The following is a 139,075-nucleotide window of genomic DNA, read 5'->3' as shown; positions in this document are numbered from 1 at the left end:
AGAAATTGTGTATACCTTCATTTCTTTTTTTTAATAAATAAAAAAAATCTCCAAATCTTTGATCAATAAATGTTAATTTGATAATTTTGGGGGCAGATGGTGCCGAAATTCGAATTTGGGTGTGTTCGGTTTGAGTGAAGGAAGCCTTATGCAAGCATACTACGTTGTTGCCGCATCAATTTTTGAGTCAGAAAAGTCACTAGAGCGCCTCGCTTGGGCAAAGACTGTGATTTTAATGCAAACTATCACGTCACATTTCAATTCGGCCGAGCAAAAGCGTGCCTTCATCGACGAATTCGAACGTGACAGCGTCCTCACGTATGCAAATGGAGTAAGGTAATCATAGTGACCCTAGTAACTCGAACATCACTTAACTGGTTAGAAAACTGATTCTCTTACCAACTAAGTTATGCATTTATCATCTTGGATTATAAGAAAAATTACTAGAACTTGAAATGGCCATTGGACAGGTACAAAACAAGACCAAATTTGGTGGGGATATTACTCAGAACTCTAAATCAACTTTCATTGGATACATTGTCGGCACAAGGCTGCAACATTCATCAACCATTGAAAGATGCAGTATGTCCAACATTCTCATTCATGTCCAATTTCTCAATAACTATATGTCTATATATACTTATTGTCCAATTATTTTTAATTTTATTATATCGTTGTTCATGTTCCACGTTATCATAAACAAACAAACTACATATATGTAGGTATTAAAAAGTTTTACCCATTCATTGACAGCTAACTTCAATTATTTGCACGTTCATAAAGTTCAAATATACATTTTCCTCGATATTTTTAAAAAATATCGACCTAATTAAATGTAAAAATAATATATTCATTCTCCAAATATAGAGATTTTAGTAACAATACAAGTTTTAATGAAAAAGTAAAAAAGAGACATAAAAAATACTAGTTGAAATAGTGTTAATAGAAAGTAGGATCCACATGTTTATAGTAGTATAATGTGTGATGAAATTTAAAAAAAATAACAGAAATTGACTAATTTTAATAGATAAAAAATAACAGAAAGAGTATAAATTATTTTGACTCTGCCGCCATGGATGAAGACTTGGGAAGGGAGAGGAGGCCGCGACGCGGAGCTATTGGTGCAAACACTAAACCTAAGTGGCAGGGTGAGGACTGAGTCAAAGGAGTTGACATCGTTACACCTGAAATATGATTATCTGATGCAGGTGACTGTTAGTGTCTGCGATAAGCTTCGTCTATTTCAACATCGAAAGGTTTCATTTTTTTCTTCGTCACGTACGCTATCTCATTATTGAAAACGAGATATAACTATAAGTATATTTGTGATGCGGATTTTCGTGTTGTTTTAGGACCGAAATGGGTGCATGGCTGGTGCCGGAGGGATTACGACTTTGGACATAGAATCGGCGATGCAAGAATTAGGGAAATTAGTTGTTACAAAATCTGCAGGTGATTTGGATTCACAAATTAAGCAAAACTTTTTTATTATTGCTAGAAGCTTTTATTGTTCAGCTTATTGTAACATAGGAACTATTAATTTCCATATTTCGAAAGTACTCTTCGAAAGAGTACAATGATCATGTACATGTAAATCAATTTAATTTACAACTATCTTAAAGTATTTAATTGACTGTGATCATAAATCAAGCAATATATATATATATATATATATATATATATTTCATTTCATGGAATGTGGCTATTTAGTGAAAATAAAAGACATTAAATTAAAAAGTGAATTACAAAATTAGCGCCTACGTATGACTGAGTGAACGCTGGAGGTATTCATGTTTCAAAAAATGCATCAGACGCCTCTACGTATGGGTATAATATCATTTAAAATCATTTTTCACTATTTACGGTCTTCAATATCCTTCTCATCCTCCTTTTTTTTCCAAAATGCCACTAAGGGCATTTCGGCCTTTCCAATATTTCATTATTACATTTCATTAATATAAATAAGTATAAATTGTAAGAATATTGTAAAATAAATTATTAAAATATTAATTTTTATATAAACATAATACCAATAAATTATATACTGGAACTATAATACACATATTTCATTGAATGGTTTAATGGTAATTAAATATATTTTATTTTCCAATTATTTTCCTTAAGAAATAATAATAAATATTAAAGTACACTACTAATATATAAAAAATATTTTCTCCACACTCTTTTAAAACTAATTTATACTAGGAATATATAAATATTCTTATTACTATAATATTATCATCGTTAAAAATGACTAACGGCAAGAGGGAGAAGATCTCAAAGTGTTAAATAATGGAAAGACCGGAATGCCCTTGGAGTGGCATTTTGGAAAAAAATTGAGGGTGAGAAGGGCATGAAAGACCGTAAATAGTGAAAATGGACTTCAAATGATATTATACCCATACGTAGAAACGTCTGGTGCATTTTTTGAAACATGAATACCTCCGGCATTTGATTAGCTATACATAGGGGCTAATTTTATAGTTCACTTTAAACTAAATCAGATGGGCTAATTTTATAGTTCACTTTAAACTAAATCAGATGAAAATAGTACTAGTATATTTATTCAAACAAAACAGTACGCGTTTGAGAAAAATCTCGACTTCATTTTATCAACAGATGAAATGATGAATAAATGGATAAATCCGACGTGGCATATATAATGGTGGAAATAATGTGATCACTACACATTATCAATTTCAACAATATGTAATCAGTTAACACAGCTAGCTAATTTCAAACTACTTTATCATGTCAATCACCAACTTTATCAATGCTTCTAGAAATGATCTCCAATTCAATAAACACTGGATAATAAACTACGATGTAGTTTAAACAAACAGACGCAAATGACGATGAAAACGATAATTGTATGGAGTCTTAGGAGTCCCGTTTTTTTTCATTTTAGTCCGTCCACAAATAAGAGTTTTAATTAACTTTTATTTTAAATGGTAAATAGTCATACATTCTACTAACTCATTTCACTCACATTTAATTTGAAATTAATATTGTCTTAACTTTTTCTCACATACTTTTCTTAATATTTTTTAAAGCACGAGCTGAAAAGAAATGAGACTCATACTTGCGGACGGAGGGGTTAGTAATGGTAGTCGGAGTGAAAAAATGTACGTACTATTACTATATACTCCATGTCTTTCATTTTTTTAAAGAGTGAATTATACTAATAGTCCCCGATCTTTTCGAAAAATACACCAATGGTCCCTAAAAAATTTTTATATCATTTTTGGTACGATAAGACTAAAATAACCCTAGGCACCGTTAACGTAAATATTTATAGTTTGAGGGCATTTTAGACCTTGCAACTTTCCCTTTAATTTTTTAAATTTTTTCTTCCATCACCATTTTCTTTTAGAAACTCAATTATACTTTCATTTAAATAATATTTAATGCTTTATAATTTCAAAATTTTAAATAAGAAATAAAATATTTTAATTACGCTTTAATTATTTTTAAAATTAAATATTAGTATTTATTATACAGCTCGATCTCTATGTTTGCGAAGAAAAAATTAACTCTAATAGTAACATTTTTTAATAAAAATATTAAAGTGAACTACAGAAAATTCATTGTGAAATTTATTTTTACTTAAAATTTTACTTAATTTTTTAAAATTTGAGAAGAAAAAATATTATAATGAATTATAATAATTTTTAATGTTATTATACTTAAGTGAAAAATAAATATTTTAATTACATTAATTAAAATAAAGTATAGTGAAAAATATTTTAAGTATAATAATTAAAATTTAAGTAAACTATATCTAACGTAAATTAAAGTGAACTATGGCAAGTAACATTTTTTTACCAAAAATATTAAAGTAAACTATAGTAATTTTTTCATTATAAAGCTTAATCTACGTTATTCAAGTAATTATTTAAAATATTTAGGTCAAATAATTCAAAAGAAATTATTTTATCTTGTAAAGATATAAAATCGACTAATATCATAAATGTAAATATTTTCTATCCGAAAATGTGTTTTTATGTATGTAAAAAAAATGCATGATTGAAGAGATACCAAAATCGTAATTTCTAAATACCAAAAATGTCCTCCATGGAATTTAGGAGATTTTTCAAAATGTAGAGAGATATAAAAGACCGACAAGTACTAAAAATGTAATTTCTAGGGACCAAAAATGATATAAAATTTTTTTGAGACCATTGGTGCATTTTTCAACAAGAACAGAGACTATTAGTGTACTTTACTCTTTTTTTTAAATGTGTGTCTTTTCATTTTTTTTTTCCATGTTGACTATCCAATAAATGGTGTGATTGATATGGCAAATAAATTAGGTTCTAGTCATTGCATAGTTGGCGTGTATAATATCGTGAGGGAGTGCGTCATAAATATGTGTTTTGATTTTTGGATTAAATTTTGATTATATAATTTTGAAATACATAATGTACAAAAACACCATATTTTTCCAATATATACTGCTCCATGTTCTTAATTTGATTTTCGACAATTTCACACATTATTGTAACATTTTTTTCAATAATGATGCAATTCCCGAATTTTATATTTCATCGAAAAATTGTATTAATGTGGACTCCATATCCGACGTGGAAATGAAAATTTCTATATTACACGTGCATATTTACTGTTTAATGGTCCAAAATGCTGTGCAGAGCTTAGACATTGAAAAAAATAATTATATATCTTGTTACCTACCAAATTGCCAAAAATCTAAATTTGTGACATCTATTATTACAGAAAAGGGAAATAGTGGTATTGATCTTGACACTGTGAATTACGTCACAACATTTTACGTGAAACTACTGAAAATAAATTTTCGCTATTTTCAATTTGGATATCACTATTTTAAATTTGCAAAAAATATGAAATACCACAACTTTACCTAAAGATAATCGATATATACCTTAAATTGAGAATATGAGAGGGGCACTTCTAGTTATGGTATAAATATTACTTCCTTCGTCCGTGAATAGGAGTCTCGTTTTTCATTTCGATCTATCCACGAACAATAGTTTCAGTTCATTTTTTTATTATAAATGGTAGTAATATACACTACATTCAACTAACTTTTTTCAACCACTCTTTTTATCATTCTTAAAATTCGCGCCGAGAAGAATTGAGACTCATATTCGCATAACTTATTCTACTCACATTTCATTTCAAAATTATAGGTATAAGTGGAACTTAAATACCATTAACTTTTTTCCATCTATTTTGCTCATCATTTCTTAAAATTCGTGCCAAGAATTATTGAGACTCGTGTTTGGAGACGGAGGGGGAGTATATAACATGATTACCGAAACAATGCTGATTAAACAAAGGAAGGACTGAAAACAACCGACAACACAATCAGTAAATCAGACCGAGAGCGATCCCAAGACCACACAAAAAGATGACAATATCGACAAGATGAATGTCACATTTGTATCGTTCGGAAAAGTGGTATTGGTGAAATGATTTGGAGTGGAGAATGAGAGAGAATACCTAATTATCTCATAAATTTGTAGTGGGGACGATTAGATTGGTGAAATGAAATGGATATATGTCTATGCCACAAATTGGAGATTGAAGGGACATTTAATTAATTGATGAAGAAAGGCTTAATGCATATATATGGTTAATGAAGAATAGAGCGTGGCGATTTGAGCACCAAACAAAAGAAAATATATGGGATCCCACCAAATTGAAAAATCTCATGTTCTTTTTATAGAATGCATATTCATCACCATATCTTTCTCACATTTATGTAGTGCCCACACCCCAACACCTCACCTTCACCTTCACCTTCACCTTCACCTTCACCTTCACCTTTATTCTATCTACTTATCCAACATACATATATAGATAACAGATTTTGTGTGTGTATGTGAGAGAGACTTTAGGTCCAAGGTGTAAAACACCAACTACTAGGTACAAAAGTGGATGCCATAATGCTATTATTTCAATTTTAGGTCAAATTTATAGCCCTATTCTCCACCATAGACCATGGGGCTTACAAAGGGGGACATATACCGAAATGTTGGTATATCATATTTTTATCATATTAAAAACATATCGAAAATATGAAAATTTTCTGTATTATAATTTACTATAGAGTATGATATCGGCTAAAAGATATCAGTACAATAGCGGTATACATATCAATACTTATAACGGTATATATATCTATGCATATCGTATTTTACAGTATAATATACTTTGTAGTACTCTATATATTGAATTTTTCGATACACTACATATGCGACCGATATATACCACCAATACAACATTTAAAATTTAACACCATACCAAATACTATATACTACCACGTTGTGAAACAAGATTTTGATATAATGATATTTTAGTGTGATGTAACAAAATTTGAGCGTAAAAGTACAATATATAGGATATTGGTACGACACGCCTAAAAATCGGTATGGCTGAAATTGATCGTAACAAGTTTAATGTATTCAAAATTTTTTAAGGTAATGGTACATATTTACAAACTTAACTTGTATGGAAACTTTTTTTTTCTAGCATGTTCATTGATATTTATCTAGTGATAAAAACACATTACAATTTATAAATATGAAGAATTTGGGTTTGTATAATGTATATAATTGGGCTTTTATTTCTTGGGCCAACACAGCCTTCCAACTGAGTAAATATATCTGCCTTAGCTGCCCTCCTCAATACTGATCCATTTTCATTTTCTCAACACTAAACCAATTGCAGTTCCATTTATTTATTTCTACTACTATTTTAGTAATATTCTATTGTTTTAAAAATAATATACTAGTAAATTGTTTAGCCTAGTTAACTAAAATGAGGAAGCTTCCATTGTATTTTGCTTGTTAAATTAACATTTGATAAAATCGACCTTTTAGGGGTATTTGCTTCCTAAAAATTTGCGGGAATCCCCACCGCCCTTCGAAATCGCCATGGATAGCCACGACGCCGTCGCCGCCTCTCCCAATCCCAAGCTCAAGCGCCCCTGCTACCCCACCCACACCGAAAATCCAACCTCCGATTCCGATCATTTCGACGCGCTATTGGAGTCTCTCCTCCATTTCCGCGATTCCTCCGCGATCGCTCTCGACCTCGCCGTCGGTCGCATCGTCGAGTCCTGCCCCAGTGATTCCGAGAAGCAAGACGTCGTCGATCGCGCGCTCCGTCTCGGTTCCGCGCTCACTGAAGCGGCCAACCGATCCGCTAGGAGGCTGGCTTCCATGCACAACGCCGCCGTTTGGGCTCTTCCGTCCGATCTCACTATTAAGGTGATTTCTTACTCGAAGATCTAGGTAATATGTAGTAGTTCATAATTTACTGGATTGCGATTAGTTACGCCGAGATCGTGGTGGATCGATTTTCTATTAGCTTTTGATCAATTGAGCTGCATTACTGTTTGCGCAAGTGTCAACATTCTAGCAATGTAAATAATTTGTTGCCGATTCTTTCTGTGCACAAGTTCACTTGAGTTAGTACTTAGTTACCAATTTTATGCATTGAGCTGGAATTGTAGGTCTTCCTGCGATTAGTTACACCGAGATCGTGGTGGATCGATCTTCTATTTGATCAATTGAGTTGCATTACTGTTTGCGTGAGCGTGAACATTATATCAGTATAAATAATTTGTTTTGGATTGCACAAGTTCTCTTGAGTTATTAGTGACCAATTTTCTGAATTGAGCTGAATTTTAGGTATTCCTGCGCGGATGCTGTTTTCTTACTGAATAGATAGAGTTTATCATATAAGAAGTTTCTATCACTTAGGGTTTTTTAAATGATTATGTAGTTAAAATAAGTGGAGGATTTATGATTTATGATTTTCGCATTTACTCTTTGTTCAGGTATTCTCGTTGCTCGATACACAGAGTGTGTGTCATGCTGCTGCTACATGCTACTTCTTCAATAAATGTGCTGCTGATCCATTGTGCTATGCCAATATTAACTTAACCACGACTGTTCCAAGGGTCAATAACGTAGTAGTTTCCACAATGATTCAACGAGCAGGGAAAGTACTGCGGTAAGGGTTATGACCACTAGTTTTTCTTTAGATGAGCTCCTGGGAGAGCTGTTTCTGTGTCTGCTCTATCTTAGAATGTCTGGATATTTCTTTTTTACTTCAGTTAGTGTGTGGGCTGAGATTATGTGTCCTGATCGATTCAATAAAGCATTTAGTTTAGTATTCCAGTACAAGAATTGGTATCTATCTGCTTTCAAGTTTGGTAATAAATCACACTACGGATTTGAGAATCATCAGCGCTATGCTTGTTTTTAGCTTTTTTTGTGATGCTTTATCTAGAAATGGCTGGCCATTGCGAAATGCTTGAATATTTGCAAATCCTCATAACCTGCATTTATGTGAAAGGGGTATCTGCAGATGTTTAATAGTACATGTCACAATGCTGCACCACAAACTTTGACCATCTTACCGTTTGTAGGTCCCTTAAGCTTGGGATTGTCCCTAGCCCACCTGTTGCATCACTAGGTTCGTCTCAAGCACTCATTTATTCTATGAGAAATTCATCAGATACAACAGAATTTTCATGGAATGATAAAAGGCCGAGACAGGGAAAGGAGACATTTGTACTTACTAGGTCTTGCTTGGCACCATTGATCAGTGATGGTGGTGCTCCAGGGTAACATTTGTTGCTTTATATTTCTAGTATTTCATAAAAAGGTCTTTCCATTTACTGTTTTACTTATCTTCCTGTCTTCAATTTTTCAGGGCTCTTCTGAAAAAGTTACACCTTTATAACATAGAAAGAATGGACAATTCAGCATTGGGAGCTGCTATATCAGCTTGCCCTTCTTTGCTTGATCTAGAAATTGTTGGCTTGTGAGTGTCAATTTCTATTAGTTGCTTGTAATTCTGAGTTGGTGTCTACGTGTTATTTTATTGTTAACTCTCGATGCACATATTCAGAGAGACATACCTATTGGTGAATGAAATATTATGGAGTAGTATATTTATACAGATATGATGCATTAAGGATGAAACCCAAAAGTTAATTTGCCCATATGGGTAACAGTTGTTCTGACATGAGTATACATCTTCTTTGCAGACATGTGGAGCTGCGGCATACCCTGGAGTCTGTGAGTAGATCCTGTCCCCTAATAGGACGTCTATATTTTGAATCTTCGAAAACAGGTGCATAATTGTCCAGACTTCAGCCACGTTTTGCAGGTCAAAAGATATTTTGCCCATGTATTTTTACCTTTCAGGTAGAGATGACAGCTTAAAATTAGCAACATGCAATGACATAGTCAACAATTGCCCATATTTATCCTCGTTAGCACTTCGAGGGTTTAAATTGCATGACCCTAAAGTCCGTGTTCTTGTCAAGGTATGCTTCCATTTCCTTTCATTCACCTTTTTGTCTTCTCCCACTAGTTTTGAATAGGGTTTGTATTCTCCCACTACTTTGTCCATGCAGGGATTGCGTAATTTGAAGTTTGTTGACTTTACAATGTCCTATGCCATCACAGGTGAATTTCTTAGGTATGTGGAGTTGCCTTGGATATTGAAGGACCTTTTTTTTTCCCTTTGTCCTCTTCATACACATGACATCCTTCATGTTTTTTACTTTCTGCTTGTAGAAACCTAGGTGGCAGTGGAGGTGGAAGCTTACTGGAAGTTTTGATTTTACGGGATTGTATGCATTTGAGAGAAGTAAGGAATTGAGTATTTTTAGTAAATATGACAATAGTATATTTATATAGTTTTCAAAATTTGAGCTGTATCATTCAGGCAGAAGTTTCCAGGTTGCTTTCGGCGATTCTTGCAGGACGTTTCAAGCTTCTTAAGCACCTTGTGAGTATCCAATCTCACCAATGTCATAAATCTTAATCTTTTCCATTTTTTTCCTGTGTCCAAGTAATTAATTCTCGTTGCCTGTTGATAGGATGTATCCAATCGAGAGGGGCTTGCATCTGATGATGACTGGTACCAGAGATGTTACACTCCAAGGTACATGCTGATATATGTTGCTGCTGCAACTTTGAATTTTATCTCTTCGAACTACAGTGACGCAACAATTATGCAGTTTCATGTCTTTACACGAGTTACTGGAAGAAAGGCCCAATTTAAAGGTGTTTGCAGATTTTCCTGCCGAAGGAAGGTAACGAATTTCTCTGTTCTTGTTACATGTGAACTTCGTATAGTAGATGTTTTTCCAGTAGTTTACTCAAATATGAAGTCCTGTTTCTCAAGCTCAGCTTTGTGGAAGAGCCAATGACCAGCAGTGATGTCAACAATGATACCAACTCACCCTCTGGGGAATATGCATTCACTACCTCATCGGAGAGCAGTTATAATAGCGACCACAGTAGTGGCAACGAGGACTACCCTAATGCCGGGTTTCCAGTCCATGATGAGAGTTCAGATGAGGTGGATGATTTATAGAGAGAGAGAGAGAGAGATGTCAACATCTCGGTCCAGTGGAACCGGCTGTATAACTGGTACAATCTCCGCATCAACTCATCAGGTCACGAGATGAAACTGTTGCATAAATTAATCCACGTGATGTTGCTGCTTTTTCAATTTAATGAAACCATGTTTCTGGTCATGAGGAATTCTAATTCGTATACTTCATTGCAAGCTATCAGGTGTCCCGACTCCTGTCGATACTTCTACACGCAATGCAAATTCAGTGCGATCCTTATTGCATTAACACTCGGATATTCATTCTCCGAGCACAATTCAGCGGCTGCTGCGTAGATTGTGATTTTTTTATAGTTCACAGGCGTGCATATACACACTCACATTCTTGTTTACGAGGACCTGCAGATTGTCGTAAGGTGTCTTGATAGTTTGCTCAGGTTTCAAGCTTTGTTTTTCATTTGAACCTGCAGAAACGATCATAGGAGTATTTATTATCTCAATCTCTATTATTTTTTACTTGACTGGTTTCAGTCTTTTGCTTATAAATTGGAATTTACTGGTGTATTAATAATTGATAAATTGGAATATATTTAACCAAAAAAAGGATCTAATAAAACTACTAAAACTATAACTTTTTGAAAATAAATTCGAAGTAAAAGGACATGTGGTTATGTTTTGTGCTTGTCTTACATGATAAAGAAATATCGAAATAAAAAAATACCAAAGTAAAATCAACTGGCGAATATGTAAATCCCTCCATAATTTAAAAAGTTGAAAAATTGTACCACATTTATTATTTCACCATAATTCGGTCGTAACTTAGGTCGTAATTGTTGCTATTATTTGCAACTGAATCTTTTTATCAAAAAAAATTTGCAACTATATCTTAGACTGTAAATTACTAAAAGTTTTTTCCTTGAATTATAATTGTGAGTTAGGAGTAGTATTAATTTACTTAAATAAAAACACAACATTACAATGGTAGTGAATAAAGCTGTTAGTTATAAAGAGAAAAATGGGGCGCAACACCGATGCTTCACCGGCAGCCATGTCCACCACCCAGCCACCGGCGGCGATCCCAGAGAGTGAACGTCAGTGTATAGGACACGAACAAGAAGCAAGTCCTACATATGAAAAGTTTCATGAATAAACTAAGGCTCCGTTCGGTGCCACAAAATTGTGGCTGTAGAATTGGAATTGGAGCCTTTAATTCCAAATCCGATGTTCGGCACCGCAAATTATTTAGATTTGGAATTGAATTACAATTCCAATTCCTCTCAATTCCACAATTTGAATTCCACGTCAAAAGTAGAAAATGAAATTTCAAATAATTCTAAAATTAAACAGTTTCACACACTACATAAACACACCACACACACAGTAACACACACACAAAAACACACAGTCACACACCGTAACACACACTGTCACACACTAAAACACACACAGAGTAACACACACTGTCACACACACACACAGAGTAACACACACATTCACACACACACACACACAGTCATACACATTAACACACACGCAGTCACATACACACACAACATTAACACACATAGTCTCTCTCTCTCACACACAAACAAACACTGTCGCACACACACTACACATATTACACACTCATGTGAGTGTGTGCATAATTTCTATAAATTCAATATCCTATCATTTTTACCGAACAAAAGGATTTGGAATTGAATTTAAATTCAATTCCGTAGAATTCTAATTCCAATTCAATTCCAATTTCGTGTACCGAACGGACCCTAAAAAAACATTAGAAATGATGGATTTTGAGAATATGCTATTTGACCAAAACTTAACAAATTTGATAGACGCTACTCATACTAACAAAACACATCTTTTTTTCCCAACGTTTATCTCATAAGAACTCCAAAATTAAACGTGTTTAGTATAGAGCAATTCTTTGGGATGAGTGATCACCTAGAAAGTTTCTCTTGAGCGTATACGTAAAGACAAAACATGTTAACTTGTTTAGGAAGTCTAGTCGTTACACATATTATTATATTAACTTGTTTATTCACTTGTTGCATAAATAATCAATCCCCTTAAGTGACACGTTTTCTATTTTACGAAGTCCCACTTAAAATGACACATTTCTAAAAATGAAATACCACACTCATACTTTATTATCTTTTTCTTTTTCACTTAACACATAAAACCGATTTAACCAATAGTACATAAAACTTTATATCAGAATAAAAATACTCCGCTTAAATGGGACTGATGTAGTAGTATAATTATTGAGGTTGAATAATTCATCAATAATTTATTAAACTAAAATTACTATAAAATCAAGTTATAACACTCCACTACACTAGACTAGACCAATCTTCCATTCTTGCTTGACCATGAGGTTTCCAATGCAAAAAGTTTGTGACCAACGACATTATAATTAGGCTACATCTAAGGCCCATTATAAAATATTTAAAAAAACATTTATTTAGGCCCAATTGAGCCCAGAACCAATAAATATGAACTAGAAAGCCCTAGGGTTAAAGCTCTCGCAGAGAACCACGCATCTCAGCTTCCAACAGCAGCGGCATTCGGCTATCTGCTTCAACCATACCGTAATCTCTCGAATTCTCTGTCGCTCAGATTTTCCTTTTAGTATTGCATTGTTAAATACGTAGATAGTCTTCTCCATTCAGTTCGAAATCAAAAAATCGAGGTGAATTAGGTTAATATTTCCTCTTTGTTACAGCAAAATGGCGGACAAGGCAGTTACTATCAGGACCAGGAAGTTCATGACTAACCGTCTCCTCTCCAGGAAGCAATTTGTATGTATTGCCAGATTTTTTTTATGATGATTGTCGCAGTTTAGCTCACTGATTTGAAACTCTGTTTTCTGTTTGTGATTGTGTTGTAGATCATTGATGTATTGCATCCAGGAAGGGCCAATGTTTCTAAGGTTTGTTCTCGTTTAATTTATACGTTTTGTTATGTTACGTTATTGTATTCTTCTGTTTTTTACTTTTCTTTTTCAATTGATTATATGACCTTTTAGGGGAAATGATCTGCCTGTATCAAAGTTATAGGAGTACGTCAATTTCTATGTTCTTAGCAATGTTTCAATTCTAGGGCACAGTTATTCATCCCAATAAATTTAGTGTTTATGTATAGGGGGCTGTATTGAAATTTTACGTATAGCGATAATGCTTTGAAGTTGCTTAGGTAGTTTATGAGCAAATTTATAAGATTTGTTAACTAAGTATTTCTGCCATTTGATATGTTTTTCTTTGATAGTATAAATGTAATTTCATTTACTTTTCCCCAAATAATTTCGTATTCACTTAGTTCAATATGTAATTGCTTTAGGCCGAGTTGAAGGAGAAGTTGGCAAGGATGTACGAGGTTAAGGACACGAATGCCATCTTTGTATTCAAGTTCAGGACCCACTTTGGTGGTGGCAAATCTACTGGTTTTGGGTTGATCTATGATTCTGTTGAGAATGCTAAGAAATTCGAGCCTAAGTACAGGCTAATCAGGGTAACAACCTCACTTCATTCACTTTATTTGTGTGTGTAGTTCAAACTTTTGTCAAGCATTTTGTTCATGAATGATATGATATGTTCTGAATAAGTATTGACTGATTAGACTACAATCTTGGCCAGATGTTCAGTTTATATGTTCAATCTTTTGTGCTGCCATAATTGGCCACCATTGTTATCATCAGATTATCTGAATAACCTCTACAGTCATGAACTTCACACTAGTTATTTTCCTTATTCGGATACATCGTTTATGTGTGGAATTTTTGTTTGCAGAATGGTCTTGACACCAAGATTGAGAAGTCAAGGAAGCAGATGAAGGAAAGGAAGAACAGGGCAAAGAAAATCCGTGGTGTCAAGAAGGTGTGATATTGTATCCCTTCAACTAAATTGCCGTACCTTTTCGTGTGCTAATTGTGCTGTAATTTTTTTTGCAGACTAAAGCCGGAGATGCTGCTAAGGCTGGCAAGAAAAAATAAGTTTTATGATATTTCACTTTCATGGATTTGGAGTTGTGACGATTTTCTTATGACAGAATATTTTGTTTTGTCTTAATGTTAATTTAGCTACTCGTTTAATGTTTAACTGGCACAATATTTTTGGATTGTTACTGGAGTCTTGAACATTATTAAAGATGTTGTGTATCGTAATTATGATTAAAACATTGCTGAAATGCAATTTTTTATATACTCTGTCGGAGTACTGCATTGTTTTTAAATTTTCAAAAAAAAGAGTTTTGTTTTTTATTTTCTTTTATATTTGGAGAGTTTCTTGTAAGAACCAATCTTGGGAGAACTCTCGTAATTCCTTTTTGAATGTAATCAAAATACTAGTAAAATATTTATGATTTATACAAACTCATGTTTTAAAATTTTAAAATACAGAAAAAAATTTTATTTTCTAAAATTTGGTATAATTAAATTTCATCGACCAGTATCGATTTTATGGAATGAATCGGGATTTGGATTTTCGTAGGAAACTCTTTTTGACAACACGTTTCTAATGGTATACAATACAATATAGTAGTATATAAATCTATTTATGATTAAATCGAAAAATTTGAGTTATGTGACTACATTCTATAAATTTAAGATTACTTTTGGTGGTTAAAACTTAAAACCAATGTTATGAGTATTATTAGAAAACTAATATCCATAATTTTCATGAGTCATTTCGATTTAGAAGAACCGAGTTATTAGCCAACAAAAATTGGACTATTATAAAACAATAACATTAGTTAAACAATTACAAGCAATCAAATTTATTTTTATGACAAAAAAAGACAAATTTTAAGAATTTTAAAATATACTACTAGCTAATTTAATTTGATATAATTTCGTTTAAAATTTAACTTTAATTTTTTTATTGAATAGAAGAAAAGAAACTGTAGATTAGCATCCACAATAGCCGGGACGGAAGTCCAACCGGCGTGCGCGACGTCCGTCCCGGACATCCGCTATTGCATGAAAAACGACGGACGCAGACGTCTGCGATGGACGAGAGGTCGTCCGTCGGTTTCGGCGGACGTCCGTCCCGACGTCCGCTATTGCGGCGTCACGACAGACGTCGGGGCGGACGTCCGAATTTTTGATTTTTTTAAAATTCTATATATACGGCTCGTTGCACTTCATTTCATTCGCACCACTTGTATTGACTAGTTTCTCTTCTTTCTCTCTACGTTTCTATCGATAGATCCAAAATGGCTAGTGGTAGTGGTAGTGGTGCGAGTGGTAATGGTGGTGATGCTGTTGACAGAAGGCGGCAAATAGCGGCACGGTTGAGGGCTTATACGTCCGACGAGGTACATTATCGGATACGAGAGCACCTGCAGCGGCATCTGCATCCGGTGGTACCACACCCTATCATCCATCGTCGAGCTGTTATACCCCAGGACCACGTCGCTGCACATCGCCGGTTGTTTGAGGACTACTTCACGGAGGAGCCGCGGTTTGGGGATAACTTTTTTCGGCGACGTTTTAGAATGCACTGGCCGCTATTCATGAGTATCGTGAACGTTTTAGAGCGTCGGTACAATTATTTCAGGTTCAGGAAGGATGCGAGTGGTAGACCCGGTCACACGCCTATACAGAAGTGCACTACCGCAATCAGGCAGCTAGCATACGGAGGCGCAACCGACATGTTCGACGAGTACCTCCACATCGGCGAGACGACTACCCGCGAGTGTCTGATGTACTTTTGTCAGGGCGTTATTGAGATATACAGGGAAAGGTATCTTCGGAAGGCTACCCCCGAAGACTGCCAGACTCAGATGGATATGCACGAGAATCAGCACGGGTTTCTGAGAATGTTGGGAAGCATAGATTGTATGCATTAGGAGTGGAAGAACTGCCCCGCCGCTTGGAAATGGTTGTACACTACTGGTTTCAAAGGCAAAAATCCCACAATGATCCTCGAAGCTGTAGCTGACTACCGGCTATGGATTTGGTATGCGTATTTTGGAGTATCCGAGTTGAACAACGACCTCAAAGTCCTAAATTCGTCGCCCCTTTTCAACGAGCAGTGCATGGGAGTTGGTCCGGCTGTCAGTTTCGTCGCCAACGGCAACCAGCACAATATGTGCTACTATTTGGCGGATGAGATATACCCTAGTTTGCCCGTCTTTGTGAAGACGATCAGATGTCCAATCGATGAAAAGAAGGTCTACTTTGCGAGCCGACAGGAGGCGGCCTGCATGGATGTGGAGCGGGCATTTGGTGTGCTACAAGCTCGATGGGCGGCAATGAAGGTTCCAATACGGATGTGGTATCCTGAGTGCATCGCTGACGTCATGTACGCATGTATTATGTTGCACAACATGATTGTCGAAAAATGAAGGTCCAACGCTGACTGATTGGACTAATGATGATGCTGATGCCGCCGGTCAAGCCACGGCGTGGCCACCGCCAATATACGAATGGGGATACCTCATGGGAACGCCGATCGGATCAGTGCATTTGCCGACTTGCCCCAACAAGAAGCCCATATTCGACTCAAGAATGATATAATTGAAGAGTTGTGGACGCGGTGGGGTGCACGTTGAACAATGTATTTAATTATGTATTTTTTAATTTAAATATGTATTTTTTTATTTAATTATGTATGTTTTTTTAAAATAAAATCGTCACTTTGTCTTCGTATTCGTGTCGAAAATTTAATTCCGTAATTGTTAATTTGTGAATTTGTGAATTTTAGGATGTCCGTCGGGATGTCCGCTATTGTGGAGTGAGATGTCCTTATGACGTGGCAGTGCTGTGGGATGTGGGATATCCCTATGACGTGACAGGAGGTGTGTTGGGATGTCCGCTGGGCCTATTGTGGATGTTCTAACTATGGAGGCTAAAGTGTAATTATTTCGAGTATAATTGTGATTAATATACTTAAATAAAAACACATCATAACAATGGCGGCGAATAAAGCTTTTTAGTTATAAAGAGAAAAATTGGCGCAACGCCGGCAGCGGCAGCCATGTCCAGCACCCAGCCACCGGCGGCGATCCGCCCCTACCGCCTTCGTAAAATACTCTCCAACCACACCCTCGCCGTATCCTGCGTGAAATTCTCCAACGACGGCTCTCTGTTCGCCTCCGCCTCCCTGGATCAAACCCTAATCGTCTACTCCACCCAAACCCTAACCCAAATCTCCCACCTAATCGGCCACTCCGAGGGCGTCAGCGACCTCTCCTGGTCCTCCGACTCCACCTACATCTGCTCCGCCTCCGACGACCGCACCCTCCGCATCTGGCTCGTCCGCACCGCCGAGTGCGTCAAGATCCTCCGCGGCCACACCGACAGGGTTTTCTGCGTCAATTTCAACACGCAGTCCAATCTCCTCGTCTCCGGGGGCTTCGACGACACCGTTAGGGTTTGGGACGTCAAGACGGGCAAGGCGGTGCACGTCATCCGTGCGCACACCATGCCCGTCACCTCCGCCAGTTTCAACAGAGACGGTAATTTGATCGTTTCCGGGAGCCATGACGGCTCCTGTAAGGTTTGGGATGCGGATACCGGGGCGTGGGTGAAGACGCTGATTGATGTCACGGTGCCAGCGGTCTCGTTTGCCAAGTTCTCGCCCAATGGCAAGTTTGTCCTTGTTGCAACGCTTGATGATAATCTTGTAAGTTTTTTTGTAACCTCGATGTTGATTCGTGTATGGAATTGGAAGTATTAGGCTCTGCGTTATCAATTGTGTTAAGTATGAGCTGAAGAGATCACTGACAAATCGAGCTTCCAAATTTTGAAATTTTTGCAAAGCTTAATTTTTTATTAGTGTATGGATTTGGAAGTATTAGGATTTGCATTATCAGTTGTGTTAGATGTGAGCTGAAGAGATCATTGAAAATTCTTGTTTCCAAATCTGGCTTTTGTTGCAGGATTTGAACTTTTTGCAAAGCTTAATTGTTGATTCGTGTATGGATTTGGAAGTATTACGATTTGCATTATGCTGTGTTAGATGTGAGTTGAAGAGATAATTGACAAATTGTGCTTCCAAAATTTGCCTCTTTGTTACATGTAGGCGGATAGCATTTACAGTTTACCTATTTATGCATATTAGAGAAAATATATTGAGCTTTTATGTATGGAGTTGGAAGTATTAGGCTTTGCATTATCAACTTTGTTAGATGAGAGTTGAGGAGATCATTGACAAATCGGGCTTCCGAATTTTGCTTTTGTTACAGGATTTGAACTTAACAGAGGGGAAATGATTTGGCTTTTTTTCTGTATCAAATTTGCTTGTATGTAGGCAGATAGCATTTACAGTTTGCCTATTTATGCATATTAGACTTTGATGTGTGCTTAGAATGAGAGAAATTGTTAAAATTTTGGGTCTTTAGTATCTTTTGTTTGGAATACAATGACCAGTGTTTGGATAGGTTGATAGCACTTTGGTGGGTATAATTGGATTAATCACTGTCAGAGTTTATTTCGAGTGGTGGTGGTACAGTTTAGTTCTAACATATGAATTTTCTTGATTGCAGAAGTTATGGAACCACGCAGCTGGGAAGAGTATGAGGTTATATACAGGCCACACGAACAGAGTCTACTGCATAACTCCAACATTTTCTGTCAGCAGCGACAGCGAAAAGTTAATTGTCAGTGGCTCCGAGGATAAGTGTGTATACTTATGGAATTTACAGGGGAAAATGCTCCAGAAACTCGAAGGCCATACAGATACTGTTATTTCTGTAGCATGTCACCCCACAGTGAATATGATTATATCTGCGGGACTTGAGAAGGACAAGACGGTGAGGGTTTGGGTTCAGCAATAATATATATGGAGACATAGTTAGCAAGCACTAGCAGGTTAGTGGTTTTTCTCTGTAAATGGCTAGAGGATCAGTTTTCTATTCCTTTGGATGGTGATTACACTCAATAGTAGATCAGTAGTTATTGTTGGGTGATTTGTTAATATGTCTGAGCATTTGGATCTCCTTCCATGTTTATGCTCTGCATTTGTTTTGAAACTGGTTTAAATTTGAATTGTACTATGCCAGTGCTTTCCATCATATAATGCTTCTTTTCTTTGCTTGGATGTCGGTCGAGCTTTTGAGGTTGCATCTTTAGCTTCTTTGTGATAGTATCTCTATTAGTGCCACAAAACATGTTTTTTTGTGGTGTTTGATGTATCTTCTGTTTAGCTTTCTGAATTTTGCATTGATAAAACAACGTGATAGAAAGAAATTGCTGACACTGTTTGCAACTGAAGTCCAGGAATAGCATTTTCATTAGTATAGTCAAAAATTTGATGTTATGTTTGCAGCTCGGAATATGTTTTAACACCAGATTACTAGATATTTTTCCTACAAATATCTGCAGATTATTATCAACAAGTTATTGTTTTGCAAATTTTACCCCAATAAAAATTTTAAGCATACCAGGAATTGTCCGATCTAAACTCTTTAGATTTATCAATATCAATCAATATACACCTAAATCTATTATGCAAAACTTGCATCTCGAGAGTTGGATACTTTCAAATTACAATTCAAGACAAAAATGTTTGAGCATTACATAAAGCCAATAAAACTTTCTCCTACTTTAATCATTCAATTTAGTGTTAGATACTCCTTTTAAAAAATGCTTACCAATTTTTGGTGTCTAGAGTAAGAGATGGATGGCGTTGGAGAAGTCATGTTAGCAATTCAGAGAGCAATTTATCGTTTCATAATAATTTAATGCAGTTTTTCTCTTCTCTCTTTCTCTCTACGTTAGGTTAAGATCCAATAGGGTTTTCTTATATTGCTTATAGCATCATAATCCAAAATCATGACCAAATCTCCACCCTTAGATTTTAAAATGAGTGGATGAGATTAAATCTTATGAATCTCAATAAATAGTAGACAATATATCAACAAAATGTAAGATCGTCATTCTGTTATCATATCATAATTTTCGTGTTTATTTTTATATCAACATAGTGTATTACAAATATCAACACAACGACATGAGTATTTCAGCCCAAGTACACGAAAATATCAACACAGATTTATTGAGATTTTACATGCATTATATTGAGATTTTATATGCTAACAGAATGACGATCTTACATTTTGTTGTATTTGTTGATAAAAAATTTGCTTATCAACATATATGAAAACTGAAATAAAAATCATCAAATTTCATCGTCCGAAAGTCGTCGGAACATATGCAATGAGATCTCGTTAGAATCCTTATAAAATTACCTTTAATTTGATATATTTTTTGCGAAAAAAAAATTTTAATTGAGAGAGTTACGTAAATTTAAAGTTTTAAGATAATTTTAATAAGAGAGAATTGACATTAATACCCTTTAATTTTATTTAATAATTATTTAAAATTAAAATATAATCCACTTGGCATTATATCAACCACTAGATCTCCTAATCTAATGGTTAAAAATTGGTCTTAGTTTTGGATTGTTAACTAATTAGCAATTGATCACCTTGCAGGTCCGATAATAATAATGTAGGTAGTCCACAACTTATTTTCATAATCATTTGCTACTTTTAAAATAAATAATTAAATAATTAATTTATTTTATCTAACTTTCTGAGTCCTATCATTTAAACACACAAAACTTATGTGCATATTCTAAATAAATTGGTCATTCTTTCCCCTTTACTTTATCTCATCCAATTTCTACTCATTAAAATATTTAATTATTCTGTTCCCTTACTTTACTTAAAATAACTTGTCCTTCGGACTAGACTATAATAACATTGTGAAGCGGATGAAGTTGCACCGTGTACTACGCCACTCAACCTTTCTTGTTTTCGACTCGAGACTCTGTAAAACATGGCAAGCATCGATTCAGAGTGTGCAAATGTGTATATTGCTCATTGTCGAAAATCGATCCTTTAGACCTTCGGAATTTGAAGCTAGAGGTTGTCAGAAAAGTTACCACATGGATAACTGGCTTGTGGCAACCAAGAGTTCATAGCGACGTTGAGTATTCAAATCAACAAAATGCCCTGTTTTGCTCAGGTACTATCATGCTATAAAGGGAAAAACAAATGGTATCTTCATATCTGTAATGATATCATAATGATATCATTATGATATCATAATGATATCATAATGCCACTCAACCTTTCTTGTTTTCGACTCGAGACTCTGTAAAACATGGCAAGCATCGATTCAGAGTGTGCAAATGTGTATATTGCTCATTGTCGAAAATCGATCCTTTAGACCTTCGGAATTTGAAGCTAGAGGTTGTCAGAAAAGTTACCACATGGATAACTGGCTTATGACAACCAAGAGTTCATAGCGACGTTGAGTATTCAAATCAACAAAATGCCCTGTTTTGCTCAGGTACTATCATGCTATAAAGGGAAAAACAAATGGTATCTTTATATCTGTAATGATATCATAATGATATCATTATGATATCATAATGATATCATAATGCCACTCAACCTTTCTTGTTTTCGACTCGAGACTCTGTAAAACATGGCAAGCATCGATTCAGAGTGTGCAAATGTGTATATTGCTCATTGTCGAAAATCGATCCTTTAGACCTTCGGAATTTGAAGCTAGAGGTTGTCAGAAAAGTTACCACATGGATAACTGGCTTGTAGCAACCAAGAGTTCATAGCGACGTTGAGTATTCAAATCAACAAAATGCCATGTTTTGCTCAGGTACTATCATGCTATAAAGGGAAAAACAAATGGTATCTTCATATCTGTAATGATATCATAATGTACAAAAACCCCACACATAACAAAAAACCAAACACCAAGACTAAAACTCAATACCATGCTACACTATTCACTCTTCCAAGCACACAACACAAGTGAAAAACCAAGACTATGTGAAGGTGTGACTTTCCATCTTTGCCAATCCTCGGACGATGGCGCCCCCGCCTGCGCCTGCGCCTGCGCCTGCGTCCTAAACAAGAAGATGGCGCTGCCAGCGACGCTATCGAAGAGCCAGCCATGAACATCCCAAAACACCTCCACACAAACTCCATCCACAAAGATAGCCTGGTTTCCCCTAAACTTCCATTGAAGGTGAGTCACTTGCAACACTGCCTTCCTATCCACAAACACAGTCAAACACTTCCCAAATCTCTCATTCGGATCAAACTCGATTCGTATATCGTGCAAGCGCCCCTTAGCACAAAACTGCGCCTTCGAATGGTACAATCTCTTCCCAAAAATGTGCTCTTTCCTAGCAAGAAAACTGGCCTTTGATGCAAATGGTGATGGATGATGATCAATCTTGTTGTAGGCTTCACTCTTCAAATCTCCAAGAAGTAGGGAGAGTTCTTGGTTTAGTGCTATGGCTAGGTAGAACCCCTCTAAGGGCTCGGGGCTCGACCCGAATCTGGCTGAGGATAAGTCCCAGTAGATGTCTACCTTTGTGGTGTCCACCACCATTTTCTTGGACCCTTTTCTCTTGGAGAAGAGCCATGGCCTGATGTCCACTCTCCCTAGGCTGTCGTTGGCCGAGCTCTCGACCGCGATGCTCAGCGCCTGTGCCATGAGATTCTTGATCCATGTGACTGTGATGAAGCCAGAGAAGGAGTGGGAGTGGTAGTGGTAGATGCATGACACAAGATTTTGAGCTCTGGTTGTGGTTGTTGAGGGTGATGAATCTGCAACTTGAACTCCATTTTCACCAAAGCAAGATGGGAAATCCTTCATCATACCATGTGATTGAAGCCCTCTTGATCCTGGCTATTTATGAGAGGGGAAAATGATGAATCTTGAAATAATAAAAATCAAATCTTTGCTATAGATGGATAGATGAAATCAATTATATGGTTTGATTGATCTTCCAAATAATCTTATCTCTTGAGAGATTAAAGAGAAGGAGAGAATCAAACCTACAAGATGAGATGGTGTTTCAAGAGCATCAAACTATGTGTGATTCTTGAGTTGATTTGGCATCATAGAAGAAAAAGATTGGATTTTTATCTGGTTTCTTTGTTGATTCTTGCAGGATCAAAAAAGGAGAGGAAGATTCAGCTTCAACAATGTGATCTTAGCTGTATTTATATGTGTCACTTTTATAGAAGATATTTCAATTTTGGATAAAATCAAATAATGGTGATGGATAAAATAAGACAAAAATTCATTACAAGAAATAATTAAGGAAGAAACAGCATAATCCTTGGCACTGGCATGCCAGTGAATCATAACTTGAATCTTTTACCACAAGCAAAGATTCAATCTTTTTAGTAAGTTGGTTGAAATGTTACATTAGTATTTATAGCCAAGATTCAATTTCTTTGTAAAAAAATTTATGGGGTTGATCGAAATGTTACATTAATATTTATGAACCCAACTAAGGTTTATTAAAGAAGTGCAAATCCACTTAAATCAAAGTAGGTTTTATTTAATAAAGTTCTAACCATGTCCCATTTCCATCACCTAACATATTTTAACTTTATTAATACAATGATAAGAAATTGGAAAATTAATTGTAGTATGTGAGGGAGGTGGGGGTCCTCTTTTTGAGTTATATATATTGAGAAGATTTTTTAATATTTCCTATTAGAAAATTAGGGGGGGGGGGGGGTTATGAAAGATATAGATGCCTAAAAAAATAGGTTAGGGGTCTATTTTGACACTAAAGTAAGTTGGAAAATGATGTTCCAAAAATGGTACATCCAACTCTAACCTAAAAACTAGATTAAGAACCAAAATGTACTGTAGATATTTTATTTCATTCATTTTTGCAAAATTTGAATAGATATGACAATTCACATCAATAATTAATTTTATCAACTGTCCCACCAATTTGGGTGATATCCCTCTCTTACAGCTTCAATGTTACACCATATAGTATTGTCACATTCTAAGTCGATTTATATATTTATCGTGACATATGGAAACAAGTGACATACGAACTTAAGAGCATGCACAACGGTGGCGCCGGGCCCCGCGTCCGTCCGCGCTGCTGGCAAGGACGAGGCTCGCCGCCGCTGCACGATGCATCGAGCAGCGCCGTGCCAGTGAGCAGGACACGTGGCGAACGGCGATTGGGCAACGGCATAGCCGTTGCCTTTGAATATATATATATTATTAAAAATCGGTTTTTAATTAAAAAACCGATTAAAAAAAAAAAATCACTTCCCAAAAAAATATATCCGTTTATTACCGTTTTTTACCACTTTTTAAATTCCCCCCCCCCAAAAATACACACTTTCATCTATAAATACCCCCACTTTCACACCAAAAAATTCACATCAAACTACACAATTCTCATATTTATTCTCTCATATCCATTCTCATATCCATTCTCTCATATCCATTCTCAATCTTTCTTCCACCCTACAACATAACAATGTCCGGCCAAGGCGATGACCACCCGCCCTCTCACGGTTGGAACCCCGAATGGTTCAGTTCACAACCGTTTCCTAGTCCGGAAACGGAATATTCGGCCCCCTCCTCAAATCCAAAGTTCGGGCGTTCCGGGTGGCTACCGGCCATACCCAATCGACGATCAAGGTGCCTCCGAAGGGCGATACGGGTGGACACCGGAGCCTAGGCCGACCGCCCCCTCCCAAACTCTGACTCCTCCTACTCGCGGTGTCCGCACACCGTACACTCCGACGGAGATGGATAAATTGTTCAATGCGTACTTGGAAATCGCCAAAGATGCGGTGGTTGGCACGAACCAATCTGACCAGCACTTTTGGTGGTGCGTCGCTCGCCGGTACAATGAAAACCGGCCGCCGGGAACGATCGAGCGCAACGAGAGTATGGTGCGCAACGCCATCGGCCGAGCCAACGATGAAATTGGCAAGTTCAATGGCTATGATATTGGGTCTCCAAAAACAATTGGGGTTAGTGCCGCCGGATCAGTAGTCTTCCACGGGTAATATTAGCCAATAATTATGTAATTTTTAATTTTTAGGAGTTTAATTATGTAATTTTTAATTCTTAGGAGTTTAATTATGTAATTTTTAATTTTTAGTGTTTTAATTATGTAATTTTTAATTTTTAGGATTTTAATCATGTCTTTTTTATTTTATTTGTAATTTGTAATATTTATTGTGTTTTTTAATGAATTTTAATATTATGGAAATGTTTTTTTTTAATTGAATTTTAAATTGAATTGTGCTCGTCCTTGCGGAAGAGCACAGCTGTGGTTGTTGTGCTCTTGCCAAAGAGCAGGCAGGAATAGTGGCGCCGGGTCCACAACCGTGCTCGTCCGCAAGAGCACGGTTGTGAATGCTCTAAGAAAATAAACAGTTAAAGTGCCGATTAATATTACAAAATTTTGACACATTTTGCAAATTTAAGATGATTTTTTAAACATCTTAATAATATCACCATTTTTCACATATAAATTGCAAAGCATATTTTCGATGTTTTTTAGACTTGTCATGCTCAATATTAACCGAGTAAAAAATATCGACGTCATGTGTAGCAGTGGCGGAGGGAATTCAAGACAAGGGGGACGGTGGTACCCCAAATTTTTTTACTACTAGTATTATATATAATTTATTAATAATGTATTTTACAAAAATTTCCAAAAGATAGCTATGAATATTGAAGGAAGATTCATCTAAATCTAAGGAAATAAATCAGAATATAAGGTTTGAGATAAAATTTAAATTAAAAAATTAAACCCTAATTAAAATCTATAAAAAAACCTCATTCCGTCAATTGCCAGACCAAGTCTCTAGTCTGCAATCCTCCACCTTCCCTTCTCATCCGGTGATCAGCAGCCTGCAGGAGCAGAGTCGTGCTCGGCACTCCGTCAACTGCAGAACATTCAATCCAGCCATCCAGCCTCAGAGCCTCCAGGTTTGTTTCTTGATTTCTATGAATATTAAAAGCTTTATTGCAGTGCCGCTAATCTGCTATGTTGTTAAAACTTTAATTTAATGTTTGTTTAATTTATCATTCTAGTTATAGTTGTCACTACTAGAAAATTCACATATTGTGACACGTATAAATGCAACTAGAAAACTATTATCTTGACACTTTAGGTGTAATGGCACTTATTGCACATGTGAGGAAAAAAAGTGTGATAACAAGCAAAGTGTGAAGATAAATCCTTCTTTATTACACTCCAAAGGTGCCATGAAACATAATGTGTAATGTCACTTGAAAATGCCACAATATAATTTCTTAAACTACATTAACTTTTGGACGAAAATTTACAAAATACCCCATAAATTTTTATTATTACAATTTACCCTACATTTTATTTTATTTATTTTTTCACCTACATTTTTGTAGAATTTATATTATTGTAATAGCCGAGACTTAGATTCTCGAGAATCATGAAATAAAATACTAGAATTTTATTAAAGAATGAATGAGTATTTTTATTTCTTGAAAAAGAGTACAAATATAATTTCCAGAATTTCACACTAATAAATTACAATCTTCGACGATGATAATGCATGAAACGAGATTTGACAACTAGTTAATAATACATGTGTTGAAACAAAGAAAAGAGAAAAGAACAAAGGAGAGTTCAAAGTGAACTACTACAACCGAGATACTACAACCGAGAGTTCCTAGAGAACTTCCTCAGCCCTCAGCGCGAGCAGTCTCAGCCCAGATCAGGAGGGGTCCGACGGGCTGGGAGATTAGGGGATGAACCACGTGGAGCCAGCCTCTCGGTCCTACTCAGGATGCAGACCAATTAGATGAAAATGTGCATAAGAGGAAGGGAGTTGGCAGCTCTCACCAAAGGGGGAAAGGGTAGACAATACCTTTTGAAACATGGAGAAATTGCTTGAGCTAAAGAAGCAAATTCCAACCAGCCTTTCACTCCATCAATGAGAAGCCCGTACCACCTCCATTTAGACCTGCTATGGTCCAGAAATCAGCCACCCAATACCTGCTCCTGAGCGCACCTCCAACAAGGGACGAAAATTCATAAATGAGATCGGTACTAGATCCCACAATAAGCCAAAAACAGTTACAGGGTGTAGGACATAGCTAGGACTCAGTAACTCTAGTAAAACCACGAGTACACCACCATAAGCCCCAAAATCAGTTGGGAAAGAAGCCAAAGAAACTCAGAGTACATGCTCTGCAGAGCTGCAGAGTAACGCAGCCAGCTGCATAGCTTGTGGAGTCTTTTTTCCAGCCAACACTCAGTTTTGCAGCTTTCAGTTACAAGAAATGTGTATATATACACATGCTGAACCTCTCGGTTCCACCCCCACACACCACACAAATACGTTCAGCAAGACAAAGGTTGGGGATTGCGAAGGATCGAGCAGGAGTAAGGAGCAGCCTCACTCATCAGTCACAAGAGGTAAATCCTCAAAATCACACTAGCATCATATAGCATAAGGCACTAGATAGCTAATAGCAGATGCTAACAGTAGAACATCACAGATAGCAACATCACCATCACCAAGCATGCTGCCTCTAATTTCAAATGGAACATTAGGCAAATTCAGACCTTTCCCCAAGACAATGTAGCTAATCTGCCTTATACCCAAATGTGTGAATGAACAAAACTTAAGCTTCAAGTCACATATACAATCAGAGCATAACATCACAACATCACCAAATTTAACTACTCAGCAAAACAATCGAGCAAGACTCACTTAAATCCTCCAAAAATTTACCTATCTGTGCTTGAATAAATAAGACGAGAGGGAAAGGATAGAGACTTAGCTTTTGCTCGACGAAGGCGACGGCAAGCCAGGACGAAGGCGGGTTGGGGCAGTACCGAGTCTAGCCGAAGGGGAATAACACGGGTAGACTTCAACCAGGCGCCGTAAGCTATCCCTGAAGCGGCTGATGCACCGGCAGTAGAGGAAGAGGCGGCGAGGTCACGACCTCCGAAGTGACGCCTCAGCCCCATCCGTGACTCCGCCGCGAAAGGAAGAGGAGCGTCGCTGCCTCAGCAAGTTAGGCCCCTGCCTTCCTGTGTTGAAGCGGATAGGGCAAGAGATCGATGGGCGGTTGGCGTTGATTCGCCGGAGACGACGGCTCGGGATTGGAGAAGCCTCCAATCTAGGGTTTGTGGTGAATTGTGGAAGTAAGGGGTGATTTGGGGGAGGGGCCGAAACTGATGGAAGGGAGGAGTTCCATGTTTTTTTTTAATTTGGGCCCATTCTTTCAATTGAGAGAAAAGGACTCAAGTGCAAATTGAGAATCATACAAAGAATGGATACGTGATATTATTAGTCAATATATCAATTTTATTTTCTATTTAAATTTATATCTTAATTTAGGCTTAATATTTAGCATTATAATCATAAGACACGTAATGGAAATGTCATTAAGTAAATCCTCTTTTGACATTTATTTAAAATGCAGCAATAATGAATATTATAAATGTCATAAAATGTTGGTGTGATGATTGGATATATATATTGACATCTTTTATGAAGTGTCATATTGTAAGTGTGAGAACAACTCATTTTTTTAGTAGTGTGTAGCCGTAGACTTATAGTTGGGAATTGTGAAAGCATGAGTTTTGTACTTTTATATAGTTTGAGTTATCTATAAGCTGCAAAATACCCTTTCTACTTTCTAGCTAGATATAAGTTTGTATATTTTTAATATTTTTGCAGAAAGTAGAATTAAAAAGAATGAAGAAACAATCTGATCTTCGAAATATGTTCAAAAGAATGAAATCTCATGATAGTTCAAGTTCTTCGGCTCCAAATGATAATGCGTCTCCTTCAAATGCTAGTGCGTCTCTGGCTCCTCCCATTGTTACCGTGACTCCTTCAAATGTTAGTGTGGCTCACTTGAACAAGGTAATCTCATTTTGCAATAATCATGGCATTGTTGTTCCAGATTTGAAAGCTTGTTATGTGCCTCATGGAAGATCAAAGCGTTTTGTTCAACAAGTTTCCTATCGTCATCATTTTCGCATTGATGTGTTTATAGAGGTAATTGATTTATTACTTCAAGAATTTGACAATCGATTTGATGAAGTCAATATGGAGTTGATCAGATGCATGGCTTGCTTTAGTCCTAGAGATGGCTTCTCTTCTTCTGACAAAGAAAGTGTACTCAAACTTGCAACATTTTATCCTTCTGATTTTTCAAGTATTGATTTGAGGTCTCTTGATTGTCAACTTGATATATTCATGGAGGATATGAGAAGAGATAATGACTTTCAGAATTTGCAAGATCTTAGTTCTCTTTCAATGAAGCTTGTTGAAACAAAGAGGGATGTGGCTTACCCCTTTGTCTTTTTGCTTATCAAGTTGATTTTGATTGTAAATTCTGGAATGGCGTTTGTGAAGAATAAATTGCGAAATAGAATTGGTGATAAACATTTGAATGATTGTTTGGTGACTTTCATTGAGAAAGAAATGTTTCTACAAGTCTCTGATGATGATATATCACATCGCTTTGAGGAAATGAAGACTCGTAGAAAAATAAATTAGATGTTATGTTTAGTTTTTGGTTTATTTTATTTTAAAATACACGAGTTCAAAATTGAATAATATTTCAAATATTATTTTACCGTTATTTTCTATTTTTTTAAGTGTTATGTAATTATTTATCATACGACTCGTACTCTTAGATGACAAATCCTGGATCAGTGGCCTCTTAGATGACAAATCCTGGATCCGCCACTGATGTGTAGTCACACTTTTAGCTCAATAAATAAAATATCGTGCATAATAATTGATAGTCTTTCGAATAACTCCCAAAGTGAAGATCCTAACATAGTATAATGAATGGAATTATTCAGATTTCGAAAATAAAGACCAAAAAATAAAATATTAATTGGATGGAAATGAATAGCATCATTTGAAATGAGGAGAATACATTGTTGATGTTTTTGTGCCTCAACTTTCTTGTACCTAAATTCATGGTACAACCCGACAACAACACATTTCATTTCCAATTATGAGATTGTAATAAATTTTCCAACAAATGTGACTATCTTGTATTAAAAACCCTTCATTCCTAAGCATTACAAATTACTCCTTTTACATGCTGATGATGACTAGAACTTGATGCCTTCTCAAACCAAAATATTCGAATTCACTCTTTTCTTTGTAATTATTTACACCTATTAAAGTTTTTCTCTTTTTTTCTGAGTCGAAGAAGCACTTTGTGTACCAACATTTATAGTTTCACGTTCCTTGTTTTGGAACTTGGGCTGGTATTTTAGTGTCGTGCACTTGTACAAATCTCGTTGTGTTCGTATTGAATAAATTTTTAACGTTATGGTCCATTATATTATGTCATATCGATGTCATATCAATACAATGTAACTACATAAAGATTGAACGACAAAATATAAAAAATAATAAAATATTATATGGAATATAATAAATAAGTACTCCAAATTGAAAGGACATTGTACCTAATCATTGCCCTTAACAGCTAGAATGATGAAGAATGGGATAATTAGTTTGCCTGAGCATCCAACAATTTCCAAATGAAATTAAATATAGAAGATTGGCAACATGTATTTTCAAGCCTACCACCTCACATGTCCTTAATGAGTAGCCAAATTCATTTAGACATTAACATGCCATGTGCTATTTATTTCTGTAGCCTTCCTTGAAAGATACTCTTCACTACTCTTCTTTGGTAGTACCATGCAATTTTGGAAATGCCCAACTCTATAGCTGTGTAAGGGGTTAGGGGCCTCCTACCATTATAGTTATATACATACCAATTATCATAACACAATACTCCTTTTGGGACTAGAAATCGGTCAAGGGCTATGTAGCTGGTTTTTGAGTAATATATTACGGGTATGTTCGGTATTTATGCATCGATGGGATAAAGGTATTTATCGTGATTTTGTCTGTTATTTGGTATTGCAAGTTATATTATCTCTTGATCCGTGTTATCTTTTCGGGCTGCTTTGTTTTTCCATGTTTTGATATGTTAAATGAACTCACTAAGCATAAAATTGAAATAAAGATAGATAAGACATAAAAAAAACAACAGAAGTTCATATCACCGTGGAGAGAAGTAAAATTGAAATTGAGACTGGAAAGGGGTGAATGTATTGATGGGGAATGATGTATATATACTGTATTAAAAGTTGAATTAAATTTTTTTTAAAAAAAGGGGATATCGGCTCCATCATCGGTCCGAGCCCCCGCAACGGAGGCCCATCGCAGGGCCGATATGAGCATCGGCTCAGCCGATGCAGCGGCTCTGAGGCGGAGGTGATGGTGCATGGAGATAGGCCTTCTCTCCACAATGGTGACCTTTGAGGGCCTATGTGGTGGCCGATCGCTCGGCCCTTGCGATCGGTCACCACTGCTAATGCTTTTACTCATGATATTTTTATCTAATTATAATTCAAATTTAAATACATGATATTATACCAAACACATAATTAAAATTTTAGTATTTTATTTATCTAATATACTAAAACACTCACTCATGTCATCTAATTCGCATAAAACTATAAAGTACTCCATCCGTCCCATTCAAGATGGATACCTTTCCTTTTTTGTTTGTCCCAATCAAGATGACCACTTTCCAATTTTGAAAATAACATCATCTCTCATCTCTCCTCATTAAAATATTCAACTACATTTTTCCTCTCTACTTTATTTTATTTATCTAATATACTAAAACACTCACTCATGTCATCTAATTCACATAAAACTATAAAGTACTCCCTCCGTCCCATTCAAGATAGTCACCTTTCCCTTTTTGTTTGTCCCAATCAAAATGACCACTTTTCAATTTTGAAAATAACCTCATCTCTCCTCTCTCCTCATTAAAATATTCAACCACATTTTTCCTCTCTATTTTATTCCACCTAACAGCACTTCCTAAAATTCCGTGCCACTCAAGAATGTGGCTATCTTGAGTGGGACGGAGGGAGGAGTGTGTAATTATCTAATATGGCAATTCTCAACTTGACTACCAAAATGGGACCTAAAATGATCATACTTGTAAAATAAACAAATAATTCCCCATACACATTAAATAATTTTGCAAGTCACTATCAGGTCCATCACCACGGTATGATAAATCTCTATCCTATATTGCACAAATAGTAAATCAACATCTCACATGATAATACTCTATGTTTTGAAATATTTTATCAATATAATATTAATAAACTTATTACTATCAAATAAGTGGTGGATGTACTATATTTTATTCTTATATTCCTACCCAAGAAACATAGTCGCTCAAGCCAAAACTGGCAAGACTAAAATAAAAACAACCACTACGAATCAAAAAAAGCCTCCCACCAAAAACACTAAAAACGAGAAATCCAACCAATATATGTATCACCAAATCAAGCAACAAGCCCAAGCAAACTAGCATACCAAATCAAGCAACAGGCCCGGTGAAGAAAATGAGTGGAAATATATGCATTCCACCCTTTTCACTACATTTTGATTTTATTTACGGGTTGGGGGTCTGCCTAACCCCCCGCCCACAAAGGGCATTTAAAAAAAAAAAACATTCAAGACCGACATCATTCACATATTCAAAATTAATTGTCAACAACCATGTTGTAAAAGATACTACAAAACAAGCAAAGTACCTATGAGATTTGACTAGTAAGCTTCAAAAAGTTAGGTCACCTCAGATATTAGAACGGCAAAAAAGGATAACATAAATATTTAGAGCAACTCTGAAAGTCCAATTATACAAGTTTGTCGATTCTCTATGCGTAAAATCTACCACAGCCGTACACACAATATAAAGCCTAAAAACACCACAGAACACAACCACCAGTGACAGACAATGGAACAACGTACGGACATGTGTAGGTTAAAAAATCTAGGCATGTAAATCAGGACTCGTCGAATATATGCATAAGATAGAGGTTCCACCAAGTGATGAATGAAACAGGGTATTAGAGACAGCATCTATATTTACTCAAGCTACTGAGACCAAATAATTCAATGCAGCAGGCAGGTGTTCGAGACTAAACCTTATCTTCTCATTATTTCAAAAGATCGAAATAAAAAATACTCCATAACCTTCAACGAAGATATTAAATCCTTCTATTCTAAGAGTAGAACACAATTTTTGCAGATGCATACCTAGTTCTTCTTGATACACATCCTAAAGCTAATCTAATCATGTCGTTTGGAAATTGGAATGAATGATAACTAATGACTAAACAGAGACAATCATGTCGCAACTATACTGCATCTCTCTACCAAAAAGGTCAAAGCATCAGTAAACTAAGTCTACTAACATTAGTCATTACTCCCAGATGCATCTGAGTTTTGGCTCACATCAATTTTAAAACCATGACAAAAGGAATAACATGTTCAATATAGATAGGCAATCGCAAGATTGAAGGCCGAAGACATTCTAATACGAGCATAATCAAGAGACTTCAACCAGATTTCTGCATAATATTTGCTATTAAACATTCCAAACACAAGAAAGTATACGAATACAATGCATAAGTCAAATATAAATGCCAATCTAAAAGGTAAAAGCCAGATACTGACATTGTAATAATAGTAGACAGAATCAATCTTCATCAACCTCGGTAACCTTTCCACCAAAAGGATCGTGAGAAGGACCAGTGTCCTGACCAATATGACGCTGCACCAACCGCTGCAGATCAGCCATAACCTTCTGCTCGCGCTTGGCCTTCTCCTCATAGTTAAACATTGCAAGGGCTCGTTTGTCCTCAGCACTGTACACCTGGTTTTCTTTTCTTATACGAATGGCATTCATCCTCTGGTGTCTACTACCACTCATCACATATCCCAGAGTCTCAAACTTGGAAATTTCATCAGCAGAAAGCCCCACTTCTCCTCTACGAGGGATACGTTTCCCTTGCTGAACATACTGAGCAATAGCATCACCTTCACCTGGCCTAAGCGCACCACCATAGCTAATGTGCCCTTCCGCCCTCGGCAGAGGCATTGGTCCAACCACTTCATCCTCATCTTCCAAGTTTTGTTTCTTTCGTGACTCGATCATTTCTTTAAACTTAAGTATCTCTTCATTAACATCATCATCAACTATGATCTCATTTGCCTTCTTCTCTGTTAAGTCCTCCGCATCAGCTTCCAAATCAGGAGCACCCTCACTTGAATGTGAAATCTCAATATCCGTGTCTTTCTTCTTCTTGCTTCCTTTCGAGGATGATCTCCGACTGCGCTTCTTCAACTTCACATCTTCGCTCATATCAGAATCGTCATCTCCACTCTCACTTTCACTTGTTTTGACTTTCTTCCTGCTGCTTCTCTTTCTCCTGTGACTTCTCTTACTACTCTTTCTTCTTCCACTCTTTCTCCTTCGCCTTCTCCGATCTTCCTCAGAATCATCCGAACTCGATTCTGCCTCAGACTCGCTTCCACTCTCAGATAATGATGACGATCTCCTGCTCTTCTTCCTAGAGACAGATTTCCTACCCTTCCTCGATCTAGAATCATCGGATTCAGATGCGGATTCGCTTCCACTCTCAGATAACGATGGCGATCTCCTGCTTTTCTTCCTGGAGACAGATTTCCTACCCTTCCTGGACCTAGAATCATCGGATTCAGATGCAGAATCATCCGATTCAGATTGACTCTCTCTCGTTTTTTTAACTTCCAGCTTCAACACCTTATTATGTTTCTCTTCTTCACCTCCAAAATCCTCTTCAAGATCTGCATCCGAATTTTCATCTGGTCCCCTAGGGGGGCTAGGTGTGCAATTCCAAATACAATTTTTCAGCGACTTTCTCAATTTTTGACGCTTGAGCCGGCGGTACTCTTCGTATGGGAGGCCTTTCAATTCCTCATCAGAATCAGATTCAACATGCTGTTCGTTTCTATTATCTCGATCTAGATAAGATGTTTTCCTATTATCATAGTTATAATTCCTTCTCTCGCCCGAATTTCTGGTGCCTTCGATACTAGGGTAAGAGTAATCCGGAGAAGAACGACGGTACCTGTTATGACCGTTTCCGGTGGGGCTCCGGCTCCGGCTGAAACGACGGCCGCGGCTCGAGCCTTGCCTGTGGCTGGGGCTAGGGCTGCGGCTGTAACTTCGATCGCGGCGCAAACCTTGCCTATGGCTGGGGCTAGGGCTACGGCTGTAGCTTCGATTGCGCTGAGGATAGCTGCGAGAGTCCGGTGAATATCCACCGTTGCGGCAGTGGCGATCGGGGATTTCTACGGCGGAGGAAATTCTTCCCATTGCGGATTTCAGAATTAGGGATTTGAGGGTTTTGAGATATTTTGAATTACTCCGTATAAAAGTACTGCTGAAGTATAATTTTGTTTTTCTATCCCCAATGTTAAGAGCATCCACAACCGTGCTCTTGCCAACCGGCACGGTTATGGGCCCGACCCCACTTTATCTGCATGCTCTTAGCAAGAGCACAAGCCGTGTTCTTTTGCAAGGATGGGTACAAAGATCCCACCATTCTATTATTCAATTTAAATAAAAACATTCTCATAATATTAAAATTCATTAAAAAAACCGAAATAATATTACAAATTACAAATAAAATAAAAATTACATAATTAAAATCCTAAAAAATAAAAATTACATAATTAAATCATAAAAATTAAAAATTACATACTTAAACTCCTACAAATTAAAATTACATAATTAAACTCCTAAAAATTAAAAATTACATAATTAACGGCTAAAAATACCCCGTGGAAGACTATTCATCCGGCAGCACTACCTCCAATTGTTTTTGAAGACCCAATATCATGGCCTCATGCGATCGAAGTTGCGCGGGGTCATAGTTGACCTATCGTCCATATTGAGTTGGGCCAAAATCGCCCACAACGAGTTGGTGGGGGTGGAGACCCAATATCATGGCCTCATGCGATCGAAGTTACTCCTCCCCTATACTTCGGATGCGATCGCGTCTCCTGCCAAATGTTGAGGTACTTAAACGGCTTGTAGTTCATGGATTGGTAGGTCGACAAGGCGGAACTGATGATGTCGACCTCGCTCCGGCCGTTCTCCGCCGACCGCTCTTCCTGAGGTAATACCCCTGGAACTTTTGGATTTCTTCGTTGGCTCTGTATATGGCGTTGCGCACCATACTCTTGTTGCGCTCGATTGTTCCCGCCGGCCGGTTTTCATTGTACCGGCGACAGATGCGCCACCAATAATGATCGCCAGATTGGTTCGTGCCAACCTCCGAATCTTCGGAGATTGACAAAAACGCTTTGAACAATTGCTCTATCTCCGCCTGAGTGTACGGTGTGCGGACACCGCGTGTAGGATGAGTCAGAGTTTGGGAGGGGCCGCTCGACCTCGCTCAAGGCTCGGGTGTCCACCCGTATTGCCCTTCGGGGGCATCTTGGTCGTCGATCGGGTAAGGTCGGTAGCCACCCGGAACTCCCGAACTTTGGGTTTGAGGAGGGGCCGAATATTCCGTTTCCGGACTAGGAAACGGTTGTGAACCGAACCAATCGGGGTTCCAACCGTGGGAGCCCGGGGGGTGATCGCCGTGGCCGGACATTGTTATGTGGTAGGAGTGGATGAAAGATTGAGAATGGAGATGAGAGAATGTAGATGAGAATGTAAATGAGAGAATATAATAGTGTGGTGTGAATTTTTAGGTGTGAAAGTGGGGGTATTTATAGATGAAAATGTGTATTTTTTGGGGAAAAAATGAAAAAAAAAATTAAAGTGGGTAGAAAACGGATATTTTTTTTGGGAAGTGGGAAAATATTTTTTTTTATTTTAAATCGATTTTTTAATTTAAAACCGATTTTTTTATAAAAAAATCAAAATTGCCAACTGCTAAGTCGTTGGCCAATCCGCGCCTGCCACGTCACCTGCTCGCTGGCACGGACGTGCTCGATGCATCGAGCAGCGGCGGACAGCGTCTCCGTGCCGCTGGCACGGACTGACGGACGCCGTCCTGCTCACCGTTGTGCATGCTCTAAAATTCATAATATATATTGAAAAAATCATAATGAATATTGAAAAAAAATACGTAATTGAATATATTAATACTTCATAATATATTTTAAAAAAAATTGAAGTGTAACATATTTTTGTAAAATTAAGAAAGAAAAGAATGACATAATTTTTATTTGATAATCCAAAAAAAATGCGTCGTATCTGTCATTTCAAAATTTTAAGATAATTAGTCAGATTTAGAATCACTATTCCCTTATCTTTGGTGAAATATTTCTTCTCAAATCTGATCATATATTCTACTAGTCCTATAGACTTTTTAACCATGGCCCTATCTTTGATTAAATATTTCTTCTCAAATTTGATCATGCTTGTATAAAACTAGGCCAATTTGAGTATTTTGTATTTTGTATTTTGGTTATAGTTGTCATTTGTCAATTGTCACATGCATATGCTATGTTTATATGCGCACACTATTTAGCTTCCATTTAAAATATTATGGTAGTTAAATCAAATTGATCATATGTACGAACGTTAATTAATTGGTACACCTAAAATAAAAAAGACTATTTGCATCAAGGATTCAAGATGTTGTGCGCCTAAGTAATTTTTCGCAGCATATATTATAACAAAATGGTTCGTATCAACTTTATTTCAAAAAAATGAATTTTGGTTCGAAATTAATACGACATTGGAAATCAAATCAAGTTCGAGATGAATATTTAGGTTAATCTAATTATTTTTTCACTAAACACACAAAAAACAATTTAACCAACATAAAATATTGTATCAGAATAAAAATACTCCATAATTTATTGAGGTTGAATAATATACATCAATAATTTATAAACTAAAATTACTATATAAAAAAAATTATAATACTGCACTAGACCACTATATTTTTCTATTCCTTTTACCATTAGGTTACCAATGCAAAAAGTTTATGACCAACAACGTTAAAATTGGGCTACATCTAAAGCCCATAATAAAATATTAAAGAAAATATGTATCCCGTCATGAATTGGGCCCAATTGAGCCCAGAACCAATAGATATGATTTTATGAACTACAAAACCCTAGGGTTAAAGCTCTCGCCTTCATTCAACGCAGAAACGCCTCGATAGCAGAGAACGACGCATCTCAGCTTCTCAACAGCAGCGGAATTCGGCGATCTGCTTGAACCATACCGTAATCTCTCGAATTCTCTGTTGCTCCGATTTTCCTTTTAATATTGCATTGTTAAATACGCAGATAGTCTTTCCATTAAGTTCGAAATCAAATCGAGGTGAATTAGGTTAATATTTCCTCTTTGTTACAGCAAAATGGCGGACAAGGCAGTTACTATCAGGACTAGGAAGTTCATGACTAACCGTCTCCTCTCCAGGAAGCAATTCGTATGTATTGCCAATTTTAGCCCCGATTTTGCCATTTTTTTGGTAATTGACTCTCGCAGTTTCGATCACTGTGTTTTGAATATCTGTTTTCTGTTTCTGATTGTAGATCATTGATGTCTTGCATCCAGGAAGGGCCAATGTTTCTAAGGTGCGTTCTCGTTTTGTTGTTCTGTTTTTTACTTTTCCTTTTCAATTGATTATATGAGCTTTTTGGCATAATTGATTCACCTGTAGCTAAGTTATTATGTACAATTCTCTGTTCTTACCAAAGTTTTAATCAGTAGTGCACTGTTCTTCCCATCCACTAACCTAATAAGTAGTATGTATATCATTTACCTTTTCATTCCCTTTTCCCCAAATATTTTTTGTGTTCACTAGTTCTCTATTTCATTGCTTTAGGCTGAGTTGAAGGAGAAGTTGGCAAGGATGTACGAGGTTAAGGACACAAATGCCATCTTTGTATTCAAGTTCAGGACCCACTTTGGTGGTGGCAAATCTACTGGTTTTGGGTTGATCTATGATTCTGTTGAGAATGCTAAGAAATTCGAACCTAAGTACAGGCTAATCAGGGTGACAACCTCACTTCATTCACTTTATTTGTGTGTGTAGTTCAAACTTTTGTCAAGCATTATGTTCATGAATGATATGATATGTTCTGAATAAGTATTGACTGATTAGACTACAATCTTGGCCAGATGTTTAGTTTATACGTTCTATCTTTTGCTGCTTCCATAATTGGCCACCATTGTTATGATCAGATTATCTGAACAACCTCTACAGTTGTGATGTTCACACTTGTTATTTCCCTTATTTGGATACATGTTTACATGTGGGCTTTTTTGTTTGCAGAATGGTCTTGACACCAAGATTGAGAAGTCAAGGAAGCAGATGAAGGAAAGGAAGAACAGGGCGAAGAAAATCCGTGGTGTCAAGAAGGTGTGATATTGTATCCTGCAATTAAATTTCAACATCTCTCTGCCTTTTTGAGTGCTAATCACGTTGTAAATTTTTTGCAGACCAAAGCCGGAGATGCTGCTAAGGCTGGCAAAAAGAAATAAGTTTGTGATATTTTACTTTTTTTTGTTTTGGAGTAGTGACGATTTTCATATGACAGTATATTTTTGTTGTCTTAAGAGTTAATTTAGCTACTCGTTTGATGTGTTAAACCGGCACAGTATTTTTGGATTGCTACTTAAGTCTCGAACTCTTGCTTTTTTGTATTCCATCAGATTATTTTCTTCACACATAATTGTGACTATAACGTCGGAAAGTTGCTAAAGTTCAATGTTTTTCTATATTCTTTGTCGAAGTATTGCTTGCTTTTTAAATTTGCATGAAAAGAGATTTTTTTACCTTTTAGTATGGAATAATGTTATGCAGTCATATTATGGCCAGCCATAAATTAATTAAATAACAAAAAAATTGATTTTTTTTAAATTTTTGGTTTAATACTATTTGATTTTACTTTTATATCATCTTCATTATATGTTGCCCAACATGTTAGTGTTGCTTTTTCGTAGTTTTTGCTCAATTTATTACTACTGTCATTTCTTGATTGTTGCTCAACGTATACAGTAATTCGTGATATTAATGTGTTTTACGTAATGGAATTTAAAGATAAGTATTAACTCACAAGTCCATTCACACACATATAAGTTTATATCGGTAATTCTAATTTTTTTATACATGTAAATGGACTAAATTAACTCTTTATGGCCGACCACATTATGGCCATTTAGCATCACTCTTTAGTATGTTTCGGGAGGTTCTTATAATAGTAAGGTCCAATTTGGTCCTTAAAATATTGCGATTTATTGATTTTGGTCCAAAACATTATCTTTTGAATTATTCGGTCCCTCACAAATTAAAATGTGTCACATTTATTCCGAATTTAACGGAACCGCTAACTACTCTTCCCCCCTCGACTGCACTTGGTCCAACGCCGTCCTCCAATTCTCCGGCGCCTCCAATGGCTCACAATACGACCGCATCTCCGCCGTCTGGCTCGCCGGCACCGAGCTCCTCAGCACAAGCACCCCCGAGCCCACCCCTCACGGAATCTCCTGGACCTTCCGCAAAGACATCACCCGCCACTCCTCCCTCCTCCGCCGCTCCAACCTCACCCTCTCCGTCATGCTCGAGAACATCGTCGACGACACATACACCGGCATCTTCCACGTCAACATCACCTTCCTCTTCTACAACATCAGAAAATCCCCAATCTCAAGCCCTAGAAAACTCATACGCAATTTTCCCACTGGGTCGCTCGAATTGGACCAAATCCCTGCCGATTTGATCATCCCAGTGTCGGCCGCAAGGGAGGAAGGGTTTTGGTTCAGAATCCAGAGCGAGAACGACACCGTTTCCAGTGAGATTCAAATCCCTAGCAACACGTACAGAGCAGTGATCGGGGTCTACATCTCAGCCCACGACGACGACGAATTCTGGTACTCAAACCCGCCGGATTACTACATCTAGAGGAACGAAATAGGCTCTTATTAAGATATATACCAGCGTCAATATATCTTAAAATCTGTGTCAAACCAGCCGGATTACTGCATCGAGAGGAATGTAGTAGGTCCATTTTGGTCCAATTATGGTTGATAATGAAAACTGCAATATCTCGGGTCTACCGCGAGGTTCTCGTCAAGCTTAAAATATTAACTTAACATTTTAAATTTTTTAGTTTTTAGTTAATTAAATATTAGACATTAATAAAACATAATTATTAACTTAATCCGGTCAAAATCGAATTAAGATTCATTGACTGTTAACTTTTAACGGTTCCGTCAAATTCGGACCAAATGTGACCCGTTTTTATTTGTGAGAGACCGAATAATTTAAAAGATAATGTTTTGGACCAAAATCAATAAATTGCAATATGTTAATAAGAACTCGCACATTTCTTAGTAATCAAAATTTATGAAGTAATTCTCCAAATAAATGAAATATAGTAGTAAAAAATTAGTAAGTTTTTTACAAGATCAATTTTAAAATGTAAAAATTACAGTAAATTTTTATTTACTAAAATTTGGCATAATTTTAAATTTCATAATCATTGACGAATATCGATTTTATGGTTTTGTTGGAAAAATCACGACAATACCTTTGTAATGGTACATTCTGTATCTATATTTTATATTAAAAAGAAAAATATAGAGTTATGTGATATACTAATATTCAAGAAAACTATAACCATAATATTCAAGAAAACTAATCTAGAGTTATTAAAACCAATATTATGAGTATCATTTGAAAACTATAACCATTTTTTCATACATTTGGATTTAGTAAAACCAAAGTATTAGCCAACAAAAATTAGACTATTATAAAACAATAGTGAAACATCAAAATTTGAGAAAAAATTACTATGTATTTATGAGCAATCCAATTTATTTTTATGACAACAGAAGACAAATTTTCAGAATTTTCAAATATAGCTATTATACTTTAATTTAATTTTAAATGTAATTTTAACTGTACTTTTAAATTTATATTTTATTTTATTTTATTTTATTTTATTTTATTTATATTTGTATTATATTTATATTTAAATTTTAATGAAGAAAAGAAACTGCAGTTTAGTTTAACTATGGGGGCTAAAGTGCAATTATTTCCAGGTCCTTCGGCTATAAATTGAAAAACCGAATTAGGGTTTTTCTTCTTCCAAACCCGCTCAGAGCAGATCGGCCGTCGAAGAACGAAGCTGCTCGATTCCTAATCCAAAAATGGTTTGTTTCTCGAATTAATTCGCTCTTATCGTTTTTCTGTGCAATTTTTTAATCCTTTTGATGGTTTTCGAGCTGCAGTCTCTCGTTGCAAACGAAGATTTCCAGCACATTCTGCGTGTGCAGAACACGAATGTTGATGGAAAGCAGAAGATTATGTTCGCCATGACCTCGATCAAGGGTATTGGTCGCCGTTTCGCCAACATCGTCTGCAAAAAGGCCGATATTGACATGAATAAGAGGTCTGGCTTTCTCTTTCTCCATACTTTGCTAACTCTCTATGTTCCTGTGCTTGTGCTAATTAGTTTTTCTACTAATTATAATATCGATCGCATTGCTGAATGAATTTAATGATTGATTTTGTGTTGCGATTTGTGTTGTCTAATGTGGAGATAATTTAAATGCGGTGATGATGATATTATGAGTGATGCTAATTTGATATACTACCTTTATATAGTTGTAGTTGTAAACACGGCCGCTTTTATGTACATTGCTGCATCACTAATAGGTTTTCGTTTGAACTTTGTTCAATTTTAAAGCTGTCTATTGTCAGTTTTGCTGTCTCTTGCATTGAGCTCATAGGGTTAGGCATTTTGGTTGTTTTTGGCTAATTGATTACAGATAGTTGTGATTCCTCTATTCTAAAAACAATGGCATGGATGTCGTAAACTTATTCCCATATTTTTTTAAAAAAACGTCTACTCTTTTAATCTATTTGGACTATATAGATAATTCTACTTGCTTAGGGACAGGTTTAGTTTATAAAGCTTGAAGATTTTTACTATTGATTTATCTATGTTCTAAATTCTAAACCAGTTTTCTTACTTTTGTATGACTAATCAAGCAGCCTTAAAGTTTCTATGTTACTCTCTACTTTGTTGTCTGTGTACTTAATTTATTGCCTTTGTTGGATTGCTTGGCATGTCTTCGTTTTGTAGACTTTGTGTTGTGCAATTTGCAATTAATCTGAACTATCATCCTATTTTGCAGGGCTGGTGAACTCTCTGCTGCCGAAATCGACAGCTTGATGGTTATTGTTGCGAACCCCCGCCAGTTCAAGATCCCAGACTGGTTTTTGAACAGGAAGAAGGATTACAAGGATGGCAAGTTTTCCCAGGTTACATCCAACGCCCTGGACATGAAGCTCAGAGACGATCTTGAGCGATTGAAGAAGATCAGGTGTGATTCTAGACTTGTCATATCTTAGTTTTTATCCAGCTCTTGCTTATATATCTAATTGGTTTCTGTGCCCACTACGTTCAGAAATCATCGTGGTCTCCGTCACTACTGGGGCCTCCGTGTTCGTGGACAGCACACCAAGACAACCGGTCGCAGGGGAAAGACAGTCGGTGTCTCAAAGAAGCGATAGAGTGTTGTCATTTCTTCTATATCTTGTTGCTATGGATACCTTTGTTTTGTTTTAGGCTTTGCAAGAGATTTACATGAACAACTTCTTTACCTTTGTTTTGGATTCCAAGTTTGTCTTCCAATATTGATTTTGATCATGGTTTTTAAGACACTCGGTAAATCAAAGAAGGAACTTGTAGCTTTTTTGTGCCCAAGTAATTTATTTTGCATTTTGAAAAAGCTTTGATTGGATTTAATCTAGCCAATTGATTACCGTTTCTACTAGCAGTGTCTTCTTCCCTAAAACTCTTCCAAGAATTTTATAAATGGTGTTTTTATTTTATTATATTAAAATATCTGTATGTTTATTGATTATAATGTTTTTGCACAGTATATGACCTGATTTCCTATAAAATAAAGTCCTAATTTAAAATTCTTTGCTAATGGATGAGTTGTAATTTAAATTAATTCTGCATATTTAGTATCCACCAAATTTAAAAATTTGAGAGAGATATATTTTGATAGAGAGATGATCAAAGTATAACTAATACTCCCTCCGTCCTGGGCTACTCGCTCATTTCCTTTTCGGCTCGAAGATTAAGGAATGAGTGTATAGGAAAGTAAAAAATGACGGCTGTAGGTGAAATTTTTACTAAAAATGGAAAGAGCGCAAGTAACTTGGGACGCCCAAAAAGGAAATAAGTGAGTAGTGCGGGACGGAGGGATTATTAAGTGTATAATTCGAAAATAAATCTCAGTCATTAGATCAAAATAATCTAGTTCACTAAAGGATTTAGTTCATTGTAAAGACAAACGGTTCACTCTTTCCTGTAGTGAACTAAACCATTCTTATAGTGAACTAAATCGCTCTTGTAGTGAACTAAATTTGTATTTTTTAGTTATGCATTTAAACAGTGGTTTCCTTAGATCACTATTCTATTTTGATATCGACTTCTTTATTTTGGTCCATTACTGGGCCCAAACAAATTAATGATTATGGGGTAGCTAGAAATTATATCATGCCCAAAACTGTGGCCCAATACTAGATGTAATTGGAAAAATGATGAATTATAGCCATAAATTTTTTTTTTTGTTTCTTATACTCAACCACACCATCTTATTAAAACATGTATGTGTCATTATTCATCTAATTAAATCACAAAAATTTTGCACGCGCACCAACTTGGCATCACATATGCCCAGAAAAAAAAATTCATCATGATATAATTGAGAATCTTTTATACTTTGATGATTTGTCGAGGATGCCAAATATAATAATAATAGGAAAGAGCACATGAAGTATGAGTCTAACTGGTAAAAGATATTACTAGTGATTTCGTAGAAAACAAATTATTCCTATTGAACAATAAATGTGGTACAACTTGTAAGTAGATAACAAGACAATTACAATTTATTAAAAATCACATGCTCTTCACAAACATGAAAACACAGAATCTTCAATCCTGACAACGACTTATCCCAAGTCACATAATATTTTATCAAAGAAAAAAAATACAATTGATTTCTTAATAATTTCAGAAAGCAGCAAAGCAAGAGAAGTGGGTTTGTGGGGGGTAAGAAATAGAAGATTCCCTGATTTTATACAAATGATTAACTATAGATTCTAATCTAAATTACTTATTTTGTCATTTCACCAAGATTCTGCCTCTAAATTACTTAATTGTGAAAATCTTTTAAGTATTGGTGTTCTTATCAATCCCATTAAAGTTTTTATTTGATGAAAGAGTTATAAACATTGTAACTTGATTGAACAAGTAAAATATGATAAAAGAGTTTTGGCGTTTGTACTTGTAAAGAAGAGCCAACATGCTTTTGTTTTCATTGATAGGACATAGAGCCACTTTTCTTCATCACCATTTAATTAATCTCTCTAGCTTACATTATGTAACACATATATACATACAGGAAAAATAAATTACATATGATTTTTATTGATAAAAAATTCAAAAACCTAGCAAAGAGAACAAAAAAAAATTGTACTTTCTGATAAAAGAACCACATGATTGGCTCGAAAATCAGTGCATAAATCATACCACATGTACACTATACATATAGTAATATTTGTCATTATAATAAAATAAAATTATTGGTCGGAGATAACACCATATGTATCTAAGTTTGTAATCATAGCACTATTTTATACTTACATCTTCATTTTTCAGATATTATTAACCCTATAAAGAGGCTGAAAAATAAAATTCTTCTTAGAAATACATTGAGAACACAAACAACAAATATTTAGTAGTAGTATATGAGATTGAAGGATGACATAATTAGTAAATGGCAACGAAATTCGTTTGTCATTATTATTCATTTATTCAGAAATAAATAAATTTATTAGTATGAAGAAGTTTGGTGACAGAAAATATCAAAGCAATTATCACATGTTAGGTAATTGCTCAATATGGTTGGACCATAATAAGGGACAAGTAACATGATTTTCAAGATGCAGATGTTGATGGATTAATTACAATTCCGATTAAAGAAATTAGTACTAGTAAATTTCTAATTACATTTTATTTCTTGTAATATGATAATTAAATAACTATAGTGATTTAATAATCCTAAGTAGATATATATGAATTAATTCATGAAAGGTGTTGTCAGTAAAATAGACACAGCCTTTTCTGTAGGGTTTCAGAATAATATTTATATTCTTTGAATCAATTATATTGTGACAGATCAAAATTTCCAACCAAGAATATAAAGTTTGAGTGCTTTTTCTATGGGCCACCAAAATTAAATTAAAAGGCAAAGTTAATGTATACTAGTGTCCATATTAATTCGAGGATGGAGTTAATTTCATTTACAATAAAAAATTATAAAATAATTTATGAAAAATTGTTAAATTCTAGCCTATCACATACATTGAAATATTAACTCATATTTAAGGTGATGGAGTACATGTTTTTGTGGTGGATGACTTGTTAAAATCGACTATCACATTATTGCATATTTTGCCGAGAGAAGATAGCTGACACAATTGTGGAAAATACAAACTTCATGCTTTAATTTTAATTTTTTTTAAAATACGAAATGTACTTACCGAAATTGAACCATCTTTTGTAATTTATTTTATAATCCGCCTACAAAATAAAAAAAAATAAAAGGGCAAAGTATAATATTGAAGACAAATTGGGGACCAACCATTTTGTCATATATTCAAATAGAGTAAATAACAAAGTGTTTCACATTTACATATGTTTTCCGATGATTAATATACCGCAAATGTAGCCGAAAACGACGCTAAATTAACTAACTAATCATTAAAAAAAAGAGAGTTGATCATAAAATGGGTGAAATGTCGCGCTTTGCGGCGGAAAAGGGAATATTCCGGCGAGAATTAGCGGCGATGAGGGCGACGAGGAGGTCGGCGAAGGCGCCGATGATGAATTTGTGGGTTGGTTTGGGGTTGAGGGAGAGGTAGCACGTGAGCAGCTCGTGCAGGTAATCCCAGCTCTCCTCGACGTCGTGTACGCCACGCGCCTCCACCATTTCTTGCATGGAACGCCGGAAGTCGGCGAACGGGTCCGGCGAGTAGGTGGGGACCGCCACCGCGGCCTCGTTGTCCAGCGAGGCCGATGACGTGGACGCGATGGACGAGGCCGAGGAGGAGGAGGAGTCGATGATGGAGTTGGAGCGGCCCGGGGAGGAGAAGAAGAAGCGGCGGGAGGCGAATGCGGTGGCGAGATCGGGTGTGGATGGGGCCGTGGCGGGGCCCGGGACGGGGATGCTCTCATAGAGGGAGTTGAAGTTCTTGAATAGGTGGGAGGGTGGATTTTGATTTTCCGGCGGCGGCGGCGGCGATTTCATCTTTGTGAAGCATAAGTTAAGGTTCCTTGACATGATTTTCTTTTTGTGGGAGAAAAGTTGATTGTGTTAATGATGAGAAAGGTATGAAATGTATAGTATATTTGGGGGGCTTTGCCATCTGTTAATATTTGGGTTAACGACTTTTTTTCTCTCTCCTAACAAATTTGTGATGTTAGTTTCATAATTTTGCATTTCATTTAATTTTGAAATCAATCTAAATTCTTATGTAGTATTACTATCAGATGTTAATCGAGGGCAGCGAAAACGATATCATACTATGCTAAATTAAATAATTTTATTTGTAATACTTCTTTGTATCTCGTTTCTTGCTTTTCTGATTCATTTCATATTTTAATATAAATTATAATTTAACAAATAAAATCATTTAATTTAGTACAAATTGATACTGTTTCACTGCCTATAAGCTATGTTATCACCGAAATCTTGATTTTTTCCAAAATCAAAATAAATCAACAATGCATATTTCAAAAATGATACAAAACGGAATTTGACATACCACAACTAAAAATAACGATGTACACCAAATTATTCCAATAATTAAGCAATGATACGAAAAAGTAAATTTTATAGTTATTATACTACAAAACTAATAAAGTGTTAAGTTTTTAGTATAAATAAAAAAAAATTCCTTACGGTCGGGTACATAGATCATGATTCATGTGTTATACTACAAGGCTGCCACTTTTTCTTTATTCACCAACTTTCTAACAATATACATACTTTTTTCTTTTTGTTCTTTTCTTACGATACATCTTTATTGAATAGTTCATACAATCATACTCTTTATTACATATAGTAATTAATGAATTAGATTCGAGAGTCCATTTTTGTGTTCGACTATTATTTGCAACCATTTCCAAATTCGAGTTAGAATGCTATCTAATTATTCACCCTCCAATTCTACTTTCTCATATTCTATGTGTTGTGTTGCATTCTTTTGTTAGTTGTCTAAGTAGTTTTGATTTTGATTCTTATATTCGAATTTATGTGAAATTTAGGTGACTATGTTGTTGCTTGCAATTTTGGGGTTGTTGGATGTAACTTTCTTTTGCTAGTTGTCTAAGTAGTTTTTATCGTGATTTTCGTATTTTGCGGCGATATTGTTATTTGCTATTTTGTTGCGTAAAAGAATATTAATCAGATTTAGTTTTTTCCAAGGGAAGGAAATCAAAATAATTCTTGATGATTAGATGATTGATTAATACTACTCATATTGATAGATTTTGGGGAAATTGTTGAAGGATATCTAATTTTCACATAGATGAAATCTTCATTTACTGAGATGCACGGCCTAATTGGCTATTGCCACGTTGAAATAAATTAATTGAATAAAAATTTCGTCTATTAATTTTTCTATTGCTTTATACTACTATTATATATTGCTGTTTAAAAAAATACTATTAAATTAATAATTTTGTATAGAAAATAAAATAAACGGCAAGGTATGGGTTGTCTTGTCTTATCTCGTCCAAAAATAATAGTAATTTGTTTGTCTTATTGTCAAAGTTGTTAATCTACTAGTAGTATACTAATTTGTTTGTCTTATCTCGTCAAGGTTGTTACTAATATAGAAGGTATTCATTTCTCAATAATACACTTTTCCTCTACAAATATCAATCCATAAATAAAAATCGATTATAACATATTTTATGTTTATAACTTATAAATTTATCCTGTTTGGTTATATTTCCATTTAGAGAAAGTGAATAATAATTAAAAATGGGTAAAACTTATGCAGTTGATGCATTAGAAAGATAAAAGATCATAGTAATTGGATCTTTTTTTTATAGTAGCAAAATTGATATTTGTTCTTCACAAAACAAGTATTCAATTTGAAAAGATATTGATATTAAAATTATAAAATAAAATACTAGTAGTATAAAATTAGGAAACCATGCATGTGTGGAAACTGCATAGAAAAGGTTGATGGGGTCAAGATGAATCCTTACACCTTTGTATTTTAGGATTAAATTGACTTTACAACCGTATATACATATGTGTCATTTTGCAAATTAATATCATCTTCTAAATAAATAAATAGCATAAAAAACCTTGACAAATTAAAATTATGATATGTTAAGATAGGTGCGTCACAAAACCCTTTGATTCAATTACAATTCTATCTTGTAATTACATGCATATGAACATCACCCTTTGATTTAATTACAATTCTATCTTGTAATTACATGCATATTTATTAGTGATGATAATTTACAACTACATATATTGAAATATTATAATGAAACACATAGGAATGAGGAATATTTTGTGGTTGGCATGTTTATATAAATATTACTCAATTTTATCAGTCATAAATTATAGTATATGATTCTTTTGCATGTGAACTGGCCGAAATAAGACAAATATACAAATACTAAAAACAAAGAAGAAAAGACCCTTTTCAAAATACAACCAAATCCCACTTTATCATATGTGGTTGAATGTTTCACAACGCAACTAGATATTTAAGATTTAAAACCAAGAAATCTTATTAAATTACTAATTTTACATATATAAAAAATATTGATGTTAACTCAAGACATGTTTTGCTAAAAAGGGATGTCGTAAACAAATTCAGAACCGTATCATCAAAAGCTCACATGGTGGGGATATCTCACCCACCATTTTGCTCTATTTAATTAATTAATTAATTAATTTGAAAAGTTTGTGTATTTATCAAGATAATAAATGACGCATTAACAAAAACATGAATTTCGATACTTTAATTAATGTGGAATTTATGAGATTGTATAGCTTTTTTTGAATAGTTTATAAATTAGATTATTGAATAATCTTATAGATATTGTAGATGATAATGTTTGATGTTGACTATTTTAAGCATGAGCATGCAAGCCCATATTGATATCAATTGGCATTACATTTTTCTTATGATATAGTATATGTAATTAAATCTTCTTACAACTTCTCAATTGTCAATTGATCTGCGAGAATGATTGAATCATACAAGACTTAAAATGAAATCGTAATTGTTGAGAATATAAATTATTATTCAATATAAAAAATGATTGCGGAAATAGTTTTCCCATTAATTAAATGAAATCAAAACTGCACACAATTTGGCCTCGAGAACACCTGTTGCAATAGTCTAATGCAACCATCGTATTGTACGAGCGAGTCACTGATGCAGCTCAGAAGAGCTTTGAGATAACATACTGTACAAGCGAGTCACTGATGCAGCTCAGAAGAGCTTTGAGATAACATGACATGAACTCCAGAATGCGGTGGAGGCAACCCTAAAGAGGGCTGGGTTTTGATAAATTCTGTTCCACACAACAATATTTCAGGTATGTGAGAACTTCATTATACCCGGAATTGTACATAAACCTAAATCGTCTATAACAAGGCTAAAAGACTACTTGTGAGAAGAAACAAAAAAGGGCAAGAAAGAGGAGAAATGCAAGAGCTAGTGATACCGCACTGGGCGATCCGGGCGCTGCAATAGCGCCGAGCGGATCGCCCAGCGCACCGCCCAGCGCCACGAAACCGCCCAGCGCTGCGCGGTTTCTCTCTCCAATCGTCCGCTGGGCGACTGCAATAGACCGCCCAGCGAACCGCCCAGCGCCGACGCTCGGCTGAGCGGTCGCTGGGCGCCTATTGTGGATGGCCTAAATCAGAGAAATAAAAAGAAATTAATTTGTAAAATCGTTAGTACTATGCCACATGCAACTCGAACAAAGCTAACAAGTGTATAACTCCACCGCCAAAATCCCCTTAAAAACACCATCAAATTAAACCTTAATTTGATCAAACTTTATCTTTCGAAAATTGTAACTCTTTGAATGTTGAATTCCATTAATTTAGGATATTTCTATAGCATTTTCTGATTTATCTTTATTTATTAGGAAATGATCTCCTTTTAATTTGATAGACATATTTTGCAATTGGTATATAATATACCAATTAAGATACTGCTATGCCAATTGATGAAGTTAATAAGTAACATATTGTAATTAAATAATCGTGGTGTCATTAAATCACTGAATACCAGCTATCAAGCCTAATTAAAAATAAAATATCACGTTTGTTGTCGAAGACATATATACAACAACTCCATCAACTACTACATTTTTCAAATGAAAATAGTTGACATAGTTTGACGATTTTCTTATCTGTAATAATAATTTATCATTAGGGATCACGTGTGCTAGATTGGCAAATGAATTGATCTCAAATATAAACAATTTATTTACTCAAATGTCCTTCAAAAATTATTGTTTTGTATATTTATATTACTTTCTACTATTTAAAACTAGTTGAATAGAAATAAGAAAAACACAAGTACGTCATTAATTCACATTTAATTATCTACCAAAAAGAAGTGATCTTGTAGCAACTTTAAAAATAATGAAATATCCAATGTGTATCACACTCAAAATAATTACTAAGTCATGCATATCTGGTTATAAAAAACGAGTCATTCGTAAGCATGTACTGAGCATTGTCTATCCAAACATAAAAGCGGTCTCTATTAAAAATATATACTGAGTATAAAATAAGCATCAAATAAAAACTGAAAAAAATCCATAAAGGACTAAGGACTAATTTCAAACTAATTATTGACTCGTGATTTAAGCCATAAACAACCTTAAACAAGCATTAAATAGTCGATAATAATAGGGATTTTGTTGTGGAAAGTATGGAGAGAAGTCCCACTCATTACAAATTGTTTGGTACATAGATAGAATGGGGCCTCGACCATTATTACCGAATCATAGCTGCCTTCGAGAGTGACACTTCACTACATAATTATATTTCTTTTTTCTTTTTCTCAATCTAAATAATTACACAAGAATGATCGAACTAAAAAATCAACTAAATCCTAATTTCTTGAGAACGTAATATAATTTTAAATCAAATCTGACTCTAAAAACAGTTTTTTTCAACTATTATATGAGGTCCTGAAATCCTAACAACTCAAACTAAAATAATATTTGAAGATCAACTAAAAAAAGTAGTAGTAAAATAACATTTTTTTATCCTCAACCGGTCTTTGATGGCCAAAATCCACAATCCGTTAGCACTCCAGCAAAGTGTTGAGTTTGATTTCCCGACTATTTCACTTGTCCCATCTGGCCATGTGAATTCCCAAGTTTTTTTTCTTTCGAGATTATGACTTTTCTAGATTCGTCAGTTACAAAATTAGAATCGTGGAGAGAGATCATGTGGTTATTTGGACCTGCCAAATTGAACATGAAATAGCTGAGGCCCGATGTAATTATATGAACACGATATATTGGAGATGATAGATTGTTTAATTAGTCAATTTTCCATGTAATAGAAGTATGGTTACACTTACTACTACTTACTACTATACTAACTTACTACAAATGAAATTTTCCTATATTTTGAAATTGAATAGTTGAGGCACGGGCCTGTGATTGATAAAGGCCCAATATATAGGCCCATAATACTTTTAAACAGGCCCACCCACCCAATCACATAGCCCAATGAGCAGTGCACACAATTAAAAGAAATCTATTTAGAATTTCTCAATATTCTATAAGGTCATCCACAATAGAAATAGCCCAGCCATAGCCTAGCCACTGCAACATCATCAGCACTAAAAATCCTCCTGCCACATCATCAAAACAAGCAAATAGCCCAGCAATAGCCCAGCCATAGCCTAGCCACATACTATCCACATCACTATTAACAAATATATACAAAATGCAATAATTAACAATAACGCAATATACGAAATTTAATTTACGAGACATATACGGGAAAATTCACTAATATTAATAAAATTTAAAAAGTACATAATTAAAAAAAATTACATAATTAAAAAAATTACATTAATTAAATTTACAAATGAAAATTTAAAATAACATTACAACTTAAAGTTAAAAAATAAAAAAAGAGATAATTAAAATCTTAAAAAAATAAAAATGACATAATTTAAAATACAATTTTATAGAAAATCCTTGAATGAGATTGTCCCACATCGAAAGTGGAACATAAAACATTCAAGGATATCTCTCTATAAAAGAGAAACATCCTTGAATGAGATTGTCCCACATCGAAAGTGGAACATAAAACATTCAAGGATATCTCTCTATAAAAGAGAAACATCCTTGAATGAGTTTGTCTCACATCGAAAGTGGAACATAAAACATTCATGGATATCTCTCTATAAAAGAGAAACATCCTTGAATGAGTTTGTCCCACATCGAAAGTGGAACATAAAACATTCAAGGATGTCTTTATAAAATAGAGGCAACCAAGAATGAGTTTGTCCCACATCGAAAGTGGAACATAAAACATTCAAGGATGTCTCTATAAAAGAGAGACAACCAAGAATGAGTTTCATAAATTCGCAAGCTCATTAAATATATATGGGCTATTACGAATTTCTAGTATAAATTTATTTATAAAAATTGATTTTTATATATAGAAAACAATTTTTATAAATAAATAATATTTTTTTATATTTGATTTTTTTTAAAAAAATTCGAATTTCAAAAATTCGAATTAAAAAAAAAATCGCACTGGGCGATCCGGGCGCTGCAATAGCGCCGAGCGGATCGCCCAGCGCACCGCCCAGCGCCACGAAACCGCCCAGCGCTGCGCGGTTTCTCTCTCCAATCGTCCGCTGGGCGACTGCAATAGACCGCCCAGCGAACCGCCCAGCGCCGACGCTCGGCTGAGCGGTCGCTGGGCGCCTATTGTGGATGGCCTAAATCAGAGAAATAAAAAGAAATTAATTTGTAAAATCGTTAGTACTATGCCACATGCAACTCGAACAAAGCTAACAAGTGTATAACTCCACCGCCAAAATCCCCTTAAAAACACCATCAAATTAAACCTTAATTTGATTTAAACAATAATAAAGTGAGAATGAATAAGAAGGAAGAGGAGAAGCCAAAAAATGTGGAAGCCATCAAATACGGCGACGTATTCAACGTCTCCGGCGAGCTAGCCGCCAAACCCATAGCGCCGCAAGACGAATTAAAAAATTAATTTTGAGGGGTGACACTCTGTGCCCACCCGTAACCATGTAGCCCAAGAACGTTTGGCTGGCCGAACTCGAGGAGTTTGTCCGATTCAATAAATTTAATTTATTTGAATTTCAAACTCAAAATTTTAAAATAAATTTTAATCAATCTTCTTTTTTGCCTAAGCTGACTCCCCTCTTTTTTGTTAATGGTGGTTTCCAAATTTGGCCGACACTTGACAAGAAAGGGATAGAGCTAAAACTAAAAGATAAGATTGATATCAATGCAATGAATCAATTAAAATTGTAAAAGGATGAATGCTTTTTGGGTCCACTTTCCTAAAGTTACAAAACCTTCCACCATTGGCATATAAAATAACTCTATATTAAATTAAAAGAAATCCCTGCTTCGAAAAAGTTTGGTGAACATTTTTCCTATAAAATAATCGATTTATATTATACTCTAGGAGTTGAATGAACCTAAAAATGCAAATTAAGGGCGTTTTCTCGATAAGGGTTGAAAGTTGTGGGCATAAATTATGGTTGATCCTAAATTTTTTAAAAGAAACAAGACAAGACAACAAAAGTGAAATAAAAATCGAATCTTTCACTTTCGAATCGATTTCACAATGGCCACCACCATATCTAGTCATGGTCACAAAACAAGGATAGGAAATTTCTACTCACAAATTCATTAGAGGCATTGGACAAAGCAAAATGGACCCCACCCCACCTCCCTTCCAATCAACAACACAAACACATAGATCAAACATCCAATTCTCCAAAATACACAAGAACACAAAACATAACACAAATTTAATCAAGACCCTTGCTATAATAACCAAGAATTTATGGCTCTCCAATCGGCTACTCGCGGCTACCTGACCTGAGAGTTTCGGATACCTGATCACGAAAACCCAAGCTTGAACCCGATTAATCAGAACACAGTCTACCTGAACCCGAACCCGTATATTTTCGGGTTGGATCGGGCTATCCTGAAAAATTCGGGCAACCAAACCTGATTTATCAGAACAAAGTCTACCTGAACCCAAACCTATCACCAAGTACCCAACGATTATCGGGTCGGATCGGGTAATCTCGAAATTTTGGCCACCCAATCTCTAAAACCCAAACACGACCCAACCCCAATCAATCCGAACCCAGTCTACTTGAACCAGAACCCGAAGCCCGGTACCCAATGATTTCTCGGTCGGATCAGGTAATATATCGGATTGGACAAACCTAACCAAGAAGAGTAAAACTACCTTGTAGACTCTCAAACCAAGGGGTTGATGTTCCAACTTTCAAACAAGCATGATGCACTCATATACACAAATCCAAGAAAATATTCAGAAATGGGAGTTTCACTTTTCTAACATGGTTTCATTTTCATATTTCATCACACAAACATCAAATAACCATGCAAGAATCAACCTTGATGAAGCTCAGCCCCAAAATTGAAGTAAAATTGAATTCAAGATTAAACTTATTTTTCCCCCAATTTCTGTTCTCAACAAAACCTAGCTAGCTTAACTAACATCTAAACCAGGTTGAGATTGATCAAAAGTTAAATTGAAATTGCGTCGTGAATCACGAAATAAACATTCTTCGAAATTGAAATTGGAGCTAAGAGAAAGAGGGGGAAAATTAGGTTACTGTACAAGTACAAGCCTCCTCCGATTCCCCAAATCCCCGCCGCCGCCGCCGTCTTCCTCGTCCTCCCCCTTCGGCACGGTCACCACCAGCTCGCCGTCCTCGTAGGCGGCGGACACAAGCTCGGGGCGCGTGGATGGCGACAGGCGGAACCGCCACAGATCGAGCTCGAATTCCGTCCCGGAGACATCGACGACGCCGTCTCCCCTCACGACGATCTTCGTGACGCCGGGGTAGATCGCGACGGCCTCCGCCCTGACGTCGCCGCTGATGTCGTCGGTGGCGGCGGTGAATCGGATCGACAGCGGCGTGTCCTCGATCGAGACGTCGGCGTCGGAGTGGAAGGGGAGCTCTAACACCTTGGCGAAGATGTGAGGGAGGCGCCGCAGCTTCTTCTGCCGGCAGCCGTCGGATTGGGCGAGGATCGATGCGACGTCGTATCGCAGCGTAATGTTGCGCTTCCGCGGCGCCGGGTGAACCTTCATGGATTCAAATTGGGGGAAATTGAATCTGAATTGAAGTGGAAAAGGGGGGATTTCGATGGGAGAGGAAGAAATTGGGGGAAAAGGAAGAATCTTGCACAGGAAAAGGGCGGTGGTTTGTGAAATTTGAGGATTAATCAATGGATTTTTGAGAAATGAATTGGGGCTGTGGAATTGTTGTGAAGAAAATCCAAGAAGAAAGAAAGAGATGGTTTTGGGACAGAGAGAGAAAGATGAAGACGCAATTTTAGTAACACCGATTTTTATTGATGATTTATTATTCAATTTATGCAGTAAGTGTTTAAAAATTATTTTACGTAGTAAATTTAATTGATTATCCTCGTGCACACACTCGATTGTTGGAGGAAATTTCGATTCGAATAAATTCGATGACATTATTATTGAATTAAGAAAATATTCGATAGATTAATTGAATATTATCTAAATTGAGCTCTTTTCTAGTTCCACGATCTTGATATTTGCATTTATTGTTCAATACGGAAATTATGTTAAGCTCATAGAGATTTTCATGAGGTTGGAAAATACTCGTATTAAGAAAGAGTTATATTAGTAAATTTTTGAATATGTCCTATTGAGATTAATTAATGGTTGCGGCGTTCAAAAAGGGAAATAATGCATATATAATTGGAAGGAATGGAGGGTGTAACTTAAATAGAAGTGAAATCTAAATTTGATAAATTATTTTGTCCACCAATTAATTTTGAGAAAAAACGCTACTATAAAATAATAATTCGGATTTAATATAAAAATAACCCGATATATGAAGATGTGTTATTAGTGGATTTATTTAGACAAAAGACTAATTTTGGTCTCTTATATTTGCTCTAAAATTCTTTTTGATCTCATACATTAAGTTTATGCCCATTTGGCCCCTAACATATTGTTTTGGTACCTTTTGGTCCCAAACAAGATTACAAACTTAATGTATGGAACCCGAAAAGAATTTTATGAAAAATGTAGGAACCAAAATTGGACTTTAGTTATATATTATAATTTAGTTATTAAATTGATCAAACATTTGAACTGTTAATTTTAACATAAAATGGTTATTTTGAATCAAAACAATATGCTTGATATCAAAAGGTACCAAAATAATATGTTTAGGAATCAAAAGGTCATAAACTTAATGTATGAGACCAAAAAGAATTTTTAGGCAAGTGTAAGAGATCAAAATTGGACTTTGGTCATTTATTTATTAATAGGAATATAATTGGCATATGCTTTTAAAAAGTGTTACTATGGCTTGCACGAGTCATATTAATCTATAAACTTATTTTAGAAAGAACTTTGATTTGAGTCGATTTAATCACAATGGCAGATAGAGATGGAAAAAATAAAAACTACTATAAAAATAAAGATCGAGAAAACTCTTTGATTTGAGTCAATACTATAAAAGGAGCCTCGTTGAACATTTTTTACTATTCAACACTCAAATTATAATATGGCAGTGGTGTAGGGAATGTTGAATTACCGGTGAGATACCATTGTCCATAGAGTTAGAACCACATGTTCCACCTCCTTAACAAAATGTTCATCATATTCTAATTTTCTAGTTTCTTCGTCTAGGTGTTTTACTGAAACTTTGTTCACCGTTAACAATTAATACGATTTTGATAATCGAATAAGTACAATTCAGGATCATGTATATACTTTTTCTAATAAAATTTCTATCCCAAATAATCTTTATAATTTATAATAAACATTTCTATCCCAAATAAGCTTTATACGTCGGTCAAATAATATTTAGAAAAATAGCAAAATTTACCACAAACAATGCAGGTATGCGTTTGCATGATCAGTTCCAATGTTATGAGTAGCGGAGCTCCAGTTGTAAGTGGCTTCGAGTCCCTCATCACTGTACTCCGTTGGGTCATCCTCCACTGGCTCATCATTATACTCCATTCGCATTGCACAGATGCTGGTGTCACACCCATAGAAGCGTGTGTAATTTGTTGTTGCACAGATGCTTGTGTCATTCTGGTTGTGTTTCATCACGTGTGAATCTCTAGGAGATTCATTACATTATAGAAAGCTTTTAGCTCATTTTCTTTGGTTTGTTTGCTCACGGAAATCCTATACTTCTAGAAACAAAAAAAAACATGAAATCAATAAAATCAAATTACTCATAGCATTTTTACTAGCATTTTTACCATTTTTATCAGCAAGTGGCTAGCAACATTATCTCTAGTTAACCATGTAAACCATAAATCATAAACCTTAAACACAAAATTGTAAACCATATTGTAAACCATAAACGAATTAAAGTGACTTACTCTCTAATCCTCCAATGCAGTGGACAGCATTGACGAACTTCTGGTGAAGTTCAGGAGTCCAAACCACCCGAGGTTTCTTGTTGAGTGGGGTGGGATCAGGATCTTCAGGATCTGCACCAACGCCGACACCAACAGTAATGATCTGTTTTCTTTTGTTGCCAACATGAATATTAGTAGAATTATCATCTTGTTGGTGCATTCTCTTCCGAAACACATGCTGCCATACGTTGCGGATCTCCTTGAGCCTTATGGGCTTGACGAGACAGTGGCAAGCGCCGTGCTGAATCCCTTTCATCACCTTGCTCGTCTCTCCGTCATCATACATCACTGCAACTCAATAAACCCTAAATAATTTAAAACTCATACACAAATTTAATTATCAACAACTCACTTATAACTGGAATATCCGTTTAATGGACTACTTGTTGAAGAAACTCGAAACCATCCATGTCTGGCAAGTCCACATCACCGAGTACTAGGTCGAATTCATCTTCTCGTGTGTCGAGCAGATGAAGTGCCTCTTGTGCTAAATTACATATCATTGCTGAAAACAAGAATGCATAACATCTTAGTCTATATACTTACAAATGAGATGGAGATGGAGATGGAAAAAGGGGGAAAATAGATGGAGAACCTGTGTATTTGCACTTGAGAAGCATTTTGTGAAGAGACTCCAACCCTTGAGAATCATGATCCACAACCAGAATCCCAAGACTCCATTCAAATGCAAATTATCCAAACTCTAAAAATAATTGTTTTATCCTCCTATAATCCTATTATAAAGGGAATAGTCTGAAAACGATAGCTTTCAAAACTAGTCATTGAAAAGGGAAAGACTCATTATTTAACAGAAAGTCGCGGATATATCTCATACCTATTATTATCAACATTTTTTTGCTAAAAAACCGTGTGTGATTTTTCTTTGTATCTCTCTTCTTTCTTTTCCACATTTTTTTAGCAGTTTAAGGAGTTTTCTGTCATTTCTCATCTCTCTTCTACTCCTATATTTTCTCTTATCTCTCACTACTTCCACTCCACTATCATCTTAGCACTATGTATGATTGTAACATAATTGAAGAAAAGAAAAAAAAGGAACAAAATCAGGATACCAAGATCATTCAAAAACCTACCAAAGAGAGATATTAGGATGATTAGAGAATTTAACAACTGCTTACTTTCGTAATCGGTTTCATAAATTAGTATAAAATTGTTTCATATGAATGAATTCGTATTATATTACTCCATCATACATAAAGTTGTTTGCTTACTTCAATAAATTAATTATAATAGGCTCAACGATTATTTTTAAAGATATTTCTCTTATATATAGCGTTATTTATAGTAATTTGTATGGTCTGGCAGTGTACAATTAACTAATTTTAACATAATAATCGTAGTAACGATTTAAATAGTTCAATTAATTACATTAAAAAATTATATAGAACTAAAAGAGTAATAATCATTCGATCCAATTAAAAGTGAAAGTGTTTTACTTTTTTGTTTGTCCCACCTTAAATGATACATTTCCTTAAATAGAAGCAACATCATTTTTACTTTTTTTCCCAATAATTCTCGTGTCGAAAATCAAATACTTCATATTTAGTGCGACAGAGGAAATATTTGCCTCTCATATTTGTGAAATCTCCCTAATTTTGACCAAAATTTTTTTCCAGAATTGATTTTTTATTTCTTTTTATGGTGTCCTATATAAAGTGCGTAATTTCATTTTTTGACAAAATATAATACTTCATCCGTCTTATTTTAAGAGTCTCATTTGAGTTCGACACGAGTTTTAAGAAATGAATTGGTGAAAAAAAGATAGTGGAATATGAGTTATACTTTTATATACTAGTTGTATAATAAAATATTAGTGAAAAAATGTTAGTAAAATGTGTGACCTATTATCATTTGTGGAATATTCCAACTGAGATTTTTAAAGTGTGATACCAAAAATTGGGAAATCGGGACTCCTAAAATAGGACCAAGGGAATAGTATTCTTCAATTATTTTCTTTCACGTTATTTTGTCTCCTATTTTATTCTCAAACGCTTTATTATTTTATTAGGTTAACTCTCTGAATATAACGTTTTTAAATTATAACATGGGAGGAAGGGAATTCTTTTTAAGGGTAAAATTGTCCCAGGAATTTTTTATTACGTCAGATATCAATTACACTAGGGTAATTAGAGCATCTCCAATGCCGGCGTCAAAATCGCGACGCCGATTTTTCGCCGACGCCGGTTCTGACGCCGAACCATTGGAACCGGCGTCGGCGAAATCGGCGTGGCCATGCCGATTCGCGCGATGACGCCGGTTCCGACGCCGATCCTCACGGCGCCATTGTGGGTCCCGGATCGGCGTCAAACCGACGTCAGATTTTATTTTTTATTTTTTTTTCTTTTGAAAACACTATATATACGCGCTTTGAACGTCATTTTCATTCGCACCACTTGTTTTAACGAGTACTCTCTCTCTACCTTACTTTCTGTACAAGATCAATTTAAGAAAGAGTAATGCCGGTGGTAGTGGTGGGGATGCGAGGGGTCCAAGCCACGGCGTCCACTTGTTTTCATTCGCACCACTTGTTTTCATTCGCACCGCGTCCACGAACCTCTTGTGCAGCTGTGGGGTCCAAGCCACGGCGTCGCCACCGCCAACGTACGAGGTGGGGTACCTCACGATGAAGAAGCCCTCCTCCAAGCACATGCCGACATGCGTCAGACGGAGGCTCATATTCGACTCCAAAAGGATTTAGTTGAAGAGTTGTGGGCGCGGAGGATTGCAAGGCGTTAGTTTTTATGTAAATTTATGTAATTTTTTTAAATGTATTTTTTTAAAATTATTGTACTTTTTGAAATTTTAATAGTATTATTCAATTTAAATGTATTTGTCTCGTAAATTAAATTCCGTATGTTGATACGATTGTAAATTAAATTATATAATTGTTATTAGTGATGTGGATATGTAGTGTGAAGGCTATGTGAGGGCTATTTGATGTCCAGTTGATGTGGCAGGAGAATTGTAGTGTTGATGATGTGGCAGTGTGAAGGCTATGTGAGGGCTATTTGACGTCCAGTCTTACTGGAGATGCTCTAAATGGATATGGACTATTTGTATGGGAAGAATGAAAAAGGAAATATGACATATTTCTATGGGACGGATGGAGTATTTGTCTTTTAGTCATAAAAGGAAAGTTACTAATATAACTTGGGAAAACTCAAAATGAAATGCGACTCAAATAATTTGGGATAAAAGGAGTATTTATTTTTGGGCTAATCTTAATTTCTTCTTCAAAGTGTCCGACTATCTCTAAGAGCATCTCCAGTAAGACTGGACGTCAAATAGCCCTCACATAGCCTTCACACTGCCACATCATCAGCACTACAGTTCTCCTGCCACATCAGCTTGCCACATCAACTGGACATCAAATAGCCCTCACATAGCCTTCACACTACATATCCACATCACTAATAACAATTATATAATTTAATTTACAATCGTATCAACATACGGAATTTAATTTACGAGACAAATACATTTAAATTGAATAATACTATTAAAATTTCAAAAAGTACAATAATTTAAAAAAAATACATTTAAAAAAATTACATTTAAAAAAATTACATAAATTTACATAAAAACTAACGCCTTGCAATCCTCTGCGCCCACAACTCTTCAACTAAATCCTTTTGGAGTCGAATATGAGCCTCCGTCTGACGCATGTCGGCATGTGCTTGGAGGAGGGCTTCTTCATCGTGAGGTACCCCACCTCGTACGTTGGCGGTGGCGACGCCGTGGCTTGGACCGGCCTCATTATCGTCGTTGGCCCAATCAGTCAGTTGTACGCCTTCATCTTCGACAATCATGTTGTGCATGATAATACAGACGTACATTATATCAGCAATGCAGTCGACATTCCACAAACGCGTTGGTCCCTTAACTGCAGCCCATCGAGCCTGAAGCACACCAAATGCGCGCTCCACGTCCTTTCGCGCCGACTCCTGCCGCGTCGCAAAGTAGGCCTTCTTCGCATCTGATGCGCACCGGATCGTCTTCACAAAGACGGGCCACCTAGGGTATATCCCATCCGCCAAGTAGTAGCCCATATCATGCTGGTTGCCGTTGGCGACAAAACTGATGGCCGGACCGACGCCCTGGCACTGCTCGTTGAAAAGGGGCGACGAGTTGAGGACGTTTAGGTCGTTGTTCGAACCGGCTATCCCAAAATACGCATGCCAAATCCACAACCGGTAATCAGCTACGGCCTCGAGGATCATCGTGGGATTTTTTCCCTTGTAGCCGGTCGTGTAAAACCCCTTCTAGGCAGCGGGACAGTTCTTCCACTCCCAATGCATACAATCTATGCTGCCTAACATTCCCGGGAACCCATGCTGATCCCCGTGCATCCGCAGCAGATTCCGGCAATCTTCGGGGGTAGGCTTTCGGAGATACTGATCACCGAATACTTCGATCACCCCCTGACAGAAAATACTTCATACATTCGATGGCAGTCGTCTCACCGATGTGGAGGTATTCGTCCCACATGTCTGCCGCGGTGCCGTACGCCAACTGCCTGATTGCCGCAGTGCACTTTTGAATAGGGGTGTGGCCGGGTCTGCCAGCAGCATCGTGCCTGAAGCGGAAATACAGATATCGCTGCTCCAAAGCGTTAACAATACGCATAAACAAGTCCCGCCTCATCCTAAAACGACGCCTGAAATGGTTGGCGTTAAAACGTGGCTCCTCTGCGAAGTAATATGTGAACAGGCGCTGATGTGCAGCTTCATGATCACGAGCAACCACTTGTCGACGGTGGACAATTGGTCGTGGGTGAGGTGCCGCCGGCTGCATATAACTCTGCATCCATCGATCAACCTCACGGCTCGTATAGGCATCTAGCTCTTCGTTCATCATACGTTCGTACTCATCCGCATCCCCACCACTACCACCGGTATTACTCATTTCTTAAATTGATCTTGAACAGAAAGTAAGGTAGAGAGAGAGTACTCGTTAAAACAAGTGGTGCGAATGAAAATGACGTTCAAAGCGCGTATATATAGTGTTTTCATAAGAAAAAAAAATAAAAAAGTAAAATCTGACGCCGTTTGACGCCGATCCGGGATCCACAATGGCGTCGTGAGGATCGGCGTCGGAACCGGCGTCATCGCGCGAATCGGCATGGCCACACCGATTTTGACGCCGATTTCGCCGACGGCGGTTCCAATGGTTCGGCGTCAGAACTGGCGTCGCGATTTTGACGCCGGCATTGGAGATGCTCTTAGAGCATCCACAATAGCGCCTAGCGCACCGCCTAGCCGAGCGCCGGCGCTAGGCGGTGCGCTAGGCGGTGCGCTAGGCGAACTATTGCAGCCGCCTAGCCGATTTCGCGGAAAAAAACCGCCTAGCGCTCGGCGATTCCGCGGCGCTAGGCGGTGCGCTAGGCGATCCGCTAGGCGCTATTGCAGCGTCCGGATCGCCTAGCGCACCGCCTAGCGCGAATTTTTAATTTTTTTTATTCCGAAACACTATATATACGCGACTTGCCTGTCATTTTCATTCGCACCACTTGTATTAACGAGTACTCTCTCTATCTAAATTTCTGTACAAGATCAACAACGGTAAATGGATCTCAACAACGAGCCTACTTCAGGGAGTAGCGGATCTCAAACTCCCCCGATCCCCGTGGGAGGTGGATGGAGTCAGATGCACCCGAGTCAGATGCACCCATACTACAACATGTACCCGTGGCAGTAGATGATGCCCGGGATACCAGCGGGGGAGAGTCCGCCGGGGGCGTTTCCGGCGATGTCGGGGTGGGCACCCAGTGTCCAGATGCCGGGGTGGGCACCCGGAATGCAGATGATGCCCGGGGCCCGGGGGGGTACCGGCGACACAGGGGACGCCGGGGGACCTCTATCGCCCCAGTATTGATTTTTCGACTGGTTCGTCGCACACATCGACGCCAACGGAGGCTGCGCCTCCGGCCCAGTTTGACACTTTCTCCTTCGATGACTTGGGGATAGATCTTTCCGGTATTCCGGATGCTCCCGTTCAAACGGGGGGTGCAGGGCGGGGTCGGGGCGCCCCAAAGAAGAAAGGCAAGGGGAAAAGGGTCGGCGAGTCCTCGCAGCCGGGTGAGGACGACAACGCGGTACGGAGGAGGTGGACGGACGCGGAGAACGTCGCGCTGTCCAAGGCGTGGGTGAGTGTTTGCGACGATCCTCTCGTTTCGAACAACCAGAGGATCGTCAACTTGTGGGGCAAGATAGCAGCAGCCTACCAGAGGTTTTGCTCGGAGGGGAGGCCACGCAATGGGGAGGATTGCCGGAAGGCGTGGGACCGAATCAGGGTTGCGGTCTCCCGATTTTCGGGCTTGTACACCAACGCCCTCCGCATGATGAGCAGTGGGCAAACTGAGGTCGACTGCAGGAGGATAGCGGAGAAAGCCTTCCCCCTGAAGGGGGTGTACAAGGACTTCACCTACTGGAACTGCTATCTTGTGTTGAACGACTCCGAGTAGGTGTCGACTCTGGCTGGCCGAAGAAGCAACGGCTTAACTATTCCGGTGATTTCAGCAGCAGTAGCGGTGGTTCCCACGACCTCCCTGAGACGGCCTAGGAGGTCCCGACCCCTCGTTCGTTTGCTCGCCGTACTCGCCCGGTTGGGCACATGCGGGCTCAACGGGAGGCGATGGGGGTCGCCGGGGGTTCATAGGAGGTCCAGTCGGCATCCCACCTTGGCCAATCCACAGCGGATCTCAAATTCTCCGCGCGTCAACAAACGCGCGCTCAGATGGTCAAGACGATGGCCGAATGGCGGGCGGCGGTGGACCCCGTGGAGAAGAGTTTGCTTCAAACATTGCTCCTGAGCATGCAGGAGGATTTGGAGGCGGCACAGAGGGAAGCTGCCGGGAGTAGAGGCGACGACGGAGGCGATGGTGGCGAGAGGAGTGAATTATTGTACTTTTTTTAAATTATTGTACTTTTTTTTAATTATTGTAATATTTTTAAATTATTGTACTTTTTAAATTTTTAATCGTATTATTAATGTTTCCCGTATATGTCTCGTAAATTAAATTCTGTATATTGTGTGATTGTTAATTATGTCATTTTATATAATTGTTAACAGTGATGTGGCTATTGATGTGGTTGAGCTATTTATGATGTGGCTAGGTTATGGCTGAGCTATTTATGATGTGGCAGGAGGATTTTTAGTGCTAATGATGTGGCAGTGGCTAGGCTATGACTGGGTTATTAGTGGGCTATTCCTATTGTGGATGGCTTTAGAAGTTACACGCAGGGGCCATTTGGTAAATTTAAATCACTGACGCACTCAATCCACGACATTACGCCGTTCCTGAAGTGGAAATTTAAATACAACTGTGAGTCCATTTGAGATCCGAAGATTTCTTTTCTCTCTCACAAAAATACAAATGAAAATGCTCTCGCAGACTGCTCTCTACTGAACTTCCAATCGCTTTCTCTCTCTACAAACGACCTAATTCACACCTTTATATCGATTCACACTCCAAAATACACTCGATTAAGCCGATTATTTCCGAAGAAAGGAAATTTTATTTGGAGATTTCGTTTGTGAAATCAGGTTTGTTTCGTTCCTGTGCGTGTTTTCCCCCAAATATTTATTTTTTGTGATTTTTTTTATTGATTGTTCCTTTTTGGTGTTTATTTTCTGTGTAATGTTGGTAGATCTGAAGAAACTGAAGAGTGAGGGTACGGTTGTTTTGAATAAGCTCGTAAATAGATATATGTTCGATGATTTGGACGGTTTGGCAGAAATAAAGGTTGATCTACTGAGGTTTTGGTGGTTGTGGGGGAAATTTAAACCTGCTGTTTGCTTAAGATTGATAGACTTAGAATTGTGAAAGTCGTTGATTTGATAGATCTAGCTAAGATTAGATCTGAAAGAGAGGCACAGAAAGTACCGAAGTGAAATTTTAGGGTGAAAATTTAGGGGAAATGGAAACGTTAGTTGCTATTTCTCATCACAGAAATCATCAGTACCATGAAAGAAGCCGTGGCCATGGCTCGACGAGATTTGGGTCAAGTTCACCACCAACTGGGGGTTTTCGGGGAATTAATTGTAGGACATTTCATTCTGGAGAAGGATTGCTCTCAACTCCAGCTAAATCTAGCTCGAGTAAAACAAAAGCCCCTGTTACCAAAAAAGCATTTTGCCCTATCTTATCGCCTAAAACTCCTTCCCCATCCGTTTGTGAACCCCCGAAATTACTGAAAAGAATTGCTAACAGCTGTTCTATTCCAATACCTATGGATATCAAGTTTGAGAGCAGGCTTGAAGGGTTTCAATTTTCTGAGCTATGGGCTGGACCTGCTTATTCCAATTCACCTCCCCCGAGTTCTTTGCCGATGCCTAAATTCTCACTGATGCCTAAAAGAACCGTTTCTCTTGATTTTCCGATGGTGGCATCAGAAATTGATCTGCCTTGCCTCTCTAAATCTGCACCTGCTTCCCCTAGGGAGCACAGTCCTTCTCCCAGTGATTTGTTTGACATTGCTGATTCTGCGACGAAGACCTTGCGCCGCATGCTTAATCTTGATATCGATGAGGAATGAAGGGTGGTCTGGGGGTGTGGTGGTGGTGGTGGTGGTTAATGTTCCTGTAAATAAGGAATTTAGCTTTATGTAGTTCATAGTGTTTTTAAGTCTAATAAAAAAGATCATGTGATGCTAAAGCACTGGTGTCATGGTAGTGCTGGAGCTATATCTTGTTGATCGATGATCTCTTTATCTCTGGAACCGGAACCTCTTGTGTGGTTGGGAATGTATGGTTTGGTTGCTCGGGCATGGATTTTGCATATGGAAGTTGTGAAGTGGAAAACAGGGGTTGATCAAGGGTTCAATTGGCATGCTTTATTGGAAATCTTATGGTTTAAAGTTCTTATGATTGCTCCATTAAAAGCGATCAAATTCTCAGATTGGGGTAACCTAGATGCTATTGAAAGTGGAATTTCAGCATTCCGTTCACTTCTCCTAACGTCTTCCTCAATAGTTAGATTTTTTATACAGAATGTACATTCAATGTATAACCTAACTTTTTTAGTGTCAATAGTTTGTCTTTCTTTTCTCCATGTTTCCGTCCTAATATTCTGTTTAGTCTCCTTTCACTTTGCTGTTCAGATGCTCTTGCATTCTCTTTTGGTTGTTATCTGAGTCGCCTCATCATCCTTTTTTCCTTTATTCCTTTTCTCTAGTTAAAAATTTTACTGACTTCTGATCTAGGTTTTCCCATCGCCAACTTTTCTTGGTTTTATAAAAAGAAAACTGGGAATGGGAATAGGTTAGTCGATCTCCACCTATAGTGCTTCCATCTGATAGTAGTTGAGTTTGCTCTTGCAAGCTTAGCCTTTTCTCTTTGTTGATGAGGTGATTCCTTCTTTTAGTGCCTAAGCTTGATCCTTTCCGTGCACTCCTCTGTGTTGCCTGTCTACTTCCATGAAGTGGGTTTTTACCTTAAACTCTTTCCTTGTTGGTCTTTAGTTCCATTGATACCAGAGATTGTCGATCATTTGAAGCTGTTCAAGGTAATTGCTTTTTTATTAGTACTATTTGTTTCATAGTAGATGCTAATATTGTACTCACTCATTTTCTTTGCCAGTGCTTGTTCATGTAGCTGATGGAAGAAAGATTCTTCTGGAGGCTGTTCCAGTATCTTGTATCGCTGATCTGTTGGTTCTGGTCCTTTCGTATTCCGATGCATGGTAGTCTGCTGGAGCTCGAAGTGTCATGATTCGAGTCTTATGTTTCTGATAGCTGTGAACTATCGTATTTTGCTTATGTCCTGTTGAGATATTTTGAACTTGTGTCCGCTTGTTTGGTTTGTTTCTTACTACCAAGCAACTTATCCTGTTATTCCAGATTCCAAGTTGTTAGCTTTGGCTGTTTTACTTTCCTATTGTGTTGTTTTTCTAGTAACCATTATGCTTATCAATGTAGCTTTTGATGAACCTTCAATTTGTGTGAGCTTAAAATGATGAAACATTTAAATTGGTTGATTGAAGTTGAGCCTAAGATTGACAATATTACTCAACTCAATCCATTAAAGTAAATGATAGATTATCTTAGACTCTTCAAGCAAAAGACATCCATGAATGAGTTCTTGATAGGCAGCTACCCTCTATTAAATTGAATTGTATATTAAGTCCATTTAATCTGAAAACGACAGCTAGTTTTGGATTTTTCATTGAGATATAAAAATACAACTCCTATATATGAAAGCAACCTAAGAGAAGACTTGTACAGTGATGGATTAGATTCAACGGCCAAGATGAAATGTAACAAGGTAATCATTGTTGCCTTAAAGTTACAATGTTTTAATTAACCACTGATCAATTCTTACAAATGTTTCAATTGCCAAAATCATTCATCATATGTGAAACAAGTTCCAAGCAATGATTTCTGCCTCCCATTTATCTGTATATATGCAAAGGGAGAAAGAGAAGCAACAAAAATTCAGAAGATTCAAAAACAAAAAAAAAATCTTCACATTAATTTGTGGCCAAAATCCCTAAAATGCCCCTGGATTCTCCATCCCCTCAAAAATCATTTCTTTGCTGCGGCATTCTTGGCTACAAAATGCTTTCTCACCCCTGCAATACAAAAATAATAATATTCTAATTTTTATTACTAGTATAGACATAACCTCAATCATTGATACCAAAAAAACAGAAAAAAAAATTAAATAAAAAAAGGAAAGCTAACCTGTAAATGTAAATGTCTTTATCCTCTTGAAGAACAGCTTTGCAAGCGTGACAGAAGCTGAAGAAATCCTTCGATTCCTCAATTTGGGGCTGCGGAAGATCCAATTTTGAATCATGATCATCCAAAATGCAGTCATCGTAGATATGTTTAGTTTCTGGATTGGGGCCGTGCTTGATCACGCACGTGTAATCCTCCGACATCTCCATCTCCTTCAGCGACAGCTGCCGCACAAAACCCTTCCCTCCTCCTCCTCCGCCGCCGCCGAAGGGACTCGTCATCTGCAACCCCCGCGTCTTGATCCCAAAATCCGCAGGCGATCTCGGCGATTGCTCACTCACCGCCGCCGAAATCGAGCTGCTGATCTCCGGAATCTGCACCTTCAGCGCCAGCCGATTAATCGGCTTCGGGAATCGGCAATCGCCGCCGCCCAAATCGTCGGCGATCGAGTCGATTAGGGCTAGCCCAATCGATTTTTCGAAGTCGTGGTGGCGCGGCGGCGGCGGGAGAGGCGGGTCGAGGGCGAAGGGGTTTTGGAAATTGGGGATTTTGGGGTCGAGAATTGAGGTGGGGCTGGTGGTTTCGGATTCAAGATTGGATTTTGGGAGGAGAAAGCCATTGAAGAAGGAGGAAATTGGGGAGGAATTAGGGCTTTTGGTGGGAGAGAGGAACAATGGAGTTTGATCAGACATTAGAGCTTGTTTGGTTCTCACTGCTCTTGATCTGTTCCACACCATTTCTTTTCAAAAATTCAAAATTTAAGCTGAAATTATCACAGAGAAAGTGTGTTTAGCTCACAACATCCTAGAGAGAGAAAGAATACCTGGTTTAGAGGAGTTATTGTGAGGTGAAAACTGAGAGAAATCAAAAGGAAATGGAGAGGAATAAAGTGGATGGTGAAAAACAATGCCAAATCTCATTAGCTTCCATTTTTTTTGACACAAACAAAAAAAGAAGCTCGATCTTTTTTTTTTCCTTATTAAAAGCTATTGCAGAGTGCAGAAATGATCAAGAAGGAGAGAGAGAGTGATGCTTTTTAAAGAGTATGATTGATTGAATTTGAGGAGATGAGAGGAAGAAAATAAATACAGAGAAAATGAAATGCCAGCAAGATTGGGCCCCACTTGATTTCTATCTGAATTTCTTTTTCTAATTAATTATTTTGGGATTCATTTTTCTTTGGGAGTGTATGTAATTTAATATTGATATAGTGATCTATTCTCAATAGTATGTTTAATAATTGGGGGTTGTAGTCAAATTGTAGGCAATCCCAATGTGAATTTGAATTATTTGTTTTTGTTTTTTTAACAATTTTACAAGTTATCTTATGGGTTTTAATTTTTAAAAAAATCTGTAAGAAAATTACAGCAAAAATTTTAGTTAATCAACTATAAGTCAAATTGAAGAAAGCTTCATTTTTTCAAACAAATTACGCTTCGAATAGTGTGTTCATACTAACTTATTATTTTCTTTTAGTGATCACGCGTATATATAGATAAATAAGAAGGACTTGAAATATTTCGCCATTAATATATTTTATAAAGCTAATAACGAATACAACAATCATTAGGTTCATGTTAAGTAGGAGTATTTTCTTCTAGTGATCACATATATAGGCAAACGAGGGGGATTTAAAAGGTTTCACCATTATTAAGCTAATAACGAATATTGCAATAGTAAGGTTAACGAACTAAGACAACAATAATTAAAATCCAACACATAGAGAATAATATTTGATAATAAAAACTATAAAATAATGAATCAACATGGGATTTTGGTAGCTTGAATTATTTAGAGAGTCGCATCATGTACGTAACAATGAAGATTAAAAATTAATATTTGCAATAATTAAAAAAGTGGAATTAGTTGTTTATGCAATAATTGTGAAAGCTATTTTGTCGTGGTTTGTGTTTCGTCGCTATTATTTCAGCGCCCCACAAATGCACATAAATATATTTGCACGCACTTGGAGGTGAAATGCTCCCCACATTTTTACCCCTCTCTCAAATTTAGGGACTAGTTGACAATTTTCAACTGTATTACCTGAAAATACATCACGAATACACCCAAAATACAACATAAAAAAAATAAACACAATATTTGAATCATCTTTATCGTGTACCTGTCGTGTCTTATCGAGTTTAAGTTAGTATTATCATATTATGTCAAACCTAAATCGAATCATGCCACTGAGTGAATTATTGTCGTGTGCGAATGGTGCTAGAGTTTGAATGTAGCAAAGTCATATTCGTGTTCGGTTTCGAGTTACTTGATAGATCGTATTTAAGAATGATGTTCGAGTTTGAATGTAGCAAGTCAATTCATATTCGGGTTTTGATTTTGACAGGCTATATTTACGTTTTTTTACGAACTGAGTTATTATCAGATTGATATGATAACAATCCAACCCGTACAATTTGTCAATAATAATTAATAAGTACCATCCAAAATAGTTTAAAATGGTGTCTCATCCCATATTTGTACAATTTAATCTGGCTTAATTTCTTTTGAAATTATCATCCAAATGTATTATTACTACAGTATTTCTCTTGCCCGCAGGGGCGTAGCGCAGTTCGCAATGGAGGGGCAGATCTCGCTGCTATTTCTCTTTTACCATTGTACTTGAAACCATAAAAGCTCATGGACCTATCATCATAAGATTTAGATAAGCTTTCATCCACTTACAAAAGTACTACTGATGAAGTCTAGAATAGATAATAGAGTGGTCACAATTATTGATAGGGTTATAGATTTTGTTACTCAAATTTTAATTCAACAAATTAAAGCTTGACCAATTATTTTAATGTAAATGAGTACCAGTTAAGGTATATTAATTTGATATTTAAATTATAAATTTATAATTTCATACTAACATACATTAGTTGTCAATCGCGCCTTAATTATCAGTTACAGGAAAAAATGAATCTTAGTAAATATATAATCTTTTTCAGAATATTTTAATTAAAATAAATATTTTAATTCAGTAAATATGTTTTTTTATAAATATACTCCACTTATTAGATTCAACTTGACTTCATGTTTAATTTTGAGCCTAGTCTATTTACCATTTATGGACTTGATTAAAATAGTTACATTCTGATTATAGAATCATTAACTAAATCTTTTTTTGGTTCTATTTTGTTTAGAGACCAAATTTATCATTATTTATGTTGGAATTATGCATAAAAAACAATTTATACAGTAAGTTTCAGTAATGTGTGGAAATCTCTTTAACAATTGAAACGAGACAAAGCTTTTTGAGATTAGAAAAAGAGATTTAAAAAGTAAAAATTAAAGAACAAAATATTGAAAAGGTGCTTTTAAAGGGAATAAATAAACAAAAAACACCATGATTAAAAGGTAATTTAATCATGAAAAGAAAGGCACTGTGTTACATGAAATGGAAAAGGTATATAATGATTGACAAGAAAATGATGATAAAACCAAATTGATGAACACCAAAATAAACTACTCCGATGTATACCAAATAATTTGTAAGATTACCACCATATGCTACTCTAAAACTAGAATATTATCAAAATGAACAAATTATTACAAAATTAAAAATTTTGATTCATCCCATAATTTTAAAATTTTATATTAAAAATATATACATTTTATTAGAATAAGAGCGTCTATAAATTTTATAATTTTCTCAACATACTCAACAAATAACTCAACAACGTCATCGATTTGAACTATTTGTGATGGATCCGCGAATTTCTGATGTTAGTAAATGCTGGTAGAGAATGAAAACTACAACACACAGAATTTACGTGGTTCGATTTACTGAAGTAAATCTACGTCCACGGGAAGAAGGGAGGGCAAGATTGTATTGCTTGATCTGGGATTACAGCTTACAACACAGACTTGCTATATGATTTTATCTCTAGAGAGCTTAACCCTTTTCTATCTGATCTAAGTTCTATTTATACCTTGAACTAAGATCGTGGCTTGCATCACCACTAAGTCGTGGATGTCGTGTAGGTCATGGCCTAAGATCGTGGATGTAGTGTAGGTCATGGCCTACGATCGTGGCCTGAGTTGACACCACGTGGTAGTGGGTGTGTTGGAAGTTGTGGAAATCCAGTATGGGTCCAATAACTCCTTGTTCGGTCGAATGCTGAGACCGAACTGCTCTGGTTGCCGATCTGAGAGTAGAGCTTGATGCCGACCTGAGAGCAGAGCTTGATTGGTTGGCTTTTACCGAGCAGTAGGCTGAGGCCGAACTCTAGCTTGATGCCGACCTGAGAGCAGAGCTTGATTGGTTGGCTTTTACCGAGCTGTAGGCTGAGGCCGAACTCCTTGGTAATGCCGAACTCATACTCTTCCTTGGGCTTTGGGCTGATGGGCCGTCATTGCTGTTGGGCTTGTTTGGTACGCACCCCATCACTACCCCCCCCGAAGGGCGAAGTGAATCACTTCGGCAAAGTGAGTCACTTCGGCATTCTGGATAAAGGCAAGGGGGAGGCTGATGTCAGGGGACGTGCCTCGCATTAAATGCGACAGTAAAATCCGGCCGTTGAATCCTGAAAAGGTGGGATTCGAAACGGTGCGACGATTTTGAAATCTTCGCCGAATCTGATAAATACCTCCTTTCTTCATCATTGAAGCACTTTTGCGACTGCTTCTTCTGCACTCTCTCTTTTTTGCGAAAATTCTCTCTCCGCTTTCAAGAATTTCTTCGGACTTTCTTCACCTTCAAAAAGTAAGAAAAATGTCTTCTTCTTCTTCTTCGGAGTCGGGTAGCGGTAGGAAAGGGGATAAGGGGTCTTCTAGCCGGAAGGAATCCGGGGAGAAGACCGTAGAGTATTTCCATAGTATTTTGAGTAAGGATACTGTGATATCCCTACCCGAAAAATACTTTTTTCCTGGGGGGAAGGTGGTGGTACCTGACGGCGATCATAGGGCTGACTCCCCGCCGGAGGGTTACGCCACCGTGTACGAGGCCTGCTTAGAATGCGGGCTTCGTTTCCCCCTCCCTTCTGCCTTTATAGATTTACTAGATTTTTTTCAGCTTCCTTTAGGCCAGGTGACTCCGAACTCTTGGAGGCACTTGTCGGCCTTCGCTGCCGAACTCCGTAATTTAGGAAGGGATTTGTCTTTGAAGGCAATCCTTAAATTCTTTCAATTTAAGAGGAAGGGGTCTTGGTTTTACTTGATCCCTGTACAGCCCTTTAGGGCCTTTTGTAAAACGAAGTGGCCGAAGTGGCAAAACCGCTTCTTCTACTATGATAGGACCGCGGCTCCTAGTTTTCCCTGGAGAGGGCCGAAGTCCGTTATCCGTCATCCTCGGCCTGAACCGTTGGACGAGCTCGATGGCGAGCTCAACAAGATTCCCATAGTTAGGAAACAATACACGGAGTCTGAGCTCGTCAAGGGCGACGTCGTGTTCGACATCTCGTCTTCGGACGAAGAGGCCGAGGGTGAGGATTTCTCTTTATCTTTATGCTCTACTGCTTTAACGAAGAAAACTAAACTTGCTTTCTTGCTTTTTGGCAGTGTACATGCTGAACAAGGCTACCCGAAAATCTTCGGAGTCCAAGGAGCCGGAGAGGCCGAAAACCACCAGCTCGGCGTCTGATGCCGAGAGGACTCCGAAAAGGCAAAAAACCTCTTCGGATCCGAAGAAGCCGGAGTCGACTTCGGCAAAGGGGAAGGGGAAGGCCCAGAAGCCCCCGAGAGCGCCAGAGAAAGACGTGGTCTTGGCGCCTCCTTCGGAACATATCTGTGAGCCGTTTTTATGGCCCACGGACTTCGCCGAGGTGAATTCTCTTCTTGATTTTCTGGCCTTGCTTTTTTCCTGTATTTTTGTGGCCCCTTTGTTGACTTTTTTCTTTATTCATTTTCAGAGGAACGATATGCTCTCCAAGCTCGTCGCCGTCGAACTCTCCAAAGCGTCCAATGACTATGCTGAGATGCAGAGGAAGTTGGCGGCTGCTTGTCATCGGGCCGAACAGGCTGAGGCTAACTTTGAGAAGGCCAGAGCTGCTAGGATTTCGGCCCAGGATGAAGCTCAGTTTGCCAAAAACCAGCTCGTCATCCAGCGAGAGCAGACGAAACGGAGGGATGCTGCTGCCGTGGTTGCCCAAGGGGAGGCTCTCCGTGTTTACACGGAGAAACTCTTTTTGAGCAGCCAGTTCTCGGCCTTTGTCGGTAGTCTGGTAAGGCTAATTACCGATAAGGGCGAGCAGGGGGCCGACGTCGTGCTGCCTCTGTATAGCCGAGAGATAGCGGCTCGGCTTCAGAATCTGCCGCTCCTTGAGGAGCTCGCTTCATCTTCGGTCCTGCTTTCTGCAGACCGAGTCCGGAGTTGTCGAGCTGATCGGGACGAGAACCTGGAGGCTATCTTTGCCTCCGTGGGACCCGTTTCACCCGCTTCGACTTACCACGGAGAGGGTGAGGCCGAGCCGCTGGAGCTGGAGGCCGAAGTCGAGCGGGCCGGGCATCCGGAGAAGGAGGCCGATCAGGAGGCGGAGGCGAGGCCGGCAGGATGCGAGGCCGAGGCTGAGGTAGCTCAGGAGAAAGAAGCTGAACCAGACCAAGGAGCCGGAGACGAAGCTGACGGAGTATGATTTCGTCTCCCTTCTCTTAGTCTAGTTTCTTCCTTGTAAAATGGCCTTGAAGCCCTCCTAGTGTAAAAAATTTTCCTTGTGAATGAAAAATTCTCTACACTTGTCTTCGTATAGCTTTTCGTACTCGCCTTTATTCCTGTTGTATTTTACTATCTGCTCGGTACAGCTGCCGAACTAATATAGCTGCTTTGTACTCAAGGAGATGGAGATACTTCACTGGAAACGGCTGTACTCTTCGGCTTTAGACGAAGCTGAGAAAAGAGCTATAGCCGATCAGACGAAGAATGACGAGCTTCTGGCTCGTTTAGTGAAGCTGAAGGCCGATAATAAGGACTTAGAGTCCGATAAGAAGGATCTGGAGGCCGAGCTGAATACGACCATTGCTGAGAGGACTGCGTACGAGGATTACATCCGTGTGCGCGGGGGAGTGACCATATCAGATGTTCAGAGTCGAGTTGACGAACTGTGGGAGGAATATCATGTACTCCGTAGGAACAATGTGCTGGAGAGCCCGGCTTGCCAACAAGTTGTGACATCACTGCGGCGTTGGGCTTCTCGGTACAACATTGTTCTTTCTCGGCGCCCCTCCATAGAAAGATTCCTTAGGCATATCGTGCCAAGAGATGCTCGCACTCCAGATCAAGCCTCTGGTTCCCTTGTTCAAAATCCTACTCCCAGTCAACAACGAACTCCGGAACAGCCGGAAACGTCAAGACGAGAACGGGCTCAGGAGCAACCGGAATCGTCAAGACAGGGACGGACTGAAATTCGCCGAGGAGTCGTGACTATGAGCGAGCAAGATCAGCAGATGCTTATTGCAGAGACTCTTCATCGCCGAGGTGTTAGGACTTCTCGGGCTCGGGGAAGAGGCGTTGGGTCGAGGATAGCATCTCGTCGACCTGCTTATTCTTCATCTGCTCGGAACAACCGAACTCGGCTTCCAGAGGATTTTGCAGATAGGTGGCTTAACTTCAGCAACCCTGGACAGTAGAATAGTCCTTTGTAATAGCGTAACGCCATTTCGTAGGGTAGCGGAGTTGTATGCCGAACAAGATTTGAAAAATGAAATTTTGTTTTCGCTTCTAACACTGTATTTACAGCTTAACGAAAAAATTTCATCGTACTTGTCCTCGGTCTTATGAAGTAAACTTCTTTGACCGGACTTGGTCCTTGGTCTTATGAAGTAAACTTCTTTGACCGGATTTGGTCCTTGGTCTGATGAAATAAACATCTTTGACCGGACTCGTCTTTGGTCTGATGAAATAAACATCTTTGACCGGACTCGTCTTTGGTCTGATGAAATAAACATCTTTGACCGGACTCGTCTTTGGTCTGATGAAATAAACATCTATGACCGGACTCGTCTTTGGTCTGATGAAATAAACATCTTTGACCGGGCTCGTCTTTGGTCTGATGAAATAAACATCTTTGACCGGGCTCGTCTTTGGTCTGATGAAATAAACATCTTTGACCGGACTTGGTTTGTGTTCTAATTTGGCGATTTTTGTCGCCGGGATCGAACTTTCCCTTGTCCTAATTCGGCGAGTTTTATCGCGTGGATCGGACTTTCCCAGTTAACCGAAGTGGTCTTATGCAGTAAACCTCTTTGACTAGACATGGTCGTCCCCGGTCTTATGAGGCAAACTTCTTTGACCGAACTTGGTCGTCCTAATTCGGCAAGGTTTATCGCGTGGATCGGACTTTCCCTTATTGCAGTTCGTTTCAGACGAAGTGCTTATTAAGCTGAATTGCGGTCTTGTATCCTCCTTGGAAGCTTGGACTCACAATAGTCTTTAATAATCGATCTAAAAAGGGGATCAGTCTTTAAAGAACGATATACCTTGGTACCATTTGTAAGAGACGACAAGCACATAGAGACAAAACACATAGAGAAAAAATGAAAAAGACGAAGGAAAAAAACTTTAAACCCTTTTATAAAACGACAAGTAAAAGGTACAAGTAAAAAACAAACAAATAAAAACATGTACCCCTATGACCGGACTAGACACAAGACAGACTGACCGGACTTTTGTCTCTTACAAGTGGAACTTCTTGAGGTTGGAGACGTGCCATGTTCGGGGTACTTGTTCTCCTGACATGTGAGTCAATTTATAAGACCCTTTGCCGAGGACTTCTGACACCCGATATGGACCCTCCCATGTGGGTTCGAGTTTGCCCAGCTTTTCTGCTCGGCTTACTTCGTTGTTTCTCAAGACGAGATCTCCCACTTGAAATTGAAGCTTTTTCACCCTTTGGTTATAATACCGGGCTACTTGCTCCTTATACTTGGCTGCTTTTATGCACGCCAATTCTCTTCTTTCTTCGGCGAGATCTAGTTCTGCTCTCAGTCCGTCGTCATTCATTTCTGAGGAAAAATTTAGAGTTCGGGGACTGGGTACGCCGATCTCCACCGGAATTACGCCTTCAGTGCCGTACACCAGACTATACGGAGTTTCACCGTTGGAGGTTTTGGGTGTAGTTCGGTAGGACCATAGGACTTGAGGGAGATTTTCTACCCATTGTCCTTTGGCTTGTTCTAACCGAGCTTTTAACCCTTTCACCAGAATCCGGTTCGTTACTTCCGTTTGTCCGTTTGCTTGGGGATGGGAGACCGAAGTGAACCGCTGTTGAATGTTCAGCTCTTGGCACCAATTCTTGAACGTCTTGTCGGTGAACTGAGTCCCATTATCCGAGATGAGGATGTGGGGTATGCCAAATCGGCACACTATGTTCTTCCAGACGAAGTCCAATGCCTTTGAGCTCGTTATCGTAGCTAATGGTTCAGCCTCCACCCACTTCGTGAAGTAGTCCACGGCAACGATAAGGAATTTCATTTGCCGAGGAGCTTGAGGAAGTGGTCCCACTATGTCTATGCCCCATTGCATGAAAGGCCAAGGGCTTTGCATAGTGTATAGATCGGTCTGCGGCATCCTTGGGACATTTGCATGAATTTGGCACTTCGTACACTTCTTGACGAGCTGCACTGCCTCTTGTACCATGGTTGGCCAATAATATCCCCATCTCAGAACTTTTTTAGCTAAAGCTCTGGCTCCGATGTGGCTACCGCACGATCCTTCATGAACTTCTCTGAGGATGTAGTCCGTCTCTTCTGGTCCTACGCACCGCAATAACGGCTGGAGGTAAGACTTTCTAAAGAGGACTCCTTCATGAAGTTCGTACCGAAGTGCTCGGCACGTGATCTTCCGAGCTTCTCTCTTATCCTCGGGCAATTGTCCTTGATTCAGATACTGCAAGATCGGCGTCATCCAGTTCGGCGAGCTGGATACTGAATGTACCTCGGCTTCATCAATGCTTCGATGCATTAATTCTTCCGCCTTTGAGCTCGGATCTGAGGCCAACTTACTTAAGGCATCTGCTCGGCTATTTTCCGCTCTGGGAATGCGGATTATCCGAAAATAGGAGAAACTTCGGCTGATGCTTTGCGCTTTGTCCAAATACTTCTTCATTCTCTCGTCACGAGCTTCACTTGTACCCAACATGTGATTTACTATGACTTGTGAATCACAATGGACTTTGAGAGATTTGACGAGCAGACTTTGCGCTAACTGGAGTCCGGCCAGGAGGGCTTCGTACTCGGCTTCATTATTAGTAGTGGGGAATAGGAAACGAAGTGAGTAGGTTACCTCGTGTCCGTCGGGAGCGACAAGTAAAATACCAGCTCCACTTCCCATCTTGTTTGAAGCTCCATCTACGAATCCGCTCCAGCAGTCCGGCGGCTCTACTTCGGATTCCAAGGGCAGTGCTAGTTCGGCATTGGCAGAATTCTTCTGTTCGGCAATAACAGGAATTGCTTGATCGAACTTTGCTTCTGCAAGAAAATCTGCCAAGGCTTGTCCCTTGATGGCTTTCCGAGGTAGATATTCAATTGTGTGCTCTCCCAACTCTATAGCCCACTTGGCGATTCTGCCTGATGCTTCTGGTTTGGTCAACACTTGCCGAAGTGGCAGATCAGTTAAGACGCATACCTTGTGAGCATAGAAGTATGGCCGCAGTCTCCTTGCTGCATTTACTAATGCTAGAGCAATCTTTTCCAGAGGTTGATACCTGGTTTCTGGACCTCTTAATGCTCGGCTTGTAAAATAGATGGGAAGCTGCTTTAGGCCTTCTTCTCGTACAAGCACCGCGCTGATGGTTTGATCCGATGCCGCTAAGTATAAGAATATTACTTCGGCTTCGGTTGGAGCAGAGAGAATAGGAAGCTCGGCTAGATAACTTTTGAGCTCGTCAAAGGCCTTTTTCTGCTCGGCTCCCCACTCGAACTTTGGTGCCTTTTTCAACACCTTGAAGAACGGCAGTTGCTTTTCGGCTGCTTGGGAAAGGAATCGATTCAGTGCGGCTAGACATCCGGTTAGCCTTTGCACGTCATGTATGGACTTCGGCATTGCCATGTTCTGAACGACTTGAACTTTTGAGGGGTTTGCCTTGAGTCCGTCCTTTGAAACCCAACAACCCAGAAACTTTCCCGAATCAACCAAAAAGGTACACTTTTGGGGATTAAGTTTGAGGTTGGCTTTCTTGAGCACGTTGAGAGTGGACTTGAGGTTGTACTCGTACTCCGAAGTGCTTTTGCTTTTGACGACTATATCGTCAACATACACTTCGACCTCCTTTCCAATCAGGTGCCGAAAAAGCTTGTCTACCATCCTTTGATAAGTGGCTCCGGCATTCTTTAAACCGAATGGCATCTTTTTATAAGCGAAAATGCCGAAATCAGTAATGAAGGCCGTTTTTGAAGCGTCAATCTCATCCATTAAAACCTGATGGTATCCTTTGTATAGATCAAGAAAACAAAAAATTTCAAAGCCTATCAGAGCTTCTACTTTTTTATCTATGTTCGGAAGGGGATAGCAATCTTTGGGACAGTGCTTATTTAGATCGGTGAAATCTATGCACATCCGTCATCCTCCTTCCTTTTTCTTGATCATGACAGGATTGGCCACCCACGAAGGATACTTCACTTCGAATAACACATCCGCCTTCAATAATTGACGGACTTCGTCATGGATGACTTGACTTCGTTCTGCCGCAAAGAGTCTTTGCTTCTGTTTTATCGGCCGGACCGAAGGATCAATATTTAAACGATGAGTGATTACCTCGGGGGGCACTCCGGTCATGTCCAACGGAGACCATGCAAAGACGTCTTTGTACTCCTTGAGGAGCTGGATGGTTTTTTCCCGAAGTAGAGGCGTTCCCGCGAAGCCGATCTTAACCGTTCTGGATGGATCGTCTTCGTACAGCTGAACTGTCATCGAATTCGGCTCCGGTATGACTTCGGTCATTGCCTCTGACTCCGGCTGCTGTGATTGCTATGCTTGGTGGTGCCGATCTGAATGCTCGGCACTTCTAAGCGCAATTTGCAGACATTCCTTTGCTCTCTTTTGGTCACCTCGGATGACCGCTATCCCTCCTTTAGTAGGGATCTTGATGGTGAGGTGATAAGTGGAGCAAATGGCCCGAACTGTGTTGAGCCAGTCTCTTCCCAGGATGACGTTGTACGGGGACCGAGCTTTCACCACGAAAAACTCAATCATCGTACTGGAGCTAGTAGGCGCTTTCCCCACCGTGATCGGAAGGCTGATAATACCTTCAGGGCGGGTGTCCTCCTGGGCGAAGCTCTTCAGGGGAAGCGGAGCCGGACTGAGCCGAGCTGGGTCCACTTCTAGTTTGTCGAAGCACTCTTTAAAAAGAATGCTGACTGACGCTCCTGTATCCACAAACACCCTGTGGATCAGTTTGTTTGCCACTCCGGCTTGGATGACAATGGCGTCTTGGTGAGGAGAGATGGCCGGGACGGGATCAGCATCCGAGAACGTAATCACTTCGTCCTGCTTCAGCCTTTTATGCGTTGGCTCCTCTCGATTGGAGCCTCTGCGCTCTGACTTCAGGGACGACTTGGTCTTCCCGGCAGGGAGAGCGTCAATAGTCAGGATTACTCCATCATATTGCGGCTCGTCATCGTCTTCGGGATCCGGCTGCCTTTTCGGATCCTGAGGAGCGCAGTTCGCACCTCTCTGCTTCTTATTCTTCTTTGACTGCTTGCTTTGGTATTTCTTCAATGTCCCTGCCCTCACAAGAACATCGATACCTGCAGCCAAGTTTCTGCACTCCTCGGTATCGTGACCGTGGTCTTGATGGTAGGAGCAGTAGTTATCCTGGGGTCGGCGCGCGGCTGATTTCGTCATCCGCTTTGGCTTTTCGAACAGGTCAGAGTGCAGTTCGAAAATTTCCGCTCTCGGCTTGTTCAGCGGTACGAACTGAGCGGGCGGCTTCTCGGGATTGAGACGGGGGCCCAATCTGTCTTGCACCGGAGTCCTTTGAATCCTTTCAAAAGGAGTTCGGCGAGGATGTCCCTGATCGCCAAAAGGAGTTCGGCGAGGATGTCCCTGATCGCTATGATCGGGCTTCCTCCTGTCTCCTCGGGACGATGAGCTGTCTAACGACCGTTTGCGACGGTCTGCCTCATCGGCCCGGGAGTACTGGTCCGCAATGTCCCACATTTCCTGAGCTGTCTGCGGACCGCACTCAACGAGCTTCCTGTAGAGAGCTCCGGGCAGGATTCCATTTTGGAATGCCGAGATGACAAGCAGATCGTTGAGATCGTCTACTTGCAAGCATTCCTTGTGGAATCTTGTCATAAAGTCGCTGATTTTTTCGTCGCGACCTTGACGAATGGAAAGCAGCTGAGCCGAAGTGATTCGGGCTTCCGCTTTCTGAAAGAACCTCCTGTGGAAGGCATCCATTAGATCTCGGTAAGATCTGATGCTGCCCTGGGGGAGGCTATCGAACCACCTTCTCGCGTTCCCGATGAGCAGCTCGGGAAACAGCTTGCACATGTGGACCTCGTTGAGACCCTGGTTCGCCATGTTATATTGATAGCGCCCCAAGAAATCGTGAGGGTCCACGAGCCCGTCGTAAGTCATCGACGGAGTTCGGTAGTTCTGTGGTAGGGGAGTTCGGGTGATGTCGTCCGAGAACGGAGTCTTCAGTGCTCCGTACACGGCGAATCCGATATCTCGTCGGTATGGAGGAGATTGAGTTCTCCTGTGATTCCGGTACCGAGGAGGAACAGGAATATGTCGGGGTTGAGGATTCTTCTTCCTGGAAGACACGGCACTACTGCGGTAGTGACTTTCATGTCTGGATGAGGAAGGAGAATCCTCCGTTTTCGTCTTCGGCTCTTGGCTCTTTTGCAGGAAGGCTAAGAACTCATCCTGCTTCTCAGCCAAGAACAGCTTGACAGCCTCATTCAAATCAGGCTGCTGGGAAGACTCAGTGGGACGATTTTTGGAGCGGCCTGTTCCTTCGCCATGAGAACTGGTGGTGGATTTATCCCTAGGCTGTTTTCCAGACCTATGGGATGGATTGGCTTCCTCCTGGTTCTCACGGGCAGGAATACGGGTACTCTGCGATCTGGTATGCATTTTTTGGGTGGAAAAAATGGATCAAAAATTCGCTTTATCACAAATTTTGTTCTCTGTTTCCCACAGACGGCGCCAGTGATGGATCCGCGAATTTCTGATGTTAGTAAATGCTGGTAGAGAATGAAAACTACAACACACAGAATTTACGTGGTTCGATTTACTGAAGTAAATCTACGTCCACGGGAAGAAGGGAGGGCAAGATTGTATTGCTTGATCTGGGATTACAGCTTACAACACAGACTTGCTATATGATTTTATCTCTAGAGAGCTTAACCCTTTTCTATCTGATCTAAGTTCTATTTATACCTTGAACTAAGATCGTGGCTTGCATCACCACTAAGTCGTGGATGTCGTGTAGGTCATGGCCTAAGATCGTGGATGTAGTGTAGGTCATGGCCTACGATCGTGGCCTGAGTTGACACCACGTGGTAGTGGGTGTGTTGGAAGTTGTGGAAATCCAGTATGGGTCCAATAACTCCTTGTTCGGTCGAATGCTGAGACCGAACTGCTCTGGTTGCCGATCTGAGAGTAGAGCTTGATGCCGACCTGAGAGCAGAGCTTGATTGGTTGGCTTTTACCGAGCAGTAGGCTGAGGCCGAACTCTAGCTTGATGCCGACCTGAGAGCAGAGCTTGATTGGTTGGCTTTTACCGAGCTGTAGGCTGAGGCCGAACTCCTTGGTAATGCCGAACTCATACTCTTCCTTGGGCTTTGGGCTGATGGGCCGTCATTGCTGTTGGGCTTGTTTGGTACGCACCCCATCAATTTGTATATAGAATAATCAACATATTACAAATAGAAACAAATAGAATATTTTGTTACAGAAAATCAAAAAAATATTAAGATTTATGATTTTAACGGTTTGATTTTTAAAATTGCTAGACATGACACAATTTGAAACAAATTCAGGATTTTTTTTTACATTTTATCATATTTAAGATATGCAATAAAATTGGCAAATCGGAAGTGAATGACATTGGAGAACGACATGCATCATGTGGCACATTGAAAATTTCAAAATATAAAGAGGAAACCTCTTTTTTGGTCCACGAACTTTGTCAAAGTATCATATAAGGTCTGTGAACTTTGAAAATATCATTTGAGGTCTACCAGCTATGAGTTAGTATCATTTGAAGTACTGTTTACTATTTCCAAGTTTTTTTGGACGAAAATACCCTCAATACCTTAAAGTGTATATATTTTTAATAAATTTATCAAATACTCATATTTTTTTCTAAATATCTTTATAATATATTTGACAAATTTTCTAAATATAATTTGACCTTAAATATTATCACTTAATTTTGTGACATGCAAGTAAAATTGTTTCTTCAATTTTTTATATTAATTTTTTTAAAATTGAATAAAGAACTTTTCTTTAATAATAAAAAATTGAATAAAATCTTTTCTTGCCTGTCACAAAATTAAATGATAATATTGAAGGTCAAATTATATTTAGAAAATTTGTCAAAAATATATTGTAAAGATTTTATAAAAAAAAATATGAGTATATGCTAAATTTATTAAAAATATACCCGTTTAAAGTATTGGGGGTATTTTCGTCCAAAAAAAACTTGGAAATAGTAAAAAGTACTTCAAATGTTACTAACTCATAGTTGGTGGACCTTAAAAGATATTTTCAAGTTCACGGACTTAAAATGATACTTTAGCAAAGTTTGTGGACTAAAAAAGATGTTCCCTCAAATATAAATATATGACTTAGATCAAATATGTGATGTTGAGAAATATTTTAAAGATACTTAAATTTCAAGAAACAGTAATTTAAAGGAGAAAAAAAGACAAGACAAGATAAGGATTTAATGCTCTGCGTGGAGTGGCCTATCATAAATATATTGATTTGACGGGAAAAAAATTATTGAAGAAATTAGAAATGTGAAAAGAATAAATAAAAGAAGAATATATTTGTATGAGTGAAATAACTAGAGGTCAAATCATGTCATTCATTGTAAAATTGTTCCAATATTAATATAAAAAGAAATGAAATGTGGAGTAGTAAAGATTATAAGAAAAAACAACCAATCGAAATTCGATGGGAAAACATTTTATGTCGTTATTGTAATTAACCACTTTATCGTTTATAAGTATAGTTTATAAGTATACTAGCATGTGAAATAATGTTTATAATATATTTTATTTAATGCTATTTGATTAAATTAAAAAAAATGGTACTGCAGTTGAAATGACAATAAAGTACAACCACTTTAGCCAATTATATGCTTTTATATGAATTTTAATTTATTTCATGTTTTATAAAAAGTCATATATTTTATATTGCCAAGTTCTACATTGTAATTCATAAATAAAAATTCCAAACATAGTCACTACAAAAATTGTACCAATTGAGATACGTATTCAGATAAATAAGTATCGATGTTTAAAAAATTGGATATGAATGCCTTATTGGTATTATGATTTATGATACATGAAAACTATGCACTATTGAATTGGACCCCATTTTGTCGAATTTTCTTTGTCTAAGTCAAAAATATATAGTTTCAATCAATCATATACTACAACACTACCATTAATTATTTTTTGTGGTACAAGAATAAATTCTCATGATGCAAAACTTGACATTTTTCACATCAATGGCCCTCGATATTATAAAAGTGACCCAACCATCTATGACAGCTATTGTTTTATAGTATTAATAATATGTAGGATACTGATATTTTTGAGAATTCTTTCTTTAGGTAATTGCTGAACCAATTTGGATGATTAAATTATTATACATGTATAATATCGGTCTATTTTTCTATATCATGTATGGTGAAATCATAAATTGTAATTTTTGGTTTCATAACTCATACAAACCGCAAATAATACTATTAAAATGATAATTTGTGGTGTGTGAGTGATTTCCTATCTCTTATTCTGAATATTGACTAAACCTGTCAATATCTCACTATAAAATTTGGCAAGTCAAATCAAGAATTTAGCTTCTTAATTATCGTTTTAATAATCATTCAAGATAAGATGATAAGATAAGAATGAAGTGTAGATATAATACAAATAAAAGTAGGTAATGAAAAAGCTTATATTTGTTGAAATTATATCAGTCCGGCCCCTTACCCACGTATCACTAATTGAAAAATAGCAACTCTAAATAAATAAAGACACATTTTAAAATTTTGATGAGTCTACTTATCTAAATTGCAAACAACATTTGTTGAACAAATAATTTTATATAAGCTACATGGATAACATACTTGATTCTGTTGTTATGAACCATTTCTTGTTGCAACATATAATGCTATTTAATTAAACCTTGAAATATATAATGGAAATAAACAAGAGCAAAATCCAAAATACTTATTTGCTTATGTCAAACCCACCCTTTCTATACGAGTTTGTGAGTTGGATTCGAAGCCATGGTGGTGAAAATTTTATTTTTTGGAATTTATAATTTTCATAATAAATTCATCATGTTTTCTAATTCGTATTAAGAATAGTTAAAATTCAATGTTAATCTATTTGGCTTATCTGTTACAAAAGTATGACCAATTAACCATGTCACTTTCTACTATACGATCATCAATTTCTCAAATTAAGAGTTAGGTAATTCTTCTTTACACGCATCATCAATTGGTTGTTTTTTTAATAGAAAAATAGAAAAATCTGAGGGTGGAACAAATGTCGAAAATTTCTCAATCTACTCGATGTTTAATTGTCTTCTTCCCATGTTTAGTCTTTGAATTATTGGTTACCATCTAAATCAATCATCCACCATTGGCCACGATTTTTGTCATTTTTTGTTACAATTTTGTATTTACTTATTTTCAAGAATTCTTCATATAAAAATTCATATCCCTGTCACAGATGGCTTCGATTATTGGGCTCCATTTGTTTTGTTAATCAAATATGAATTTACCAAATTGGGAAAAAATCTAGAAGAACAGCCGGCAATCAATAGGGAAAAAATGGAATGGGAAATGAAAGACTACTCCGTATTTATATTTTTAACAATGGAAGAAACTAACTGCTGAAATGCATTCAATGATACACAGATTAAAAGTCAGATAAATACGTGAATAAAATTTTAAACATAAAAAGAAAATAAATTCATAATTCAGCAAGATTTCCATAACGCTTAATTAACTGCATATTCATACACTACAAAACTATATCATAAAACTTACAGGCTTATGGTTTGATCTTCTTATCATTTCGTCCCCGTTTTCTGAAGTCTCGTCTCTCAGCCGAATATTGCTTTTTGATCAGCAAATTGTGCATTGCTGTTTTGACTGCTTCAGCAGTTGTCAATGAGGCTTCTTCATTTATTGTCAATCTTCCTTGCAGTGCTTGAAGCAGAGGCTCTCCTCCGGGTACCTCTTTATCTTCTACCACGGAAGTCTCAGGTACAATGGGTTCCGAATGATCAGCACCAAGCCCAGAAACGACTCTTACACGAGCTAAGAGTGTGGAATCAGTAGCACTTAAGCTGGATGCACCCATGACCATCCACAACAACGGGACTGAAGAGGCAGCTGAGATACTTGTTGGAATGAATGTCTCTCCAGCAATAGAAACCACCTGCAACAACACTAGGATTATTGGCTAGATCTCGCTTATTGATTCGAGCAATGTACAACAAACGATCAATCAAATTGTGTCTACTGTTGTATAATATCTTTAGAATACTCACTTTGGCAATGGAGAGAGTCCTGGAAGAAAAATTGCATCTTAACAGAATAATCCCTTGCAAACTTAAAGACATTATAGACGGGATCAATTTCGGATTTTTAGTGAAAGTTTCCCGTAGAAACCTCTAGAGGGAGTTGAGTTAAGAACAAGTGTAAGCTAGAGCTTACCTCTGAATAGCAGCAGCAACCATCGAGCCATCACAAGTTTCGCAGAGATCAGTTACAGCGGGTAGCGCATCCTCTTGCTTTTGATTAGAATTTGAAAGTCCTGCCTTTGGGAATGTAAAGGATGAAAACCACACAAACTACTATAAGAGGAAAGTGTAAAAGAGTGGAAGAGAAATACTCCTCTAAATAAGGTCTAAAGATGATAATAATAATAATAATAATAATAAAGGGATAAAATTCACATTCTACCTTAGTTCCAATCTCGCATGTATCCAGCAGAGAACCAGAGTTATAATCCCATAGCCGAACCTTTAAAATGCAAGAGCTAAGTTAGGCTTGAAAAGCGCATGGTGACTAATCATATCAATCATATATGTTAACTTCTTCTATTACTCACTGTTGAGTCACCACTTCCAGAGACTAATAGGCCTCGTGCATAATCCTGACTACGGGGAAACGCAAGGGAACAAACAAACCTGGAAATGATCACAAAGAAGGGATGGGTATAATATCGTGTGGTCGATACATCACTAACAGCATCTGACTCGAAGATGAGGACAAACATCTAAATTCGCTTGACAAAAGGTAACTGAGAGGCATCATTTTCTGCTATAGCAATACTTTTCTAGCGTGTTGATCAGATACAACAATAAAATATCCAACAAATTCACATCAGGATTTAGTAAGCTTGGTATCACAATGCTCAATAAACTCAGGCTGTTCCCATATAGTTGCTGCAGATACACAACTGATTTCCATGTATTAACTTATTAAATTTCTCTATGCATTTGCATATGTTACTCAGTCACGTTGGGTGCTTAATTTGTCACCAGCCAAAACCATGTATGATAAACATAATCCAATAGTCCACATACATCAAACAGGCAGATGAAAAGCACTTACTCAGTATGACCAAGGCAAAAACATTGTATCTCATGAGCTCCTTCTAAGCGCTCTTTGGAGAAGAGCGTGACCTGCAACCAGATACAATAAGGTAACAATGCCAAGAAAATAGAAAAACACAGCCAACCTATTTACTAAAAGTTATAAGCAGCAAATCATTCTCACACGAATTTTGAAGTCACGATCAGCACTGATAATATATCGCCCATCCGGTGAAAAATCCTGCAAAATGACAGTACTAAATGTAAACTACCTCTTAGACAGCATAGATACAAACTCTTCATACTCAAAATTAGACGATTGTCAAATGTTAAATTGTACACACAGCTCAGATATAAAACCACATACCAGTCGAGTAATTATGCTACAATAATGTGAAAGGATTGGGACTGCCTTCTTATGAACCGTAGCTCGATTCTCATCATCATAATCTCCTATATCCACGACATAAACAACACCAAACTTATCCGCAAAAGACACAAACTTGTCATCTCCACTTACTGCAAGAGAGGTCACTCTCTTCTCTGAAACACTGCCCTCGTCACAACAAAAACAATCCAAACAACATTCAACAAACTACTTTACTCCTTTCACACTGAACTGAATCCAAACCATTTCAAATTCAATAAAAAATGCTTACACTGAATAAACACAGCGCCAGGAATCAGTATCCCAAACTTTCACAAGCTTATCATCTCCACCCGACACAAAAAGGTTCCCGCTTTTGCTGTATCGGATGGCGCGAATAGAGTCCTTGTGGCCCCCAGTATCATCCGATAATTGAGCTGCAGAACCATGTCTGTATAATAAAATTGCATAATTAGCATATACATAAACTAGATTTCAATCCAAACTGCCACAAATTAAGCACTGAACATATAAACCAAGCTTGTTGCTTTTCTTACTGGAAACTGAAAACCCGGAGATCCGAACCGACGGCGACGGACACGAATTTCTGATAGGGGTGAACTGCAATTAGCGCCGGAGCTACCTCCGCATCGAGTTTCTGCTCGCTTTCATCGATGTCGTGCTCCACCATTTTTGCTGGGAATTTTTCCCTAGGGTTTCGGATTTGATCGCCGACAAATGAAGTTCAAAACCGTCCCGCCCAATATTTTGGGCTGAACTTGTGTTGGGCTTCAAGTAATTGGGCCAATAGCTGTGCCGGAATTTGTTCAAATATTCGATACCCTTGATAACTAAAATAAAATAAAATATGGTTAAATGTAAAATAAATCACTATCTTCGACGCTTATAATTGTAAGGCACAATTTTTGGGTCCCTATGAAAATCAGCCCCTTAGTATAGCATTAGAGACCAAAATATAGCCCTTGGATCAAATTTTTATGGATGAGATGAGATATTATACAGATTATTTTCGTCATTGAATAAAAGGTCATTATTCTATCTTGAGTTTTGATTAAAATGACACCATCCATATGAAATGAAAGAAGATTAATTTTTATTAAGATGCTAAAATAGATCTATTAGTTGCCAAAGATGGAAATAAAAGGAGTAACATCGAACATAAATTCACTATATAAACTAATACTAAAAAAACAATAAAAAGAATTAGAGCAGCAACAGCAACAGAAAAGGATAAACATGAATGAATAGAAATCCATTGATGTCGAATGTATCTTAAAACTAACCTAAAACAGCAAGTAATGTAATGGCAATGCCTCATATTCAACAAGTATTGGACAACCCAAAAAAAAGTATGTCCAAACACCCAACGTTACAGCCAAATCAAAACATGTCTTCCCTCTCTTTTAATAGCTCCATCATTGCCCCTAAATCCTAAGGTGTGTGCACCCAAGAACCGTCCCCTTGCAACGCGTCATCGGGGCCACCCCGCGCCACACCAACCTCTCGTTCCCGAGCGTCAGCACGTCCACGTCGGACGTTACCTTGATCTCGCAGTTCATCCTGTCCAGTCCGATCACGCCCCCGATGACGTAAATGTCGTCCCCCAACCCTATCATTGCATAGCCGATCCTCCGGCGGAACTCGTATGCCGAAACGATCAGCTTATTTGAATATCTTTCCTGCTTGAAAATTTGGGAGTGGCTCATTATATAGAGCTTCCCTTTCACAACTGCCATGGGACCTTGTAGCCAGCTGAAGTCATGAACAGTCCATCCCTGCTTGATGTTTTCCAACACTTGCACAGTTGATAAACCCTTGTGCAAGATATGAACTTTACCGTCGATAACCACCCCCGAACACGCGGAGTTATGGGATTGATGGAGATCCGGTATCGAAAGCCATGTATCCTTTTCTGGGTCGTATATCTCGGCTTTCGTAATCGATTTCCTGCAGTTAGTAAAACCACCTGCAACAATTATCTTCTCGTCCAGCATGCAGCAAGCAAACATGGCACGAGGGACAATCATGGACGCGCGTAGGCTCCATTCCCTTGTCAGTGGGTCGTACGACCAAACCTCATTGGTTGCAAAACACCCATCTTGGTCACCAGTTAAAGGATCTACGGCATCACTACCACCACCAAGAACGAACAACTTTCCTGCAGCCGAGACAACACCAAAGTGTGCAAGGTGGCGGATACTCGAGGGAAGCACAGGGAGAGTGATCCAGAGGTCATGTTGAGGATCATAAAGCTGCCATAGATTGTCGGGATCGTATGCACACACACATATGAAGTCCTCAGTTGCATTTACCTCTCTACGGACTCTGAAGAGTTCGGCACTGCGAATGGCTTCCCTCCAAGAACGTGAAACGAATTTGAGCGTGGGATGAAGATGAAAAGGAACCCGCGCAAGGCACCTTAAGGCCACAGCATCTGGAAGACCTTCAATGAGTCCAGACATCTGTTGTGCTGTCCACACTGTCAATCGTTTCTTGTTGAACAATTTTAACTAGCCAATTGCAGGATTCCCTTCAAGATGCTTAATCTGAGAAAGTCAGTAAAAAACACATCAGTACCACTAAAAAATCTAACACTAGTGTTTTAAGTTTCAAAGGCATAACATGCAGATAATCTTCGTGGCATCAAATAAAAGAAATCTAAGAAACATTAAGTTGTAGTCAATATCAACCAATCCAAGTGTGACCGGTTTTAACATGAGGTAGACAATTACTATGTAGCAAAGGTGAAATGACATTTAAGGACTAGAAGCTCTTCCAATATAACCTTATTGCGGGCACCATAAAAAACTTAAATGAATATAAAAGTTCACGAACAAGGCCAGAAACAAAGTTGCCTGAAAATGAAATTCACCGACTGCTACTCCCTCGTCAAGGATGCCAAATTTATCTCATTCTCTAGTATGTAATCGACTAAGGCTGACTTGTTATCCCAGACTACCAGTACAAAGAAGAATTAGAATTTGACATGAATAATGTAGATGAGAAATTACAAGCTAACTATTCGTGACAGGTTCTAGTTAATATTCAACAGATGAGAAAATTGAAAAGAAACTATTGCCTTCAATTACGAACAATCGGTTTCTGAAAGGGGGAAAGGAACACATATAACAACATCAAACCAGTCATTAGTAATAGGGATGGTATGACAAGCTACATTAGCTGAATGAGGCCATCATATAAAATAAATAAGGAAGGGGATAAAGAAGATAACACTATATCTATGTATGCATGAAGATTCATCAGACACAGATCAAAAATACTTTTCCCTTTCACCACACTTGACTTAAACATTTTATCATAACATTTTGCACATACCAAGTTGATCATAATGTCCAAACTGCCAGCCAGCACAGCAGTATCTTTCACACTGAAGATTTTAAAAGTAATCGTAGATTATCTATGCTATACCAGTACATCATAAGATGTATTCAGAACACAGTTGTCTAACAAATATACACCAATTCTTATGAAGTCCCATGGAGCAGGTCCTGAATCTTAGAGCACTAACAATCATAGCAGAAAACTTAATCAGAAAAAAATGTAGCACACATAACAAGCGATCATTAATGTGTTCATTTTGTTTACTTAAAATGGGTTCTAGTTCTCTGGTGTTCTTTGGATACTTATTTATTGCAGTCAAGCCCATATAGAATGCAACGTGGCAATCAAGTCACAGATTCAAGTTATTCAGAGGAAAAATTAAATAAAAGACAAGAATACGCGTATAAAACCAAAACCAAAACCATCAAAATTATACTGAGAAATTAATAATTTATCATTTCCATCTTAGTGTTTGGATAGGTTAACATACATAGAACCCCTTAACACCAAAGACAAAGTACACAAAGAACCCCTAATGGAGAAAAGAAGGAGAGACCACATTGCAGAAAAACATTTGTACAGTGGTTAGAGACCAAACAAGGATGGACAAGGCTACCAGTGCCACGAAAAAAAGTACACATGGCAATACAAAGCTCCCATACAAGGAAGATCCCAAATGCAGTCAGAGTACCAACTCCAGCATACAAAACCAGAGCTTGCTCACTTAACCATATTTAAACTCATCACATTCATATTGCATCTTTACCAAACCCATCCGCACTAATTTGACTCTCATACATAACAATACAATTTAGGTCATTCGGCAAAAGGGGGAAACCCCAAACAACTTCTAGATTTGAAGCACTCAAATCAGTGAGGAACAGAAATGAGGCACGAATAAATTTGTCACCCCCATAAAAAATCAACTAAACACACTTCGAAAGCCGAAAACACGTGCTCAAATCCAACAAATTTACCATGGAGCATCGCAGGCAGGCAACATGTGAGACCCCTCAATCCATCACCCAAAAAGAACCCTAATTTACAGTTACCAAAAAAGTCGAACCCATTACGATCACAATTCATCGCAAAATTAAACGTCAAACAACAATAAGAAAACAAAAATAGCTGCTACTCCACTAAATTCGAGAAAGAAAACAATCGAATTACAGCGCAACCCAAGATTTTCAAAATAAAACGAAAATTACATGCGATATAAAACCTACCTTAATTACCGAAACCCGATCGAGAAAACAAGATTCCAGCTCAACTCCAAGAATTCTCAGGAAAAATGAAAAACGCCGAGGCAAAATTTCCCCTTTCTGTGCTGCGGCAGTTGTCACCCAAATTCTTTATTAAAAAATAAATAAATAAATCGGAGATTGAAACGCTATGCAAATGCGTGAGAACACAATTGTTGCAGATGTGAACCGAGAAATTGAGAAGGGCGAAAAAGTGTGAAATGAAATCAGAAATTGTGTGCAAAAATTAGGTAAAAGAGTTTGGGCATAAAATTGGGCATTAGGATATTCCGTCGTGCTCTCTTGCCACGGCCACGTGCCGACCACGTGTTCTTTATCAATTTTGAAATTCCACTCTTTTTTCTTCTTTTATTTTTTCCCTCCCACTTCAAATGATTATTACGCCGTATTTTTAATTAAAAATAGGATTAATCGAGTTTTTGTGTGGAAATTAATTTTGTGATTTATTTGTTGCAAGCTGTTTCCACCTGTAACACAGCATGATGATGATATCCCTTAGTTTTTCTTTGTATTTTAGTTTTAAAATGATTAAGTTTTACTTAATATGCAAGATATGTTGATTCGAATTGAAAATTGTGGAACGTGGTGCTTGTGTATTATTAAAATAATAATCATATATTAATAGTATAGTAGAGCATTGATTGTGGTTTAATTTACGTGTAAACATTTTCTTATGAGAAATAATCTAGAAGTCACATTCATATAATCAAAAGTAAGGAGTACTTCTATATAATTATTACAAGGAGGAATTGTCGAAAAAGACTATCAAATTGTGTCAGTAATTAAATCTCGTAACATAAAGAAATAGGAGTAGTAGTTGATTATATTACAACAATTCTTACAATTTTCTCAATTATTTTATGACCAAAAACTTTGACGCCTTGTGTATATAACATAAAATGAAGACAATTGGAGATTTTTTTTGACAATATCCATTATTACAAATACATTTTAAAATAATCACTTTTATCCTAGCTAGGCATTGATTTCGGTTTTAGGAAAAAAGAGATCATGGGCTTATATACTATAGTTGAGGATATGTGACATTTTGGTGTATTAAGTACCATACAAAAATTATTTACTTTTATTCATAAGTATAATACTACTATATCCTAGTTGAACATTAAATTATGTACATAAGAAATGAAAGATTGAAATAAATACACCAAAATCCCATGTGCTCATATTTCCAAGACCACGTGTGAAATTAGCAAAATTTATGAGAGTGGTTGAAATATTAACTCTCACAGTTTCGGACATCCATTAAATTGGAGTATGTATAACTATAAACTACTCTATTTTTCACTGGGTGGTCTTTTAAATATAAGTTTTTTACGACCCCCAAATTAGGAACAAAGCCTTAGAATTTAATATTTGATTTAAAGAAACAATCATTTTCTTAGGAATAAGCTTGGTTTGAATGTGTATATGCGACCGGTGTGTTTGCTCATCCGACTAGAACAATCTTCATCATCATAGTTTGATCCATCATATTATGAATTACATGCCTTATTTAAATTGGAATATGTAATTAAAATAAATATACAAATAATATATGTTTATGTATATAGATATAGTCCTTTGTCAAGACTCATCAATTTCAAGAAACATTGCTTCAATACTTATCAAAACCTACCGCCATGCTCTACTGTAAGTGTTAAGTATTCATAAGAATGTTCGATTGTCATGATTACATGTGCCTAAATATTAGTAGTATCTAATTTTATGTCTTGTTTGATTTTTTCCCCATAAACTTATCCTGTGACAATGTATCTTGACCCCGTCTCCATAATGCTAAAATTAGACTATATCTCAAGATTAAGCATCATACCTTTATCTCTATTACTAATTTAATCTTAGACAAACTCTATTCTATGACTTATTTTATCCATCCGTCTCATAATAGATGATATACTTGGGGAATGACACGAGATTTTATGAGATGTTATTTTGTGTGTTAGGTGAGGAGAGAAAATAGTGTATTTATATTAATGTGAGAGAGAACTTTTCTAAAAAAAAGAATGTGACATTTTTTTATTGAACAAACTAAAAAAGAAAATGTAATATCTATCATATGACGAAAGGAGTATTTTATTTCACAATTATCTTATCTAATGAATCAAAACACCACTAAATGTTAAGAAAAAAGGATATAAAGCCATTTAACTGACCCAAATCCAATGGAACAAAAGGATATAAAGGCAACTTAAATTTCGAACTATTGACTTGTCTTAAACAATTTCCCTAATCATTCACGTTGAAAGAAAAATAAACTCCAGGTTTGTTCGCTAACTATACTTATTTAATTATCAGCTGTATTTAGACCAATCAAATACTCTTATCACTAATTTATTAACTATCACCATCAGTTGTATACTGACTTATTAATTAAATCTTTTTATTTGCATAATGAATTAATTGAGCTTTTCTATAGGAATTCAATAAAACAAATTAATTATAATCTGGTACAGAAAGAAGCTTCTTAATCAAAACCGCAAACTCAAACAAACAACAAATCAACTAGTGAAAAACAACAACAACAACAAATAATTCAAGCAAGATCAAAACATCATTAAGTATTGCTAAAGAAACAGTCTCAAAATCCAACTACGAAGAGTGCAGATGATCCAATAAAGAAGAGAAGAGCTGCAATGTCTTTTGTTGCTCTAATGTTGCCGGCGCCGGCGCCGGCACCATTTTCCACCGATGGGACTGTTTTTGAGCCTGCATTCACAAGATCATCCATTCTATAACTTTAGTTATTTGTCCATCGTGTTAGATCGTTTGACTAGTCAATATCATCATAATTACAAATATACCACTGAATATGAGTCTTCATACATTTGACCAGTTTGACCAGTCCTAGTGTACGTGTTTTGGTTTTCAGAAGAAAAAAAAAACACACGTACACTAGGACCGGTCAAACTAGTGTACCTGATGGGATGGCGTCCGGTTGTGTGGATGCGTCAGCCGGAGGGGTCTGTTGGGGGTCGGGTGAAGCGGATGGCGCGTTCGTATTGCATCTGCTAGTCGGAGGGGTCTTGACGCTGCATGCGTCAGGCAGCCCGAGGGCGAGCGTCTGGTTGATGTTGAGGCCATAGGAGGAGGCGGTGCCGTTGAGCAGTAGGCACAAGCACTGTGGCTGCGAGGAGACCACGTTCGATAGTTGGGAACAGCACGAGGCCGCAGGGGTGGAGGAGTTCCCCGTCACGTAGTTCAGGCATGGCGAGAGGGCCATGAGGGTCTTCGTGCACCCGCTCTGGCCCCTCGTGCTGCCACATAGCATAGCCAGTGATACGAGGACGATCAGGGGTATTTTGGTAATTTCACTAGCCATTTGAATCTTGAGAATGTGGATTTAATTTCTAGGACAGTTGAAGAAGCTATGGCTTGAGATGAGATTGGATGAGGGTAATGGGGGTTTAAATAAGGATTGCAAGTAGGAAAGGACAAGAAATGTTTTTGTTGAGTTGGCCAACTGTTTGGGCTTGTTGGTTGAGTTTAAGTATAACTAATCAAGTGATTAGGCCTTAATTAGTAGGAAATGAGCTTATGTAAGAATCTGAGCATTATTTCAACTGAATTAGATATCTTTGATTACTATTTATGTTGACTTTTTCATATGTTAAAACTAGCTAGGCTAGATAATGCCACCAAAAAAATTAGAAGAAACTTACAATAATATAGGCTCGAGTACTACTAATAATTTGAATATATGATCTAACAAATCTATTAAACGGCATAGTGAAGTATCTGTGTTATTTTCATTCATATACATTATCACCTAAATCAAATCTAAATATCTAATAGCTTGAAACAGTATTAAAAAATGTGAAGGTGCCTCTGAAAGTTTATACTGGCAATTTAAGAAGATTAATTCTTGAATTAGTTACAAGGATCGGTCGGGTTTTGAATATGCATGTTGTTGTATTTGTTTAAAGCACCCACAAATCGAAAATTCTGGATATATATATATGTTGTACTGATGTATGTGATTCATTTCTAGGCAACCCATATGAAATTAATAGTCAATAAGAGATAGAAGGAATCGATGGAAATTCAAGTTCATACAAGTCTTTTGTGGTTATCAGATTCCATTAATTTCAGTTGCTTGATTTGAGAAGATTGTGTTGCGTGTTTATTGTTTCGTGCGCGTTAGTTGGATATGTTTTGTGATGCAAGACTCTCCTAATAGAGACAAGCAGGTTTGACATTGTTGTTTGTTAGTTGATTTTGTCTTTACTATTTTATGTATTGTCTAATTTAATGTTATGTTGATTTTGTTGTTGTTTAAATTGACACTGTTTCTGGTAAACTTTGCTCGTCATTTATGTGATTATTATGTGATTTTCTTGCTACAATTCAACTTAATTGTCGAGTAAAGTGTGTTACTTCTGATAATAGGTATGACGACAAAAAACAAATCTAAAATCTCCTTGTATAATCAATGCACGAACTTTGTCTATAAGAAACAATCCCAACGAATAACACATTACACCAAATCATTAAACAAAACAACAAATAACATCATGTTTCAATTTTGGGGGAAATCGAGTTCAAGAAAGAGCCCACAATGAAGCCATCATCAACACAGCAAGGCTCATTTTTGCTCCCACATTGCTTCCTGAATTGCTCGATCCGTCCGACCTAGGAACCGTCTTCGACCCTGCACCCGATGGAGTATCCGTCTCTGATGGCGTCGTCGGATCACCAACCGTCTCGTCAGGAGATCCAGAAGGAGCATCACCAGGCGCGGGCGCAGAAGTTGGTGATCCATGCACATCTATCAATTAAACAAACACCATTTCTATATTAATAAAATTTATTCCACAAATAAAACTTTTGGGTGGGCCCGAGCCCACCCAAAACATAGTAATGGCGTGATCTAACTTACCATCACACCGGCTCAGAGGAGGAGTCTGCACCTTGCAGAGCCCGGGCAGAGCAAGGGCGAGGGTCTGATTCACTGTGATACCCAAGCTGGAGCCCCCGCCTTTGAGCAGGGTGCACAGGCACTGCGGTTGTGAGTCCACCACGCTCGACAGGCTAGAGCAGCACGACGATGAGGGATCGGACGAGTTTCCAGACACGTAGTTTAGGCACGGGCTCAGGCTCATCAGTGCCACCGTGCACCCCGACTGCGCCATGCCGCCCCTCAGGAGCGTCGCCGCCACCACTGCCACCGCCAACATCACCCTCTTTGCCCAACTCATTTTGCTGATCAAGTTAGAAAATGAGACAAGATTTTCCTTTCTTAGTTTGGATTGAAAAGTTTTGATTTTGGTGTTTTTGGATTGGAGATTTGATTGAGGTTTAAATAATGTGTAATTTTCAGACACGAGATGCAAAAATAGTTATGTCTTGTTGATCAACTTCTTAGTTTCAAGCGATTAAGATTAGCTAAAACAAGTAAGGTTTGAGCTGAGGTGTGCTACCTAACGTTGATTTTTAATGTTTTTTTGTTTTTTTTTTAAAAAAAAAAAAATTAACTTCATATATTTATATCATATATATGAAGGAGGAAATTACAAATTAACTCCTATAACAAGGAGGAAAGACAAATTATACCACCCAGGGTTCGAACTCGAGAGTTCCAGGATGGAGGCGGTATCCAGCACCCTTTACCGCTAGGCCAAGGGGCTTGGATACGTTGATTTTTAATGTTTAGTTTTTGAATTCTTCATTATTTGTTCTGATTTTAAATGTTAGTTAAGAGTAGTTGAGCTCCCTCCAAAATTATTCCCCCCAAATTCTGTTAACTGTTTTATAATTCAAAGCTTAATTGATAAATAAGAGTAGTAGTAGTAGTATCCTGCGCTAACTTTGATCTATTTACTTTTTATATGATATTCCTCCAATCATCCTTTATTAATTTTATATGTAGGTTTTTCGATCACCCGATATTGATATGAAATGCCCGATTAATTGATGTGAACATGATATCCAAGTATGCGTTAAACGTGTGGCATGACACGACAAGTCGACAATCTTCCGATATTTTCAAATTTTGAGGTGTGGATATTGTGATAAATTAAAACATAAGGAGTATGACATTTGTATATATAATTTTTTTTAAAATAGTAAAAAAAATCCTATTTTATTTGCCAAGCAACAATTACGACTTGACAATATTCAAGATTTTCAGTATAATTTAACAGCTAGTGCCATTATTGCTTATCCCAAAAATATAAATAATTTGTTTTAATGGAGAAAGGAAAAGAAAAGTGAAGCATTTTAGAGTAATAAAAATGCAAGAAAGCCAACAACCAAACCTACTAAAATTTAAAAATCAAAACATTCGTTATGAATATCAAACTTAAACAAATCAAAGAAATTAATCTAAATTTCTATAACTTTGAGGGAACATCAATCTAGCATATTAAAGGTTTTCCTTCTCTTTTAAAACAGTTAATTTTATGTCGAATCCGGTGGTATTATATTCAGTGCAACATTCACAGTTATTTACAGTGGTTACGTGGCATGTAAGAATTAAGACATAACACAAATTCTATAAGATACTTGAAGCCATCTATGTATGAAAAAATTAGGGTGCTATAAATGTAAAATTCTACAAACAAGCCCAACACATCTCTATATAAACTTGACCTGTAGCCTATAGGCTATACCCAAGTAAATCCAGAGAATTGAAATGGCACAAACAAAATCTTTGATTGCCAAGTGCCTTAGCCCACATCCTGATCTTCCTAATTTTGCAGTTTGTTATTGCTTTTGGAATTGTTAATTTGTAATTAATACTTTTATTTCTCACATTAATAAAAATCAAACTCTAAATTCGATATTTTATGTCATTGATTATTATATTAATTACATTTTGAACTCAACCTGCCACATTCAAACTGAATCCGATTCTTATGTTGATACTACACGATAATTAACAACACCGCATAATAGTTACACCGCTACCACGCTAACCTAAGGCAACAAATGAAAAAAAATGAGAAAATAATAATGTGATTTTGACTGTAATAACGTAATTAGAATAAGAGAATAAGAAATAAAAACAATAATGTAAAAGATGTGACGGTTTTGATTCAAAATACTAAAACAAAATAAAATCGAAATAAATTAAATCAGTATTTGGATATTTCAATTTGACGACCAAATATAAAAGACTTCATTTTATAATTAAAAAACATTAATTTATTATAAAAGATATTCTGACTTTATTTAGGCAAAATGCAGATATTAGGATTTATTATAACTATTGGCCGTCTTTATGTAGATGTTCGATTTGAATGATAATGTATGTTACACAACCGACACGCTAGCCTAAGGAGACATATGAAAAATGAGAAATGATACCGTAATTAAAAATAAAAGAGTAAGAAGTAAATATAATATTATTCTTATTATTATTATCAATGGATTACTTAAATCTTATTTCGAATTCAGTAAAATATTATTGTATCTTTATCACAATAAGACTTGACACTAACCATTAATTTTGTGCATGTATGATTTATTTTTTGTGTGTAAATGTTAGGCCACACAAATGATTTCATATGCTAAAAAAACATGCTAAAGATGTGACGTTTTTTATTTAAATAAAAAGATAAAATCGAAATAATGAAAACCAGTTTTTGGATATTTCAACTTGACAGACCAAATAAAAAACACTTCATTGCAATTTAATCTAATTAAAGGTCATTACTTTATTATAAAAAAAATAATCTGACCTTTTCCCATCAAAATGCAGATATTAGGATTTATTACCTATAACAAGTCGTCTTTAAGTAGGTTATTGGACCAAAAATAATTGTGGAATTGCCTTAGATCAAGGGAATAACTTTGTTTTCTCAATCTCTGATTATGAATAAATGATAAATGTGCTTTTCTCGATTACTTATCTGGTAGTGGAATTAGTTTATTTGACTATAAGAGCAACCACAGTAGTAATAAGCCAGCCATAGGCTAGCCACAAACTCCTCATGCCACATCATCAGGATTAAAACTCCTCCTGCCACATCATCATGATAAGCAACTGGACAAGCAATAGGCTAGCCATAATAAACAAAATTATAAAAAATAAATAATTAACAATAACACAAAATACGGAATTAAATTTACGACACAAATACGGGAAAATTCAATAATAATATTTAAAATTAAAAAAAGTACATTAATTAAAAAAATACATTAATTAAAAAAATCTAACGATGTGCAGTCCTCCGCGCCCACAACTCTTCAATTAAATCCTTTTGGAGTCGAATATGAGCATCCACTTGGTGCATGTCGGCATGTGCCTTGAGGCGGCCGACTTCATCGTGAGGTACCCCCCTTCGTACGTTGGGGGCGGCCACGCCGTGGCTTGGGCCGGCTTCATTAGCATTGTCATTGGCCCAACTAGTCAGTTGTACACCTTCATCTTCGACAATCATGTTGTGCAGGATAATACAGGCGTACATTATATCAGCAATGCAGTCGACATGCCACAACGCGTTGGACCCCTAATTGCCGCCCATCGAGATTGGAGCACACCAAATGCGCGCTCCACGTCCTTGCGCGCCAACTCCTGCCGTTCCGCAAAGTAGGTCTTCCTCTCATCTGATGCGCATCTGATCGTCTTCACAAAAACGGGCCACCTAGGGTATATCCCATCCGCCAAGTAGTAGTCCATATCATGCTGGTTCCCGTTGGCGATAAAACTGATGGTCGGACCGACGCCCTGGCACTGCTCGTTGAAAAGGGGTGAGGAGTTGAGGTCGTTGTTCGACCCGACTACCCCAACATATGCATGCCAAATCCACAGCCGGTAATCAGCTACGGCCTCGAGGATCATCGTGGGATTCTTTCCCTTGTAGTCGGTCGTGTAGAACCCTTTCCAGGCAGTGGGGCAGTTCTTCCACTCCCAATGAATACAATCTATGCTGCCCAACATCCCGGGGAACCCATGCTTCTCCCCGTGCATCTGCATCAGATCCTGACACTCTTCAGGGGTAGGGCTTCGATGATACTGATCACGGAATATTTCAATGACGCCCTGACAGAAATACTTCAGACAATCCAGGGCAGTCGTCTCACCGATGTGGAGGTACTCGTCCCACATGTCTGTCGCGCCTCCGTAGGCCAACTGCATGATTGCCGCAGTGCACTTTTATATAGGTGTGTGGTCGGGTCTGCCAGCCGCATCGTACCTGAACCGAAAACACAAATATCGATGCTTCAAAGCATCAACGATACGTATAAACACTGCCCTACGCATCCTAAAACGCCGCCTGAAAAGAGGTGCCCCAAACCGCGACTCCTCCGCAAAGTAGTCTTCATATAGCCGCTGATGTGCAGCTACGTGATCCCGATCAATCACTGCTTTCGGTGGACAACGGGTGGAGGTCGAGGTACTGTCGTGTAATACCCCGTAAAAAAAGAGAGAAAAAAATTAAATCAAATTAATCTAATTAGATCTTTTCCTGTTGACTTGGTCACCAAGTCAATAATTCAAATTTAATTAAAGATTCTGCAGAGATTTTCCTCCTCCGTGACAAGATATTCCTCCTCCGTGATCTGCAAATAAAATTGAAAAAAAAAACAAATTAAATTGATGCATATCACGTTCAAAAAAAGGGGAACAAAAACCGCACCCCACTCCTTTCCCATGTTCAAAACGGTTCCCCTCAATAAATCTCTCCCAAATCTAAACTATCCATCAGCCAACTCCCCTATATAATATTCCTATCACAAAATCATTATCAACACGTAATCTTTACATCAAAATTCTCACAAATCCATCTCTTAAGATTATTCTATTCAATACAGTCCAAAACAATTAGCTTTCTATAATCTCAACTCCGATTCCAGGATATTCATCTTGATCGCCATCTCTCTATCTTCACTGTTCCAACCTAAATAAAAATGGAATCTCTCAGATTTTCTGCTCACGTCAGCACTCCGGCGGCTGACTTTCCGGTCACTCGCAGGGCCATGCTCACTCCGAACCGGGTCGGGTTCAGAGTATCCACGCAGAGCGAGGCTGCTGCGAAGCCTGATCTCAGTGTGATGGTAAACGGGCAGAAAATGCCGAATCCCTTCGTCATCAGTCGGGTCCGCCCGGAACCAACTACACCGTCATGAAGCGCGCCTTCAACGAAGGCTGGGGCGCTGTTATCGCCAAAACGGTGTCACTGGATTCTTCGAAAGTTGTGAATGTAACCCCTCGGTATGCAAGATTACGGAACAGCCGCTGCGATTCATGGCGACGCTGCAGGCCGGGGGAGTGAAGTGCGACGCCGAGCTGCCGCACGCACTGCAGCAACAGCGACAGCGGCTGTGACTATGTGAAACTGAGAGGTGACGGGCATACTACTACTTGTGGCGGTGGTGGAGCTGAATGACGGTACGGCTGGAAGAACGACGGCGTAGAACGGAGAAACCGAGAGCTGGGAGACATGAGGTAACGAGAATGAGAAGTTTGAATTTATTCTGATTTGGGATGACAAAAGCTATTATGTGGGTAAAATGTGTGGCTGGAAATAGATAAGTGATTAATGGGCTAATTCTATGTTTAAGTTGGCCGAGAGGAATTATAGAGCTTGAGCATGACTTTTTGAAAGAGTTGGAGTTGGGATGATTAGAATTTATTTCTTGGGCATATGAGGGAGTATGCGTGTGTTTTGGAATGGGATTGGAATGAGATGATTTTTCATCTTTGTTTTATTCCTCTAAAAGAGTTTACATTTTTTTTTAAAGTAAGAAGGAAAAAGAGGTACACGTATTTTGTGCTTAGGAAAAAGAAAGGATATTTTTTAAAAAAATTCTTTTATCATATTTGATTAAAAGAGGAAGTGTACATACGGTGGTTTAATTTGGGAGTATAATTTATTTCTTCATTTGGACCATTTAATTTATTTGGTTTGGGCTTGTTTTAATATAATTTGTTGGGATGTGAGCGGTCGGAAATAATCGAAACACCTAAGCTTTTAATTGGAAAAATTTGTAATCTTGAACAAGGATATTGTGAGCACACGCGTAGGATGCATGCATTGTTTTAAATTAATTTTATTTTGCAAAGTCTGATTTGCGCATATTATGTTTTTCGAAAAGGGTGAGCTTGTGCACGTTGTTTGCGGGGGAACAGAAAGTGATTGAGAATTGAACATTTGAGGTGGGCTTTCTTTTTAAATAAACACTATGTGCTAAGTATATTTATTTTTGCGAAATATGTTTGTCATGCCATATTTTTGTGTTGCAATGGGACCTATCTGAAGTGGCTTTTGCCATGTATGGTTAATCGAATTCGGGTCTGACTAGGGAGTGAATCCTTACTCAGGCTAGTGTACACCCCGTAGATCGTGCGCTATCTCTTTGAGTTGGCCGGTCTAGTGGCTTGGAATGTGGCCACATTCCTAGTCATGTATGTTCAGATATGGTATGGTGATGTTGATGATGTTGAGGTTGATGTTGATGGTGATGATGATGTTGGTGAAATGTTTTAGTGACTCGGGCCATTTCAAAGTTAAAACCCCGAGGTCACTCGTTAATGGCATGATAAATATTTTTATTGAAAATGTTTTCGGCATGAGTCCACTGAGTGCATCAAGTACTCAGCCCTGCATTTCATTTTAAAAATGTGCAGGTTGAGCTGTGACGAGCGCGGTGGGTGTTGAGCAGAGCTGTTGAAGATTTGTGTTTGTTTTAAATGTCTAGAATATGTTATGTCTTCATACATAGCATTATTCTACTCTCGAAGTGCTTCCGCTAAATATTATTTCTTTTGAGTTCGTGTATTGTTGAGATACTCTGATTTTATTCGAGCTATTCCCATTTTTTTTGAGCTATGATCGAGTTGTGTTATTTTCCCCTTTCCTTCCCGCTTCTTTAATCCTCCCCTAGTCGCGATCAACCGTGTTTTCTACCCTTAGAAAATGCGGGCGTGACATGTCGGCTGCAAGGCCCTTTGTATCAACCGGTTTATCTCGCGGGACGTATAGGCATCCAACTCTTCGTTCATTTGCCGTTCGTACTCCTCAGCATCCCCACCACTACTACCACCCGCGTTACACATTTCACGTTGTTGCTCTTGTACAGAAATTAATATGGAGAGAAAACTCGTTAAAACAAGTGGTGCGAATGAAAATGACGTGCAAATCGCGTATATATAGTGTTTCGAAAATTTTTTTAAAAAAAGTGAGCTGACCGATCGCTCGCCGATCGGGAGCCTGCAATGGCGGCCAGCCGACCGGCGTGCGGATCGGCCAGCGCCCGAAAATCGGCGTCGGGTCGCCGATTTTTTCGCCAAAATGACGCTCGCCGGTTCCAATGGTTCGGCGAGCGGACCTGCCAGCGCCGGGAATCGGCTAGCATGTCCGCTCGCCGCCATTGGAAATGCTCTAATTAATATCAAGTGAAAAAGCTCAAAATATTAGGTGAGGTGGACACACTACTCTTTGACAAATAATGAAGGGTAAGATAAATGTTTTTATGCGATAGACTTACCTACCTCCTATTAAAAGAGGCTGCCTTTGTTGCTTTACATAACTCTCATTAAAAGAGAAAAGAGATTTATGGTTTATTACTTAATAACTTGCACGAAAATTACAATACAAACAACAATAAAATTGACACATTAAAATCTAACAAATGACAAAATCAACTAGCACAAAACAACAACGCAAAACAATGTCGAGCCTATCTATCTTCTTTAGAAGAAGTATCGATTCTGCATCACACAACATATATTTAAATAACATTCGTGTAATAAATAATTCTTTACTACTTTGGATTATTCAAAGTTTAAATAAATTGAAATTAAATTCATAGAATTTTCTTTAAGTCTCAAATTTTTTGCTTTGAATATTTACCATTCAACCTCCAACTACAAGGCATTTATCATTTATGTAATTATTCAACGGTCATTGCTATGAATAGGGTATCTTAATTACTTAATTAATTACAATGGTCGCATATATGTTAATTTGTACTTTTCCGGCCATACATATGACACGATTGTGGAAAAGTTCAGATGTTGGTATACAAAATGAATTTTTTAAATCTTGTATTCTTTTTAATTGTTGATTTATCAATATTTATAATTAATGTGAAATTTTAATACTCCACCTGTGTTAAATTGACATACTACTATTATTCTATTTGGGACATTTCACTTGAAATGAAACATTTTTAGAAATGGTTTCACTTAATTAACACTACATAAAATTTCGTGCTGGAAATACGTTCATACACAAAAATAGTAATGTTGTCTACGACTAATCGTTCTTACTAATAAAGTTCACGAGAGACCGTGGATGTTAGAAATGAACTACGCATACTAACTATTGTATTAAAACGAATGGGAAATTGCACCTAATCATAATTAAAACGAAAAGTGTAATAAAAGTAGTTGGTAAATTATGATGTTTATTTTCCCGCCACCCTAGCTATTTACCTCACTACAAACCAACACAAGAAATGTAATAGGTTGATTAAGTCATGAGTAATAATAAAAGTTACATAGAATCAAATTATAGGTCAGTATTCACTAGTATTCATATGCGTGTTGTTTTCTCATTTAATAATCTTTAATTGGTGAGTTGAACATTAGAACTTGTCACTATCAAAAAATATGGGATGTCAAATTGAAGACTTAATTTCCAATAGATTTGCACGCAATGTTAGTATCTTAGATGCTACTAATTAACTTTGTAATAAATGAATTCAATGCTAATATTATAATCTTCAATTGTTTTTATTTTGGTGAAGTCACTTTAGTTATTTATGATGTTGATTAGGGATGTGAATTCAATTTGAAAATCACATGTTAGTCTGAATAGTATAACAATTAGATGGGTTAGTTTTGAAAATTTATTATCAGACAAAATTACAATTCTAATTAATGAACTTAAATTTAGGAAAAATTGTATTCTTGTCACTCAATAAAATATATTTTAATTTTGAGTTGTAATTATATACTTTATATTCGTTTGTACATGTAATTACAATATCAAAATATCAATAAAAATATACTCCGTATTAGTTAAAAAAATCATGCAAAAATTTTGAATAAACATGGAATACAAAATTTAGGATTATAATTCATAATTTATAAACAAAAAAATAAAACTTGAATGACCCGTAATGAATAGCCGACAACTCGATATGGTTGACTTGAACTCAGACGAATTAACCCAATTGACATCACTCGTTTCGATGTACACCTGTCACGTAAAAGAAACTTCAATTGATCCTATTTACCTCAGAATTTAATGTACACACAATTATAGCAGCTCAAAGCTCCGAGTTTCCATTTTATTCTTCAATTCAAAAATGAAATCCCAAGTCTAAACAAAATTATAATACTCCCCATGTCTCATTAGAAATGAAACGTTTTCCTTTTTGGTCTGTCCTATAAAAAATGAAACGTTTCTAAAAATAGAAACAATACTCTCTCTCATTTTTATTCTCTCTTACTTTACTCTCTCTTCATTAACTTACAAAACAACACTATATAAAATCATGTGCCGAAAAGCAAATGTTTGGTAGGTTTATTTTAGTGAGGTACTAGCACATGAGATGTTTCAATAATTTATAAAGTGCAACCATTTGGATAATAGAGACTACAAGCTACATAGATAATTCTTACGTAGTACTCCCTCCGTCCCGGACTACTCGCACATTTCCTTTTCGGCACGGAGATTAAGGAATGAGTGTATAGCAAAGTCAACAATTGCGGCTGTAGGTGATAATTTTTACTAAAAATGGAAAGAGTGCAAATAACTTGGGACGCTCAGAAAGGAAATAAGTGCAAGTAGTCCGGGACGGAGGGAGTATGCGATAAGAAGACAATTAATTGATCGTATAGTATGGAAGTCTGTAATTTCTAGATACAAAGTTGGGTTGGCATTTGCAACATCAACCTCCATCATTGCATTGCATATATCAACAACCTGTACAAGTTTTCGCATTGTGTAGCTGTCAGTTTATGGTAGTTTGCTTAATTCTCCTTTTGGGTGAATTCTCAGATCGATCATCGTCCCTAGAAACTAAGATTATTTGATACTTGGAAACATTGAATCACTGAGAACCACCTAGAACGAGAATATAAGCAATGGTACTGGTGTTTTACACAACATAGAAGCTCGTCATATTTGGACACAATGACATATTAACATTTACAATGACGGGGATTGAGGCTCATAGGCTGTGATGCACAATGTCATATGCACCAACCTCCACCGTAACATATGTCAACCTATCAGTTATTTATGGAACTGACAAACTTCCGCATTATATGTTTCTCTTTTGAGATTTTTTGACAAGAGAAACATAAGAGTTAATAGCTCACCACATGATATTTTAATTATAAATTTTATAGTGGTATCTAGTGGCGAGCTTATTGACTCTTGCATTTATATGATTTTTCGTTGACTTATACTATCGTATCGTGTCGTATCGTATTGTATGAGAATTTCCTTAGGTTTTGGAAACGTGACATGTACGGTCCATAACCTTTATAAATAGCCCCTCATTTTTAAACACATTTTCATGCTTCTTCACACTACTCTCTACCCATTCACGCATAACAGAATACTTACTACACTACTCAACCCCTACACCACACTCCGCCAAAATGCCGGTCAAGCGCAGCCGCGCCGGGAGATCCTCGGCCTGCCTCGACGCCGCTCCGGGGAAGCTCACCAAATCAGACGCCTCCGCCGACGCGGCGCCCCCGAAGCTGCTCCACGTTGCTTCTCCGGTGAATACCCCCGAATGTGCCGCTGATCGGACCAAAATTGGAGGTTTCCTGGAGCGGTGCCACTATTGCAACAAGCGGATTGCTCAGAATTCTGATGTTTTTATGTACAGGTTGGGGAATTGTTCTCGATTTGCTCACTTTTTTTATTAGGTTGGGGAATTGTTTCTGATTTTCGTTGATTTAGCTCTCTGATAACTTTACAAGTGGTTTTATACGGCCTTTTACCAATTTTGAACAGTGTTTTGCTGTTTTTCAGAAGAGTTGTGACATTTGATATGCTCTGTGTTTTTGTATGTAAAATTTGCTGGTGCTAACTGTTTTTAGCAATAACTTACTAGTAAATTCGTTCTGTATTACATTCTACCTTTCCAGATGTCAAATATTGAGCCAATTTTTTAGTAAATATATTGTCGTATCTCGCGCTTGATTAGAGTCTTTATATATACCTTTGCTGACTAATTCGTCGTCTTTGAGGAATCTCGTGTTCTTTTCCGTTATCGAGTTCACTTTTAGGAGCATTTTCCTTTCCCCTTTTTATGATTGCAAGCTTTGTAATTTGAATGAGCATTTGATTTCCTTGATTTGTGCCTATATTCTTGCTTATAGTCTTACTTTTAATGATCCGTTGACTAAATTCAGAGAACCAGCATTAGCAATTTAGCATACACACTTTTTTTACTCCTATGTTTTTTGTTCATTTTCTAGTTCTTTACCTACTTCATTTACTTTGTTCTACTTTGACAAAAGTAATTTGAGTCTAATATCCAATTATGCCACTATATATTGCTGTATGGTTTCATTATGTTGCTTGATAAACTAAGGATATCTATTTAACTTGTATAGTGTGGGCATTACTTCTCTCTCTTATCCTTTATACTCTGGCAAGCTTATATTTGAATTCATAATTTCATGCAGCAACCTATGTGCTTTCTGCTCTGTCGAATGCCGTGAGTGTCAGATTAATCTCGACAAATTGGCTGGGAAAAAGCCACAACATTAGCAAAAGAAGTTGTTTGAAGGGCATAACTGAAGTCGAATGCTGATCGTATATCACATATCAAATACTACTACAAATATAGATGCAGGCTGTTGGTTTTTGAGGAACAGTTTGTGCTTCTGCATATAAGATAGAAACAGTATACATCATGTTGATAGTAGTTCTTAACTACACTACACTTATAGTTCCAGTTCTTTTGCTTCTGTTGATATCATATTATGAAAATTTCTCTTTTTTTTATTGCTTTTTAGAATATTAGATCCAACTGTTTATGCTCTTTACATGTTCCTTTTTTAATGTACAAAGGATATCCCCATAATGAATTCGTTTAAGATAATAACTACTGTGTCAATGGCATCCGAATCATTTGCTAAGACAACGAGAGTTAAGAGAAGGAAACTTCATAATGCTCTGTCTTGAGATAGATAGCTTGGCAGTAGAATCGGTAAATTGCAGTTACCTAAAAAAGTTATTTCTTGCAGATGATTGTAATTTGCTTACATGTGATATTATATGCAAGAAGATACAAAGATTAGATGCATCTGTCTAGCACTTGAAGTATTTTACTGTTATAGGAGTAATTAAGAAGTATTTTACTGTTATAATTTGTCCAATTTCTTTCTCAACTATGCTCTTTCTTATATTCTATGTTACATTGAAATTGTGCCATGATTCCTGTCCTTCTTCTCTCCTTTCTTAGTTTCCTGAAGAAGACCTTTTTATCTTCTACAAGTTCTCGAAATTGTATTCATGATTTTTCTGTTCATCTGCGCGTTGAATGTTTTCAATCTGCTTTGTTGTTCAATGCTCTGTTTTGATGCCATCCATACTTCTAGGAAACCTAGCTCCTGATTCAGATTTCATCACGAATTCACGATTCTCCTCTTCCTATCAGACATTTTAAACTGAATCCTGAAAAGTGTTGGTTATAAAATATGAACTTCATTGAGTTATGTTGAGAACTGGCCTAACTGGATGGAAGATCCTTTGACATGTATCATCAATGCAGCTCTGCTAGTTTGCTTTCTAGTCCTGTGTTAACTTGACGAAGGATAATTCCACATGTGATGGGCGTAATTTTGGTTCAGATTCTGCTTGTGTTCCACATTGTAGTATGAAGCATGACACGAGGGCTTCCACCTCGATGATCTATGTTCGTCTCTTATTATGATCACCGTAAGTATAATTATCTCTTCGATTGTGTAGATGACCAGGAGCCTAATTTTCACCAGCCCTTCTTAGCTTGAAAAAAATAAATGGGCTTTCAGAATTTATTTCTGGCTTGTTTTGTGCAGTGCTTTTCTGTTGATAATTTGCTTCAAGTTCACCAATTATTAGTGTCATTTTGTTGTTACTACTTTTCCCAGAACTTAGCAGACTCTCGTGCAACTTGTTGAACAGACTGCTGTTGAAACTTGTTTGTTTTTTTGCAGGTTTTGCTGTCATAAGCTCATGCTCAACTGCAGACTGCACAAGGTAAGAGTTTCTATGCATTTCACAGAGCTCATTGCTTCTTGTTTTCTTATGCGGTTATAGATCTTCCCTTTAGATATCTGCCCCCTATTTTCCACCATTTTTACTTCAGCTTCTTTGTCCTATCCTCCCACCAAAACCCCACAAACAATGTGATAAACAATCACCTTTTCAAGATCCATATAGATTCTTTAATCTGCAGTTTCATGACCATGGCATGATGAGTTTCGTATAGTTAAGTCAATGATTAGGAAAATGAAGACATAACCTTAATAGTATACCATCAACTAAAAGTAATGCCTTGAGTAGTTGGACTTGCATAAGAAATTTAATGACCGCTAAACTCATACATTCCCTATTGGATAAAGTCATCATATGCCTATTCTTGCTTCACAATGATGTAGCATAGTATAATCTGCTACAACAAGGAGACATTAAAAGTTTTTAGAATTTGTTTCCTTCACTGAGATTTACTAAAAGAAGTAAATGCAACCCAAATAAATATTGTAGCCTGCTTCACCCCAACTCCCATATTCGGTAAATTATCATGCATTATTAGAGAGTTGTTGAATGTTAGTGGAGTAGTAAGTATTTACTGATCTCTGCTATGCTGAGTTGTAGCTGCACTGAGAGTACAACTGAAGCATCATCACTCATCACTGTCTAAATTCATCACTCGTGCTCAAAACTGACAAGCTTGTTTTAACAAGCAAAGTCTAGTTTTTCCCAACAAAATACCCTATTATTAGCTCCTAACTCCTTGTGTGACATCATTTTACAATTTTTGAAGTAGCCCTTTTTCCATAAATGTGTGATTCATTCTTCATCTTTTGCCATTTTGGTCTAAATTTGATCATTTTAAAATTACAATGACGAGGTCTAAAGTGATTGAGCTGTGGCATATACGTGGTGTCATCATCAAATTAATGTGGGCATAAAGCTATGGACCATTGAATCTTTCTGATGTGAGAGAGCAGTTTCAGGTTCACCCATTTAACACGTAACTCAATTTCATCACCATGAGATCTTGATTTTTGATAGTCCATTAATGAAAATAATTGAGTTTTTGTTTTGATTTGTCATTTCATAATTATTGCCTTTGTATATCTCAGTCAACGTCCGGGCATCTTATAATTCGTACTACTACCATTTTCTGTTTTGAGTTTGGTATTCGTAATTAATTTCTTAAGCTGATGATGCGTGATTAATAAGAATATACTGATGTGATGGGATTTGCAAAATGTTGGGATAAAATGTCTAAACTCTAAACTGAGGGGAGTAATAGTATTGGATTTTTATCAGTCAAAATCAAATACTTCTCCTGGATAATAGTATTTGTAATTTATTACTCCATGTCATTTTCTGCATTATCTAGGGAATTGTTTTGTGTACGTCATTTTCTAGTCGATTTAGGAATTCGTGATGTAAGTTTTGTTTTGTCTTATACTTTTAACTTTTTTAGCAAGTCACGGTACTTCAGATAGATTCCACATTAAAAATAATGTAAAAACTAAATATGTTGAAGATTATAAATACTGAAAATTAAATTAGTACTAGTACTAAATTAACAGGGACTAAGCAGTCTTTAAAGTTGGGCAAAGTTTTGGGATGAAATTATAGATGGATATATTAATTTCTCAAGGGATTTTCATTTGGGACGAAGGTAATGTTATATAGAGTTAATTTTATGTGATATATGTGGTTTGAATAGTAAAAAAAACATTTCTTTATTTTCATAAAATTTATGAGCAGTTGTAGCAAAAGATCCAGATGAGCCATGGAATTGAAGAGACGGACATGATAACATAAAATAATCCAAAATAGGATAAGTGGAGGGACCATAAACACATTAATGTGTTGCTTAATTAGGCATGATACCACACATGGGGAGGTATGTACATCCACTCACTATTCATTTAATTATTCTCTTTATATACACTATTTGTTTATTTATACATTTCAAATCTCACTATATCTTTCTATAGATACCAAGATGTTGATTTTGCTAAATCTGTTTGTAATAATGGAGTGCCCATTTCAGTTGGAAGAAGCTCGGCTAGAAAGGAGTTCGGTAAGCTCGGCTTACCGAGCTGGAACTAGCCTGGTACTAGCCGAGGAGAAGAAGAAGAAGAAGGCAGAATTCGGTAAGCTCAGCGGTATGGAAGCTCGGTATGGAAGCTCGGCGTTGAGCTGGAATGAGCCGAGAAGGAAGAGTTCGGTTGTAAGCCGAGAAGGAAGAGTTCGGTTGTAAGCCGAGAATGAGTTCGGTATTGAGCCGAGGAAGGAGCTCGGTCTTGAACCGAGAAGGTAGAAGCAACCTAGCCGAACTAGCCGTTGGAGCAGCAGTTAGTTAGCTGAAATGTAGCGGTTATTCTTCTTGCTTTCTTGATTCTTCTTGTAGTTAGTTAGTAGCAGTTGCTACGTGATTATAGAGCTTTAAATAGCTCACCATGTATGTAGTTTAGAATAGAGTTTAATCAATAAAGAGTTTTCCAGTTTTCTCTCCAAGATTATCATCTTCAATACTCAAAGTGTGAGTGTGTGTGTTTCCTGCATTGTGTGATCTCATACAACAGTGAGTGTGTGTGTGATCTTATTGAGTGTGTGAAAGCCTTGTGTGCGTAAATCCCAACAAGTGGCGCCGTCTGTGGGAAAGGGATACTGAAGCTGATTTGCAGAGGATCAAACGGTTTCAGAGATGGCAGCAAGGCTTGATGCAGAGAAGTTCACAGGCAAGAATGATTATGGCCTGTGGAAGATGAAGATGAAGGCGGTTTTAATTCAACAAGGCTTGGCGGCAGTTCTTGCAAAACCAGATGAGAGAGGAAAGGCTCCAGTGCTTGATGAAAAAGCTCAGGCAAAGATGGAGGAGATGCAGCTCAAGGCACATTCTGCAGTGATTCTGTGCCTTGGAGATAAGGTCTTGAGGGAAGTTCAAGAAGCCAAGACTGCGGTGGAGATCTTGGACAAGTTAGATGAAGTGTACTTGGCCAAATCCTTGGCTAACCGGCTGTATCTCAAGAAGAGGCTGTATGCCTATAGTTTTTCTGGAGATAGGTCCATCATTGAGCAGCTAGAGGAGTTCAACAAGATCATTGATGACCTGGGATCTGTTGATGTCAAGATCTCAGATGAGGATAAGGCCATTCTCACATTGAATGCCTTGCCTAGCTCGTATGACCAGCTAAGTGATGCAATTATCTATGGCAGAGATAAACCTATCACCTATGCAGAAGTCTATTCAGCCTTGATGGCCAAAGAACTCCAGAAGACAGCCAACAGAGGCTCTGCAAGCTCCAATGTTCAAGCTGCAGAGGCCTTGAATGTGAAGAAGTTCAAGAAGCAGAACTTCAAGAAGAAGTTTGAGGGCCCTAAACCCTCAAGTTCAGATGCTCAGAAGGAAACCAGAGCTTGCTATTGGTGCAAGAAACCTGGACATTTGAAGAAAGATTGTCATGCATGGAAGAGAAAGATGGCCTCAGAGGGACACAATCAATCTGATTGTGTGGAGAGTGCTGATCCCCCTGCTCAACTCATGAATATCAGTGACAGTGGGGTCAGTCATAGGTGGATAATGGACTCGGGGTGCAGCTTCCATATGTGCCCCAATAGAAGCTGGTTTCATGATCTTCAAGAAGCATCGGGTACGGTTGTTCTTGGTAATAACCACATTTGTCAGATCAAAGGAATAGGGAAGGTAAAGCTAAGCCTACAAGATGGCTCTATAAAGATCCTAACTGGGGTGAGGTATATTCCAGAAGTAAAGAGGAACCTCATCTCATTGGGAATGCTGGAACAGAAAGGGTTCACCATATTGATGAGTCAAGGAAAATTGTTTGTGAAATCTGGAGATGCAGTGATGATGGAGGCTGACAGAGAGCATATTCTCTATTATCTGAAGGCTAAGGCTGTTGATGGAGAAAGCAATGCAGTGTCAGATGATTCCATAATGCTATGGCACAAGAGATTGGGCCACCCAGCCGAAGGATGCTTGAAAGAACTCATCAAGAAGGGTCTGATCTCTGGAGATTTCAACAAGATGGACCCCTGTGAGCAATGTATACTTGGAAAGGCTAAGAAGGCACCATATCCTACAGGTATTCACTCTTCTACAGCCCCATTAGACTACATTCATAGTGATCTGTGGGGGCCTTCACCAGTGTGTTCAATTGGTGGAGGAAAGTATTATCTAGCTATCATTGATGACTATACAAGAAAGTTGTGGGTATATATTCTTAAAGAAAAATCTGAAACACTCACAAAGTTCAAGATATGGTGTAAGGAGGTTGAGCTAGAGAAGGGTAGAAGTGTTAAATGCTTAAGGACAGACAATGGCCTAGAGTTCTTGTCTGCTGAGTTTGATCTGTTCTGTAAAGAGAAGGGCATGAAGAGGCACCGGACTGTTCCTGGTAATCCTCAGCAAAATGGTGTTGTGGAGAGGATGAATAGGACAATCCTAGAGAGGGTGAGGTGCCTACTTCTTGGGTCTGGTTTGAGCAGCAGATTCTGGGGTGAGGCTGTGTATACAGCAGCCTATCTCATCAATAAATGCCCATCTACTGCCCTGAAATCTGAAACTCCTGATTACATGTGGTATGGAGCTCACAGTGACTACTCAAAATACAAGGTGTTTGGGTGTGCAGCCTATGCTCATGCTAGGCAAAGTAAGCTTGAAGCTAGGGCTCTGAAATGTATCTTGCTGGGGTATCAGAGGGGTGTTAAGGGGTATAGGCTCTGGTGTATTGAGCCCGGTAAGCAGAAGGTCTTGGTGAGTAGGGATGTGGTGTTCTTGGAGGATCAGATGCCATTCCTGAAAGATAAGCCGGACTCCAATGAAGATGATGGTGATTTCTTCAAGGTGGAGCCTGTGGGGGTTGGCCTAGGAGCAGGTGGAGTCATTGACTCAGGGAGTGAGTCTGATTCAGATAAAGAAGAGGCTCCAACTCAGGGCAACCAGGCTGGTGAGTCTATATCAGACTCCATCAGAAACTATCAGCTTGCAAGGGACAGAGTTAGAAGAGAAACAAGGCCACCAACAAAGTTCTCTGATGTTGTGTATTATGCTCTGTGTGCAGCTGAAGGTATTGATGGTGCAGATCCACTCACATATAAAGAAGCTATGCAGAGTAAAGATAGAGAAAGATGGATTGAAGCCATGAATGAGGAAATAGAGTCTTTACTCAAGAACAAAACATGGATTTTGGTGGACAAATCCAAGCTGAATACAGATGGAAAGGAGAGGAAGCTGATCAGTTGCAAGTGGTTGTTTAAAAAGAAGGTAGAAACCACTGATAAAGACAGAATCAGGTTCAAGGCAAGGCTGGTGGCTAGAGGCTTTACACAGCAGGAGGGAATCGATTTCAATGAAGTGTTTGCACCTGTTGTGAAGCACACTTCGATTAGGATTCTATTGGCTGTGGTGAATCAGCTTGACTGGGAGCTACAACAGCTTGATGTGAAGACAGCCTTCCTCAATGGAGATCTAGAGGAAACTATCTTCATGGAACAGCCAGAGGGCTATGTGAAGATTGGAGAAGAAGGCAAGGTGTGCCTGTTACAGAAAAGTCTTTATGGACTTAAGCAAAGTCCTAGACAGTGGAATAAGAAGTTTGATGCACAGATGAAAAAGATTGGCTTCTCCAAGTCAGAATATGATGATTGCATCTACATCAAGAAGGCAGGCAAGACTCCCATTGCCTACCTATTACTCTATGTGGATGATATGCTACTTGCAGGGCCTTCTATGACAGAAATTCAGAAAGTTAAACAAGATCTGAAGTCAAGCTTTGAAATGAAGGATCTAGGAGAGTCAAGAAAGATCCTAGGCATACATATTCAGAGAGATAGAGGCTGCAAGAAGCTGTGGATGCTGCAAACTGACTATATTGAGAAAGTTTTGCAGAGGTTCAAAATGGAAAATGCAAAAGCTGCATCAACTCCTCTGTCCCAGAGTTTTAAGCTATCAAAGGAACAAGCCCCTAAAACTAAGCAAGAGGCTGATGAGATGGAGGCTATCCCTTATGCTAGTGTGGTTGGAAGTGTTATGTACACTATGATTTGTACAAGACCAGATTTGGCTCATGCTATCTCAGTGACTAGCAGATACATGGCAGACCCGGGGAAGGAGCATTGGAATGCTCTTAAGTGGATATTGAGGTACATGAAGTCAACTAAGGACTGGGGGATTGTGTTCAATGGCTGGGAAGGTGAATCTGAGGAGGTTGTGCAGGGCAATTGTGATGCAGACTATGCTGCAAACCTGGACAACAGAAAGTCCCAAACAGGTTATCTTTTCACCATGTTTGGAACTGTAATCAGCTGGAAGTCAGGGTTGCAAAGTGTTGTTGCTCTCTCAACAACAGAATCAGAGTATATAGCTCTCACTGCAGCTGTACAGGAGAGTTTTTGGATTCAGGGAGTGATTTCTGATTTTGGTTTTGACCAAAAGACAATGGTGATTCATTGTGACAGCAGCTCAGCTATGTGCTTGGCTAAACATCCGGGTTTTCATGAAAGGAGCAAGCACATAGACATAAAGTTGCATTTCATTAGAGATGAGATTGAAAAGGGGAGAGTGAAGGTGATTAAGATTAACACCTTGCACAATCCGGCTGACATGCTAACAAAGTCTCTAGGTAGAGACAAGTTTGATCATTGCAAGAAATGGATCAATGTTTGTGCAAGAACTGAGATGAGCCCTCAGGTGGAGAATTGTAATAATGGAGTGCTCATTTCAGTTGGAAGAAGCTCGGCTAGAAAGGAGTTCGGTAAGCTCGGCTTACCGAGCTGGAACTAGCCTGGTACTAGCCGAGGAGAAGAAGAAGAAGAAGGCAGAAGTCGGTAAGCTCAGCGGTATGGAAGCTCGGTATGGAAGCTCGGCGTTGAGCTGGAATGAGCCGAGAAGGAAGAGTTCGGTTGTAAGCCGAGAAGGAAGAGTTCGGTTGTAAGCCGAGAATGAGTTCGGTATTGAGCCGAGGAAGGAGCTCGGTCTTGAACCGAGAAGGTAGAAGCAACCTAGCCGAACTAGCCGTTGGAGCAGCAGTTAGTTAGCTGAAATGTAGCGGTTATTCTTCTTGCTTTCTTGATTCTTCTTGTAGTTAGTTAGTAGCAGTTGCTACGTGATTATAGAGCTTTAAATAGCTCACCATGTATGTAGTTTAGAATAGAGTTTAATCAATAAAGAGTTTTCCAGTTTTCTCTCCAAGATTATCATCTTCAATACTCAAAGTGTGAGTGTGTGTGTTTCCTGCATTGTGTGATCTCATACAACAGTGAGTGTGTGTGTGATCTTATTGAGTGTGTGAAAGCCTTGTGTGCGTAAATCCCAACACTGTTTATGGTTGGTTTGGGTAGGGCTCATGTAATTATATGACCCAACGTTATTCATTTACACTTTTCATATAAATACTTATTTGACACAGTATTATGGAGTAGTTTTTTATTCGAAACCACCTCTTGATACTCTGTCTCATTTTGTAGTAACATAATGACCGGTTAGTATTAATTTATTCATTGTTTTTTTTTCTTTCTATTTTCCTATGTTGTTGAAAGGAAGGCTAATTTTGTAAATAAAACGAGTATTCAAATGAAAATAATGTCCTGCAAATGGAAGGCAAGGAACAGGTCACCCCACCCCCTTAGATTTTGTCTCCCCTACTTCTTTATCTTTCACTTAAATTATGTAAAAAAAACATTTTGCTACCTTAGAGTGTCCACTGTAGTATAGGCGCGCCGGCCGCCCCGGCGGGGGCGATGGCGGCGCGGTCTATAGTGGGCAGGACGTCCGCCCCGAAGCGGACAAAAAAAAGGGGCGAAAGGCCTTCCGCCGAGAAATGTGCGAGGGCATGCCGGCCTATAGTGGGGGCGGCTTGCGGCGGGGCGCGGCGCGGCGGACGATTTTTTAGTTTTTATTTTTTGTTTTTTAATTCAATTTAATTTACCTATAAATACACCTCATTTCACTCATTATTTTTACACCATTCCAATTCTTCACTCATACTTTCTCTCACTAAAATTTGTGGATTCCATTAGTATTTAAAATGGACGATTTGTGGAACGAGGCGTGGAATTATCTGATTCAAGAGGTGTAGAACGACGCCGACGCGGAGGATGCAGCGCGCGCTGCGGAGATGGCGGCGGCGCAGTGTGAATACCACCGTGATGTTCAATAGATTAATATTTCGTTGTATAATTTTTCCAGTACTTTAATACGATGAAAATGTAGTGTTTAATTTAAATTTCTTCACTTATAGCCATTTTTTTCTACTTACGTATAGTCCGATAATTTTAATTATAATTGAATTAAAATAAATGAAAAAATTTGGGGCTATTGGAAGTGTCCGCCTATAGTGGCGGGAACCTTTTTTTTGGGCGCGGACAAAAAAACTGGGGTTGTGGATAAAAAAAGGGGCGGGGCTATTGGAGTTGTCCGCCTTATAGTGGACACTCTTAACACCGGCTACTGACGTGCTTTTAGTCAAGCTAGGAATATATTTTAATTAAATGAATTTGTGGAGGATTATAATTTATAATTCAAATTAAATTCATGTAGTACGTACTATCGAACACTAATAAAATTATTATAAATAATACTCAATGTATAAATTTGGTTGATTGTAAGCATTGTTCAATAAATATTTGGGGCTCAATAATATATCTGACACGAGTTTTTGTAATATATTAATTATTTGCATAATTGAAATGTTCTTTTGCTTTTTTCACAAAATAAATCATTAAAATTTTTTATAACTGATAATCAATAATAATAATAATAATATAATAAATACGCATTCGAAACCCAAAAAGAAGGAAAAATCGAAATATGTCACATCTAGTGGTGGCATTCTTATATTTGGATGTTCGAAACATCCAAACATGTCATGTGAATTTAGCCGTCGGATACAAAAATAATTATTATGTCCTTTTAGTTTTTTTTAATAACCATGAGAGAAAAAAGATAAAAAGAAAAAAGCAGAATCCGTAGTTTTATTCTCCTGCGAGTTGTAGGACAAAAATGTCTGCTCTCTTTATTATTATTATTTTTTATATTTTTACAAAAAAAAAATCATATCAACTGCACCAAAAAAACTATTCTTACACTGCAACAAATTCTAGAGTTCCATAGCCACAAAAAGTAAACAGAAAAGAATTCAAGAAAGTGAAACAATAAATACTATTGATAAATCAAAGAATTTGCCCTTATAAAAAATGTTCTTAGATACAATGCTCATTTACAGTTGAATTAGCCATCTTCAATAGGCCATGATATGCTAATGTTACATCTAATGAGCTGGCTTAGGATCCCGCGCTTTGCAAAACCATAAACCTACGATATTTAACGCGAAATTTATGATTACAATGAGCAAGACTGAAATTTCTCACTTAACTGTTTGCTGCAATCTTGATATTTGATGTCACTTTTGAAGATGAGTTATGGTAGGTTTAGCAATGAATCGGGATTCTCCTAAATCAGCCATTGAGTTATAGGAACTTCACTCCATGGAAGAGTTATATTATAGTACCTGTTGAAAGAAACCAACAAATTATTTATTTTTTCTTCACCAGATGGATGCAAATTGGAGTTTTTTCAGGAGAAAACAACGTACTTGTTGAGGGGCAGCGGCTAGTCTCATGTTCGAACACAAGATCCACATGACCGAATAACCTTCCATTTAGAAGAAATTTGGTTGAAGATATCCATGTGCATATGGCAGCATTTCTTCAACCTCAACTCTTGAGCTTGAATATGCCATATTTTTCTTGATGCGGCTGTGGTTGATGGACTCGACTTCTGCCAGAAATATACTGTACACGGGCCTGTGATCTGAGAATCTAGACTCCCCACGAACATATGATAGTTGCTGGATGCCATGGCCGTGCCATAGTATACGATCACACCAAGCTGGTGTTCTGCGTTTCTCTTTTGGATGCATATCTTCACCGGCATACCGGTCAGAGTTATCTGAATATTTGTACGTTGGAGGGAAGTATATCCTCCCTTCATTCCATCTGGTAAAGACTCTCCCATGTCGCTGCTCTATACTAAGCTGTTTCGAAGAAACAAAACTAATCATTATAATGGTTTTAAAGGTTAAAAAATGGAAGCTTTGAGGAAACTATAGTATGCTTGCCTGGTCATTTTCTAACAAAACTCTCCAGTTCCTCATCTCAACGAGAGCTTTTGCACATCGGTAAGAAAGGGCTATTCGGTAATTCAAGTCCCCGAGCCATATGATTCGACTGGAAATGGCTTTTTCAATATCAACCCAAGAACGAAAATAGTTCAACATTTGCATCAAGAATGTGTTTAGAACTTACTCATGCTCAAGAATTGTTTGAGGAGATTTCTCATCACCAACTCCATGAACTCGTGGGAACCGTGTTTTCCTCAAAATCTCCATGACATCAGAGTTCCTCCTCAGCTCATCACCATCCTTCTCTCCAGAGGTCAAATGGCTACAAACGAAGCAAAAGCTCGTTTGGTGCAAAGACATGCTGATAGATATTGAACCCTGCAAAAAATATAACACAAATAAGACTCCCTTTTTAGTTTAATTTCATTCTTGAATTCAAGAACCATACCTTGTTTCCAAGATAGCCCATCAAGCCTCGACCTACACACGAGACCTTCAGATTCCGCACAGCGTCTCTCAAATCTCTTTTAATCCAAATGGTGAGAAAAATCCCCACCATTTGCTTGCTTGCAACCAAGCAATATCTCGACTGAACAGGACCCCTATCTCTATCGTCCATAGAAGCAGAACCATTGTATGGAATGGGCGAAGAATAAGTGCAATGTGACTCACTCAGTCCGTTGTTATTATCATCATCCGAGGAGCAATCCCACCTCCCATTCGGATCAAAACTATAATCACTAGGCCTGCTATGCCCGTAGATAGCCCTATCACAGACACTGTACCTACCTTCAAGCCTTGGTTGCGACATATCCCCCATCACTCTCATGCTACGGCTCAATGACTGGAAGGAACGGCGCTGGAAGAAAGAGGGAATCTTCTCCCTGCTGGAATTAGACCCTTCAAAATCATCATCTAACTCAACAATAGGGTCAGGCACAGGTGAAGGAGTGCGACAGTTGCCACTACTCCCCGGTAGACTATTCAGCGTTTCTCGAATAAGTGCCAGCCATTTCCTAGCCGGGCCATTATCTTCTGTGCCCAAAACATTACCAGCGTTCAAAGGCACAATTTCTTGAAACCTTTCACAAATATGCAAGCAACCCTTCATCAATACTAGGCAGCAGAAACCAACACAAACACGAAAACATGACAATTCTCGATTGACTCAAACTCACCCTAGGACATAAACATCAGCTGGAGGTGAAGTGTGCAGCCATTCCTCAAGATTCAAACAACTAGGAGGAGATTTCCCAGCCACATTCCATGTTGCCACAAAGATTCTGATACATAAATATAAAGGCATTATTATGCATTTGTAAAAGTGATAGCTTTTTCTAGAAATTCAAGAACACACACCTGTAGTTATTCACATCTGTGAGGTGAGACGCTTCAAGATCAACCTTACTTCTCCGGAGACGATCTGAGGTTCGTCTCCCTGATCTTTCTACCAATCCAAAAGGGAGGAAGTAAGCACACAAAAACACCCAAAAAAGAAACATTTGCGAAGATTAATAATAATGGCTAGTAATGATATATAGATAGTCGTCCAAAAGGAAAAAACAAGTTGTTTTGATGATTTCTAAACCTGTTTTGATTTTCTTGATAGTGCATGCCTCCTCCCTCTCTCTGAAATTGTTCCTCCATTCTTCATCAACACCTGAAAAAGCAAAAAATATACTTCAAAAAAGGCTTTTAAAGCAATGGCCATTAACTGTTGCTGCATATGACCCACATTTGCACGAAACCAAAACAGAACTTAGAATTTTCTTTTTTTCAAAAAGGGTTAACTTCATTTAAATATAGATACATCCCAGAGATATGATACAGAATGCAAAAAAAAAAAGGGTCTCAATCAGAAATCTCTGCAAAAATCTAAAATTCATGTGCTGTGATTCAACACACAGCTTCTATTTAATCATAAAAAAATGTCAGAGAAATAAAAAAAGATTCAATTTTGCCTTCTTCTTCACAATCCCAAATCAGATTTACCATGATTTTTTTTACCTCCAGAAATGATGTCATCGGCGTGAAAATCCTCAGTTTCGCCTTTGATGTTGAGCCATTTCTTCACCAATGTCTTGGGCCATGAAAACTTAATATCAAGAAATTTGAAAAAAAATCAGAAATGTTGAAACAATAATCAATGCAGTAATGGTTTGTTCTTCAAACCTTGCTTTTCTTGGAGTTGTCATCTCTCATTTTTCAACCGATTCATGTATGATTGAACGATTTCTCCACTATGTGAACAAAAGGGGCTGAAAAAGATGGGATTTTTTGGCTTCCCGTTTCTTCAAAGAAGAAGAATGAGACGGAGAAGTAATGAGAGTAATGCAGCAGTGGAAGTCAGGCTAGGTGATGGAGAAGGAAGTTTTTTGGCATGATGAATTTGGGATTTCAAGAAATAGTGTGAAGAAAGGAGTTTGGTTGTGCTTGTTTCGATTGTTGGATGAATGAGGAAGTATGGTATGGGAGAGGAAGAAAAAGAAATGAAGGGAAATCAAGAAAGTGAGGAGTGCAGTGAGATAGTGAGAGGATGTGTATGTGGAGACAGGACAATGCAGTACTTCTTCATAACATTTATGCATACATTATATATAAAATTAATTATATTAATTGTGCGTGTGTGTGTGAAGTTTATTTGGTAATTGCCAGAATCATGAATATTGGTTAAATTGGTCTATGACTCTATACCATAACTGTGAATAAAAATCATAAATTTTAGTCATATTCTCAACTTTTCATAAAGTATAATTTGTGTGAAATTGTATTTAACGCAACATTCAAAAAATTCACATAGGACAATATCATTCTTAAATTTATCTTTTTTTTAACACAATTATCATAATTTAACTATGCTCTTAATTTAAAATGTATATGCGTCAAATCAATAATATATTACAATAAGAAATCAGATTTTTTTTGTTATGGAAAAAGTAAGAATATGTTAAAATTCATAGTAGCTTTTATAGTTGATATTCGGAACATATCCAAAACTAGTGAATTTTCCTCCAATTTATCAGAATTATAATACTACTATAAGTTTTCTCTCCACAAAAACCTAGTTGTGACTGTGCAGCGAGTACCTGACAAAGTCTAATTTTGATGAGCATAGCATAGTCATAGATGGGAGAAAAGAAAACACACATGTACAAATTAGTGTGTGTATTCCCTAGCCTTAAGCTTAGGTTTGTATTCAATGGGGGGGCCTGACCCAAATTAGGGGTGACATGGAAAAAACAAGATCAAAAAAATTGAAAAGCAACAGTTTGATTTGGTCACCTTTCTTATGTTTCTTGAGAACCTAGCAAATGTTACACATCACCTCACACACACATTGTTTTATTTAAGTGGGGGTAAAAAAAATAAAATATGGAATGTTTTTTTGGGAGAAATTATTATGCATTCAAAAATTAGTCTAGATTACTGGGTTTTGGACAATCTTGGAATAACTTTATTGGGTTTAGTTTTGCATGGGGGAATTGACCATTTCTCAAAATGTAAGTTTTTGGGTTCATAAATATTTTCAATAAAATTAATATCGTGAGTTCTTGCATCTATACAATTGTTTTTGTGTATACAATGAATGCCACAACAACATTGTGTTTGTTTGTAAAGCAATTTGGAGATTCATATTGAGTCAAACTAGAGTAGTGTCTTGGGATTCATAGGCAACTATGTCCTAATTTGAGAAATGTTGTTGGAATTATTCCATTTGCCACAAACCTATATAGTTCTTGTTTCATGAATCAATACTATTTTTTTTTGTGCTTGGGAAATTCCTCTTTCACATGTTTTATTCTACATTTTTATGAAGTATGTTTTAATTATTTACTATATCTATGTGTATATGGTATGGTAACACGAGAATATAAAATTTCAGTAAAATATAGTAGTAAAAAAATATAAAAATATGGAAGGAAATAAAGGAAATTAAAGAGTTGACCTAAATCCCATCTCAGATCTGACGAAATTTAAATGCAGTTTCCTTTCTTTTATTTATAGATAGTTTAATAAACGCAAATCATAGGTCTTTATGCGTAATTATTAATCTCATGAATACCATCTACATTTATATGTATACAATAGTACCACTTTTAAGATATAAACATGCATTTATTAGAATATGGTAAATATATATACTCCATCCGTCGTCTCATGTTACTCGCACTTTTCATTTTAGGCCATAAATTTGGGATTGATTCTTTAGTGTAATTAAATTAGAATTTTAAGTGTAATGAGACATCACTTAATAAAGAAGCTCTTAACTTAATCTAACATATTAATTAAATGCATTAATTCTAATTTAAACTGTAAATAGTGTAAGGAGTTTGTGACGAGCCGAAAAACAACCGTGCAAGTAACATGGGACGGAGGGAGTATATAGTATCAATTTTGTTAATGCATCACTACCAAAAATGGCGAGATTACAAAAAAACTACTAATATTTAGATTATCTATCAATAATATAGAGTTAAATGATTTTTTCATAAGACAAATTAATGTAATTAATGAATCTTGGCCTTAATAAAAAAAAAGAACACTTTTGTAAATGAATCTTGGCCTTATTTAAAAAGATATTGTTTAGGCATTAACCCTAGATTAGTCGACCCAAGATCTCCTAGGGTTTTGAGCAAGAACTCCAAACCAAATGAATAACAAACGAGTTATACAACAAAGTAATTAATTTCATTGGATTAAGACTAGTCTTGGAGTATTAATTGATTAATCTAAAAACCCACATGCATATGTGGGAGACTGTGTATTGGTCCCAACCTAAGTCACTGTTTTCACATTTCCAAGAAAATTTCATATAATATTAATATGTACTATACATATTCCTAACAAATTGCGTAAATACGATTATAGTTGCCCTTTCGGTTTCCTGACTTGCATGTATATGGAGTACCATAGTACTTACAAAAATCAGGAAATGGTACAAAATAGTTTAATTATATAATACAAGCATAAATTCAGAAATGAATTATTAGTTTCAACAAATTTTGTTATTCTTTTTTCTTACTCCTTATTGATTACTTTGAAAGTGATTAAAAAAAGGAAACATTTGTGGCCAGCGCTATAATATTTGTATATTTTCCATCTGTTAATGCACTAAACAATTGAATATAAGTATATGTATTATTTTAATTATTCCATAATTATTTAAGGATTAAGTATTGCCAAATAAAAGTTTTAGTTGGCCCAAATAAGAGTAGTAATAGTAGTGGACCTTTGAAGCCCAATATCTTTTGCTGTAAACTAGCTTCAATAACAGCATAATTATGCATATTATATGCATTAACTTTTATTTAGTTCGAAAAATAAATGTATTGATTATGTCAAAAATCACAATATCAAAATTAAAGGGGAAAAATAACAATTTGTATATCCTCCAACTATCTATGAAAAATTAGTGTTGAGAAAATTTTCATCATTGAAAAAAACACTAATTTTGGTGGATTGACCAAAATGAAAAAAATAAGATAATCTTTCATGGACGTATGAGTATAATTTTTTGAAGAAAAAAAATGAGACAAGCTTTAAATTATGATGTGAAACTTTACCATTGGGTGTAAAACAAGTTTACATAAATTTCCTCAAAAACTTTAACTTAATTCAAATCAAGTCTATTGACTTGGGCCTATGCCTAAAGATCGTGTCATTGTCTTTCATGCCTTTCTTTTTTCCATTTTTTTCACATCAAATCACTCTATATCATTATTTTTTACCAATGCGTAAATATTATTATTGACTTTTAATTTCAGATCAAAGATAAATTAGTTTTGTTTGAGCTTTAATTAAGAAGCATGACAAACAAGTTCAGGAAAAAAACTATTTTTACATTTAGTTTCCTCTTTACTCTAGTCTAATGTTAAGTTCATGGCACCTAATATTAAGTTATCAATTTTAATTATATTTATATTTATATAACAGGTAACGCCCAAATTTAATTTAAGAATTTCAGATATACAAGAGTTCTTATAAAAATATGTATATATTTTATCACTAACTTAATCTTATGAAGGAAAATAAACAAGAGTATCATAGGTACAAGCGAGCAGAACCAAGAACTATGTTGAAGAAGAAAAGAGGCTGCTAAGAGACAACGGGGTTTACTCTGGTTTCGACTCTTGATTTATGCAAGTTCTTAGGTATTGCAGAACTCAGTCTTGATTCTTTATCAAAGTTGTTGATGAGGTTCTCTTACTGCTTGAGCCTTTAGTTGCATTCTGTAAAATGGATGGAGTAATATTATAAGTGTGTTGAAATTTAAGATGAAGTAATAAAATTTCAGCCTTTGTCATCAATATTATTTCACTCTTATGTATTTGTCCAAATTAAGGATTACAAAATCAAATGACCTAAAAGTTGTGATTTTTAATGCAGTAAATCCAGAAATTAATGGTGGAAAGATGATTTTGTACCTATATAAGTAACACAGTAATGAACAATATGTGATGGAAGAAAACGGTATTTTTAGCCTGAAAAGGGGAAACAAAAGCATAACACACAAGTTTTACAGACGTGGAAAAAACATAACAAAACAGCCTCTTTCCAGATGCTGACTGAGCCTCTTCCCAAGTCGGCTAACCTTCGCTGGGTTGGAGTCGTGGCGCCTCGAACACTAAAGATGGATCGGCAGATTTACACGAGAGGGTTCCATAGATGGATCTGATGGTGTGGGGAGTAGTACGGCAGCAACCTCCTACAAGCGATGCTCCTGCTTCGCACCATTTGTTTACGTACGAGGCGAAATCTTTGTCAGAAACTCCTGTATGTTGCTGCAAAAAATTGAACAAGCCATGTGTTAGGAGGCTCTTATCATTCATTTCCAGAAGTACAATTGACAACAGAGTGAAGGAGCTTACCACCCACTGCTTTATATCAGCATCATAACTCTCACCGCTGTTCGGGTAAATAAGTATTGGTTTGGACGTCACCTGAAACGGAGTCAAGAGCAGCAAACATTGATATTGTCAGCTACAGCTTGTCAATATTCATTTTTACAATCAAGATAAGAAAATAAATCAAGTGTAATCTTTCAAAATTGTTTGAATATGAGGAGTTGGCAAGTACATAGGAAAGGTTAAAATCGTAGCTGACAAGCAAAGAAACAGATCGAACAAAAAAAAGTGTAAAACAGAAAACTGATACCTTCTTGATGGATAGAACCAGATCCCTGATAAATCGGGGCGGGGTGCAGTTGATTCCAACAGCAACAACTTTGTTCGATGACTCAGCAGCAGCGACACATTCAGTGATGGAATCGCCACTAACCACATTGATTCCATCCTTAGAATTGAAGGATAGCCATGCGGGAATATTAATATTTTCTTCCTCGAGAAGCATAGCAAATGCCTGGTTCACATCAGAATTACGTAAAAAAAACAGCATCAAACTTTAGATGTATTACTACATCTATTCAAATTTCACATCAGAATCAACCTGAAAAAAGTCTATAAGATATGGTAGACAAGTCGATTCTAATTTCTTGCTATATTCGGAGAGAAATAGAAGGCAGCTTTGGAGAATAGAGTATCCGTACCTGCGCTTCCAGCCTGTTTGGTACTGTTTCGAAGGCTATAAGATCAGGACCAGCATCTGCAAGAACCTTGACCCTCTTTCGATGAAAATCCTTCAAGAACTCCAAATTCATAGCATCTCCATAGTCACCGCTGGATGTCACGAAGTATAAGTATTAGCATTTACTACTAATATGCACATTTCGTAAAGGAGGAAAATGTCATCTAGTGCAAATAAGTTGATGATCATTATAAGGTTTGGAAACAATGTCATCTAGTGCAAATACGTTGATGATCATTAAAAGGTTTGGAAACATTGAACGCAATGACAAGATATTAAATCCAGAAAGCTTGCATCAAAGCACCTATATTCCGATCCATCAGCCAGGTGGGCCCCGTAACTTCCAACAGATGCTGCAACCAGAATTTGGTGCTGCTTGAGAATTTTATCGCCGGTACTATCTTTAATCGGAGCTTCCTGACACCTAGTGTAGTATATGTCACGCGCCTCACGTGCAAGTTCCACACTCTTTCTGAGCATATTCTCACCTTGTTCCACAGAATAACCTTGGTTCTTAAACCCTTGAATAGTCGCCTGTTCAATTTGAGAAGTGATAAAGTTCAGTCTCACATATACATTCCCATGGCAAGACGTTCATTTTGAGAGGGAGCAAGGAATCACCTGATAAGAAGCTGTGAGTATTATATCTGCACCTGCTTCAAGGTAGTCAAGGTGTACCTGCTCAAAGCTAAAGCTTGAGTTTGACAGATAAAAATGTTTTCGATCTAGCAGCAATATGATCAACTGTCGAAAATCCATCCTTACGAAATAACCACTACTTCCTCCATTAAATTAAACAAAATCCTAATTTAAACTAAACCTATGAAACACACTCATCCAGATCCAGTGTCTTGTGATTAGCTCCTAATTGGAAAAATCCGAAATCTACATGTGAGCTTTTAATCATCTGAGATTAATTTCAGTAAACCTCAGCTGAAATCATCCGAAATCTACATGTGAGCTTTTAATCATCTGAGATTAATTTCAGTAAACCTCAGCTGAAATCACAAACCAATTAAGTAGAAGACAAACCATTTATGCAAAGACTTCCAAAATTCTCTTTTTGAAAAGAGGGGACCAGTCAAAAAACAAAACCTTCTTCTCCAACTGAAATTATATCATATTATAATGACCTCATAGATTATTTAATTGCAATCCGTGACACCACACCATAGATGCAAAAGGTAGCTAGATAGAAATGGATAAACGGTGGGCAACCCCTCATTATGAAATTTGTTCTTTTCCCAACTTAGACTTAAAGCATCACATCCACTCCACTCACTGCAAAACCTCTTACTTGGCCAGCTCATACTCTTCTCTTTCTGCCTTTTTTTAGAGAGATACAACCATAATCTCACTAAAATCTAGTAACACACTTTCATAATTATTACACATAGCACACCAAAAAAATATACGTACTAGTACGATTTTTAACAAAAACTGAGATCAATAATCAAAAGGGGCCATCAATTGAAACATAAAACTGGAAAAAAAAATTGAAAAAAAAAACAGAGAAAAGATCATATACTCTGCGGATGAGGTCGGGGGAGGTGAGGAGGCATTTGGCGCTCCAAAGAGGGTCGTTGAGATCCGCGCCGTGGCGTTCGAGCTCCGTCGCGAAACCACCGTCGATCACGGCCACGCCGCCGCATTGGCGGAGGAAATCCGACATCATGTCCGCGTGTCCCATATTATTGAAGAATCGAACAGCTCCGCAGAGGCTGATGAGATCCGGCCGGAAATGGAGTGGGTTTTGAAGATGAAGAGGAGGAAGAAGAGAGGTGCTAACTGCTAATGGAAGCGCCGGCATTTATATAGAAAAACAGTGGCGTAGAAGAAAGGGGTTTCTTAAAACCTTGCATAAATTGATGCAGAAATTGCCCAATTTGGGGATTTTGACATACGTGTAAATCTCATTCCTACAAGTTTCCATTTCTAAATAATTTTTTTATATAAAAATACTCCTTTTAATTCATTTCTACCAAAATTAAAATTTAGTTTTGCCAAACATTACGCAACTCGAACATCACATTTTATTGATCGGGAAATTTTTTACTAACTAAATTACATTATGTCCGGTTACATATTTTTGACTTTCAAGTTCATTTATGAAAATTTACAGTTCAATATTCGAACTATTGATTTTTATTAGTTTTATGATTGTTCGAACATTTCAATTTTATATACTATACTACTATTATTTTGGGATATTTTGTTCAACTGTCAATAATTTGAGGATGAATTATGATTATATTTTTAGTTTTCCAGTTCAAGCTAAATTTATGGAAGCCTACTATAGTAGTTAGTACACCTAATTAAATGGGGATAATTGATAATTTTGAAATCAATGTTGTACGACTTTTTTTAGATGATAAAGTTATTTATTAATTTACTCCATTAAAGTAGTTAGTCCTAAAGCGCAAGTATAACGAGTGCAATATTTTAGTTACTATATTTGTTAAGAGTGATTCACATTTATTCATTTATTATTATTCGATTATCTCGATCTATTAGTATTTTGCAATAAATCTGTTTTCTCTCGTTGAATAAGGAATTATAAATCTATATAAAAGAAAATACTATTCCTCCAAGAGTTGTGATCAATGTCGAACCAATTTTAAAAACCGAACTAGAGACCAAATCTGGGCCATTAGATCTAGTTTTTTTTATGAGATGTGCTGTTGTGTAAATTTTTCGGTCTTCATTACAAGCTCATTTTACTTCATTGTATAGATTTATTACTTCATTCCGTACGTAATACTTTGAAACTACAACATGTTTTTACTTTCTTCCAGTAGGTTTTGAAATGATTCAACATATGTTTCATTTGAATTCATTGACCTGAATTTTTACTTTATTTACATTAAAAAATGCAATTTATTCAAGTGCGTTTATTACTTCATTCAGAAACGTTATTACTTCATTGGATAAGATTTTTACTTCATTCCAGTAGGACTTCACATGCTTCTACACATACATCATTCCAATAATTTATTACATCATTCCATGTGTTTATTACACCATATCAGCGTTGTGGCGGTGGTGATAGATATTGTAGAGAGATGAAGAACGGCACGCGATGGTGAAACCGCATTTACGTACTGGAATGAAGTAATAATCCTACTGGAATGAAATAAAAACCTACTGGAATGAAGTAAAACCCTACTGGAATGAAGTTAAATCTTCGTAACATGTTAGTATGACTTATATACCTTCGGATGAATTAAAATATGCTCGTGATGAAGGCGAAAATAATTGATAAATTTGTGTCTCTCATCCATAAAAAACTAGATCTAAAAACCCTAATTTGGTATGGTTCGGTGGTTCGGTCTTTAAGAGTGGATTTGTGAATAATGGGACTCATTCCTCCAATGTCTAAACTGAATGTCTCCATATTCATATTTGAGTTCTCATTTATTTTCACAATTCTCTCCTTTTTTTCACTCTAATAAGTAATAACCCAAAGTTGATCAAAATCTATAAATAAAAAGTAGGAATAGAAGCATTTCTTCAACCAAAATGATACATTATTTTTCTCAAATTGTTTAACATACTTACAAATTTCAAGAAATCTCAGTTCCACATTTCACTCAAACCTTAACTACTAGATCAGGCTATTGCACATGAACCGAGGTCGAAAACACCGCCCTCATGGGCCGCGACTAGGTCTAAAACAAAAGCAACCACTTGCCTCATCGTCCGGTATCATCCCACCGCCTTTGCTCGTGTCCACTGCTTCCAGCATCCTCACAACCTCGTCCATCTCAGGCCGGTTCTCGGGCTTCGCATCCCAACATCTACGCATAATGTTCGCAAACGGTGCTGGGCAGCATCTTGGGATTTCTGGCCTCAGATTCTAGCATCATATGCAGATGTAAGGTTGTCAATGCATAGGAATGGTGCATTTTCATTTTTATAAAGCCAAAAAAAAAGTTAATACTCTCTCTGTTCGGGATTACACGTCTCATTTTGTCATTTTGGCCCGTCCACTATTACTTATATCATTTCACTTTTACTAAATATGGTCGGTAGGCTTCATATTCCTTCAACTCGTTCCACACATAAGCCGGGACTCACATTCCTTCACATTTTTTAAAACCCGAACCACAAAAAGAAAATACAGACCTGCTGAACCACAGCAGCAGAGACTTCAGCAAAGCTCAGATTAGGATAAGGTGTGCTGCAGCAGTATATTTCCCACAAGCATATGCCAAAGCTATACACATCGCATTTCCGATTGTAAGGCTTCCCATCAAGAACCTAAATTTCCAAATTCGATGAGCCATGGGTTTAAGTAATCAGCTGAATTCTCGATTGCAAGAGGGAACAATAACATACCTCTGGCGCCATGTAGCCAAGAGTCCCGGTGTTTCCAGTCATGTCCCTCGGATTCTGAGCTTCAACTCGAGCAACGCCAAAATCCGCGATTTTCAGAGTTCTGTTAGCATCGAGCAACATGTTCTCCGCCTTGACATCACGGTGCACGATTTTCATGGAGTGGAGATAGCTCAAGCTGCAAGAATTGGAGCCGAAGTGGAAAATGAGAAGCAATGAATAAGACCGTGGAACGATGAACACAAGCATAGAGTTTTTCTCACCCTCTAGCAAGATCCAGAGCAAGTTGAACCACAATCTTGAATCCCAATTTCTTCTTGCTGTTCTTAATCAGGAGCTTCTTTAACGTCCCACCGGGAATGTACTCTACCACGACACAACACGCACTAGATGGCAGCGAATTGAAACTAGCAGCTAAAGCCCCTTCAGAAGGTAGCTTAAGATTTGCAGTTCCGATTGAGGCACCAACGAACTAGAAACCAAGAACGAGTTTCAAGAACTAGATACAAACAGACACCAAATGCAGCATAAACAAAAAATCAATAAGGAATATCTTAATCTTCACCTTTGTAACATTAGGATGGTCGAGCTTATGCCAAACGGCTACCTCTTGTCGAAAAGAGGTCTGAAGAGCATCGCTCTCCTCAGCTGTGGTCATACCATCCTCCCCCCACTCCAATACCTTCACTATATGCAATTGAGAATAGCTTTAGCTGTGAAAGTTTTATGGTTACATATAATCAAGAATTAACAATGGCAAAACGGGGTGGTTTTCGACTACTTGCTCCAGTTACACTAGATCAAATCACTGTAATAGCTAAAGCTTATACAATGCTATGTATCTCAAATTCACTTCATATGCAAGAACATCAATCCATTTTAAGATAACAATATCCAAAAAACAACTAAGCAAAAATCTTATGCAAAACAAGAATTCAATAACACAAGATGATTAATTCAATAAATTCATAAACACTGCAACTAAGCTCAAGGCAATCCACTGAAAGACTACAAATTTGCACACAAATTGAATCCTATCACAATCAAGAACCCCCAAAAACCAACTCAAAACACAGACACTTACACAAGATGAAATCAAAAAAATGGAGATTTGATCCTAATGTGAGCTTACCAGCAACATCTTGGGCATCATAAACACCTCTATAAACAGTGCCATAGGTCCCATGAGCAATGGCATTCTTGATATCAAGCTTAGCCAGATCAATCTCCCAGTCCTCGGGCTTGGTGCGGGCCTCGGTGTTTCTGGGCCAGGCCCGGTTCAAATGCTTCTCCAGTTGCACATCCCATGTCTTGAAATCAATCATATCAGCCCTCAACAACACACCACTCTCTGTATTACTAGTATTATTACTATCCCCCAATTTATCCAAGGCCCGTTCTTCAAATTCCCGGGCTTTCCCCTCATTCTTCAGATCCATGGTCGAAGTGTAAGCAAGTAAGTGGTTGAATACTCGGATTTGGTGAGAAGCCCACTTGAAAGATTCAAACTTTGGAAGAAGGGGTGAAAATAAATAGTGAAAGAGTGAGAGGAGAAGGCTGTATGCATCAAGGAGGAGAAGCATATGTACTTGACAATGAAGAAAGGAACAAGAAATGACATCTCAGAGAAAGCGATGGGAAGGGGACAGAAGATTAAGATTTTGAAGGACACCCAATGTACCATTGGATTTTTACAATTTTTTAGTAAGAGCATCTCCAGTAGGCGGACATCCCACTAGGACATCCACTAGAACATCCACTAGGATACCTCCTGCCACGTTACTAGGACTTCTCATCCCACTGCCACGTCACTAGGACATCCCCTGCACAATCCGCCCTTCCCATCGCCCTTCCCACTAGGACATCCCGCAATTAAAAAAAATCATACATTTACAAATAAAACAATTAACATTTACGGAAATAAAATTTGACCGAGAATACGAACGGGAAAAATTAACAACTTTATCGGAAAAAACACACATGAAATAAAATTCAACGAGCCGTATATATAGAGTTTTAAAAAAAAAATTTGAAAACGGGACGTCCGACTGGACGCCACAATGGCGGACGTCCACCCGCCCGTCGCGCCGACGTCCGAGGACACCCGACGTCCTCACGGGACGTCCGTATCCGACCCTAAACGCCACAATGGCGGACGTCCCTGACGCCCGTCGCGACGTCCGACCGGATGTCCGACCGGACGTCCGCCATTGGAGATGCTCTTATAGAATTTGATTTCATAATCATATTTAGAAAATGTCGCGACTTTGATTCACATTCACCCCTTGTAGTAAATAATTTAAGATAGGTGTTAAACCCTTTTGTGTTGGGAAAAAGATTGATTTATAACGGGTAAAATAGTCGAAAACATCATGAAATTTGGTTTAACAACTTTCAAAATTTATTTTTGTTCATTATCCCATGATGAATAATATGGTTGCCTTCGTGTAATTACTAGTAGTAGTAGTATTTTTTAATGAAACGGCGTTGTTTTATTTGTAAATAAACGATATTATTTAATTCATTTATGGTGGTATCTACATATGATTTCACAATTTTCATATCTAATTCAATTTTATTTACATTTTTCATCATGTAATAATTGAGAACAAATTTGAATTTTATGATTTCTCTGACCAATTTTTGAAATTGGAGGACAAAGCGGAATTTGAACAATTTTTAAAATTGGAGTACATAGTATTATTTTCACTACATCAAGTGTATATTTAAGATATACCTATATTTCTTATTATATTGTGTTCAGGTTTAGTTTTTCGTTCATGCCTACTAACACAATTTGTTAGTCGACTGAAAATGGCAAAGAGTACATGATAAAATGTGGAGCAACGACAAATCATTGTTTCTAACGGCACCCGCAACGCTGTGCTGTTGCGGTTCCTATGCCGTTCCGGCGGAACGGTTCTGCGGCGGCACGCGTTGCAGGCTCCGTTCTGTCGCCATTTCGTGCCCATGCCGTTCCTATGCCGTGTCGCGTTCCGTTCCGGAGGAACGCGGAACGAAACGTTCCGCCACGCTCCGAGGCGACGTGGCGGCCTCCCATTCGACGCGTGAAGCCCACTCGCTGCCCCGCGAGTGGGCTTCGTCCCGGTGACGCAATAATTCAATTTTTTTTTAATTCGAATTTAATAAAATTTTTTTTTTTGCAACGGTAATGTGACCGTTTTTTTATATCCGTTTTGTATTTTTTTTATTTTTTATTTATTTATTTACTCTATAAATACTCCTATTTCATACTCATTTCAATCACAAACACACATCTATTCCTCTCTATTTCCACCCTAATTTTCATCTCAAATCAACTCTGCGTTCCTTCTCCCAAATTTAATCAAACTAATGGATCCTTTTGAACAAATGCGTCAAATATTGCAACAATCACTTGAAGAAGATCGACGACGGGAGGCCGAAGAAGCCGCGCCGCCCCAACGACGCTCTCGTACGTACATCCATCGTAACCGGGAGGAAGCCGCTGCAAGGTTAGTACGCGACTACTTCTGCGATAACCCGGTTTGGGGAGATACGTACTTCCGTCGCCGTTTCCGCATGGGGAAACCTTTATTTCTCCACATCGCGAATACTTTGGCAGCCCGGGAAGAGTTCTTCCGGGAAGGGTACGACGCGGTCGATTGCATGCACTGGCAATGGAAGAATTGCCCGGTGGCGTGGAAGGGGTCCTACACGAGCTGCCACAAAGGCACCCACCCAACCGTTATACTTGAGGCCGTTGCCGACTACCGCCTTTGGATCTGGCACGCGTACTTCGGGGTCCCCGGGTCGAACAACGACGTAAACGTGCTCCACCAGTCCGACCTCTTGACCGAAGTTTTGGATGGTAAAGCGCCGGCCATCAACTTCGTCGCCAACAACCGGCTTTATAAAATGGGGTACTATCTCGCCGATGGCATCTACCCGAAGTGGCCTACCTTCGTGAAGATGTGCAGTGGGTCTGCGAACCCAGAGCAGGCTCTTTTTGGGCAGAAGCAGGAGGCTGCTCGCAAGGATGTGGAGAGGGCGTTCGGGGTTCTCCAAGCGCGCTTCAATATCATCAATGCCCTGGCTCGTACGTGGTTCATGGAAAACATGGTCGACATCATGTATACGTGCACAATCTTGCACAACATGATTGTCCAAGACGAAGGACCCGAGGCGGGAAATTGGTTCGACGACGAATCCCCCGGAAGCTCAACCGCAAGTAGTCCGCCTCGAAGTGGAGCGCATCCGTCTATACAAGAACGGTTATCTATTCGTGCAAGGACACGCGACTCTAGTGCCCACACCCAACTCCAACAGGATCTAATTGAGCACATTTGGGCAAATTTTGGCGGATGAAATTATTAAAATTGTGTGCTTTTTATTTTTTTAGGATTTTAATTGTGTGCTTTTTATTTTTTTAAGTTTAAGTTGTAATTTTTTTTAATGTTGTGTGTTTTTTAATAAAGTGTGTTTATTTTTTAATAAAGTGTGTTTTTTTAATTGAATTTAGTTGGAAATAAAAAAAATGAAATTGAATGAATAGTAATTTAAGGAACGGTTAAGGAACGGAGGGTTGCAGGTTCCGTTCCTTAGTTAAGGAATGGAGTA

The 139,075-nt window shown here is 37.6% G+C and overlaps 21 protein-coding genes and 2 long non-coding RNA genes across 38 annotated transcripts in view; 11 read left to right on the top strand and 12 right to left on the bottom strand.

Moving 5' to 3' along the window:
• Positions 1 to 1,580, top strand: part of LOC121780202 (ent-copalyl diphosphate synthase, chloroplastic-like) — a 1,708-nt gene extending 128 nt beyond the window's left edge. Inside the window, exons 2-5 of the mRNA XM_042177731.1 lie at positions 97 to 336; positions 471 to 582; positions 1,083 to 1,256; positions 1,353 to 1,580. Of these exons, the coding sequence (XP_042033665.1) occupies positions 97 to 336; positions 471 to 582; positions 1,083 to 1,256; positions 1,353 to 1,580 (754 nt within the window). The remainder of the gene's footprint in view (positions 1 to 96; positions 337 to 470; positions 583 to 1,082; positions 1,257 to 1,352) is intronic.
• A 5,233-nt stretch (positions 1,581 to 6,813) lies between these two features.
• On the top strand, positions 6,814 to 10,892 carry LOC121767279 (F-box protein SKIP17-like). Of its 6 annotated transcripts, none has more exons than XR_006043059.1 (13): positions 6,818 to 7,253; positions 7,826 to 8,001; positions 8,420 to 8,617; positions 8,707 to 8,817; positions 9,044 to 9,129; positions 9,204 to 9,325; positions 9,416 to 9,480; positions 9,579 to 9,651; positions 9,730 to 9,792; positions 9,884 to 9,948; positions 10,025 to 10,099; positions 10,197 to 10,439; positions 10,587 to 10,892. XR_006043059.1 is itself a non-coding variant. In XM_042163551.1 (12 exons), the coding sequence occupies exons 1-11, from the start codon at positions 6,918 to 6,920 to the stop codon at positions 10,066 to 10,068; spliced, it is 1,335 nt and encodes a 444-aa protein (XP_042019485.1). In that variant the 5' UTR covers positions 6,814 to 6,917; the 3' UTR covers positions 10,069 to 10,099; positions 10,192 to 10,330. The 6 variants fall into 6 exon arrangements, 4 of the variants coding, with proteins under 4 accessions (XP_042019485.1, XP_042019469.1, XP_042019477.1 ...); XR_006043060.1 differs by having other exon boundaries at positions 10,197 to 10,465; XM_042163551.1 differs by lacking the exon at positions 10,587 to 10,892 and having other exon boundaries at positions 6,814 to 7,253; positions 9,734 to 9,792; positions 10,192 to 10,330.
• Positions 10,893 to 12,834: 1,942 nt separating this feature from the next.
• On the top strand, positions 12,835 to 14,563 carry LOC121767269 (40S ribosomal protein S24-1). Its single transcript, XM_042163511.1, has 6 exons — positions 12,835 to 12,953; positions 13,088 to 13,163; positions 13,253 to 13,294; positions 13,702 to 13,872; positions 14,151 to 14,237; positions 14,312 to 14,563. Exons 2-6 carry the CDS (start codon positions 13,092 to 13,094, stop codon positions 14,351 to 14,353), a joined length of 414 nt encoding a protein of 137 aa, XP_042019445.1. The 5' UTR covers positions 12,835 to 12,953; positions 13,088 to 13,091; the 3' UTR covers positions 14,354 to 14,563.
• Positions 14,564 to 15,573: 1,010 nt separating this feature from the next.
• Positions 15,574 to 16,879, top strand: LOC121780193. The gene is made up of 2 exons (XM_042177719.1): positions 15,574 to 16,198; positions 16,710 to 16,879. Exons 1-2 carry the CDS (start codon positions 15,574 to 15,576, stop codon positions 16,877 to 16,879), a joined length of 795 nt encoding a protein of 264 aa, XP_042033653.1.
• Positions 16,880 to 17,264: 385 nt separating this feature from the next.
• Positions 17,265 to 19,403, top strand: LOC121767261 (COMPASS-like H3K4 histone methylase component WDR5B). The gene is made up of 2 exons (XM_042163500.1): positions 17,265 to 17,987; positions 18,850 to 19,403. Exons 1-2 carry the CDS (start codon positions 17,340 to 17,342, stop codon positions 19,138 to 19,140), a joined length of 939 nt encoding a protein of 312 aa, XP_042019434.1. The 5' UTR covers positions 17,265 to 17,339; the 3' UTR covers positions 19,141 to 19,403.
• A 2,599-nt stretch (positions 19,404 to 22,002) lies between these two features.
• On the bottom strand, positions 22,003 to 23,520 carry LOC121767237. 4 transcript variants are annotated; one of them, XM_042163474.1, is made up of 2 exons: positions 23,179 to 23,520; positions 22,003 to 23,029 (listed from the first exon to the last, which is right to left on the bottom strand). In XM_042163474.1, the coding sequence occupies exon 2, from the start codon at positions 22,997 to 22,999 to the stop codon at positions 22,115 to 22,117; it is 885 nt and encodes a 294-aa protein (XP_042019408.1). In that variant the 5' UTR covers positions 23,000 to 23,029; positions 23,179 to 23,520; the 3' UTR covers positions 22,003 to 22,114. The 4 variants fall into 4 exon arrangements, with proteins under 4 accessions (XP_042019408.1, XP_042019401.1, XP_042019414.1 ...); XM_042163467.1 differs by having other exon boundaries at positions 22,003 to 23,025; XM_042163480.1 differs by having other exon boundaries at positions 23,183 to 23,520.
• A 3,533-nt stretch (positions 23,521 to 27,053) lies between these two features.
• LOC121780185 lies at positions 27,054 to 29,682 on the top strand. Its single transcript, XM_042177706.1, has 2 exons — positions 27,054 to 27,581; positions 28,855 to 29,682. Exons 1-2 carry the CDS (start codon positions 27,462 to 27,464, stop codon positions 29,680 to 29,682), a joined length of 948 nt encoding a protein of 315 aa, XP_042033640.1. The 5' UTR covers positions 27,054 to 27,461.
• Positions 29,683 to 33,566: 3,884 nt separating this feature from the next.
• On the bottom strand, positions 33,567 to 35,448 carry LOC121767227 (NF-kappa-B-activating protein-like). The gene has a single exon (XM_042163456.1). It carries the CDS (start codon positions 35,387 to 35,389, stop codon positions 33,728 to 33,730), a length of 1,662 nt encoding a protein of 553 aa, XP_042019390.1. The 5' UTR covers positions 35,390 to 35,448; the 3' UTR covers positions 33,567 to 33,727.
• Positions 35,449 to 38,109: 2,661 nt separating this feature from the next.
• LOC121767211 (40S ribosomal protein S24-1) lies at positions 38,110 to 39,753 on the top strand. Its single transcript, XM_042163434.1, has 6 exons — positions 38,110 to 38,268; positions 38,399 to 38,474; positions 38,581 to 38,622; positions 38,874 to 39,044; positions 39,324 to 39,410; positions 39,491 to 39,753. Exons 2-6 carry the CDS (start codon positions 38,403 to 38,405, stop codon positions 39,530 to 39,532), a joined length of 414 nt encoding a protein of 137 aa, XP_042019368.1. The 5' UTR covers positions 38,110 to 38,268; positions 38,399 to 38,402; the 3' UTR covers positions 39,533 to 39,753.
• A 590-nt stretch (positions 39,754 to 40,343) lies between these two features.
• LOC121780177 (peptide-N4-(N-acetyl-beta-glucosaminyl)asparagine amidase A-like) lies at positions 40,344 to 40,952 on the top strand. The gene has a single exon (XM_042177697.1). It carries the CDS (start codon positions 40,344 to 40,346, stop codon positions 40,950 to 40,952), a length of 609 nt encoding a protein of 202 aa, XP_042033631.1.
• Positions 40,953 to 42,080: 1,128 nt separating this feature from the next.
• Positions 42,081 to 43,751, top strand: LOC121767203 (40S ribosomal protein S18-like). Its single transcript, XM_042163422.1, has 4 exons — positions 42,081 to 42,205; positions 42,284 to 42,444; positions 43,193 to 43,381; positions 43,466 to 43,751. Exons 1-4 carry the CDS (start codon positions 42,203 to 42,205, stop codon positions 43,569 to 43,571), a joined length of 459 nt encoding a protein of 152 aa, XP_042019356.1. The 5' UTR covers positions 42,081 to 42,202; the 3' UTR covers positions 43,572 to 43,751.
• Positions 43,752 to 46,694: 2,943 nt separating this feature from the next.
• Positions 46,695 to 47,559, bottom strand: LOC121770874 (transcription repressor OFP16-like). The gene has a single exon (XM_042167662.1). It carries the CDS (start codon positions 47,414 to 47,416, stop codon positions 46,856 to 46,858), a length of 561 nt encoding a protein of 186 aa, XP_042023596.1. The 5' UTR covers positions 47,417 to 47,559; the 3' UTR covers positions 46,695 to 46,855.
• An 8,257-nt stretch (positions 47,560 to 55,816) lies between these two features.
• On the bottom strand, positions 55,817 to 56,754 carry LOC121767193. Its single transcript, XM_042163411.1, has one exon. The coding sequence runs from the start codon at positions 56,495 to 56,497 to the stop codon at positions 56,012 to 56,014; it is 486 nt and encodes a 161-aa protein (XP_042019345.1). The 5' UTR covers positions 56,498 to 56,754; the 3' UTR covers positions 55,817 to 56,011.
• Positions 56,755 to 66,180: 9,426 nt separating this feature from the next.
• Positions 66,181 to 68,780, top strand: LOC121792959. The gene is made up of 3 exons (XR_006048973.1): positions 66,181 to 66,390; positions 66,495 to 68,350; positions 68,425 to 68,780. It is a non-coding gene; the product is annotated as an uncharacterized LOC121792959 (long non-coding RNA).
• Positions 68,781 to 69,118: 338 nt separating this feature from the next.
• On the bottom strand, positions 69,119 to 70,581 carry LOC121792958 (FCS-Like Zinc finger 8-like). Its single transcript, XM_042191107.1, has 2 exons — positions 69,528 to 70,581; positions 69,119 to 69,415 (listed from the first exon to the last, which is right to left on the bottom strand). Exons 1-2 carry the CDS (start codon positions 70,259 to 70,261, stop codon positions 69,334 to 69,336), a joined length of 816 nt encoding a protein of 271 aa, XP_042047041.1. The 5' UTR covers positions 70,262 to 70,581; the 3' UTR covers positions 69,119 to 69,333.
• A 16,952-nt stretch (positions 70,582 to 87,533) lies between these two features.
• LOC121767184 (tRNA (guanine-N(7)-)-methyltransferase non-catalytic subunit WDR4-like) lies at positions 87,534 to 90,369 on the bottom strand. Its single transcript, XM_042163403.1, has 10 exons — positions 90,181 to 90,369; positions 89,916 to 90,074; positions 89,624 to 89,807; positions 89,441 to 89,497; positions 89,276 to 89,346; positions 88,770 to 88,848; positions 88,622 to 88,681; positions 88,373 to 88,476; positions 88,207 to 88,267; positions 87,534 to 88,094 (listed from the first exon to the last, which is right to left on the bottom strand). Exons 1-10 carry the CDS (start codon positions 90,312 to 90,314, stop codon positions 87,705 to 87,707), a joined length of 1,299 nt encoding a protein of 432 aa, XP_042019337.1. The 5' UTR covers positions 90,315 to 90,369; the 3' UTR covers positions 87,534 to 87,704.
• Positions 90,370 to 90,872: 503 nt separating this feature from the next.
• LOC121767172 (F-box/kelch-repeat protein SKIP30-like) lies at positions 90,873 to 94,488 on the bottom strand. Of its 2 annotated transcripts, XM_042163391.1 has the most exons (3): positions 94,213 to 94,488; positions 93,964 to 94,023; positions 90,873 to 92,190 (listed from the first exon to the last, which is right to left on the bottom strand). In XM_042163391.1, exon 3 carries the CDS (start codon positions 92,104 to 92,106, stop codon positions 91,069 to 91,071), a length of 1,038 nt encoding a protein of 345 aa, XP_042019325.1. In that variant the 5' UTR covers positions 92,107 to 92,190; positions 93,964 to 94,023; positions 94,213 to 94,488; the 3' UTR covers positions 90,873 to 91,068. The 2 variants fall into 2 exon arrangements, with proteins under 2 accessions (XP_042019325.1, XP_042019316.1); XM_042163382.1 differs by lacking the exon at positions 93,964 to 94,023.
• A 2,211-nt stretch (positions 94,489 to 96,699) lies between these two features.
• On the bottom strand, positions 96,700 to 97,626 carry LOC121770536 (non-specific lipid transfer protein GPI-anchored 5-like). The gene is made up of 2 exons (XM_042167263.1): positions 97,183 to 97,626; positions 96,700 to 96,972 (listed from the first exon to the last, which is right to left on the bottom strand). Exons 1-2 carry the CDS (start codon positions 97,583 to 97,585, stop codon positions 96,845 to 96,847), a joined length of 531 nt encoding a protein of 176 aa, XP_042023197.1. The 5' UTR covers positions 97,586 to 97,626; the 3' UTR covers positions 96,700 to 96,844.
• Positions 97,627 to 98,696: 1,070 nt separating this feature from the next.
• On the bottom strand, positions 98,697 to 99,517 carry LOC121771741 (non-specific lipid transfer protein GPI-anchored 5-like). The gene is made up of 2 exons (XM_042168605.1): positions 99,143 to 99,517; positions 98,697 to 99,031 (listed from the first exon to the last, which is right to left on the bottom strand). Exons 1-2 carry the CDS (start codon positions 99,459 to 99,461, stop codon positions 98,805 to 98,807), a joined length of 546 nt encoding a protein of 181 aa, XP_042024539.1. The 5' UTR covers positions 99,462 to 99,517; the 3' UTR covers positions 98,697 to 98,804.
• Positions 99,518 to 109,762: 10,245 nt separating this feature from the next.
• LOC121792957 lies at positions 109,763 to 114,546 on the top strand. 3 transcript variants are annotated; one of them, XR_006048971.1, is made up of 5 exons: positions 109,763 to 110,064; positions 110,870 to 112,127; positions 112,385 to 112,427; positions 113,310 to 113,407; positions 114,177 to 114,546. It is a non-coding gene; the product is annotated as an uncharacterized LOC121792957 (long non-coding RNA). The 3 variants fall into 3 exon arrangements; XR_006048970.1 differs by having other exon boundaries at positions 110,870 to 112,427; positions 114,177 to 114,315; positions 114,466 to 114,525; XR_006048972.1 differs by having other exon boundaries at positions 110,870 to 112,427; positions 113,302 to 114,546.
• Positions 114,547 to 121,607: 7,061 nt separating this feature from the next.
• LOC121767144 (type I inositol polyphosphate 5-phosphatase 4-like) lies at positions 121,608 to 125,094 on the bottom strand. Of its 4 annotated transcripts, none has more exons than XM_042163352.1 (10): positions 124,730 to 125,094; positions 124,565 to 124,652; positions 124,146 to 124,217; positions 123,917 to 124,004; positions 123,736 to 123,840; positions 123,006 to 123,639; positions 122,742 to 122,935; positions 122,555 to 122,663; positions 122,030 to 122,470; positions 121,608 to 121,945 (listed from the first exon to the last, which is right to left on the bottom strand). In XM_042163352.1, exons 1-9 carry the CDS (start codon positions 124,757 to 124,759, stop codon positions 122,096 to 122,098), a joined length of 1,695 nt encoding a protein of 564 aa, XP_042019286.1. In that variant the 5' UTR covers positions 124,760 to 125,094; the 3' UTR covers positions 121,608 to 121,945; positions 122,030 to 122,095. The 4 variants fall into 4 exon arrangements, with proteins under 4 accessions (XP_042019286.1, XP_042019293.1, XP_042019300.1 ...); XM_042163359.1 differs by having other exon boundaries at positions 124,565 to 124,637; XM_042163366.1 differs by having other exon boundaries at positions 123,917 to 124,000; positions 124,730 to 124,772.
• Positions 125,095 to 128,956: 3,862 nt separating this feature from the next.
• Positions 128,957 to 132,034, bottom strand: LOC121767139 (homocysteine S-methyltransferase 2-like). The gene is made up of 7 exons (XM_042163339.1): positions 131,670 to 132,034; positions 130,763 to 130,819; positions 130,446 to 130,675; positions 130,104 to 130,233; positions 129,713 to 129,916; positions 129,427 to 129,498; positions 128,957 to 129,339 (listed from the first exon to the last, which is right to left on the bottom strand). Exons 1-7 carry the CDS (start codon positions 131,949 to 131,951, stop codon positions 129,145 to 129,147), a joined length of 1,170 nt encoding a protein of 389 aa, XP_042019273.1. The 5' UTR covers positions 131,952 to 132,034; the 3' UTR covers positions 128,957 to 129,144.
• Positions 132,035 to 133,646: 1,612 nt separating this feature from the next.
• LOC121767123 (serine/threonine-protein kinase STY13-like) lies at positions 133,647 to 136,125 on the bottom strand. 2 transcript variants are annotated; one of them, XM_042163327.1, is made up of 6 exons: positions 135,609 to 136,125; positions 135,042 to 135,158; positions 134,740 to 134,948; positions 134,480 to 134,654; positions 134,267 to 134,401; positions 133,647 to 133,997 (listed from the first exon to the last, which is right to left on the bottom strand). In XM_042163327.1, exons 1-6 carry the CDS (start codon positions 135,672 to 135,674, stop codon positions 133,791 to 133,793), a joined length of 909 nt encoding a protein of 302 aa, XP_042019261.1. In that variant the 5' UTR covers positions 135,675 to 136,125; the 3' UTR covers positions 133,647 to 133,790. The 2 variants fall into 2 exon arrangements, with proteins under 2 accessions (XP_042019261.1, XP_042019254.1); XM_042163320.1 differs by having other exon boundaries at positions 135,042 to 135,163; positions 135,609 to 136,124.
• Positions 136,126 to 139,075: the final 2,950 nt, after the last annotated feature.

This window comes from Salvia splendens, chromosome 2 (genome assembly GCF_004379255.2).
Source record: "Salvia splendens isolate huo1 chromosome 2, SspV2, whole genome shotgun sequence".
Classification (NCBI taxonomy): domain Eukaryota; kingdom Viridiplantae; phylum Streptophyta; class Magnoliopsida; order Lamiales; family Lamiaceae; genus Salvia; species Salvia splendens.
This window is presented reverse-complemented; position numbering and strand designations above follow the sequence as displayed.

Coding starts and splice junctions, on each gene's coding strand:
- LOC121767184 (XM_042163403.1), bottom strand. CDS start 90,314: ATGGTGGAGCACGACATCGATGAAAGCGAGCAGAAACTCGATGCGGAG. Junction 89,498..89,623: donor GTAGCATAATTACTCGACTG/GTATGTGGTTTT, acceptor GTCATTTTGCAG/GATTTTTCACCGGATGGGCG. Junction 88,268..88,372: donor GTTGCTGCTGCTATTCAGAG/GTAAGCTCTAGC, acceptor AATGTCTTTAAG/TTTGCAAGGGATTATTCTGT.
- LOC121770874 (XM_042167662.1), bottom strand. CDS start 47,416: ATGTCAAGGAACCTTAACTTATGCTTCACAAAGATGAAATCGCCGCCG.
- LOC121771741 (XM_042168605.1), bottom strand. CDS start 99,461: ATGAGTTGGGCAAAGAGGGTGATGTTGGCGGTGGCAGTGGTGGCGGCG. Junction 99,032..99,142: donor TCCTCTGAGCCGGTGTGATG/GTAAGTTAGATC, acceptor TTTAATTGATAG/ATGTGCATGGATCACCAACT.
- LOC121780185 (XM_042177706.1), top strand. CDS start 27,462: ATGCTGAACCTCTCGGTTCCACCCCCACACACCACACAAATACGTTCA. Junction 27,582..28,854: donor TCACTCATCAGTCACAAGAG/GTAAATCCTCAA, acceptor ATATTTTTGCAG/AAAGTAGAATTAAAAAGAAT.
- LOC121767279 (XM_042163522.1), top strand. CDS start 6,918: ATGGATAGCCACGACGCCGTCGCCGCCTCTCCCAATCCCAAGCTCAAG. Junction 9,130..9,203: donor TTTTGAATCTTCGAAAACAG/GTGCATAATTGT, acceptor TTTACCTTTCAG/GTAGAGATGACAGCTTAAAA. Junction 9,652..9,729: donor ATTGTATGCATTTGAGAGAA/GTAAGGAATTGA, acceptor TGTATCATTCAG/GCAGAAGTTTCCAGGTTGCT.
- LOC121767227 (XM_042163456.1), bottom strand. CDS start 35,389: ATGGGAAGAATTTCCTCCGCCGTAGAAATCCCCGATCGCCACTGCCGC.
- LOC121767261 (XM_042163500.1), top strand. CDS start 17,340: ATGTCCAGCACCCAGCCACCGGCGGCGATCCGCCCCTACCGCCTTCGT. Junction 17,988..18,849: donor CAACGCTTGATGATAATCTT/GTAAGTTTTTTT, acceptor TCTTGATTGCAG/AAGTTATGGAACCACGCAGC.
- LOC121780193 (XM_042177719.1), top strand. CDS start 15,574: ATGGCTAGTGGTAGTGGTAGTGGTGCGAGTGGTAATGGTGGTGATGCT. Junction 16,199..16,709: donor AATGTTGGGAAGCATAGATT/GTATGCATTAGG, acceptor CGAAAAATGAAG/GTCCAACGCTGACTGATTGG.
- LOC121767211 (XM_042163434.1), top strand. CDS start 38,403: ATGGCGGACAAGGCAGTTACTATCAGGACTAGGAAGTTCATGACTAAC. Junction 39,045..39,323: donor CTAAGTACAGGCTAATCAGG/GTGACAACCTCA, acceptor TTTTGTTTGCAG/AATGGTCTTGACACCAAGAT. Junction 39,411..39,490: donor AAATCCGTGGTGTCAAGAAG/GTGTGATATTGT, acceptor AATTTTTTGCAG/ACCAAAGCCGGAGATGCTGC.
- LOC121767172 (XM_042163391.1), bottom strand. CDS start 92,106: ATGTCTGGACTCATTGAAGGTCTTCCAGATGCTGTGGCCTTAAGGTGC.
- LOC121767144 (XM_042163352.1), bottom strand. CDS start 124,759: ATGAGAGATGACAACTCCAAGAAAAGCAAG. Junction 122,936..123,005: donor TGGGCTATCTTGGAAACAAG/GTATGGTTCTTG, acceptor TATTTTTTGCAG/GGTTCAATATCTATCAGCAT. Junction 122,664..122,741: donor CAAACAATTCTTGAGCATGA/GTAAGTTCTAAA, acceptor AGCCATTTCCAG/TCGAATCATATGGCTCGGGG.
- LOC121770536 (XM_042167263.1), bottom strand. CDS start 97,585: ATGGCTAGTGAAATTACCAAAATACCCCTGATCGTCCTCGTATCACTG. Junction 96,973..97,182: donor ACCGGACGCCATCCCATCAG/GTACACTAGTTT, acceptor TTGTGAATGCAG/GCTCAAAAACAGTCCCATCG.
- LOC121767193 (XM_042163411.1), bottom strand. CDS start 56,497: ATGAAGGTTCACCCGGCGCCGCGGAAGCGCAACATTACGCTGCGATAC.
- LOC121767139 (XM_042163339.1), bottom strand. CDS start 131,951: ATGCCGGCGCTTCCATTAGCAGTTAGCACCTCTCTTCTTCCTCCTCTT. Junction 129,499..129,712: donor TGGTTCTATCCATCAAGAAG/GTATCAGTTTTC, acceptor ACTCCGTTTCAG/GTGACGTCCAAACCAATACT. Junction 129,340..129,426: donor CTGATATAAAGCAGTGGGTG/GTAAGCTCCTTC, acceptor AATTTTTTGCAG/CAACATACAGGAGTTTCTGA.
- LOC121767269 (XM_042163511.1), top strand. CDS start 13,092: ATGGCGGACAAGGCAGTTACTATCAGGACCAGGAAGTTCATGACTAAC. Junction 13,164..13,252: donor TCCTCTCCAGGAAGCAATTT/GTATGTATTGCC, acceptor ATTGTGTTGTAG/ATCATTGATGTATTGCATCC. Junction 13,873..14,150: donor CTAAGTACAGGCTAATCAGG/GTAACAACCTCA, acceptor TTTTGTTTGCAG/AATGGTCTTGACACCAAGAT.
- LOC121792958 (XM_042191107.1), bottom strand. CDS start 70,261: ATGGTGTGGAACAGATCAAGAGCAGTGAGAACCAAACAAGCTCTAATG. Junction 69,416..69,527: donor AAAGACATTTACATTTACAG/GTTAGCTTTCCT, acceptor TTTGTATTGCAG/GGGTGAGAAAGCATTTTGTA.
- LOC121767203 (XM_042163422.1), top strand. Junction 42,445..43,192: donor GATATTGACATGAATAAGAG/GTCTGGCTTTCT, acceptor CCTATTTTGCAG/GGCTGGTGAACTCTCTGCTG. Junction 43,382..43,465: donor GAGCGATTGAAGAAGATCAG/GTGTGATTCTAG, acceptor CACTACGTTCAG/AAATCATCGTGGTCTCCGTC.
- LOC121767237 (XM_042163474.1), bottom strand. CDS start 22,999: ATGATGAAGGATTTCCCATCTTGCTTTGGTGAAAATGGAGTTCAAGTT.
- LOC121767123 (XM_042163320.1), bottom strand. CDS start 136,059: ATGCTTCTCCTCCTTGATGCATACAGCCTTCTCCTCTCACTCTTTCAC. Junction 134,655..134,739: donor GCTCTGGATCTTGCTAGAGG/GTGAGAAAAACT, acceptor CAATTCTTGCAG/CTTGAGCTATCTCCACTCCA. Junction 133,998..134,266: donor CTGCTGCTGTGGTTCAGCAG/GTCTGTATTTTC, acceptor ATATGATGCTAG/AATCTGAGGCCAGAAATCCC.
- LOC121780177 (XM_042177697.1), top strand. CDS start 40,344: ATGTGTCACATTTATTCCGAATTTAACGGAACCGCTAACTACTCTTCC.